Genomic DNA, 144,179 nt, shown 5'->3' with positions numbered 1-144,179 from the left:
TAATGCTCAAAAATATACAACTGTTAGAAAAACAACCAATTGTCGAGAGAACGAGAATAGTAAAGATCCAAACTAGGCTTTGAAAACAGCTGCGAGTTGGTGATGTTGCTGCAGCATTGCGGGATTGCTGTTGTGAATGTGGAACTACTGCTACAGGCTATAAAGGCAATACCTGTTCACCGTAATCTGCAGTAATAACAAGGTTTAGTAGTTCGCATAGGAAAAATCCTCGTGATCTTACTTCATCAATTAAATATTCCAAGAGACATTAGAAAGAAGGGTTACCTCATAGATTTATCACAATAAATGCATATCATTTGGTGCAAAAAGGATGAAAGGATAGGTGAAAATATAAGGAAAATATAGGCAGATTCTGTGCCCAACAACGACCCTATGGTGTACAGCTACGGATGTGTTGTAGTTGGTAGACAAAGACTCTTCACGACCTTTGTTGAAATGAGTTTCTTTTGGCTACCGATGTTGTCAATGAACTACGATGAGGAAGCCTTCACCCACATTTATGAGTGGAAGAGGCGTTCCCTCTCCTATGGATCTTCAAGCTCAATATTTTGCATCTTGGAGGTGGCCACAGTGGCACCGGGCTCCGTGTCAATGATTTTCTTCCCTTTTTCATTCCCCTTGTCGAGTTGTGACTCAGAGTGGGAACATGTGTCAGATTTGGAACCCTTCTCCTCAGCCACTAGTGACTACTTGGCCCTACACTCACTTGTGTTCTGAGTGGAGCTATTATGGAACTTACACTAGTTTCCCATGTCCTTGTTTGTATTCATGGTGTTGTTCTTTTCTTATGGCTTTGGAAGTTTATCCTGGGTCAGCTCACCTTATCTTTGTCCTTTGCTCTGGAATTTGGGGACACCTTTCCCTTTCTCCGGATTCGAAGATACAAAGTCTCATTTTTTTTTGTTTAAACTTTTTCTCAATCTTGACAGCGTATCAATACGTTGTGCTAAGAGAGGAGATGTCCGCGAAACCCATCTTGTCCTAGATTTACCTATGTAGGAAGTTGTGGTACTTGAGTACCAAATGTCCCTCACAATCCTTGATACCCAAGTTCATGAAAAGGGTATGAAAAACATTGGTAAACTCTGGCATGTCTTGGTCCCTTCCCTTCTACAGAATGGTCCACTTTATGCATTTATCGTCATAGCTCATGACAGGGTAGTACTATTACTTGATTGATTCTTGGAATGATTTCCAAGTGGGTGTGGCTGAAAATAGTGAGGGTGTACTTTCATCCTTCTTCTGACACTAGTTTTGCCACCAGTGCTTGACATGGGGGACTACTTTTAGAAGTGCAAAAGTAATCTTTTCCCGGTTGGAAAAATCACGAACATAAAAATATCCTTCTAGCTAATTTAACCATTTATCTACGACGTTCGCATCTATTTGACCCTCAAATATGGGGATGTCAAATTTAACTTGTACCTTAATGGGTGTGGCACTTACAGAGTAGCTACTGGAAGGATATGCATTGCTTGTGGGTAGCCACTAAAGAATCTTGGAAAAGTTTCCCATCATCGTGTTCCTCTGTCGCTTGAGGGCTTCTTCAAGCAAGATTTTGAAAGGATCTCCTACCCCCTCATCTTTCTTCTCTTCTTCCATGGGAGGCCATCAAGATTTGCGAGGTTGGTCTTGCAAAGGTTTGAATAGTTTGAGCCCTAACTACTTATATCCCGAGCTCGTTGGGGACATGCAAAGAAAAATAGAGAAAGAGAATACCTCTTTGATACCAATGATACAATATTAAACATGAATGCAACAAATTACAAATATATCCATAAGTACAAAGATTCAGTAGAATATCACTTCATTCATTAATATGAAATATTGAAATATGCTTACAAACAAAATGGAAATAAGACTAGCTCGGGCGATGGTAGCTTATCTATGAGAAGAGATATGGTGGATACATGCCTATGAAATATGTTACAATGAGGCTTGAAGGCCTATTTATTATTAAGAAACAATGGAAAACCCTAAACATCCAAAAGCCTAACCCTAGGAGATGAAGCGCCAAAACTATGGGTCTCGTTTGGGTAAACTGGTACATCAATTTCCTGGGGTCATAACTTTGGCATACAATATCCATTTGACATGCACAATACCTCTTTAGAAAGACCTATCTGAGGAATACAACTTTCGAGTGGCAAAAAATGGCTAAAAACATAAATTTACCCCAATTTTGCCAAGAAACATCGTTTAGGGTCTCAAAACATCTCTAGAAGTTCACGACTTGAAAAACGAAAAAAAATAGTAAACTATACTACAATTAAGGAAAATGAAAAAGTGAAAGGGATAGTGGTGGGGTTCCAAGTGGAATAGGTGGGTGGCCACCAACATCCACCTGGATCAGTCCTACCTCCTTAGGAATCAATGGTCCCCATTTCATTGAGTGCCTCCATGAGATGGGGAAACGTCTGCTAAACTTGTTCCCTGGTGAGCCACTTGACTTGGTGCAGGAGTTGGTCAGCTTTGACAACCAAATATAGTTGGATCTTCTAATGGTGAGAGTTCTTGACCAATATTTCCATAATCTAATCAATTGTGGCTTGTTCCATGTAGTATAGATTTACCTCTATTGGTGTGAGTTATTATGCAATCTCTGATGTGTCCAGTAATGGTGGGAAGTATGGTTGAAGGCGGTCCATATTGAACATTGGGGCATGACAAGGAAAGAGGGAATGATTAGCTCATGAACATTATCTCCCACAGCTTTGGTAATGGTGTAAGGACCGTATCGGAGTGGTTCGAGCTTTCAATGGGCTCTAGTAAGGTGTTCTTTCTGCAAATGCAACCAAAATTTGTCGCCCACCTAAAACTTGTGTGGCACCTGATGTAAATCATGTCGCTACTTGTACTTGGAATTTGACTTCACCAAGATTTCATGAACCTACTGGTAGATGTGTTGGATGCTTTTAATAAATTTGGTCAATTTATTAGCCTGAGAAAATACATGTGTGGATTTTGTCTATGTATTCGCACGAGAAACAAAAACATCAATCAGACACAATGGTTGAAGTCCTAGACCCACTTGAAAGGGACTACGACCAGTTGAGCTATGGAGGGATATGTTAACTATGTTGCACATAAGGAAGACTCTCATCCCAGGTTCCTGGATGCTTGGAGTTGTACATGTGGAGTGTGTGCACTATCATCCTATTGACGACCTCTGTCTGGCCATCACTTTGGGGATGGAAGGTTGTCGACTTGGTGAGATTGGTGTCCAATAGTTTCTAGAGGCTTGACTAGAATTTGCTCAGTAACATGCTATCCTGATCTGATATAATGGTCTTTGAGATCCAAAAATGTACCCACACTCGTTGAAAGAAGAGTTTGGTAGTGTCCTCTGCTGTGATACTCTTCTTGCAGGCTACCAATATATCCATCTTAGAAAATATGTTCATGACCACAAACACATATTCATTACCATGCTTGGTAGAAGGGAGGCCAAACATATAGTCCATGGACATGGATTCCCATGACTGGCTAGGAGTAGGAAGAGGAGTGTACAAGCCTTGCTTCTTGATGTTTGGCTTGGTTATGGTGCAAGAAGTGCACGATATGGTATATTTCCCATCATCTAGTCAGAGTTTTAGCCAATAAAAGTACTTTTGTAGTACAACCACAATTTTCTCCACACCAAAGTGTCATGTGACTCAATTTTAGTGCACTTCCAAAATCATCTTGGCATGCTCGCTTGAAGGAACAAAAATGTGCCCTAGGTAGCATAATGATGCATCCTGGATGTGGAAATTAGGAACTTTCTTGCCATCTACTAGCATCTGGTATGTGGAGGCGAATTCTGGATCATTTTTATATAGTTGTGGCCATCCAGAGGTCTTGTGGCCACAAGAGTTGAGAATAGTAGTCAATGTTGCAACTGAGGTCCAACTGAGGCAGTACCCACCATGATTGGTACTGCCCTTTTTGTATTTTATGTTCAAATGGAATTGTTGCAAATATGTATACCACTTCTGATGGCCATCATTTTTCAACTTCCCTGGTGTCTTATAAACTGAAGAGGTCAGTGATCGGTGTGGATGACCATCTCCTACCCCAGGATGTAATACTTCCATTTTCGGCAAGCCTACATGATGGAATACTTCTCTTTCGCATAGGTGGGGTACTTCCAAATTGTATCGGAAAATGTCTCATTATGATAGGCCACTGGATGCTGGTGCTGGGTGAGGATTGCACCAATAGAATAGTTAGACGCATCTGTCTCAATTTCAAATGGATGATGTAGGTCTGGCAATGTGAGTACCGGTGCAGAGAAGAGGCGGTGCTTCAACTCGATTAACACCTTCTAGTAGGACTCGGACTAGGAAAAAATTGATTTCACCCCGTCCTTAGTAATCTAGCTTAAGGGCTAAGTGATATGGGAGAATACCAACATGAACCTTCGATAAAAAATTGCAAGGCCAAAAAAGTTGCGAAGCTCTGTTAGAGTGGTTGGGGCTGTCCAATCCCAAATGACTTGTATCTTGGTCAGATCAACATGCACACTACGCTCATCTATAATGTAACCCATATATTGGACCTAGCTCATGCCAAAGGTTCATTTCTCGAAGTCGGCACATAGTTTGTGCTGTTGAAAGGTTTTAAGTACCTGTCGAATTTGTTGCAAGCTTTCGTCCCAACTCTTGCTAAAGACGAGGATGTCGTCTAGATAAAAAACCATGAATGAGTTGGTGAAGGGCCACAAGGTATCATCCATTAGCCTCATAAAAGTAGCAGGGGAATTTGTCAACTTGAAGGGCATAACCAACCATTCAAAAAGGACTTCCTTGGATTTTAAGGTGGTCTTCCATACATCTATGGGCTCTATTGGAGCTTGGTGATAGTCAGACTTCAGATCGATCTTTATGAATTACTTGGCCCCCTTGAGTTGGTCTAGAAGGTCATCAATCCATGGGATTGGATACCTGTTCCTGACAGTGATTTTGTTTAGTGCTCGATAATCAATGAAGAGACTCTGGGTCCCATCCTTCTTCTGTACATGTACATTCGAGCTCCCACAAGGGAAAGAACTTAGTCAGATTTACCCGTTTTGAAACAACTCCTAGGTTTTCCACCTGATATCTTCATTTTCCATAATGGAACAATGATATATCGACCCGTTAGGTAGAGGTGCTTCGGGAGTCAGATCATTCGAATGCTTGACCTGACAGTGCAAGGGTAACCCTCTGGATGAGGAGAAGATGTCCCTATATTATTCCACGACCGTATCCACCTGCTTCTGTTGTGTGGAGGAACCCTTCCCAAGGGCCATGGATGTGGCTACGATCTTCCCCTTACTTTGAGAGTGAATCAGAAAGAAAATAAATTTCCTAGTCTGGGAGATGATCTTACTGCATTACTTAGTAGAGATCAAAGAGATGGTAGTAGGTGAGGATACCTCCGGTATCCTGTATAATATATTACCCAAAGAAATAATAAAAGAGTGAGGTCTAGACTCATATACAACATATCACTTCCACAAGTATGATTGTCCTAATAATACATCACAAACATCAAGAGGAGAAACATCACACAGTACCTAATCCATGAAGGGATTGATGCTGTAGGGAAGGTGGAGCTGTTGGTTGATGCGAAGATCTCAACCTTGGTGAAGCCACCCAATGGTGTATGACTATGGATTTTTTGTAGTTAGTAGGGCCAAATGCTTCACGACCTCTATTGCAATGAGGTTTTTTGGCTCCAGCTGTCGACAATGAACTACAACGAAGAACCCTTCACCCACATCTATGAGTGGAAGAGGATTTCCCCCTCCTTTAGATCTTTAGGATCAATCTTTTGGATCTTGATGGTTGCCACAGGGGAATTGGGCTCTGCATCAATGATTTTAATTCCTTTTTCATTCCCCTTTTCAGATTTTGACTTAGAGTCAGAACATGTGTTTGATTCGAAAGCCTTTAGCTCAACCACCAGTGATTGCTTGGCCTGGCACTCACTTGTGTTGTGTGTGGATCTTTTATGGAACTCACACCACTTTCTTGTGTCCTTCTTTGTCTTCATGGTGTTGTTCTTTGCTTACGGCTTCAGTGGGTTATCTTGGGTTGCCTCATCTTGGATTTTTTGCTCTATAGTTTGCGGGTGGCTTTCTCTTTATTTAGATTGACAAATCCAAAGTCTCGTTTTTTCTATTTAAACTTCTGCTGAATCTTGACAGTGTATCGATACGTTGTGCTAAGTGAGTAGATGTCCAAGAACTCCATCTCATCCTAGATGTACCTGTGTAGGCACCCGTGGTACTTGAGTACGAAATGTCACTCAGAACCCTTGATACCCAACTTCGTACTAAGGGTATGAAAAAAATTAGTAAACTATCGCACATCTTGGTCCCTTCTTTGCTGCAACATCGTCCACTTTATATATGTATCCTCATATCTCCCTACAGGGTAGTACTGCTCCTTGATGGTATCCTAGAAAAAATTCAAATTGGGTGCGGATGAAAATAGTGAGGGTGTACTTTCATCCTTCTTCTCACAGTAGGTTTCCACTAGTCCTTGACATGGGGGGTGGATTTAAGAAGTGCAAAATTAATCTTTTCCCAGTTGGGAAAGTCATGAATAGAAAAATATCTTTCTAGGATATTTAACCATTTATCTACAACATCTACATCTATCTGACCTTCAAATATGGGGATGTCAAAGTTAACTTGTACCATAAAGGGTCTGATGCTTCCAAAGTAGCTACTGGAAGGAGATGCATCAGCCTTGGGTAGCCACTGAAGGATTTGGGCAAAGTTTTCCATCATCGCGTTCCTTTGTCGCTCGAGGGATTCTTCAAGAAATATTTCAAAAAGACCTCCTACCCCCTCGTCTTTCTTCTCTTCTGCCATGGGAGGCCATCGGTATTTTTGAGGCTAGTCTTGCAAAGGTTCAAACAGTTTGAGTTCTAAATCCTTATATCTCGACCTCGTTGGGGACATGCAAAGAAAAACAAAGAAAGAGAAGATCTCTCTGATACCACTGATCTGAACTTAAACATGAACATAAAAAATTACAAACATAACCATAAATACAGAGATACAGTAGAAATACAACTTCATTTCATTAATATCAAATACTAAAATATGCTTACAAATAGAATGGAAATAAGATTAGCTCGGGTAATGGTAGCTTATCTTTGAAAAGAGATGTGATAGATACGTGCCTCTGATTAGTGTTACAATTAGGCTTGAAGGCCTATTTATTATTAAGAACCAATGAAAGTCCATAAACATCTAAAAACCTAACCGTAAGACATGAAGCACCAAAACTATGGGCCCCGTTTGGGTAAATTGGTACGTCAACTTCCTGGGATCATAAATTTGGCATACGATATTTGTTTGACACACACAATACCTCATTAGAAGTATCTATCCTAGGAATACAACTTTCAAGTGGAAAACATCAAACACATTCACATGTTTTCCTCAATTGTCCCAAAAAATGTTGTCTAAGGCCTGAAAATGGCTCTCGATGTTCAGGACCCGAACGACTTCCAAAAATAGTAAATTGTGATATAATTAATGAAATTGAAAGACTAAAAGAGACAGTGGTGGGGGTCCAAGTGGAATAGGCTGGTGGCTACCAAGATCTACCTGGATCAGTCTTGCCCCCTTAGGAAGAAATGGTCCCCATTGCATTGAGTGCCTCTGTGATATGGGGAAATGTCTGCTGAACTTGGTCCCTAGTGAGCCACTTGCCTTGGTGGAGGAGTTGGGCCTCTTTGACAACCCGATATAGTTGGATCTTCTACTGGTGAGTCTTCTCGATTTCTGTGTCCATAATTCGATAAGTTGTGGCTTGTTACATGTAGTCTGGGTTTAACTTTGTTGGTGTGAGCTATTTCACAATGTATGATGTGTCCAGTAATGGTGGGAAGTATGGTCGAAGGCGATCCACATTGAAAATTGGGTGAATGCCAAGGAATGGAGGAATGCTGGGCTTAAAATAATTGTCTCACACAACCTTCGTAATGGTCTACGGACCATATCGGAGTGGTTTAAGCTTCCGATGGGATCCGGTAAGGTGCTTTTTCTACAAATGCAACCAAACTTTATCGCCCACCTGAAATTTGTGTGGCACCCAATGTTGATCATGTTGCTACTTTTACTTGGCATTTTACTTCTCCAAGATTTCATGAACCTGTCGGCAGATGTGTTGGATGTGTTTAATAAATCTGGTCGCTTTATTAGCCTCAAAAAATACATGTGTGGATTATGTCTGTGTAGTTGCATGAGGCATGGCAACATCAATCTGACATAATGGTTGAAATCCTAAACCCACTTGAAAGGGACTGCAACTAGTCGAGCTATGGAGATATCTTTTATAACTATTCTGCACATAGGGAAGACTCTCATCCTAGGTTCGTGGATTCTCGAAGTGGTACATGTATATTATGTGCACTGTAATCCTATTGACGACCTTCGTCTGGCCATCTGTCTGGGGATGGAAGGTAGTTGACTTGGTTAGCTTGGTGCCCAATAGTGTCTAGAGGCTTGACTATAATGTGCTTAGGAACATCCTATCCCGATCTGATATAATGGTCTACGGGATCAAAAAATGTACCCACACTCATTCAAAGAAGAGTTTGGTAGTGTCCTCGCCTCTAATACTCTTCTTGCAGGCCACCAATATAACCATCTTACAAAATGTGTCCACGACCACAAATATACAATCATTACCATGCTTGGTAGAAGGGAGGCTAGACATATAGTCCATGGAGATGGATTCCTATGGATGGATGGATGGAAGTAGGCAGAGGAATGTACATGCCTTACCTCTTGATGGTTGGCTTGGTGATGGCACACACAGTGTAGGATCTGATATATTTCCCAACATCTAGTCAAAGTTTTGGCTAATAAAAGAAATTTTGTAGTACATGCATGGTTTTCGCCTCACCAAAGTGTCCTATGATGCCACTATAGTGTGCTTCCCAAATCATCTTGGCATGATCGCTTGAAGGAACACAAATGTGGCCCAGGTAGCATAATAATGCATTTTGGAGGTGTAAATCAGGACCTTGATTGCCATATAGTAGCATCTGGTATGTCAAGGTGAAATTTGGATCATTTTTGTATAATGGAATCCATTGAGAGGTCTCGTGGCCACAAGAGTTGATAACAGTAGTCATTGTTGCAACTGGGGGTCGGCTAAGGCAGTCTCCAACATGATTGGTGCTTCCCTTTTTGTATTTAATGTTTAAGCGGAATTGTTTCAGATATGTAGAACACTTTTGATGGTGATCGTTCTGCAACTACCCTTGTGTCTGTATAAACTGAAGAGGTCGGTGATCAGTATGGATGATCGTTTCCTTCCCTAGAATGTAATGCTTCCATTTATGGAAAGCCTACATGTTGGAATAATGCTCTTTATCATAGGTGGGCTACTTCCGAATTGTATCAAAAAGTGTCTCACTATGATAGGTCGCAGGATGCATGTGTTGGGTGAGCTCTGTTCAAATATCATAGTCGGAGGTGTCTGTCTCAATTTCAAATAGCTGCTACAGGTATGTAAGTGTGAGTACTGGTGCAGAGAAAAGGCGGTGCTTCAACTCAATGAATGCCTTTTGTTGGGAATCGAACTAGGAAATATTTTCTTTTGCCCCACCCTTAGTATTCTAACTCAAGGGCCAAGTGATATGGGAGAATCCCAACACGAACCTTTGATAAAAATTTGTAAGGCCTAAAAAGCTGCGAAGATCTGTTAAAGTGATCGGAGTTGACCAATCCCGAATGACTTGGATATTGGTTGGATCCACATGCACACCATTCTTATCTACGATGAAACAATATTGGACCTGGCTCATGACAAAGGCGCATTTCTCCAAGTTGGCACATAATTTTTGTTGTTGAAGGGTTTGAAGGACTTGCTGAATGTGTTGCAAGTGTTCTTCCCAATTGTTGCTGAAGATAAGGATGTCATCTAGATAAATAAACAAGAATGAGTTGGTGAAGGGCCACAAGATGTCATCCATTAGCCTCATAAAAGTAGTAGGGGCATTTGTCAACCCGAAGGGAATAACCAACCATTCAAAAAGGCCTTCCTTGGATTTGAAGGCGGTATTCCATACATTTGTGGGCTCTATTGGAACATGGTGATAGCCAGACTTTAGATCGATCTTGTTGAAATAATTGGCCCCCCTTGAGTTGGTCCAGAAGGTCATCAATCCATGGGATTGGATACATGTTCCTAACGTTGATTTTGTTTAGTGCATGATAATCAATGTAGAGCTTCCAAGCCCCATCCTTCTTCTGTACAAGTACAACTGGGCTCCCAAAAGGTGAGGAACTTGGTCGACTGTGCCCTTTTTTGCAGCAACTCCTAGATATATCGTCCCGTTTGGTAGAGGTGCGTTGACAGTTAGATCGATCGAATGCTTGATCTGAAAGTGCAAGGTACCCCTGTGGGTGAGGAGAAGATAGCACTATATTATTCCATGACCATATCTTTTCTGGGGCCATGGATGTCACTACGATCTTCCCCTTACTTTGAGAGCAAATTCGATGGAAAATAAATTTTCCAGTTTGGGAGATGATCTTACTGCATTGCTTCGCAAAGATCAAAGAGATGGTAGTACGCGGGGCTACCTCCGATATCCTGTATAACTTATTACCCAAAGAAATAATAACAAAGCGAGGTCTAGACTCATATATAACATGCCACTTCCACAAGTATGGTTGTCCTAATAATACGTCACAAAATTCAAGAGGAGAAACATCACATAGTACCTCATCCATGAAGGGCTTGATGTTGTAGGGAAGGAGGCACTGTTGGCTGACGTGGAGATATTGTCCTTGGTGAAGCCACCCGATGGTGTATGGTTGTGGATGTGCTATAGTTGATAGGCCCATCCACTTCATGGCCTATGCTAAAATGAAGTTCTTTTGGCTCCCGCTATCGACAATGAACTACAACGAAGAACCCTTCAACCACATCTCTGAGTGGAAGAGGCTTTCCCCCTCCTCTGGATCTTTAGGATAAACCTTTTGGATATTGGTGGTGGCTAAAATAACACTGGGCTTTGCGTCAATGATTTTATTCTCTTTCTCATTCGCCTGGTCATGTTTTGACTTAGATTCGGAACATGCATCTGATTTAGAAGTCTTCAGCTCAAGCACCAGTCACTGCTTGGCTTGGCACTCACTTGTGTTGTGAGTGGAGCTCTTATGGAACTCACACCACTTTCCCATGTCCTTCTTTGTCTTCATGGTTTTTTTATTTTCTTGTGGCTTCAACGGGTTATCCCAGGTGGCCCTGCATTTGCTTTTTCCTTTTCTCAGCAGTTTGGGGGTGCCTTTCCCTTGATTCGGATTCGCAGATCCAAAGTCTCATTTTTTTTTAACTTCTGCTCAATCTTGATAGCGTATCAATACATCGTGCCAAGCAAGGAGATGTCCAGGAAATCCATCTCATCATGGATGTGCTTGTCTAGGTAGCTGTGGTACTTGAGCATCAAATGTCGCTCAAAATCCTTAATACCCAACTTCGTACAAAGGATGAAATACATTGGTAAACTATGGGATGTGTTGGTCCCTTCCCTGTTGTAGCGTGGTCCACTTTATGTATTTATCATCATAGCTCCCTACAGGGTAGTAGTGCTCCTTGATGGCAACCCAAAACGAATTCCAAATGGGTGTAGCTAAAAATAGTAAGGGTGTACTTTCTTCCTTCTTCTCATAGTAGGTTTCCCACTAGTGCTGGACATGGGCAGCAGCTTGGAGAAGTGCAAAAGTAATCTTTTTCTGGCTGGAAAAATCATGAACATAAAAATATTCTTCTAGCATATTTAACCATTTATCTACGATGTTTGCATCTATTTGATCCTCAAATATGGGGATGTCAAAGTTAACTTGTACCTTAAAGGGTGTGGCGCTTCTAGAGTAGCTACTAGAAGGGGATGCATCACCCTTGGGTAGCCGCTGAAAGATCTAAGCAAAGTTGTCCATAATCGCATTCCTTTGTCGCTCGAGGTATTTTTTGAGAAAGATTTTGAAAGGATATCATGCCCCTTCATATTTCTTCTCTTTCACCATAGGAGGCCATTGAGTTTTCTGAGGCTGGCCTTGCAAAGGTTCGTCTAGTTCGAGCCCTAACTTGTTATATCCTGACCTCATTGGGGACATGCAAAGAAAAGCAGAGAAAGAGAAGACTGCTCTGATACCACTGATCCAAACTTAAACAAGAATGTAGTAAATTACAAATATAACCATAAAAACAAAGATGAAGCAGAAATAACACTTCATTTCATTAATATCAAATACTTAAATATGCTTACAAACATAATGGAAATAAGACTAGCTCGAGTGATGGTAGCTTATCTCTGAAAAGAGATGTGGCGGCTACATGCCTTTGAGCTGTGTTACAATGAGACTCGAAGGACTATTTATTTTTTAGAAATAGTGGAAAACCCTAAGCATCTAAAGTCCTAACCCTAGGTGATGAAGTGCCAAAACTATGGGCCCCATTTGGCTAAATTGTTACATCAACTTCTGAGGGTCATAACTTTGGCATATGATCTCTGTTTCACGTGCACAATACCTCGTTAGAAATATCTATATGAGAAATACAAATTTCGAGTGGAAAACATCAATTGAAGACTCATTTTTGCCTTGATTTTCCCCAAAAACGTCTTTTATGGCCTAAAAATGACTTTGGAAGTTTAGGACCCAAAAAATGCCAAAAATAGTACACTGTGCTACAATTAAGAAAACTGAAAAACTGAAAGAGATAGTGGTGGGGGTCTAAGTGGAATAGGAGGGTGGCCACAAACATCCACGTGGATCATTTCATCTAGATTTCTATCTCAGCCCATGCTTGTTATGCACTATTCATCCATATTTTTATCTCAGCGCATGCTTGTTCTACATTGCTTGGTCCACACAACAATGTCTGTAGAACTTCTTCTATACATGCTATATGTGGAGTAAAGAAAGTAGCTATTTTAGTAAATGATATATGTATATGAAGTTACTGGTAATATTTTAATTGTAAATGATGATTATTTTCGTATTTTCAAAAATATTGAATATCTGCTTATTTAGTCTCTTGTGTGGAAGTGCTATTTGTGTGGATGTTCGCACTTTGCACTAACTGTTAATATTATTGCTCATTTTTTTTAAATAATGCATACTAGTAGGAGATTGAGTAAAAGTTTTGTGGAGTGTACATAAATTTGTGTACAAAATCACATTTCATTGAGAAAAATATTTGTTTATGGGGCATGTAGAAGTGTAGAGAATGTTCGTCGTGTGAAATAAGATTTCAAGTTTTTATTATGCAAATAATAACATTGTTTACGCACATATTATAGATAATTTTAATAGTAAATCATGTATGCTACTAGCTTTTAAGTAAATGACATCTCATTGCACATAAGCATTGTTTATGGGATGTGCAGAGGAAGCTTTCACGATTTCATTGTGTATATCTTTGCATTTGTCATTGAAGGCCTTTTTCTAATATTAGTATCAAAACATAATCCATATTTTCTATATTAATGATAATATTTTAGTAGTAAATAATGCATACTATTTCTATTTAACTGATTCATTGTATAAAAATCTTTGAAGCATTCATTGTGTGTATTTTCACTATTCGCATTGCAGAATTGTGCTTATATTATTGGTAATATTTTAATTGTAAATAATGCATGCATTTGTTTTTTCTTAATATGTTTCAAATTAGCATATGTGTGGAAGTGTGGAGAAATTCCATTCTGCGGAGGAATCTTTCAATGTGGGAATCACCGCATTTGGTACTAAAGGATTTTATTGCTAATATTTTAGTATTAAATAATGCATATTTAATGTTTGCAATAACACCGAAACAAGCGTTGGACTTATATGATTGTAATCAAGCGGGTTCTGCATTTCATCCACATTTTTGTCTCAACCCATACTTGCTCTGCACAATGAGGTCTACAGTGCTAGTAGCTATGATACATCCTATCCTTTTATTTGGATAATCTAAAATGTGACTGCTCTTACTGTAAGTATTGAGAATGTTTTACGGTGACCCTGATTATGGTTATAAATTCATTCGATCCATTACTTTCGTCAAATGCATAGTCTATTAATATTATAAGAAAATAATATAGTTAATGATTATAGTTAATATAGTTAATATGTATTAATGGTTAATGATTACAAACATAAGGACTGAACATCCATTTATGCTCTTCCTTGTAATTATATAATAGAGCAGAATGAGATATCTAGAACATTATAAAAATTGAATTATTGTCTAGAAGATTGATGTGCGTAGGTCAACACAATGAATTGTGCACAATGAACTTCCACACAATGGCAATACGAATGCTGATGATTATGTTCTATAAGGACCACAAATCAAAAGTGAGATTGATAATATTGAGTTGAAGTCAATGATATTGAATCATCCATATTTTCTATTCAAAGTATTTTAGTTATAAATTATGCAAATTTTTGTCTTTCCGAATATCACTACTCAATTGAACAAAAGTTGGATTATTATGGAATGCAAAAAACCTGTAACGACATGAATGATCAAAACATTAGGAAAAAACTTTATTTATGGTTATTTTTACGAAATTAAGCACATATGCAAAAGAAGTCCATTGCAATGAAGAATCTTTCAAGATTTCATTGTGCGGGTTTGTGTATCTCTACACCTCATATTGAAGCTTTTATTGCTAATATTTTAGTATTAAATAATCCATATTTTCTATTTGCAATAGCATCGAAGAAAGTGATAGACCGATACAATATTATTGCTAATATTTTAATTATAAATAATGCTTTTTGTTGCTAATATTTTAGTATTAAATATTCCATATTTTGTTTTGCAATATTTTAATTATAAATAATGCATATCTCCATATTATCAAATATCAATAGTAAATTGAGTAAATGTTGTTTGTAGTTCGAAGAAAATTGAACCATTGAACACAAGCTTTATTTATGGTTATGTTGCTAAAATGGAGGAGATGTGTGGAAGTACAAATGTAGTCTATTGTGCGGAGGAAGCTTTAAAGATTTTATTTTGCGAACCTCCACATTTTGCATTAAAGGTTTTTGTAGATTTTTTCTCAGAACTGATGTGTAAGTTCTAAGTTTGGCTGCGTTAAAGTTCAAAGCTAACGTGTAGTATCAATTTTCAATTATAAAATTTGATATCACATATTATAGTCATTATTTGTGTAGTATAACATTAGTGTTTATAACATATTTTATTACTTGATTAATATAGATTTTGTCTAGGTAGTTGTAAATGGTAGTGCGATATCAATGAGACACAATCATTTAAATCCCATGTCTAGCTACCTAAGTTCGTTTATATTTGCATTATGTGACAAAGGAAAAAAGGAATTCGAGTGGTGAATTGACATCTAGGTTCTGAAATTACTTTTACAAAGTAAAAGATGGACGATAACAAGGAAAGTCTACATAGTAAATTTGTTGGATACACATTAGTTCAGTGAATAATTATGGAAAATAATTTTATTTATTGGAAAAAGAGATTTAGTTAATGCTATTTATGATTTTAATGCAATTTACTATTTTAATAAAATAATATCTCAACACTGATTGTTGAAGTGTGTAGGGTGAATTATAAAATGAAACAGAATCATGTCAATTACACTATATCAAATTGGAATTTAAGTAAAATATACATGACTTAAAGTAATACATTTCACAATAGTATGTTCTAATTAACGATTAGGAAAATTAATACAATCCACATTGATAACAATTACTGGTTAGTGGATACCATTGAAATCGATAGTAGTTAAATGTCATTTCAGAACTTAAATGTCAATTCATGATTTAGATGACTTATTGCTTCTTATGAATTATGTATATGCCCATTACCTATAAAAGCAATTTTTCAATGTTCATTTATTTCTAGACTAGTTAGTACATTATAAGAAATTAACTTGCTTCGTTGTTCTGAAACCGTTGAGTGCTTTGAGGTATTTCTTTAAAATTTGTCTAGTGCTTTTTTCATTTTTTTACTAACAACGTATAAATGTATCAAATAAATAATGATAGGGGCATAGATGAATATTTACATGCAGGGAGAAAATATATTTTAATGCTCAACCAAGATATCTTAATGCTTAACAAAGGTATCTTAATGCTAATCTATAAAATATGAGAACTCCAACAAATGCTAAGGCATCTCAAAGATGAACTAGATAATGTAAGAATGTTGTCAAAAGAGTTGTTACAAATCATGAACAAATGGATCAATTCTCGATTCCAATAGCATAATCAGTACAAATGTTAATTAGTAGTGAAAGTGTTACCATTTTTTTCTTTCTATTTACTAAATATATTTTGAAATTAAATATATGCTAAAGGCTATGTATTGTAATATTCTTGACAGAGTTAACACGAAGAAACATTTTAGATTATTTTGGATTACAGATCTACGTATAAATGTAATATGTTTTATAAGTTATATTACTTTATAAACTCGTTTCAACTTTGTATGACAATTACTTATTTAAATAGTTGCCTAAATCTTGTATGGGATAGTTGTTTAAATAGAAAAAAATATTGAATTTGTAAAAAAAGAAAATTGTTATTGTAAAGTAATGTCACCGAAAATTGGAATGTAATGAACTTATATTCCATGAGTAGTTATAGAGCTTTCAAATTTGATAAATCAAGAAAACAATGTAAGAAAAGAAAATGAGAAAAGAAAACAAAAGGAGACATAACATAGTATAAAATGTAGAGCCAAAACAAAAAAATAGTTCATTGGATTACATTTATATACAATATCATAGTAGCATTTTCATTGGTAAAAAAAATTGTCGTATTGATCTAATGAGTATATAGCTAATCTTGTTTGCGTGAGTATAGTATATTGATTGATAATGTGAAATCAGATCGCAAATGTCCAGTAAAATGAAAGAGATATTAGCATGCCTAGCAATGCACTGAGCAAGTATTGTGTTGTTTTTTAATTGCTTAACAATGTAAACAAAGAAACATGTCATTGTATACGTAAAACTAAAGTTTGATGGTCTATCATAAATGTTCCATGTGTCTCATTGTTGCTTAAGATTTCAATAGCATCTATTTTGTCTTCATAGTATTGGTTGTAGGAAATTTGTTGTAGTGTGGGTCATAATCTTTCCAATTCGATGCCCTTCGGAATACACTATTTTCAGCCCTGTCAGTTGCATGTATGATGCAATTTAGCAATGAAAATAAATAAAGCGAGATTCTTGCTTGCAGGCACTGCAATAAAGCATAGTATTGTTCATAGTTCTAGTAGTTGTAATTGGAGCGATGCATCTTGCACAAAAAGTTTCGAATGGGTTCGTATATACGTTAACCGCTTTCAGATATGCTTGAAAATGTTGTTGAATTAATATAGAAAACAAATGTTCAGTAACACAAAATCAAATTTCTTTCTTATTTTTGTTCTTTATCCATGTCTATTTAAACAATATGATATAGCTTACCATGCATATTATACTTGGAGAGGAAAGCAGGTTTCTTAGACTATGAAATTTATTTCTTGTGTTTAGTGCACATATGAACATCGAATGAAAAGTACAAAAAACTCTTTCTTGTTTTTTAACTATATTTTTTAGTAAGGTCAATGACAATTTTTTTTGTTACAAATATATTTGAATTGAAACACATGCCAAAACAATCTTATCATGTGCTTGAACCTATTGCATATGAAACATTTGTAAAAAAATATATGAAAGCCTACAATAGATAATGAATAATGTTTTCCTCGAAAATTGGGATATACAAATGTACGTATACGTAAATTGTTTTTTATTTCAATGAAAATTGAGTTTTCTGGTGGGGGGAAACAAAATAGTAGATGGACAATAGATTCATAACAATAAAACTTTCAAATAAAACAAAGCTTACTGTAGCCCTATCCCGTTCTCCATTTCCATATTCGATTTCCAGGACATATTGCATTATTGTTTGCGTTACCGAAATTGTAATAGCTACGATTGTGCCTACTGGAAAAGCATTTTAATTTCATGATAGATTTGCAATTGTCATGTTTACAGAAAAATGTTACTTTACACAAATAGGACAAATCTTTTCTATGCCTCTAAAACTATTTAGACAAATAATTCTGTCAAAATCACCATTATCGTATTTATGCTTTGGAATAATTTTGAAATATTTAATAGAAACACTCGCATTTGCAATAAGCTTTGACTCATGCTATTCGATTAACGATGTTGGAAAAATAAATGTTATTGTAATGTCTGCTTTCTTATTTGTTAATTCTGCACATAATATTGCTTTTGATTTATTTGTATTGTCCAAAAATGTTTGATATGTGACCAAGACAATGCCATGAAAAGCCTTCCTAGTTATATTGTTATTCATATATTCGATCAACAATGGCATAGAATCAACCTTTTTTTTCTTATTCATGAGCATTGGATTGGAATAAAAAAAAATTTTAATAAAAAAGAGAGCATAGAATAGAAATATGAAGACGGGTAAAAAAAGGGAAAAAAGGAAAAATCTGATACAAAGTTAATTGAATGTGCACACAAGTACCTATTTGTGTTTGTTTCTTCACTAGTTTCTGTTGTTTTTTTTTGTCTATTGCAATATTTGTTTCTGTGATACTACTCATTGCTATCTCCACACAAGCGTCCATGTCTACTATGGCATCATTCGAATTCGATAACTTTTTCCTATTCACAAATATTACACTGAAATCACTGCTTAAAAGGACATTATAATTGAAGCTATGTAATACTTAGTTAATTAAAACACAATAAGATAAAGAAAACCCATTAGTAGTGTACACAAATTCTAGATAGATTTTAGTTTTAGCAAATACAAAAATTTTATAGGAATTTTCACAATACTTTTTTCCTTGTAGTTTTGATCATAAATCCAAATCTCTGAGTGTCATATGTTTCCTGGAAATTAAAAAAAAAAAAAATTAGTTATAGTACATTAAAAATATGGCCCAAAAGTAATGAGAGCAAAAAAAAAAACATTTGCGATGTGTAATGCAAATATAATCAACGTACAATAAATAAAGCAAAAGCGCACCTCTTACAAGAGTTATGATTGTCATTAATGTTATCTATTATGCTTGTATTCATTTGTGCGCTATGACCATATGAGTTAGACAAAATATATAGAAATAATAAAAATAAGAGTTCCTAATTCCATAGCACAGAAGTACTTAAAAAATAAGAACTATATGACAATAACATATTTTGTTCAAACATGTTTAGTATTATCAAATCATATAGTATTTTAACTTTGTACATCATTTCTAGAGCATTGTAGCATATATTTTATAAACGTTGTTAATAATTGCATATAGAACTAATAATGCAATGTTAACCTATCACTAATGCTACATGTTTTGCACTTTCGTTCTAAATGATAGTCCCTCACATTGTGCAACTATTAGAAAAATATCTTACAACCTAGATGAGGATTCTATTTGTAACCATCTCCTATGTAAACTACTTTTACATGTATTCGTTACGTGTAGGCTAAAAAGATTGCATGATGAACTCCTCACGAATGCTGCTATGGACAACACAACAAAAACTAGTAAGTAGTATTGTGACGTTAACATATAAATATTAAACATATGTGTTGAACACTTAACACAGTTCGATAGGTACATAATAGAAATTTTAATAATAATAATAATAATAATATGAAAATGTAATGTTGGACTAGGAATATTTAAGTTCAATGCCTTCCTTTTAAAAGTAAAGAAAAGAATCAACGCTTTGTGTCCCTATATGCTTAAATTTTTTACATGTTTTGAAATAAGTGATATCGAGGATATGTAGTAATTTACATAGTTGTTTTATTTTTTTGTCCCCCACATTAAGAAAGGATATCAATTTAAAATAACTTGTATAGCCCAATGCTTTTTCGAACTTTTGAACAATAGAACAAGAAATTTTGGCTTAATTTCGATTATAACACTTAATTTCCATGCATGACCTTTATTTGTATTGCTATATTTAATTCATTGACTATGCCCTATGTCAAAGTACAATGAAATGTTTAGCACAAACCCCATTAAGAGGAATAACACACTGTAAGAGAAGTTGTGAAACCACTTCTTCTACACATGACGCGTTTCACATAAAGCTATTTAATTGTTTCTTTTGCATAAATATTTTTGCAGAGTGATAGCTATCTTCATACATAATAACACCTTTGGGTTAGTCGTGTCATTGATTGATAAATACATTCATATTAAAGGCTTTTATTGCTAATATTTTAGTAAGCGATTGATGTATACGATATTATTGGTGATATTTTAAGTGTAAATAATACTTATTTTCGTACCCTTGAATACGTTTAAAATTAGGCACATGTGCAGAAGTGCGGAATAACTCTATTGTGCGAAGGAAGCTTTCAATGTGCGGATCGCTCTAGTTAGTGTACATGGATTTTATTGCTAATATTTTAATATTAAATAATGCATATTTGCTCAATCACATTTTTTATGCTTAGATTATTGATAATATTTTAACTGAAAATAATGCATACTATTTCTATTCAATTGATTATATATTTTAGTATTAAAAATGCAAACTTTATACTTATATTATTAACATTTTTTAATTGTAAATAATGTGTATTTTCATATTTCTGAATATTTTCAAATTAGGCATATATGTGGAACTGTGGAGGAAGCTTTCAATGTGCGGTTCATTGCACTTCCCACTAAAGAATTTTATTGCTGATATTTTAGTATTAAACAATGCATATTTGTTGTTTGCAATAACACCAACACAAGCATTGGACTTATATGATATTGTTGCTAATATTTTAGTGGGGTCCATATTTCGTCCACACTTTTTTCTCTTCCCATGTGTTAGCACTTGAAATTTCACCTCAGGCTGAGAAAGGTAAACCTCAAGGCAACATCAAACCACTTAGCCTCGTAGCTAGCCCTACGGGGCAAGAGAGGGCTCTCTCCTGTCTATCTCGAGAAAGATCTTCAATGGGTGAGATAACCAATAGGGTAACACTGATTTTAGGCTAGTAAACTGATCAAAAGGGTTGATTTGGGATTTTTAGGGTTTTTGGTGGAAAATTGGGGAAATGGCAATTTTAGGTGCGGGGATTGGACAAAGTTTTCGCAGGGGGTTCTTTGGGGCGAGGTAGGAAACAATATTGATGCCTTTAATAGAGATGGATGGATGAGAATGACTGGTGAGGAGTTAAAGAGAGCAAGAAATAACCTTGAATTCCCTTTAAACAGTCGAAAACATTGATATTAAGCAAACTTAAAAGCAGAGCATGACAGTCATGAGTTCTACTTTAACACTTCATTTGCCTAATGTGCAGAAGGAAAAGTAAGGAAATGATTTCACATAACACACTTACAAGTACAAAGAGAAACACACCATCAATACATGAGACCACAAGAATCCCAAAAAGGACTGCAAAACCCTGGTCTTCCTTTGCCAAAAATTGCAGAGATACAGTGAGTAATACAATAAGAGCTTCTCCCTCAAGAGTCTAACCATGAAAATGAGAAAGAGAGTACATAATATAGATCATATAACATCTTTCCCTGCCTCTAGGGGTCGAGCTCACTATCCTAGGAGCTGTTTCAACCAATTCTAAACTAAGCACTGAAAACTAGGCAGTCAAAACAACTTGCCTCTATAAACTAGGAAACCAATTCATTCATTTAATTTTCACCTATCTCATAAATGAATCTTCCAGAAGAGATACATAAGTGTAAAAGTGTCATAAATTACATTATTTACATCAAGGAGGATGACAATCCATTCCAAAAAGTCAAACACAGTCAAAACTGCGTTTTGCCGAGCTGTACAATGAAATTTTGAGAAATTTGCCTGATGGGTCGCGCACCATTTCCTGACGGGTCGCGCGCCTTTGAGGGCACTTTTGGGGCACTTCCAGGTGTCCAAATGGGGCAAGAGTAGGCTTGTTGGAAAGGTCTGGATGTCTACTTTCCAACCCAACTAGAATTTTTGAATTTGGTGGTCATTTTCCCCTCCAAAATTGCAATCTCCCAAGACGGCTTTCTGTGTGTCAAAAATGTGGCAGAAAGTCATTTTTTGCTTGTTTTTTTACTTTCTGGAGGCCCAAAACTTCATAAAATCTCTTGGAAATGGATGAGCATGTGTAACTTTTCATGCAAAATCTGGAAATGTTGAGTTTCCCCGGAAAAGAGTAGCCAAATGAAAGGGTTGCGCGGGGGGTGAGACCCGTTGAGAGGGAAAAACCTGTAAATTGCCTGAAAAAACCAAAATTGACCCAAAATGTTCAAAATTTCTTGGTATTTGTGCTGTGGCTGAGCTATTTAGTGCCTTGCTCCTTCAAGGAAGCCTCAGCCAAGATGTGGAGGGGATCGGGCCTTTTTCTCCGTTTTTGTGCTTTGACCAACCACCTTTGGAGCACCTTCATCTTTGCCTTGTACATGTGCATCCGTGCCCAATAATGATTCTTCATGTTTCTAAGAAATTCCTTATCTTGGTTGGCCTTGACCAACAGCCTCTCCAAATGAGCATTGATCTGGATAAGCATAGACTCTCCCTCAGCGGGAAATAGATCACCGGGTCTTCTTCGATTCAAGTTACGGTCACTACGAATCCTCCACAACTCATCAAGAGTTTGCTCATCCTCCAATTGCTTGTTGCGCTGTTCTAGATATGAGATTGTCCATTGTGCCCCTTCTAATCTCTTCTGCAATGCATCATTTTCAGCTCTAAGGTGCTGAATGATCTCCTTTGACTCTAGGCTAGGAGAACTGACATCAAGATCAACAAGATCTATATCCGGAACACCTGATGGCCCCTCATCAATCCTGGGTTGTTTGCCCCTCTCTGATACCTGTGCTACTGTCGGAGACGAGGCCCCTTCCACCTGGTGTGGAGATAACACTCGTGGTGTTGATGAAGAAGGCGAGACACCTTCCACCTGGTGTGGAGAAAATACTCGCCTAGCTGCTGCAAATAAGGCCCTGTGGCCTCTGTGATAAGTGACCAATGGAGAAGAGCTGACATGGCTAGTCCCGGGGATATCATGCTGCTGTGATGGTCCTCCCTCCTCATGAACAATCTCCGGATGTGGTGGTGGTGCTGTAAAGAACTCATGAGAGATGAACTCCTCCCATGTGATGCCCTGCTGAGCCAACTGATGTCTGACCACAAGCTGAATCAAACCGTAATGATAGAGGCTCCTATACTGCTGTGTTGGGCTCTTCCTCTGCATCAAGGGCACCATCCTCTCAATGTTCTGGCACATGAAAACAGGGATGTTCATCATCCGTACCCGTGTGAAATGCATCATCAGGCAAATATGGTACGAATATATCTATGAAAATATGCCCTCACAGGTGAAAAAGAGCATGATAAGCCTCATCATGGGAGCATACTCACTCCTCAAAAATCTGAAGGGAAATACACCCGTCAAATGTCTCATGAATGCAGGTCTAATGAAAGGCTCAAACTGAACACTGTCCAACACCTTGCACTTATTCCATACCTCTCCGACATTAGGTATCCCTGTGGCTTGTGCAATCACCTCGGGTGTCAATGTAAAATCCACCCCGGCAAGGTTGACATGTCCATCACGCAAATGTAAAACAAATAGGCGAGCCAACTCCCTGTGATGCTGAATCTGAGAGATCCTCTCGCAAAACTCATAGCAAGACATATAACGGAAACATGAGACTGCCATAGGACAAGCCTGTAAATCTACCAAAGAGGTGGGCTCCTCTCTTCTATGATGTCCACCCTTTCCACCCTTATGAGGCCTCTTCTGTACCTCAATCTCTGAAGCTGATGCCTGATCATCACTTTGCTCATAATTGGTTTCGGTTTCTGACATTGTTTTAAGAGCAAAGTGGCTGAAATATACTGCTATTTCTGCTTTGTAAAATGCTGATTAAAATGTTGTTTCAAGGGGACAAGGAGCACGAGGGGAATGTTAGGGGAGGGATACTTTAAAGGGAAAATGGGAATAATAATATATAAAACAGGGATTTTAGGGAAAAATCATAGCAAAATCATTGCATATGCATCATTATATAAATTTATTTACATGGATATTATGAGAGGTAGGGTTAGGGTTTGATTTTTATTTCTTAGGGAAGAGGGGTAGGGTTTAGGGCTTTTCACCAATTTTGCAAGGGAAATTTACATAGAAAGACAAGGAAAAAGAAATGGGAAATGGGGAAAAAATGATAACAAGGGGATACCTTAAAACAACATATAAACCCTAGCCATTTTTACAATTTTAAACCAAAGCAAAGTGGAGCTTTTCATTTGCAAATGGAGACCTTTGAAATGCACTCATGATTTCCTTTAACCATAACAAGCAACAAATTTTTGAGTTGGAGGGCCTACCTCACACAATTCGGCGATTTTGTGGCTCCTTGGTGAATTTACAGGTAGTTTTTACAATGAAGGCACTGACGGGTCGCGCGCCTCACCCAACGGGTCGCGCCCGTTACAATTTTGCACTGTTGGAGGGCGCTCAACGGGTCGCGCGCCTCTGCAACTCACAACTTCGGCTCGAACTCACTTGCAATCACTTGCTCAATGACTTGGATGCACAATGAGGCTCGATGGAGGGAGATTGGGGTTTTTATAACTTTATTTGAATTAATTTCATATCATAACCCACTTTATAATGTTTTTCTTTGACACTTTATAAACTTGACTTTTTGGTTTCCTTTTGTTCTGAAACTGATTGATTTGATGCTTTTCTTTGATAATTTTTGCAGGGATAGCATCTGAGGGATCTTGGCAAGGGAGCCAGGGTTACATGCTGTCCTTTGAAGCCTTGTGAATTTTTACCATTTTTTACAAAATTTTGAAAAATGACCTTGGCTTTAAAAACAGGGTTTTTAAATCCAAGGTGAAAATTAACTGTACAAGATAGAATTTTTCGAAGAAACACTTTGAAAATCATCCCTCTGGCTTGCTGGGCACTTATTGACCTTTAGAGACATAAGCTTGAAGACAAACTTGACCAAAAACCCTAGACCTAAAAATTTGATCTCAAGACAATAGACAAGTAACCTTGACAAAGTTTAATAACTGAAACAAGCTGATCCAGTAGTGCCAAGAGGGGGACAAAGACACCAGCTCCTCCATCAGGGTTATGGCATGCCTAATGGAATGCAAGACACTGATGAGACACCTACTTATGCAAATGCAAAGAGCTTTGATCGCTGATGGAGGGCTACTAGACCGACTCTAACATTGGCTCCAATGGGGATGGTAGCTCCTTGGAGGTACCAAGAACCTTAGACCTCTAGGAGAGCAGACCAGTGCTTTATCATCATTGGGCAATGGAGTCAATATTTACACATGTGACCCAAATTTGGACAACTTTATTGACTCTGAAAATTGACTGAAATTTGAACTAACTTTGACACAAATTGACTCACTTTATGCAGAAAAAAGACTGATTAAAACAACCTGAAAAACTCACACCAACTAATCACCATCTTCGGAAATATAGCCTTCACCGCGGGCCCTAGACTAAAAATGGAAGATCAGTTCACACTTGCTGCATAATGAAAGTAAAATGGTAATTACAATGAGAGTGATTAGAGCAGAAAATTGCTCAAGCATGATACCTTTTGAGCAGCCGGCCATTCACCGACCCACCGAGACAATCATCACCGTTCATTTCTTTGAGAAGAAAGGCATTTGGACCACGGTATGTTGCAATTTTTTAGGGACCTTTCCACAAGTTGTCGAATTTTCCATGTTTCCCTTTGTCTTCATTTCGGGCATCCCATCTCAAAACAACATCATCTATCTGAAAATCATCTGGTTTGGCTTTTTTGTCATAGATTTTCTTTATGCGCTCCTGCAACTTAAGGGAATTTTGAAGAACCTCCTCTCGTGTCTGCTGTAAATGAATCATTTGACTAATCCACTGTTGCATAGGATCCTCCTCGCCACCAGCTTCTTGAAGAAACTTTGCTACCGGAATACTAAGAGAAGTAGGAAACACTGCATCTGTCCCGTAAACCAGTTCAAAGGGTGACATACCAATAGACTTCTTTTGACTTACCCGATCAGCCCATAATGCATTTACTAACTTTTTGTGCCAGCTCTTCTTATTGATTTCCAGCAATTTCTTTATGATGTTCACTAGAGATTTGTTCGAAGATTCGGCCAACCCATTTCCTTGCGGATGGTAGGCGGTCGAATGCCGCAAGCTGATGTTATATTTGTAGCAAAAATCAACCATTTTCTTCGATTTAAAGGCTGGTGCGTTATCTGTAATCAACTTATGTGGACAGCCGAAACGTGACAATATGTTATTCTCAAGAAAAGAAATAATTACCGAGTCTGTGGCCTGCCGGGTGGGAATGGCTTCAATCCACTTCGTGAAGTAATTTGTGGCGGTCAAGATCCATCGATGCTGCCCGAAAGATGCTGGGTGGATTTCCCCAATAAAATCCAAGCCCCATTGCTGAAATGGTGCGCTGATTTCAATGGGCTTGAGAGGTAACGGCTGTAATTTCTGTTTTCCTTGAAAAATTTGACATTCATGACAACTCTTAACTGCTTTATATACATCAGAAAATAAAGAAGGCCAATAGAAACCAGCTCTTAAGATCTTATTGGCCATGGTCTTCCAAAACAAGTGACCCCCACAGTCACCTTTATGAAAATCCTCTACTGCTGTCTTAGCTTCTTCTTCGACTAAACAATTCAGCAATATGCCACCGGGGTCTTTCCAATAAAGTGCAAATTTGATGATACAAAATTTGGCAGCCTTTAACTTCAATGTTCTAGCTTTGTTTCTAGGCATCCCAGGGGGTGAAGACAAATTTTGAAGCACATATACAATATCAGCATACCAAGGAGAGGAAACAAAGATATCTGATACCTGTAGAGCTGAATTCTCTTCGTCTTCATCGGATAAGGCAGCAATCAAATTGATGTCTAAGACATGAAGATTTGTTTCAGCCATCAACTTAGCAAGGCCTTGACCCTTGATCAACTTGGTAGGCTTAATTTCCACATCATACTCTAATAGTGCAGCGATCCACTTACCCCTTCTTCCTTCTGGTTCTGCTTGTACCAAAACATCCTTTACAGCTACGTTGGGAACATATGCCAAAATATGAGAATTCAGTATGTATACCCGGAAATCTTTCAAAGCTTTTACTAGCGCCAATGCTTGCTTTTCGATGATATTATAATTCAGCGCTCCGTCCCTTATGATGCGGCTGAAAAAAGCTATGGGCGTCTCAACTCCATCTCTCTTTTGCATCAACACGGCTGCCAACGTATGCTCAGAAGCAAATGAAAATAAAATAAAATCTTGTGTATAATTCGGGCTGATCAAAGTTGGGGCTGAAGATAAAATTAACTTTACCAAGTTGAAAGACTTTACCGCCTCTTCGGTCCATTTGAGCTCGCTGTCCTTTTTGAGCATGTTGGTTATTTCTCTAAGATGTTCGGCAAGATTGGGAATAAAGCGACGCAGAAAATTCAATTTGCCATTGAAGGACTGAATCTCCTTCTTGCTTCGGGGCTGCTCTAATTGCTGAATTGCTTCCACCCATGCAGGATCTATACGAATGCCATCTTTAGAAATAATATGACCCAACAGCTTGCCTTCGCTCATAGCGAAAAGTCTCTTCTTCGAATTCAACGAGATACCATACTTTCTGCACTTTTGGAACACCTTAGTCAAATGAAACAAATGCTCTTCATCAGATTTAGAAAACACAGTCAAATCATCAAGATAAACGACCAAAAAGACATCTTTCTCATTAGCAAAGGCCATGTCCATTGCCTGCTGAAATGTGGCGCCTGCGTTCTTCAATCCAAACGGCATCTTGGCATAATGAAATGTCCCCCACGGAGTAGTGAATGCTGTCTTGTCTCGGTCATCTTCATGTACCAAAATCTGATTATACCCGGAATAACCATCAAGCAATGACATCCTTGATGCCCCAACTACCCACTGCAATATATGATCCATTTTGGGCAGTGAATAATTGTCCTTTAGTGACACCTTATTCAAATTTCTGAAGTCTATACACAAGCGAATCTCGCCGGTCTTCTTTCTCACGGGCACCAAGTTGGAAATCCAATCAGAAAATCGGATTGGCACTATGATTCCAGACTTATATAACCTGTTGACTTCCTTCTCGATCAATGGCAGCAACTTAGGATTAATTCTTCTCAACTTTTGTCGGAAGGGCTTTTGATTTGGCTTTATGGGAATGGTATGCTGAATGATACTTGTCTCATAAGTTTTCAAATCAGAATAGTCCCATGCAAAAACATTAGAAAACGAAGACAACAATCTGATATATTCTTTCTTTACCTTGGGCGACAATGCTTTCGAGAGCTTCACCATCTTTGGATTTTCGGCTGTCCCGAGATTCACATCTTCGACACCTTCTTCCGTTGGCCTCAAAGTTGGTTTGCGGGCCACATCATCTTGATCGAACAATTCTTCCAAAGGAATTAATCCTTTAGGAATGTAATTGTCCTTGAGCTGCAACACATCCATCTGATTTACTCCTTCAGCTTCCGTGTCTATGGAGATGTCTTTGAAATTACCCTCAATTTGCAGAAAATCTTTGATCTCTTCGTCATCTTGGAAAACTTGCCAACACCTTTGATTATCTGGAACTGTAGGACGATGCTTCACATATATCTCAAACTTATTGCTAGAATTCATGGGTATTTTCAGATTACTTGCTGCCTTAGCCAATGCATCCGCAACACCATTTTGAATCCGGGGCACACATGTCAAAGTATGTTCTGAAAAAAGTTTTAAGATATCTACGACAACATTCCGATATGCTCGCATACGAGGATGTTTGGCCTGAAATTCACCTTTCACTTGCTTTATAACCAACTCGGAGTCGCCATATACCGCTATCTTCTTTGCCTTCAACTTCCGAAGGATTTTCAGACCAGCAATAAGAGCCTCGTATTCCGCCTCATTATTTGAACAATCAAAAGCCAATTTATATGAACATGCCGTTACCTTACTTGGAACTTGGTTTTGGACTGAAAATGGGCTTCGAATCCACACACCTATACTAGCACCATCGCTACCCACCGCACCATCAAAATCCATGGTCCAAAGACCATCCTCATCGTCTTCTAAGTGCTGAAAATGTGATGTTGATGCATTCTCTGTTTGCTGCCCATTTATTTCAGCTGTTGGCTTTATGGCAGCAGACCTTTCTTCACTTTCCTTTCTCAAAACTTCTCTAAAATTCTCTGTAATATCTGGTATATCTTCTGCTTGAACTAACTGACTATCTATCTCATTGAAATTATCCGCAAACAAAACAAAAGATTCTAAATCTGTTTGTACATAATTTACAGGATGATTGATGGGCGTTTCCTTACTAGTGATCATGTATTTCATCTTTTGTTCCCGATACAACTTCCTCATCTGACCAAAAACGGGAATTGTAGCATAGCAAAAATTGAGCTGAAGTGTACCTTTGAGCTTGGCTCCCCATGACCTCGAAAGCAACATGCCAAATCGCGGAGGAATATCCGCCACCACCACGTCCATCAAAACATTCTTTGCTGGGATTTGATCTAGACTCACCACCAAGTCCTTGATCAAACCAATACATTTCACTCGGATGGAATCAAATGAATACAAATCATGATACTTCCTTGTGATGTCAAGTCCTAGCTTCTCCATAATCGCTTTGGGCATCAAATGATGTGAAGCTCCCGAATCAAACATGGCATTGTGTAGCACGTACTCATGTAATCGCAAATTGATATAAAACGGAGGGACATCACTCTCGGGAGACTCACCATTTAAAGCGGGCCCAAAAATCAGCTCAGGCTTATCATCTTCTACATTCACCGTGTCTAGCATTGGATCAAAATTCAACATCTTGGAGATTTGGCCTCGGTAAGTGCTGTTCTTCATGATTTCCGTCAAGGGAATAGACACCTTCAACTTTGCAATCTCATTCTCCAAACTGAAAGCTGAAATCTTCTCACCTTCTTTAGCCGGATTGTCTCTTTTTTCACCTCTATCTCTTGGTGCGTTTGATGGCTGGTCTATTTTGCTTGCTGATAATGATTGGCCTGCTGGAGGATCGCTTATTTCTTTCCCTTTCTTCTGCGGAATAACAGAACCATTCTTTGCCGAAGCCTTTGTTCTCTTTTGGATGGGATTTATGGGAACAACTCGGTTTCTCAATTGCCTTTGCTAACCTTGCTGAGATGATAAAGCATGCAAATACCCTCTTTGATACTCTTCGGATTCTTCTTGAAGTGCTGCATCGTTTGACAAAATATAATGGTCATCTTGGGGAATGATGGAATTACTCACCAACTCTTCCTCTTCTGTAATATAAGTGGGCAGATCATCAGGAGTGAAGAAGTGATTTTCTTCTCCAACATTATCACCTTCATCCTCTGATTCTTGGCTAACAAAATTCTGTTGAAAAGGAGGTTTCATTTGCTGCTGAACTGTTGCCTCTTGTGCCTTTGTTTCACGCTGCTTGATTCTATATTGTTTCTGCTGTGCACCTCAGAAATTAGGATTACGGATCTGCGGTTCCGGCTTGTCAAGACGAACATTTTCAAGTGCCCTCTTTATCTGTTCAACATCACAAAGAAGCTGATTTGAGGTGGATGCTTCCTCTTTGATTGTGACTCGCTTTTCGGCCTTCATTCTTGCCCTTTTATCATTTAAGTTTGCCTCAACACTGACAACAATTTTTTGCATATCCTCCAAGGTAGGAGGATCTCTGTCTCTCAATGAGAAGGCCATCTCCGGATCAAAGCCATCCGGGAACTTAAGAAGTGCTGATTTTCTAGATGGCCTCAAATCATCTGGAATAGCATTGTAAACTGTATTAAATATGATAATATAATCTTGGACCGACTCACCATGATTACGCTTGAGGTTGTTGTATTCGGCATTAATCTGAAGCGGATCCTTTCTGATTTCCCATCGATCTAAAAACTAGTTCTGAAGTGCTTCCAAGGTGGGAATGCTTCTAGCTGTCAACCCTCTGAACCACTTTCTAACTTCTCCTTCAAATGTTTGCACGAACAATCGCATGGTAACATCTTCTTCATCTATCTCATATAGATCAAAGAAAGTGGTCATTTTGTCAATATGTTGCTGAGCAGAAATACTTTGTGGAGTGCCATCAAACATAGGGATTTTAATTTGATAATCGGTTGGCATATCATGAAGATTTTGGGGAAGAGAAAGTGGGGCAAACCGGGCAGCCATTGCTTTAGGTATATTGGGTCTAGGAGTAGTGGGTGGGGTGAGTGTAGCTGTAGTATGAGGAGTATGAGGAGTATGAGGAGGAGAAGTGGTATGGGATGTAGAAGGCGAACCAACTGTAGATGGGGGATAAGTAATTATGGGAGAAACAGAAATAAAAGGAGGATTGGACTGCTCATGCATCGTGATAGTAGATCCAATATGACCAGATATAGTTTCAACGAACTCAGCAAGATTTGTAGCGTGAATATCTGACTGAAGAGATCTTAAGATCAAATTGTCAATCAATTTATTGTGTCTTTCAATGTCAAGAGCAGCTGCAAAATCAGGGTTAGGAACTAGAGAATCAAGTGCACTTTCAGATTTAGTTCTGAACAAAGACAACTCAAAACTCTCGTCAAAATCAAGGTCTTCAAGATACTCAAAAATAGCTGGACATGAATGAGATTTGAATAAACGACCAGAATTGGAAGCCAGTTTGGAAATCAAGGAACAAATAACTAATCAGCTTGTGAAAACTCTTAACTAATCATCCAAAAGTTTAGAGTTTACAAATATACTGGGGTAAAATGCAATTGAAGTGCTGTATTCACAAGCTCACGGAGATTGACTGAAGCAGCATTTATCTACTTCCGCTTATGCAAAGAAAAAGCGTTTCGAAGGCTACCTGGCGTAACTTCAGGCTCCGTCTAAGACTTATGAAGCAAACACATCAATCAAGAGACAAGTTGTTCTCCCCAGTATGGTCGCCAGTATGTTAGCGCTTGAAATTTCACCTCAGGCTGAGAAAGGTAAACCTCAAGGCAACATCAAACCACTTAGCCTCATAGCTAGCCCTGCGGGGCAGGAGAGGGCTCTCTCCGGTCTATCTCGAGAAAGATCTTCAATGGGTGAGATAACCAATAGGGTAACACTGATTTTAGGCTAGTAAACTGATCAAAAGGGTTGATTTGGGATTTTTAGGGTTTTTGGTGGAAAATTGGGGAAATGGCAATTTTAGGTGCGAGGATTGGACACAGTTTTCGCAGGGGGTTCTTTGGGGCGAGGTAGGAAACAGTATTGATGCCTTTAATAGAGATGGATGGATGAGAATGACTGGTGAGGAGTTAAAGAGAGCAAGCAATAACCTTGAATTCCCTTTAAACAATCGAAAACATTGATATTAAGCAAACTTAAAAGCAGAGCATGACAGTCATGAGTTCTACTTTAACACTTAATTTGCCTAATGTGCAGAAGGAAAAGTAAGGAAATGATTTCACATAACACACTTACAAGTACAAAGAGAAACACATCATCAATACATGTGACCACAAGAATCCCAAAAAAGACTGCAAAACCCTGGTCTTCCTTTGCCAAAAATTGCAAAGATACAGTGAGTAATACAATAAGAGCTCCTCCCTCAAGAGTCCAACCATGAAAATGAGAAAGAGAGTACATAATATAGATCATCTAACATCTTTCCCTGCCTCCAGGGGTCAAACTCACTATCCTAGGAGCTGTTTCAACCAATTCTAAACTAAGCACTGAAAACTAGGCAGTCAAAACAACTTGCCCCTATAAACTAGGAAACCAATTCATTCATTTAATTTTCACCTATCTCATGAATGAATCTTCCAGAAGAGATACATAAGTGTAGAAGTGTCATAAATTACATTATTTACATCAAGGAGGATGACAGTCCATTCCAAAAAGTCAAACACAGTCAAAACTGCGTTTTTCCGAGCTGTACACTGAAATTTTGAGAAATTTGCCTGATGGGTCGCGCGCCATTTCCTGACGGGTCGCGCGCCTTTGAGGGAACTTTTGGGGAACATCCAGGTTTCCAAATGGGGCAAGAGTAAGCTTGTTGGAAAGGTCTGGATGTCTACTTTCCAACCCAATTGGAATTTCTAAATTTGGTGGTCATTTGCCCCTCCAAAATTGCAATCTCCCAAGACTGCTTTCTGTGTGTCAAAAATGTGGCAGAAAGTCATTTTTTGCTTATTTTTTGACTTTCTGGAGGCCCAAAACTTCATAAAATCTCTTGGCAATGGATGATCATGTGTAAATTTTCATGAAAAATCTGGAAATGTTGAGTTTCCCCGGAAAAAAGTAGCCAAATGAAAGGGTCGCGCGGGGGGTGAGACCCGTTGAGAGGGCAAAACCTGTAAATTGCCTGAAAAAACCAAAATTGACCCAAAATGTTCAAAATTTCTTGGTATTTGTGTTGTGGCTGAGCTATGTAGTGCCTTGCTCCTTCAAGGAAGCCTCAGCCAAGATGTGGAGGGGATCGGGCCTTTTTCTCCATTTTTGTGCTTTGACCAACCGCCTTTGGAGCACCTTCATCTTTGCCTTGTACACGTGCATCCGTGCTCAATAATGATTCTTCATGTTTCTAAGCAATTCCTTATCTTGGTTGGCCTTGGCCAACAGTCTCTCCAAATGAGCATTGAGCTGGATAAGCATAGAATCTCACTCAGCGGGCAATAGATCACCGGGTCTTCTTCGATTCAAGTTGCGGTCACTACGAATCCTCCACAACTCATCAAGAGTTTGCTCATCCTCCAACTGCTTGTTGCGCTATTATAGATATGAGATTTTCCATTGTGCCTCTTCTAATCTCTTCTACAATGCATCATTTTTAGCTCTAAGGTGCTGAATGATCTCCTTTGACTCTAGGCTAGGAGAACTGACATCAAGATCAACAAGCTCTATATCCGGAACACCTGATGGCCCCTCATCAATCCTGGGCTGTTTTCCCCTCTCTGATACCTATGCTGCTGTCGGAGACGAGGCCCCTTCCACCTGGTGTGGAGATAACACTCGTGGTGCTAATGAAGAAGGCGAGACCCCTTCCACCTGGTGTGGAGAAAATACTCACCTAGCTGCTGCAAATAAGGCCCTGTCGCCTCTGTGATAAGTGACCAATGGAGAAGAGCTGACATGGCTAGTCCCGGGGATATTATGCTGCTGTGATGGTCCTCCCTCCTCATGAACAATCTCCGGATGTGGTGGTGGTGCTGTAAAGAACTCATGAGAGATGAACTCCTCCCATGTGATGCCCTGCTGAGCCAACTGATGTCTGACCACAAGCTGAATCAAACCGTAATGATAGAGGCTCCTATACTGCTGTGCTGGGATCTGCCTCTGCATCAAGGGCACCATCCTCTCAATGTTCTGCCACATGAAAACAGGGATGTTCATCATCTGTACCTGTGTGAAATGCATCATCAGGCGAATATGGTATGAATATATCTGTGAAAATCTGCCCTCACAGGTGAAAAAGGGCATGATAAGCCTCATCATGGGAGCATACTCACTCCTCAAAAATTTGAAGGGAAATACACCCGTCAAATGTCTCATGAATGCAGGTCTAATGAAAGGCTCAAATTGAACACTGTCCAACACCTTGCGCTTATTCCATACCTCTCCGACATTAGGTATCCCTGTGGCCTGTGCAATCACCTCGGGTGTCAATGTAAAATCCACCCCGGCAAGGTTGACATGTCCATCACGCAAATGTAAAACAAATAGGCGAGCCAACTCCCTGTGATGCTGAATCCGAGAGATCCTCTCGCAAAACTCATAGCAAGACATATAACGGAAACATGAGACTGCCATAGGACAAGCCTGTAAATCTGCCAAAGAAGTGGGCTCCTCTCTTCTATCATTTCCACCCTTTCCACCCTTATGAGGCCTCCTTTGTACCTCAATCTCTGAAGCTGATGCCTGGTCATCACTTTGCTCATAATTGGTTTCGGTTTCTGACATTGTTTTAAGAGCAAAGTGGCTAAAATATACTGTTGTTTCTGCTTTGTAAAATGCTAATTAAAATGTTGTTTCAAGGGGACAAGGAGCACGAGGGGAATGTTAGGGGAGGGATACTTTAAAGGGAAAATGGGAATAATAATATATAAAACAGGGATTTTAGGGAAAAATCATAGCAAAATCATTGCATATGCATCATTATATAAATTTATTTACATGGATATTATGAGAGGTAGGGTTAGGGTTTGATTTTTATTTCTTAGGGAAGAGGGGTAGGGTTTAGGGCTTTTCACCAATTTTGCAAGGGAAATTTACATAGAAAGACAAGGAAAAATAAATGGGAAATGGGGAACAAAAAATGATAACAAGGGGATACAAAAATGATAACAAGGGGATACCTTAAAACAACATATAAACCCTATCCATTTTTACAATTTTAAACCAAAGCAAAGTGGAGCTTTTCATTTGCAAATGGAGACCTTTGAAATGCACTCATGATTTCCTTTAACCATAACAAGCAACAAATTTTTGAGTTGGAGGGCCTACCTCACACAATTCGGCGATTTTGTGGCTCCTTGGTGAATTTACAGGCAGTTTTTACAATGAAGGCGCTGACGGGTCGCGCGCCTCACCCAACGAGTCGTGCGCCTGTGACGGGTCGCGCCCGTTACAATTTTGCACTGTCGGAGGGCGCTCAACGGGTCGCGCACCTCTGACGGGTCGCGCGCCTGGTCTGACGGGTCGCGCTCCTCTGCAACTCACAACTTCGGCTCGAACTCACTTGCAATCACTTGATCAATGACTTGGATGCACAATGAGGCTCGATGTAGGGAGTTTGGGGTTTTTATAACTTTATTTGAATTAATTTCATATCATAACCCACTTTATAATGTTTTTCTTTGACACTTTATAAACTTGACTTTTTGGTTTCCTTTTGTCCTGAAACTGATTGATTTGATGCTTTTCTTTGATAATTTTTGCAGGGATAGCATCTGAGGGATCTTGGCAAGGGAGCCAGGGTTACATACTGTCCTTTGAAGCCTTGTGAATTTTTACCATTTTTTACAAAATTTTGAAAAATGACCTTGGCTTTAAAAACAGGGTTTTTAAATCCAAGGTGAAAATTAACTGTACAAGATAGAATTTTTCGAAGAAACACTTTGAAAATCATCCCTCTGGCTTGCTGGGCACTTATTGACCTTTAGAGACATAAGCTTGAAGACAAACTTGACCAAAAACCCTAGACCTAAAAATTTGATCTCAAGACAATAGACAAGTAACCTTGACAAAGTTTAATAACTGAAACAAGCTGATCCAGCAGTGCCAAGAGGGGGACAAAGACACCAGCTCCTCCATCAGGGTTATGGCATGCCTAATGGAATGCAAGACACTGATGAGACACCTACTTATGCAAATGCAAAGAGCTTTGATCGCTGATGGAGGGCTACTAGACCGACTCTAACACCATGTTTATTCTACATTGCTTACTTCACACAATGACCTCTGCAAAACTTCTTCTGCACACACTATATTTGCACACGCTTACTCAACTTCTCTCTCACACATAGTTCATACTATGCACAGTAAAAGATCCACACAATGAAACATAATAATATTCTCCATTCTACTGCACATACCTCATTTTCCATAAATATTCATATGATATACGATATATGATCTAGAAATTTGCAAAAACATCTCTGTACAATGAAATATTGAGTGGATATTTGTTTGGGAAATTGAAAAACAAACCCCATCTTCTGCACAGTCAAATCTCCACACAATGAAACATAATAATAATACCATATTAACATTAATAGTTTAACATTAATTTCCATACACATCACCCATTCTTTCGAAAATACCCTATCCTAATCTCGTCCCTATCGAATAAATTTTCCAATATAAAAGCTCACCACAGTAAAAGCTCCACACAATGAAATATCCCACACATACTGCATCCTTCGAAAACATTTTTTTTAACACTAATTCTTAGAGTAATAACACATTGTCAGAGCACTAGAGAAACCCCCCAGTCCCCCGCTCATAACTCATTTTCCAGATTTTTTATTGTCTATAGAAAACACATATGCTTCCAATATAATACAAATGCATAAGTGTTGCATTTCACAACAAATCCATTGTGCACAAAACTATCATAGACTAACATCAATAGTTTAACAATACCTTAGGCACCACTCTACATAATGGAAATTAACAATCTTAATCATTATGTTCTCCTGCATATACTTAGTCTTCCACAAATATTCATAGATTTAAAATAATGAAACTCTAAGAAACTACTCTCTGACACATACTACATACTCCACATAGTAAAATCTCCACAGAATGAAAGATGACAACATTCCCCATTCTCTCGCACATAACCAGTTCTCTATAGACATTCATACAATATATGATATATGATTTGGAAATTTGTAAAAGTATCTCCGCATAACGACTTGTGTACCTCCCCCCCATGCATTCCTTCTTTGCATAGCTTGTGCACACAGACAACCACCTCTGCATAGTTACTTCCATACTCAATAATTCTCTTCGATCACTATTTGGCATTTGAAATTGTTTCTAATTAAATTAATATACCTGCCCTAACTACACACTTTATTTATTAATTGCTTAGTAGGTAGTTACATATTACTACATTTATACTTCTATACATCCATTTCTGTCACATGTTCCACACATTCTCTATTCATACAAGAAATGCTCTGTAAACTATTTTTTCATCTTGAGAAAACTTGATAATTAAAATAAAGGTATTTAACTTTTATTTTTTATTCTAAATTGAGAAATTACATTCACACTATTAACAAGGTTCATTGACAACCCAATTCCATATATATGAAAAAAATGGTTATCACTTCGCAATGTTATCTCACTTTGCATTATTTCTAAGCATCAAAATATTAAATATAAAACCATGATTTTCTAAGCATTGAAATATTAATATTAACATATATTCTCAAAATTAATATAAAATATAAATCTTTGAATATTTTGTTATGATTTTGAGATCATTAAAATATTAATATTAACATATAAGCTATTACTACTTGAGTTAATAGATATGATAGGAAAATCTATTCAAATTCAAAACCACAACATGTTTACTGTTCATTCTTATTAATAGTGTAATGCTCATATTTGTTTGGTAATAGTCTAATGTCAATACAATTATAGTGTGAATTTTCTTATCTTCGTATATGGATTTTATGTGAAGATGCACAGGCTTAAATTATGCAACATAACAGTCTCAAGCATAAGTACAAATGTCACTTAACAACTTTTGCAAAGTGACTATAGTTTCATAACTTTAGAAAAATCAATTTCTTTTGCACATAATAACTTTGATAATCAACTTATTAAAGGTTGTGCTCTTCACATAGTCAAAGCCTTGTCTATAGTTATCTTTGAGTAAATAGGCATATATGTAGAACTATGAATTAAATCCATTGTGTGGAGGAAGATTTGAAGCTTTCATCATCTGAATCTCTATACTCCACACAATGAAATCTTCCCATACAAGAAAAGTTGTTTGCAGAAATCTCTGTCCCTAATTAATTTGTTAAAGGTTACATAGTGCAACACAAGGACAATCGAAATCAGAAACACTTAAAATTGATAGATCACTTCGTTTCAAAATATAACAAAAAACTTATATTATATACAATAGATAGATACAGATAAAATGTAATAAAATCCCTTCTTAGAGTAACGTGTTCTCGACAAATTTAAAAATTTGATGACTGAACATTATTTATGCTTCATGAAAAAATGAACTATTCTCATGTTTTATGTAATTGGCATATATGTATCAATGGCATAATACAAATTCTTAAAGAATAAGTTTGTAATATTAAGCAATACAATCATACTAATAAGAACAATAATGAGTTTCAAAGTTCAATCATCATAGCTATGATTGAAATAAATAAACAATACAAATGCATAGAAAATTAGTTGTTAATCATTAAGAACTCAGATTCTTAGCGTGGATCACTTGTATCAGTAATGAAAATGCTCAATGGCTCAGTTCTGTAACAAACCCAGGTTAAAATTTCTTGTAATAAAGTTAATAAAGAAAAAAATTAGACCAAGGTCATGTGACACATATTCCAAACTAAATGTTGGGAAAAAAACATAGTGGGCATCAATTTTGGTTTCTCATGGCCAAAGAAAATTGGTAAAGGCTTTGGAAAGGTAAAAACATATTTATTTGAATTTATTTATGAAAATAAAGGAAAATAAGAGAAAAGGGATATGAAAGGTCATAGGTTTGCATGAGGAGAAATTGAAGGAAAAATAGACGAAAATGAAGAAATTAGAGGCCTCAGTGATAAAAAATCTTATGAGGATTAGTTCACAACCTTTTCTCAATTTAACTTTTGTCAGTTTAGTTTTGGGTCTCTCTTATATTATCTCACACTTAAAGCATTCTTGGAGCACTCTAACATTAGAGAAAGGAAGCCAAGGAAAGAAAATGAAAGCAAAGGAAAACAAAGTACAAGTAAGGAAGGTTGGATCAAGTAGCTTCATTAAGAGGATTTGCAGGTAGTAGGTTGCACGTGTGATTTCATAGGTGAGGTGTGAATGCATGGTGCATGCATTTTTGTATTTGATTCTTTTACTTTCATTGACATGGGTTTTTCTCTATGTGACAATGGTTTCAACCTTCCCTTGCCAATTCCAGATAGTCATGGTGTGATGGGGTTCTTTTATTGGTTGAGCTTTGGATTTCCGGATGGTTTTGGAACCGAGTGAGGTGGTCTCAAGAAAATTCCCAAAGGGTAGGGAGGGGAGGTGCTTTAATCTCTGGGAAGCCCTCAACAGGTAGGGGGATATAGGAAAATTTCTCAAGGTAATGGTGAAGAAATTTTAAAGCTTCCAAGCTTGTTTTGGGCCTAGTAATCCCTAGACCAGTTTTGTTGGGATTGTGGTAAAGGCTGAGGGTGGAGGTGGTTTAATCTACAAGAAGCCCTAGTTTTTTATGTGCTTGTTTTGGGCCTGGTGATCCCTTGACCGATTTTGGCGGGATTGCGGTAAAGCCTGAGAGTGGAGGTGATTTAATCTTTTGGAATCCCTGATTTTTTATGTCTTGAGATCCCACATTCATGCTTGGAATATGGCATGGGGGTGATTTCTCGAAATAAAGATTTGGTTCAGCCAATCTATGGTCGAGTGGTACATGCAAGTCCCTGACATGGTTGGATTTTGAATCAATTAATAAGAGCTATTTTTCTATGGTAATCCATGAGCACTGGTACATGTTATTGTGATCATTTGATGGTTTTTATGTCATGGTTAATATTATGGTTATTTCTTGGTTGTAAGCATGGATCTATTATGTGGTCTAGCTATGGCTTGTTCATGAATTGATATGTATTTGATTGGTTGATGAATGCATGGGATAACAAGTGTTATTGCAACTATTTTGAGAGAACATTAGACCTTTTTGGTGATTCTCAAAGAAGTTTCAGACTCCTATGTTTAGATATGCATTAATGACCTGTAGATTTCATGTTTTCCATATGTTTTACGGAATGTCTATAAAGGGTAGGCCTGGCTAGGTCATGTTTCTGTCTAATTTTTGTATGAGTAGCATTGTCTTGATGTCATGTATAATTCTGAGAAGTGATAGGAAGTTCTAGGTAGTAGTCTGGAGGACGGCCTAGAATTGTGGCTAAGATCTTGGGACCACACCCTTAAAACTAAGAATTTGGGCTTCAGTCACAGGGATGTAGTGTTATGGATGTGGTTGGAGGGATATATCCATATGGAGGCATTATCATGCATGCAGCTATGGGCCCAAGTCACTAAAAAGTCAATTTAGCTCAGGGTTTGGGTAATGGAAGTGGTTGTTTTTCCTTTTAGTTTCATGTGAATACCTATAGGATATTAGTTTATGGTTGTTAAGTTCCAGTTATCAGAACCACTTCCTTAATTGGATCTAGGAGGTTGGGTCATATCATAGTGGTGCTTTGCTTCACATTTACCTGGAGGGCTTGTAAAAGAAGGTAAATAAGGGGTGGTGGTGTTACATATTGGTATCAGAGCATGGTTCAAATACTTGGACTGGTTGGGCTAGATGCATGTAGCTATGCATGCATTGTTATGGTCATGGTTATCATGCATGAGGTCTTTGTATGTAGTATTGTTATCATTCATGATGCCAATATATTGATATGATTATGTATATACATGTATTGTGCTAATATGGATTGATTTTGTAGATGAGATAGCTTCCGCTGAACTTCACTGAGGTATGTTGATTATGTTTATATTTGGGTATATAACATGACATGTTTGTAAGAGGAAGAAGATCAAAGATGACTGGAGGAATGTTGGATTGGAGTTCATGAGACTCTCTTTATAGATCATATGATCAACCAAGACATGAGTACTCTCTTGACATAACAGATACCTTGAGAAGTCTAAAGGAAGAGATTAGAACTTGCAAGGTGGATAATGACAGGATCATTCATTCACAGGAAAGACTCACTAGGTCACAGGAAAAGAAAGAAGAGTTCAATGTAGTTATCCTTAAAAAAAAATCAGATTTACAGAGACAAGCACAACCACAAATCATTTATTAATAGGAGTAAATGACTAATGGGGGATATGGTAGCAGGTCTCATGGATGGAACATGTTTGACAAGGATGACACAGTTAGAGATGGTATGTTCTTGGATATGCCTAATAGGGGAGGTAGTGGTTACATGTTTTATTCTAGTTCTGGTTTAGATAGATATCATGGTCGTCACCGCTATCATCCTTACATAAGGAGTGAAAGGGGAAATTTTCCAGATGAGTTCAAGAAATCCAACCCACCTATATTTAATAGAGAGTTGAAGAAACTGGAAGATGTCAAGCCACCTATTTTTCTAATAGTTTGTTGATGCATTTCACTTATCCATCTGTCTACATATGATAGCTCTATAAGGACTTTGTATCAACAATTTTGAACAAATATGTCCAAAAATTCCTAGTGAACCTCAAATCCCTATCCGACACTTTACTTAATTAAATACCCTAATATTTCACTACATTCTTCTAAAACATATATGCCACCTCCTCTGCTTTGCAAGGAATCTTCATTGGTATGAATACTACATACATGGAAAATTATCAACCATGACCATGATCCTATTGTACCCATACACTACCAAAATTTCTGTGATGAATTGCATCAAGATGCTTGTTTGTGATCTCTAAAGAATCATTAAATACTACAATATACCTACCTATAATCTAGTGTGAGGATTGTATTGTTTACACACAATACAAGTATAGACATACTCCTCAACATCTCACCTCATATGTTCCCAAAAGTATCCTTTCTCCAACAACGACAATGTTCAACCCTATCTTGCGTGGTTAGCCTAAGGCTAGTCATAGAATTCCTTCAATATCTCCTTTGCTTTCCCATCATAAATCCAAAGCATCCTTTGTTTTCCTTCCTTCAAATGCCTCACAATTTTCTTTGCAGTTGGATCAACATGTAATCCTTCTTTAATCCTACTAATGAAACTAACTCTTCTCTAGTGTAGGTCTCTCATCCTCTTCAAGTAGAAAGTTAAGCCTACTTACTCAAGGTATAAAAAGAAACATTGAGTTAGCCTAGCCTATACATAGTAAACATGTCAAAATCTACCAAGAAGTCCCACCAACAAACCTTATTGGGGGAGAACTTACATTGCGTCACAAAATAGCTAGTCACAACGTTATTTGTCTTGAGCACAAATGGATGGCCTAATAAGTAATTACTCCATAACTATAGAAAATGCACTATTACTGTCATATACTTCTTATGAACTTGGAACCTCCTCTCTTTATCTTGTAACTATTTTCTCTAAAAAGCTATGGGTTACCCATCCTGTGTCAAAAATCATCCAATGGAAAATTTTTGATGCATCTATCTATAACCTGAAATGGATACTCAAAGTCTAGAAGCTTCAATATTGGGGAAAAATATCATGTTTAGGCCTCTCAAATGCAATTTTTCTCTTATTATTCCATCTCCACGAATTCTCCTTTTTCAGCAAGTCGTTGAATGGTGCAACAAGCTTGGAGTAGCCCTCCACAAATATCCTTGGTAGTTATCCAACCCTAGGAAAACCCTCACATAATGCACAATGTGTGGTTCCCACCAATCCTCAATCACCTTGACCTTCATGGCATCCATATGAATTCATCCCTATATAATATAATGGCCCATAAATGGTATCACAATCTTCCCAAAAACAAAATTGGGTTTCTTCAAGTACAACTGCTATTCCCTTTATGCCTCAAATATTGCTTAAAATGTTTCTTGTGCTCATTAATACTCTTTTTGTACACCATCATGTCATCCAAATACACCAAAATGAACTTGTGGTATATTTGGATAAGACCAAGGTGTTTTCGAAGTTAGATTTGAGACATGATATTATCCTGTGCAAACTATTGAGACATGATATTATGAGGTGCAACTTATAGAGGGAGATGAAGTGAATATGGGAATGTTGATGATGTATGGTAGCTTTAAATTCTTGGTGATTCCATTTAGCATATGTAATGCCTTGGCCACCTTTTACACATAAAAGAATGATGTTATCGATCCCTTCATGGAAATTTTCATTATAGTGAAGTTGGATAACATCATGTTGTACAATGAGAGTATGGAGGAGTATAATAAGCATTTGGAAATAGTATTTAAGGCACTGAAGAGAACATTAGTTGTTTTTGAATAACTCCAAATGAGTTTTTGGGAAAAATGATATAATAGTTCCAGGCCACTATATTTTATAGGGATAGATTGGCATCAACCCCATGCATGTCAAATTTATCAAGGACTAGAACAAACAACACAAAATGCATGATGTGAGGGTCTTCCTAGGGTTGGTAAACTACTAAATTAGATTTGTGGAGGACTTCTCCAATATTTCTACACCACTTTATGATTTGCCAAAAAGGAGTATTATGGAAATGGATTGATAGGAGGAAGTTCACATTTGAGGATATTAAATGCATGATTGTTTCTACCAGAATATTGAACCTGCTAGAATTTGACCATCAATTCAACTTTCAAGATATAGATAGATGCATCTGAATTTTCCATTGGGGATGTTTTGACATAGGATGGGAACACAATAGTTTTCAAGTGAAAGAATTTACATGATTGAAAGGGGGGTATCTGGTTTATGAGAAGGAGATGATTGCATTAATGCATTAGCTATTATCATGAGAAAATGGTACACTCATCTCTACATAGAAAAAGACACTCATATTTGGTGATCAACATATACAAAGGTTTCATTTTCATTTAGAAACATTATGAAAAAAAAAATCAAAAGCTTTCCTAAGGTTGACTTAAAATATCAACCCTCATAGGTGCTACATAGCCAAAAATTAACTAAGAATTTCCTTCAATAGCTATGAGGGTCACTAGAAGCCTAGTTATTACCTTGGTATGCGAACTTTCTTGAAAACACTTCATCTCTTGACATGATGGGCTAAAAATTTGAGCCTTGAGCCCCACGAATCCTTAATGGAAAGAGGATGGTAGCTCTCATCTCATTTATGAGGAAAAAAAACCTCATTAATGAGCCAAAAGGAGGGAGGCAGTGTTAAAAAATTCTATAAATACAAGTTCACAGAGAGCCAAAAACAAGAAGAAGTTGTTCATTTTTAAGATGCCAAAATTTCTCCAGAGAAATCTAACATACCATTGTGAGGATAATTGCACCATTGTAGAGAGATTTCTATGCTTTTTTGAGAGAGAAAGAACTTGAAAAAAATATTGAGAAGGGTAAATCCTTGTTGAGAGCTATTGAGCATCATTTCTCAAAAAACTCCCTTCTTGTGTCTTTGATACTTTATATGTAACTTTTCCACCACAAAAAAACAATAAAGAGGATAATTTTCCTACTCATTTGTTGATTTATTTTTCTTCACAAGTTTGTTCTATGGTACTTAGTTTAGTTTTAGTTTAGTGTTTTTCATGACTTGCTTCCATTAAATTCAATGCTTTTTTAGTCCATATCTTATCACTAACATCACTCATTTGTTTTAATTCTCCTTGTAGGAATAAACCACCTACAAGGAAGGTGTTTTTGGGACTCATAGACAACCAAACACACAATACAAAATGGCGACTCCACTGCCTTGCCTTTTTTGATCTAATTGGATGTTTTTTAGGCCTTTATTCTTTGTATTTTCACTGTTTTTCCATCACATCATTATTCTAAAACTATGTAGGTCTCCCTGTGACCTGTGCGTAGTTGAAAAGTATCCATTTTTAATTTTTTGATATGGCTTCACATGTTTCTGCAGAGACAGTCACATAGGTTTTGATTGTGTAGAACATAATGCATGAGACCCATAGAGAGTCAAAAATTTCATTCTAAGTGTGGTAGCATTTAGTAACCTTCCTGCACTCCTACATTTTTTCTAGTTTAGATAGGCTTCTAATTTTAGTTGCTAACCATTAAAAGTAGAGAAATTTCTTATTTTCTACTTTAGAATTTTGAATTCAAACATAGCTTAACTAGGAAGAAAGTAAGTGTCCCTAATACACATATATTTTTTACTTGCTTTTCTCATTCCAATCTCACACCACACTTATCTTAACTAGAAGTAAAGTAAGTGGCCTTAAATCCACAATTTTGTTTTACTTATTTTTCTAACCAAATCTTTTATTTCATTCATTTATTTTTTAGACCAGGACTTGGTGTGAGTAAAGAAAGAGAGTAGGCCTTTCCTCCTTGCATCCTTGTCGAAAAAAATGTGGTGTCATTTGAAATATGTTTCAAAGAACTAAGCTTCCATCTCCAGATATTCTCACATAGCATAATTATGAAAGAAGTGGCCCATAATCCACACATCGTTTCTTTTCTTGTAAGGAACAATCATAACATAGTGTAATTAGGGGAGTTGTAAAGGATCACCACATATTCACATCATTCCAAACTTTGTATGCTCACAATTTCACTTGCACACATTTTCCCTCCACACACTATCTAACTTCAAATTTGTATAAAGTGTATCCTCTTTGTGGAAACTTTGTACTTAGTTTATTTTAGCTTACATTTTCTTGCACACCCTAAGTGAAGGAAAGACTCCATATAAATAACCTTAAATTGAACACAATAAATTCCATATGAGGGCCAAAAGATAATTTATACTTTAGGTTAAGACCATGGGAGTAGGAAGCACATAAGCCATTGTGGTTTTTTTTCATCTTGAAACATAGAAGTTGTCTTCTAGGGAGTTTTAAATCTTGCACTATCCAATGAAAAATTTGGTAATGAGAAGAAATCGGTGAAGGGGGTAAGGCCTAGGTGGTGGATTATCATATACCTACTTATTCTCTCCTCACACTTGGTATGGGTATGGGGTCCAAAACTAATAACCAAAAGTTGAAATTCACTCATTCCCACTAGAGACGTGTAACTTAGTGGCCAAATCTTACGGAAAATTTCCCTATCAGTAGCGGGTGCATGAGCACTTCACTTGAGGCAATTTTGGTCTTGCTACCATAAATGTCATTAGTTATTTCGTGACATAGCATCGATACCCCCCACTATAACCCTCTCACACCTTGGTTGATTCTAGGTTGCAGGAAACATCACGAGTACTTTCGGGATGTGGCCCCAGTATCTTACTATAGAATATTCTAAGGGACCAGTTACTATTTGAGTGGAAGGAAATTTTAGGTCTTTATAGGATTTTTATCATACACAAAGAACCTCACAAAACCTTTTTTGTTGATTATTTCACATATTAGATAGATGAATGTAAAATTAACCATTTATTTTTTTCTTTGTTTTATGTATGTAATTCATTTGGTTTACTACAAAATCCTCCCTCACGATATAAGTAACACACACATACTAGAGAACCATAGGGTACCCAAGGGTTACTCATTGCTTTAGATGCCTTCAAAATCTCCACCCATTACTGGGAGGTGTGCTACGTCTCTTGCCATTTTGGCACAGGAGACATCATCCATCCACTTTGATCGGGTCAGGAATTCTTGGGGACACCTTGATTAGGACCACTAACACTCAAGATAATCCTTTTACCACCCCTTATGAGAGTCCACATACTACCCCCTAGGTAGTCCCACTCATACTCTCTCCAAAAGACTCCATTGAAAACTTCATTTCAAGGTCATTTTAAAATGGTGAATACCAACAAAATCCCATTTGTAGCTTCTTTAAATCTTCGAGATGTAACTAATATTACAAATGATCCCATTGCTCAAAATCAACAAAGCCCCCTATTCCAACTAAATTTCCTTTAGACATCCCTAAGTTTGAATATAAATAGGGGGAGGACCCCACTAACCACATTATGGCTTTTCTTTTATGGTGCTCATCCAATAACATCATAGAGGATTCAATTTGTCTGAGACTATTTCAATGCATCTTCACTGGCCCTATAGCGAAATGGTATGTAAACAAGGTATACTTTTCCCATGAAAATTTTGAATCCTTAGCTAGATCATTCCTCACTTTATTCCAGCTCCCAGTTCGTCATTACGTAGGGCTAGAATTTTGGAATCACTTCTGACAAACTACTTCTACCCACATCTCAGACCTTGTTCACAAATGAAAGAAAGTCATCGTTTATGTAAATTTGATGTCACAGAATCCCTTCATATTGATTTCTCTTTTTAAATATCTTTTGCTCACAATCACAAAAGACATAGCCACAACTATGCCGCAATTAGAGGAAAAGGCCACTAGTAAAGCTCAACAATTTGAAATTTTCTGCACACACTCGGGGTACCTTTACTCCATACTCATTGATGCTTCTCATTTACAGTATTTTGGATAGGATAAACCAAGAGCATCAAATGCTACAGACGGGTTGATCAGGAACATCACCCAAAATCAACCAGGAAGTACCTTCAAATATCCCAAAAATGTATATGATTTTCAACATCACTTCCAATCATTTGGTGGGCCACCCGCAACATCAACAACATACAACGTTGGTGGGTACTGTCTTAATCAACCTATAGCTCCTCATAACCCTCCCATGTAAGGTCATCAATATCTTTCACATTCTGCATAGATAATTTCAACCTCCCAATCCAGCTACACCAACACTTATCAAGGAAATCCTTACTATCATATCCCAACACCTCAACAAACTAACCCCCCATCTCAATCGAGTGCAGAGGTTATTTGTTACAACCTTCCTTCCCTTAAGCATTCCTTTGAACAACTCCATAGTACAAACCCTCCAAATGCTAACAAAAAGAATGGGGAAAATAAATAGAAAGGAGAAAAAGGACAAGCGGAAACCAACAATATTAGAGAAATTTTGAGGTCTAAAATGGGCCTCCTAAGGAATATTATAAAATAGTAATAAAATAATAAAATAATATTAGATTTTGAGGTCAAGTTTTGGAGGGAAACAATAAAAAACTACTTTTTCATCTCATATTTTCAACTTATCTCCCTACGATTTTACTCAGATTTCGAGTGGGAGCACTCATTGGATGCATAATTTAATTTTTCATCGAAGGAGTACATATATTTCACACTTTCTATGGACCCTACTACATGAAAAATGTGAAATACATGAAAAAACATGATTGCAATCATGTTTTTTCATGTATTTCACATTTTTCATGTAGTAGGGTCCATCGAAAGTATGCAACATGGGTACTCGGATGCAAAATTAAATGTTGCATCCAAAGATTGCTCGTTCTCAAAATTTGAGTAAAATTGTAGGGAGATAAGTTGAAAATATGAGTTGAAAAAGTAGTTTTTTTTTATTTTTTTTATCTTTTTACCTTTTTACTCCAAAAATGGTGAATCATCCCCCATGGTTGACATCATCATATTGAATCCTATTGGTTCTTATAAAGTTGATTTTTGTTGTACATTTTTTTAGGCCCATTTTTTACCTCAAAATTTCTCTAATGGAGTAACAACCACATGTGCTAATTGGGGGTAATCCCTCTAATCGAAACCCAAACTAGAATCAGGGTACAAATAATCCACAAAAGAAAAACAAAAATTCTAGTCTCAAGACTAACCATGCTTCTACCATTTGTGGAGAGTATGGGCACTACACCCATAATTTTTCTCAACTCACTGAGTTGAAGTGTATGAGAGAGGCCAGAGTGTGGGGTGACCGAACCAACAACCTGCACTAATGCAAAATCCTTTCCCCCATCAAGGAGCAGTAGTCACTCAATATGAGGCAACCCTTTCACAATACGAAAATCAAATTGGGATTAGTTCTAAGGACGCCGAAAGTTATGACATTTATTGGTAGGAATGTATGTTCTCTTACAAATGCAAAACCGTGACTATGGGACCCCCAAGAGCCAAATCCTTCTACATCAACCAACACTAAAGTTATGCCACCTTTGAATTTTCCATGGCTCTCGATTGAACTCATCCCAAATATTGTCAAAGGGCCATTATGTGATGATTATCATAATTTAGAGGAAACTTATAGCTATAGAATTCTCAATGACCTTGTGCAGTCCCCATCAACCATGTCAACATTGGAGGTCCTACAAACATGTCCAACTCAACGAAAATCCCTACTTTCCACATTAGTTGCAATTGAATCATCTGAATCATGATTGATAACCTTTGTTTTGGACAATTCAAAACCATAGCTACCATCCTTAGTCACCTTTCAAATTCTAATTATTATGTAGAATATTACCATACATCGATGCATTATTGATGAGGGGGAATCCACTTGAAACATGTCAAAGGACGTTTTGAAGAAATTAGGATCCATTGAACTTACTTCTTACCCTATTACATTGAGGACACATGATGGGCACCCCTCGACCCCTGTAGGTCTTTTCTAGAACATCTCGGTTGAACTTGGCAACAAAACAATTATCATAGATATTAAAGTCCTTAATGCCCAATTTGATTACAACATCTTGTTGGGACAAAATTATATTTATGCTATAAAAGTAATAGAATCATCATTATTTTTCATCAGGATGTCCCCGTACAATGCGAAGATCATCACCATAGACCACTTAAGACACTATGAGACACGAGTGTCTCCATTCCCTGATGGTGTGTTACCCTTCGTCGAGTCTAAGAAAAAATTGGTACCATCATTGGCTAAATTTGGTCTAGGGACGTGGAAAGCATCATCGCTCCTCGATACGTATATAGGATACCCACCAATAGTCACACTAGTTTTCATAGCTTTGGTAATCATTCTTAGCACATCAAATTCTAACCATTTCCAAAATGCTCAACCAACTCTGGAAACACCTAAGGCTGTGATTTTTCAACCTCCATTCTTACCTTACGTGATCACCCAAACACCTTTCTTATACCCACCACCCAATTTTGTTGTGCGTCAAGTCATAAAAACATTCATGTTTCCTAATATGGGTCTCACGATACCATTTTGGTAGTTGGCCCCACAGGCCATGTCTGTAAGATTAGGTATTACTTCAAATGGAGTGATTGCATTGAGAACACCTCAAGACACCATACCCCAAGGAAGCATACCTACATCGACACAAACAAGTGTACTAAAAAGGGATAAGTAGAAAGGTTAGAAGATTGATCTTCCAAAAAACTCTTATCCTAGGGTACCCCTCCCATGCCCATTGTGTAATGTATCAAGGCACCCTTCCAACCAATTCCCAACATTGGATTAATTGAAAGATGTCCTTCATGCCCCAAAGGCACTCGTGGCCCTACCTTCCCATTCGAGAGACAAGGCCACCCCATCATGTAGTAAGGGATAACATACTAACCACCTGTGTGGTATTTTCACATAGCATGGTCATTACACACACCATTGCCCCAATCTCCCTCGCACATTGGTTGACCTACATCACGCCAGTACTGTGACAAAACCATTTCCAACGAATCCAAATATAGATGAGATGTATCAAACCACTTGCTATGTCTTTGAGGAAGAAGCTCCATGTGTAGTTCACCCTTGTGCTCATTGTCATTCTATCACTCACCCTACGTCAATATTCACTAGAAAGGTGAAGCAATCAAAATCAAATCTAGCAAAACAAGCCCCTTCATGCACTTTATCCAATAGACTTGGACATTTAATAAACCATTATCCATATTTTAAGGATCTTAGAAGTTTCTATGTTTCTTAGATTCTATCCCCTCAACTTTCTCATAACAATAAGTCCAAGTGTAGTCATAATAATTGTCGCATTTGTTCACATGGACACCACACACGGAATTACCTACGTCTTCCTATATTACAGGAGGCATTGGATTCCTTACGACAAACTAATGTAGGGACCTTAGTCCTTCTTGAGACTATTGCTAAACCTACGATCGATATGTGATACATGCCCTCAACCAAATCCCCACCTAAGGACATTACTCCCCACTCATCATTGAGAATTATGAGAGATGCTACCACACAAACCATCTACTATGTAACTACAAGAATTTCATTAGATGTTGTTTATCCTTGTGATATTTGTACCAAAAATTATCACGCCTCATTCTCATGTCCTTTTGGATAACTTAGTATAGCATGACACCCCCTCCATACAATTATAGAAGAGCTTCCTCCCATAGAGGAAAAATCTTGGCTCCTAGGAGACTGGAACCCCCCTGAGGACCTTACCCCACTGACCATTACCAACCATTTAAGAGATACTCCCACCACCTGGTGCTAATGACACCCAACACCATATTAAATTCATTTATTCCTCTGTAGTAACCCTGATTCATGTCATTTATGCATCATTCCTTAGTGTCGAGATTGCTTCGCCCATCGCGAAGATTGCACCACCCATGACTACATAGACTCATACAGTTTATGCATTCTCAAAATTGTTGGGTTCTACAACATTAACAATAGAATCATTTCCATCTTTTTAATCCAACACTTCGAGATGCCAATCCCAGCCTCCTAACCTCTCACCACCTCCATCACCATTTGAAAACCTCTTTCATTTCGATGAGGATATTTTAGAGGCTATTATAGAACTAGAATGTCCTTGGGATGCCATGCATCACTACTCTTTGTTCCTACTAGAAAAAGTGTTTTTACTTACTGATGCACCTAGCCACACCATTTTCACAGTAGAGACCAAATATTTTCTACCAGCGAGACAAGTAGATTGGTTCAAAAACCCTATCCTAGCACCTATTTCATTTGAGGAAGGGAATATCTCCAATATCTAACCCACAGTCAAGGTAGAAATCTCCACCAAACCTGGTATAATGAAAGAAATCTCACTGGGGAAAACATGTTCTCCTCAATAAATTACTTCTTACAAGGCCTATTTTATGAGTATAGGGACATCTTCACATGGCCATATTTGAAAATGTCAGGTATCAGTCCTATAATTGTGGAGAATCACATTGACACATGGCCTGATTCCTATCCATTTAGGAAAAATTAGTGATAGATCTACCCTTCTAAAGAAAAGGTTATTAAATAGGAAATCGACAAGCTCCATAAATATGGTTTCATCTACCCTATCACCTACACATTGTGGGTTTTTAACCGTATATCCATCACGAAAAAACACAGAAATATATGCGTTTGTACTAAATTCAAGGATATGAGGAAGCACATCCTCAACAAAATCATGCTACACGCTTCATTGATCAAGTTATTAACATTTTCATAGGGCACATATATTTTTCCTTCATGGATGGCTTCTTAGGATATAACTAGATCCAAATCTGCCACAAGGATCCGTATAAAAATACTTTCACCAACACATGATGTGATTTCTCCTACCATGTTATTCCCTTTGACCTTAAAAATTTTGGAACCACATTCCAATGGGCCATGAATTATACCTTTCATGACCAGCCTCATCATATCGTCACCTATTTGGAAGACCTTACAATCCATTCCAAGATGTGCTCATACCATTTGGAGGATATTTTCCTAGTATTTCAAAGGATTCAACAATATAACATATGCTTCAACCCCCTGAAGTGTATCTTCTACATTAATGTTGGGAAAGTTATATGTGTTATAGTTTCCAACATTAAATTATCAATCCAGGGTCATAAGACATAGAGGCACAAGAGCGGGTAACGCAGGATCAAAGCATCTAACCTAGACTAGATCAAGTATTCGTAGTTTAAATTAGTATAAACTAATTTAAACGGTTCTACTAACCCTATATTAGATAATTATACTCTGCAAAGTACGGGCACGTAGCGCGAATTGTATAATCGAGTCATAGGGTTGTCCACCCTAAGAATTGTAATTTAATGTAAAGTAATGTCAGCCTACCCATGGTCTGCGGACCATGGGATTGTATAAATAGAGCGAGGCACTAAGTGTAAAGGTAGCTAAGCTTAGCGAGTAATAGATAGAAAAGAAAAGGCATGGTTAGAGCTTAGAGTAGAATTTGAAGTGTACTAGGTTGTAGTGGTAGGAAGAGGCTCTACAGCTAAGTGCGCAGAGGCCTAGTAGAGTCCACAACTGAGTGCGTGGACCCCTGCAGTTGAGTGTGCATGGTGGAGTTGGGTTTGTATTTGGGATTGAAAGATAATAAAGAGAAGTTTAGCCTGTGCATCTGTTTTGGAATCTTTATGTTGATGTTATACATTACTTTTACTCTGTTTATTTACTGTGTGCTCTTGATGAATACTCGTATGAATGCTTATATGTGAATTTAATCTAAGTAATCAACTAATGAAGGCTAATTAAGGAAGACTTGGGTAAATAACATGGGTCACGTTACGGCTAGGACTATGCGAAGATAGTATCACATGGCGTGGGGTACCTGCAGGTGTGCGTAGCGCAGTAAGTGCGAAGGTTGGACTGCATATCAATCACCTCAGTTTAGACATCCCTAGGATGCGGAAACCTGGTTCTAGCACCCTCCCATACTACTTCGAGTGAGACCTCAGTCCACGCTTCGCGGACTGTTGCTGAAAGGACTAGTAGTACCGGGATTTGCTTAGTTAAATCACTTTTGAACCTGGGTCAGGCCCCACTAAGTGTTTTAGTGGGGCTTGACCCAGGTTCAGAAGTGATTTAGCCAAGCAAATCCCGGTACTACTGGTCCTTTAGGCAACAGTCCACGGAGCACGGACTGAGGTCTCACCCGAAGTAGTATGGGAGGGTGCTAGAACCAGGTTTCTGCACCCTGGGGATGTCTAACCTAAGGTGATTGATACGCAATCCAACCTTCGCACTTACTGTGCTATGCGCACTTGCGGATACCCCACGCCCTGTGATACCGTCTTCACGCAGTCCTAGTTGCAGCGCGACCCGTGTTATTTACCCAAGTCTTCCTTAATTAGCCTCTATTAGTTGATTACTTAGATTAAATTCACATATATGCATTCATACGAGTATTCATCAAGAGCGCGCATTAAATAAATAGAGTAAAAGTAATGTATAACATCAACATAAAGATTCAAAAATAGATGCACATGCTAAACTTCTCTTTATTATCTTTCAATCCCAAGTACAAACCTAACTCCGCCCTGCGCACTCAGCTGCAGACTCTACTAGGCCTTTGTGCCCTCAACTGCAGAGCCTCTTCCTACCACTATGACCCAGTACACTTCATATTCTACTCTATGCTCTAACCATGCCTTTTGTTTTCTATCTATTACTCGCTAAGCTTAGCTTCCTTTACACTTAGAGCCTTGCTCTATTTATACAATCCCATGGTCCGCGGACCATGGGTAGGCCGACACTACTTTACATTAAATTACAATTCTTAGGGCGAACAACCCTATGACTCAATTATACAATTCGCACTCCACACCCATACTTCGTGGAGACTAGATCAAATTATGATCAAAGATAATTTGATTGCGAATAAAATGGGCTCGACTCTTTTATGAGGAATAGAGCATAGCTTTGTGTTGGAGGTTCATGCATGATTTATATGAAAATTGGCAATATGTATATTCAGAACTTTTGATCCTATTATTTATCAATGAATGCAATGTTGTAACAATTACAAACACTCCAAAATCAAATAGAATATCTCACGCATTAACTAGATGAAAGACGAATTTTATAGAGCTATCACACAATGATCTACTTAAGAACTAACAGTGAAGATTTCTCTCAGATGATGGCGGGCCCTGCCACACCTGGGCAAGCTTAAACGATTTGTAGTAAAAATGATTTAGAACATTCAAATGAAGAACTTACAACAAACCATGAGTTGGAACGATTTGGTTCAAACCATAGCCATGATATATTAACTGGAACAAATTCTTCACTTACAAATCGTAATGTCTGAACAACAACTTGACAACTTAATAATTAGCACCAATTAACTCCCCTAACTCCTTACAGCGCTGGCCTTTATAGGAAACAATTCATATACAAAATAGCAGTAAGTCCATACATGGAAAACTCAGCAAATTAATACTAATCCAGGCTTGCGATCTGATTGCTTAAACAACTTGCTCTCCTTGGCACAATGGTTTCCAACCAAATTCTAACATTAGCATGGTCCCAATCTCAGCATAAACAATGAAACCAACTCCTCGTTGAGCATAAGAGTTTTATCCAAACCGTAGTTGTGGCCAAAAATAGGCAAATTCGAATTTGACCCGATTTTGTACTTAAAACTGTGTTGGAATATTCCCATGACCATAGCTCCTCATGGTAATGAATTTTTCCAAACGGTTTCTGGGTTATATGAAAGAGAGTATTTTGAGTGCAAGGCAAGTCTTGGAATGTATATATTCTTCACCATTTGGTCACAAATGCCATATTTTCACCTACAATAATCTCATTCCGTTCTCAACTCTACAATAACTAGTTTAACTTCCTTGTGAAGAATTTCGGCGATGGAACTCTTCGGCAAATGAACTTAGCGAAACTGTCATTAGTAAATCCTAAAAAAATCATATGTAGTCATAGAAAATCTAAGAAAACTAATGATAACTAACCATAGACTGTAAAATATGCATTTGGTGGCAAGTTATGGAATTAGGGTATGGAACGAGTTAAAAACATAGGATTTTAGGGTATGAATGGTGATATTGAAAGATAAAAACATGGGCATATTTGAGGTCCAACAATTAACAAGGTAAGATTATTGGGATTCATAGTCTCCCAATAAGTCATCAAAGTAGACCCCTTGAAGTTGCAAGCTATTCGAGAGATCCCACCACTTAGGACTTTGAAGCAATTACAAAGCTTGCAAGGTAAGGCCAACTTCTTATGATTCTTTGTCCCTGATTCCAAAACATGTGCTTGTGGTTTCTTTCTACTTCTTTGACAGGATGTCCCATTCTAATGGGATGAGGAAGCTCAACAATTATTTGAGTCTTTAAAAGACATTATTGTCATAGACACCACTAATAAGCCCACTTGACCATACTAAGGACTCTACCCTCTACCTCTCATCATTAGACATAGTCATCGTAGGGGTATCAATCCAAGAAGGTAGAGGCAAGAGAGAGAATTCCATTTATTACATCAAAAGGAAGCTATATGGGCCTTCTTTGAAGTATAAGCCAACAGAAAAAACAACCTCATCCATCGTACACTTCATGCATATTTTGGCACTACATCATCTTGAGGACCATCCCTATCATTGCAAGTATTAACCCTATGCTATACTTTCTTACATGTTGTATGATGAACCATAAATACGGCTAGAGGGTCATCATTTTACAAGAATTTTATATACAACTTGCTTCTCCAGAAAACAAGAAGACTATTATTCTTCAAAGTTCATCATAGATCTCCCCTCAGAATCCCATGGTTCGCATATCAACAATTCTTTATCCAATGAACACTTTTTCTACATGTCCACAAACGAACCTTTGTATGGTGACATCCTCCTTTTCCTCCAAACACATAATTTTAATCCAAAACTCACCCATGATGACTAGAGGCACATACACCACCAAGCCCCTCACTACCTCCTCATAGTAGATGTCCTCTATCATCATGGTGTGGACAAAATCCTATATCGGTGCCTTGCATTCAGCGAAGGTAAAAAATCATAAATTAATGCCATAACAGAGCCTATGGTGGCCACCTCTTGGGGTTGGCCACTTCCAAAATGATCGTCCATGTAGGTTATTTTTGGCCAACTCTTTTGCAACTGCATTTCATCCATCAAATGATGTAAGCAATACCAGGGTTACGCCCTATTGATGGTGCTGGACAAGCCAAAATTCAGGGGATCACCTCAGTATGAAGTGCCAACTAGACCTCACACCATTTGGTGTGGGAGTCCCATCCGGTATGATGGTCAGGTTTCTATTGTCTTAAGAATTTGCCTCAACTCTTGCTTATCAGCATAGGAGAGTGGTCTAATTTGCCTTCAAGAAGTGAGGTTTGTGTGCCTGGTGAATGCTAGTGTACTTGTGTTAATCGTTCTTTCACTGTAAAGGGAGAGGGTGAGAGTGAGTCCCAAGTTGGTTGGGATGAAGTCCCAACTCGACTAGGAACACAACATAACAGGACGTGCATAGCTTCCGGACGAGCAGTCCACATGGATGCAGCAGTCACAACACACAAGATAAGATAACACGTACATTAATCAATGGATGAGTCCGAATGAGTGCAATGGTTGTTACAACAATCTTTATGTGAAAGGTCCATCAAATATCCAGGGAGATAGCCACCATGGGCGAGACATCATTAACATCATATACAATACATTTCCATTAATAGAGTATGTATTATAACAAGTGAAATAGTTCAAGTTTTCAACACAGGTTAAAGCAACATGCATTACAAGTGTTCAATATTAGTCTTACAACAGTTACAATAGATGTGTGAAAACATGTTGGCCTATTAGAAGGCTTCTAGATTAAGCGAAAGTTCTAAGACACATCGTTATACCATACATCACTAACCCCGTGAGTGGGGCATTCAAGCCACTACTTACTCCTCAAAGAAAAGATTACAGACTCTCTTGGCTATATGGGAGGAGCTGAGGTGAAAAGTCCTTTGGATGTACAAATGAGGGGGTATTTATAGCCAAGGGTGAAACTGACCCTTGTGGCTATTCGACTACCCTCATGATTGTTTGACTTCCATGACTTTTCGACTTTTACATGACTCTTAGTACAAAAAGTGGGTCTCTTGGACTTCCACATGACATTACATCGATTGACAACATAGCCCATAGTAGAGATGTGGGCGACATGACTCATGACATGAATCGACATGACAGTGTTGGTACATTCATGTTGCTTCTAGAGTTCATGTTGAGCTACAATGTTGCTAGGTGATGGATATATTCATGTTGTAGCAGAGCTTCACCTCCTCATGGCAAAGTGAGCAGATTCTTCGATGGTCTTTAGTTCACTTGATGATGCTTTGGCACATTGTTCCTTGCTTACATGTTGGAAGTCTTGACATTCTCATATGTTCACGAAAGGTGCATGTTCGTCTGTTCGTCCATCCATGAGCACATCTTGAATGTTTTCTCATCCTTTTGTCCATGAACACATATTTGCATAATTATCCGTTCATGAGCACATATCTTCAGATGCATCGTTCATTCGTCCGTTGGTGAACCTTTCCTTCTGCATGTGCTCCTTTCATTCATCCCTTGCATTGTCATGCCATGTTTGTTAGTGTACGTGCGCCTGGAGTCACTCATGACAAGACAACATCAAATCCAAAAACCTCCTAGTCTACCATTACACATGATCATTTCGGATGCAGGTGACCTGTAGAGGCAACAAGGCTGCGAAGCATGATGATGGCTCTGGGCACTGCTGATGAAAAGTGTGCAAGAGTCGTTGAGCGATGAATATGGTCAATCTAAGTTGACAGTCACTGTCCACGAGGTTCGTCTCGGATGGAAGCCAAAATTGCACAAATTTTGAGACGGACAGTCCAAGCTGCAGGGAGGCAAGGTAGGCAGAATCTGCGCAGTTTCTAGAACGAGCAGGCAATAGGGGCTTGAAGGAAAATTTTGGGCAATTTTCTGGAGGAACAAGCTAGGCTGCAAGGAGTATTAGCAGGAAAAAATTGTGCAGTTTTTGGGAGGAACTGGTTGGGAGCCTAGCAGTCAAAACTGCGCAATTCCAAGAGGGAACTGGCAGTTAGCTATTGGGTCACTGGCAACGGAAACTGCGCAATTCCTACAGCGAACTGAAAGTCAACTGTTGGGTGCTTGGCAGCAAAAACTACGCAATTATTGGAGGGAACTGGCAGTCTGCTGCTTGGAGTTGCTGGTGAGGAAAACTACAATGAGGCTGACAGGCTGGCCTATTGATCATCTCTGTGCAGTTTCTGAATTGAGCGGAATGCTATCTAGCAAAATGCTTGGTCATGAAAACCACACAGTTTCCTGGATGAGACGCTGGTCAGGTGAGGACTGACTAGGAAAACTATGCAATTTTTTGGGGAGACAGGGATGGGCACTTGGTGTCTGTTTAACCTATCTACACAATTTCCTCAGTCAACAGAGCGGGCAAGGTCAGTAGTCTCTGCAAATTTTTGTAGGGGAGTCAGTCCCGAGGTGGCTACTAGGTCTGATTGTCTAGGTGGTTAGCATGAAAGTTGATTGGATTGCTTGCGATCAGTGTAACTTGGAAAGACTTGCTTGATGCTTTTGCACTTTTCTCGGTGATAGTCGATGATAGGGTGATGGTCCGACTGTCAGAGGGGAGTCTAGTCATTGGAAATTTAGAAAAATGACTAAGTGTGTGAACGATCGAAAGATGCATACATGATCATGCAAACACACACTGATATGACTTGATGATGAAGTAACTCAAAACATCCAGACACACATGTTCAACATAACTGACCAACGGTGCAAGTGACAAGTGTGACACTTGTGACTAATGATTGATCGACCATGATGACTCTTGTGCGACAGTGAATGTGACTTCGTGTGTGAGTGCGACAGATGTTTTCGTAGTGAACACAACAAGTACACATGAAGCAAAGACATTGAGCATAACTAGAACATGGTCGCAAGCATGACTTAGACACCAACATGCATAAACTTGGGTGAAATGAACAAGCAAGGTGGATGCAAAGACTCCCAAGGGCTCACAGAGTGAACCTGAGGGTGTGCAGTCATTAAGATAAACTCCCAGGGGAGGCTCTGAAATTAGGTGTAGGACAAAAGTTTTGAGGGTGGTTGTAGCCGCTACAACACTTGGCGACACACTGTTAGAACTACAAATTCTCTATTTTGTTCATTTCTAGCACACGGCCTTGGTCTTTTGGGCAGTATTGAATTGTTGTGTGGGTTACTTGGGCTTCCCCACTTACCCCATGGACATAGATGGTTCATCCTTTGCCAACTCAGTCAAACACAATCAAAAGTTCAGCTTAGATCTTAGTGTTTCGAATCCAGGAGGGGTAGTTTAGCTCGAGAGTTGAATATTTCCAGAGTATAACTTTTCATATCTGGTGTTTTTCTGCTGCCAACAGGCTCGGAAAGTATCCCGATGGAGTCACGTAGGAACACACACATTACTCCACTACCAGCAAGCCTAGTTAGTACCCTGATGGAGTTGCATGCTTCACCTATCTGCATAGGAAGCCTTTCTCTTCTTTTTCCTTTGTATTTTTCAAGAGGACTGTGCATAGGCACTTATTTATTTTTGGGGCGGAAGAGGGATCCCGACTTATTGAGAGAAGAAGAGGTTGTTCCTTTAGAGAAGCATGTAAGACCTCTAACACAGGTTTACTCGTTTGGATTTTCCCCTTCTCCATTTCTACTAGTTGGATGAGCTTGAACCAATAGTGTAGAAGGCTGAGTACAGGCATGGGGCTTCCCAGTGTGGAAACAAGTTCATGGTTGGATGAAAAGTTCCCTTACAAACGGCTCATATTTTCCATCAATAATTCATCAATTGAAGGTTATAACCAAGCACAAAGAAGAAAGACACAAGACTGGCCAAGTGCTGCAATGTCACAAGTCTCTTCAAATTTCAACCACATACTCTATTCAAAAGCCAGAATGTAGTAGCTGGTAGCACTTATTTCCGGAAACAAAAATAGTAATATACCAAGAAAACAAAACAAACGTAAACAAAAAATAGTAATCAAAATCAAACAAAGTAAAAACAAAGATAATAAGCAAAGCAAACAAGATGAAAACAACAAGCAGCAAGCAGACTATGTACATGGAACGGGCGCGGCCAGGCTTACTGAAAGTAATGCTTGAGATCTTAGCCATTGACAGGAAGGTTGTCAATCCTACCATCAAGTGATTGCAAACGATACATGTGTGGGCTAAGCTTATCACGGACTATGTATGGACCAATCCATAGGGACTAGAACTTCGTATGTTTGCCTTTGTCATCATGGGACTTATCCCATTTCAAAACTAAGTCACCAACATTGAAGTTAGCTTTCCCTGTAGACTTCTTATTGAATCATATCTTGATACGGTTCTGGTGGAGTGTGAATTTTTCTTTTTATTTCATCCTTTCTTCCTAAAGCTTATGGAGGGCATCCATCCTACACTGAATTAGCTGGCAAGGCTTTCCTTGGGATTCATGAGAAAGATGAAGTGCAGGCAAGTAGGTATTTGGTGAAAGGATGGCTTCTTTACCATAAACCAGGAACTATGTGAGGTATTCAGAGAGGGCTTGGGTGTTACACTGTCAGCCCATAATGCATTCATTAGGGTGGTATGCCAGTTACGTTGCTCAGAGAAAACAATCTTCTTGATTATACAGATGAGATTTTTATTCGTGGATTCTACTAGACCATTTGCTTGGAGGTAATAGTTAGATGAATGCTTTAACACAATACCATTATGTAATGCAAAGTCATAGAGCTTCAAAGATGAAAAATAAGTTTCGCTATGAAAAACAAGTGATACCGAGATGCCGAAGCATGAGATGATGTTCTGCTGGAGGAAGCTGATGACCTCTTGGTCGTTCACTTGTTTGAGAAGAACTACTTTTGTCCACCGCATGAAGTAGTCTGTTGTTGTTAGGATGTAGCAGTTTTTCTTTGATGAATGATGTCCAGGCCCCACCGTTGGAATGGTTTGGTCACCGCAACAAGGTGTAGTGGGGCTGCTGATCTTCGTGTTCTGTCAGCGCATTGCTGATAGACCGGGCACTTGCAGGCATAAGCATGTGCATCCTTGAATAATGTGGGCCAGTAAAAACTGGCTCGCATAACTTTTTGCGCAATGGTTTTTCCCGCAAAGTGATCCCCGGTGGGTCCATCATGCAGATCTTGAAGTACCTTCTCTTATTCATGTGCCTCCAGGCACCTGAGCAAAACTCCATTACTGTTCTTTCTGTAAAGTACTCTATGCACCGATTGATATGATAAGGCTTTAAAGCACAATGCCCTCTTATTTTTGATGGAAAAGTGAGAAGGTAGGGTGTCGTGCTCAAGTTACTGGCACAAATCTGCATACCAAGAGGTTTCATCTTCAGTGGGTGTTGCTTGCCTTCTGTCATACATCTAAATTTCCTCCTCCCAATCAGCGAGCTCTTCTCCACTCTCCGGAGTGTTTACTGCTTCAGTTGCAAGTTTGCAGAGCCCATGTCCTTTGATCATGTGCACTGGCTTGATTTCAAGATCATACTCTCTCAAGCCTATCATCATGTTCGCATGTCGTTCACCCAGTTCTTTTTGTACAAGAAAGGTGCAGACTACTGGGTGGGGGATGAAGACTATGCAGTGGTTCTTTAGCAAGTAGGGCTTGAAGTGTTTCATCGACTTGTAAACTGCATAATATTGCTTGTCAATGGTGAGGTAGTTGAGCTCTAGTCCCTGCATGCTTGGACTCATGAAGGAGATGGGACATTCATCATTAGCTTTGTCCTTCTGAGTGAGTACTGTAGCCAGTGAATTATCAGAAGCGAAGGTGTATATAAAGAAATATTTCTTAAAATCTGGGCTATAGAGAAAAGGCACTCCTACCATGGTTTGCTTGATCTGGGTGAATTCATATTTTTCCTTCTTACCCCAGCTATAGACTCCATCTTTCTTGATCATGTCCTGCATGGGCTTAACTATCTACGCATAATCCGAGATGAACTTCTGGAGGACGTTTATCTTGCCCAAGAAGGATTTCATGGATTTCTTGTTGACTGGGTAAGGGATTTCTGTAATGGTTTGGACCCCGTTTGGATCCACCTTGATCCCACTTTTGGAAACAATGTGTCCGAGGAGGTTCCCCTCCCACACTGTGAATACGCTCTTTTTGGGATTCAAGGAAATCCCGTATCTCTGGCATTGTTCAAATATTTTCTTTAGATGGTGTATGTGGTATTCTCGTCTCCTTGAGAACACATTTAGGTCATCGGGGTATACCACCATGCTCCGTCTGATGAAACCGTGAAAGGCGATATCCATGGCGCGTTGAAATATTGCGCCTGTGTTTATAATCCCAAATGGCATTCGTCTATAAGAAAACATACCCCACTTGGTACGTTAAGTAGTTTTGAGTCTGTCAGGTTCTGATACCAGAACCTAATTGTATCATGAGAAACCCTTAAGAAGAGAAAACATATGTTCCCTAGATACTATTTGCAAAATATGGTCCATAGACAGCACAGGGTAGTTGTCTTTGTTTGAGGTGCGGTTTACATTCTGGAAATTGACACACAAGCAGATTTCCTTGGACTTATTACGTACAGGAACAAGGTTGGAGACCAATGTGGAAAGACAAACTTTGTATATGATCCATGCATCCAACAACTTTGTAAGCTCTTTCTGTATGAGGGGTTCAAGTGATGGATGTACTTTCCTCAACATCTATTGATATGGCTTGACTACTTCTTTGATTGGGATGATATCTTGGATAATCCGCATGTCATAAGTTTTCATATCATCATACATCCGCGTGAACACATCTTAGTATTGTTTGAACAAGCGGATAAAGACTTTCTGCTCTTGCTATGTACAACATGTACCAAGATTGACAAGCTTCAGATCCTGTTCTATTCCCAGGTTTATCAATTCATTCCTCATGGTGGAACTATGGGTCTTGCTATTCCTTGGACCCTAAAAGCGTTCTTGCAAGTTATAAATCCTTTCCAATGTTGCCACACCTTTTGTGATAAGGTGGCCTTTCCTGTTACTAGCTTCTTCTTGTAGAGAGTGCTCGTGCTCATCATAATCTATTGATGCATATTTGAAGACATCAGCGTTGGACACGAAATACAGTATCTGTTGGTCATCATTAAACAAACATAGGTTATTTTTTTTTTTGGGATAGATAGTTTGTACAAAATTTCAATAGTAATCCTATCCCTAATCGATGACATTCTCGAAGCTACATTTCCCAATGCATTAGCAGCTGCATTACGTGTACGTGGTACAAAAATAATATTAAAAACTTGGAAGTTTGAGATTAGACTCCATACCTCTTGTTGGAAACCTTTAAGATGTGGTGATAAATAATGAATGGTGTTACGTACCTACCACACCACTATCTCTGAATCACCTACCACTTTGAGCATGACCACATTGAGGCTAATGGATTTCTGTAAGCTCAACATGAGTGCTTCATGCTCTGGTACATTGTTCATGCACTCGAAATCCAAGGGACTTGAAACCAGATGCTTCCTGTTGTAAGGGTTAATCAGAACACACCTGGCTCCTAAGCCATCATGTGTATTTGATTCGTCAAAGTACATGGTCCACAACTCATTTGTACACAGACCGCTTGATGTGCTAGTACTAGTGCTACTACTGTTGCTTCTACTACTGCTACTATTGTTACAATGTGTTGTACAAATTTCATTACCATTAGTTGGGCAAGGAAGGAGTCCCAACTACACATCTAGTGGGGTTGGAGCTAGTCGTGTAGGATAACACCCCAATGTTGTCTCAAGGAGGCAGTTGCCAAACATGAGTTATGCGAAGGCCAATGGTTCATTCTCGCCATTGAGGGGAGTGACATTACGTTTCATGTACCTCTTGGATTCTACTTGGATTTGGTTGCACTTTCCCTTGTATGGAAGCCACATGTGAGACCAATCAGTAGCAAAATATCCATCTAGCTTGTTGGACCAGTCTCTACTGAGTAATAGACCATATGCTTCTAGTATGTCTACAACAACTATGTTGATGCATTGGTGGACTCGACTGTCACGGAATAGTTGGATAATCATGTCTCGCAGTTCACTAATGGTTTGTACCGATGTTCGATCAAGTTGGATGATTCACGCAAATGTCTCACTCCATTGTGCACTAATCTTCTTAGCAATGGAGAGTGGCATGACATTGGTTGCTGCGCCAGAATAAACCAAGCAGTTTTGAACATTGTAGTTAAAAACATCAAATGAAAGTAGGAATGGAGGGCAATCTAAGTTTTCTTCTTCCATTCAGAGTGAATTGAGCACAGCAGAAAGTGATCTGGGAGGTGTGCTTGCTCCCTTGCTGGTAGAGGATGAGTTTTATGTTGATGTCTGTCCCAATGCGTGTAGTAGGATATCTCGTTGACTCTGGATCTTAGCTAACTCGAACAAACTAATGTTCCCTCGAGTTTTCTTCATGTCTTCAACAATTTTTTAGTTCAGAGGTAGTAGACTTACTGAGGTTTCCATGGTGGAAAGGATGTTTGTGTTGTTCGGCGGAGTGTTTTGCAACTTGCTGCTCATGGATTAAATCTTATCCACCGCTGTCTTCCCCTACTTGCTTTGTGCTTTCTGCTTTGGGATGGTTGGTGGATCATCCTTCCTTATCAATAGTATGATCTTTTATTTTATCTCCCCAAGTATAGGGGGAGCCCCTTTACTCCTAATATTGTAATGGTCGGTTTGCTTTCGAGGCTGCTTCTCGGTGTTCATCTTTGACATCGTTTTTGAGCACTAATATGCGTTCACCACATGCCTAGAGCTTGATGGCTCATCAAGTGCAAATTCTTCGTGATTGTCAGCGTCTTCTGATTGCTCCTGCATATTGCTTCCTGCATCGAGTGTATGATTGTAGAAAGAACTTGTGACTCGCTTCCAGTCCAAACAAGAGTTCTTGGTTTGATGTTCTTCGTGGAAAGAACAGAACTTAGTGTTTTCACACTGTTCAAGCTGGAACACAGGCTTCTGCACAGTTTTTGAAGCAAACCAGTTGTTGCTTGATGAGCTACTTGCTTGTCTCTATCTCGGCGGATGATTGCTTTCAAATGTGTCAGTTTTACATTGTTTGAGTTCGGAAACTTCAATGGTCAAGCTCCTGACAAGATGAGTGAGGGTGTTAATATCAGTTGCTTCCTTGTCTCTACCCTTTCTTGCCACAGCTTCGGACTTCCTACTCATATCCTTGGAGTCCTTTGCTGATTCGTCATCCTTGATGACTCCAAATGCACGCAGGTCTTTCTCAACAGTGACAACCTCTTCACAGTTTTCCAGAAGTGTTGGTTTCATAGCTCGCTTGACGAACTGCGCAACATTGGTTAGCAGTGTGGACGTGTAGTAATCCATAGTGATGGAGTCATGAGGTTTACTGTCTTCTGCAAACTTGTTCAATATATGTGTAAACCTCTCATTTAAATCTTTCGCTTTCTCTTTTCCCTCCATCTTGAGGTTTCCCAACTCTCTGAGTAGCATGGCTGGGGTCTTGTCATTAATGAAATTCTCAAGGAACATGCATTTGAATGCACCCTAGTTCTATATAGAGTTTGGTGGATGGTTGTGATACCATGCAACTACGCGACCATCCAAGGTACATGGAAATAATCTACATGGTACATCTTCGTGTCATACCTCAAGGGTATGTAGCTATAGGTAAAAGTTGTGTAATTGGTCTTCTCCCTTCACCGTGTTGTCAGGGTCGAACTTGATGTTCATTATCTCCACTCGCTTTGACATCTTTTACAGAACAACTGGGAGAGCTAATGGTCCCTGATTCATCCACTCCAAGTTTGGGTCAGCCATCTCTTCTTCTTCCTCGTCCACTTCCTCTCTTTCAAAATTTGATGATTTCGACTCTGAGTCCGTTGGTTTGTCTCCACCTCCACCTCCTCCACTGCCTTCCCCTCTGCCTCTTATAACTGAGTTCAATCCCAAGGTCAAAAGAGTGTCTTGTTCGCCTTGCCAGAAGATTGGAGGTTCCTCTCCATCTTGAATAGGTTCTCCTAGACCTTCAAGTGTGGCAAGGAATGCTTCTTCCATCGATGAAATATCATGTTCCATCCTGGGTGGTGAGGAGTAACCAACTGCACATTCACGCATAGGTGAGAGGGAATGCGAGTTACTGACTTGACCATATGGTTGAAAAATGAGTGTGAGGGAATTTTTAGCCATATACAACTAGCTGGCCTCCTTCTAGCACCAGAAATGTTGACGGTGTTGGACCCACCTGTTAGGGTCCTTTAATAATAGGATTCATAATTTTGAATTGGCTATGGTTAGTCTTGTAATATTGTGCATACTTTTTCTTTCTGCCAAATGTATTCCTATATTAAAATTAAAAAATGTAAAGAGGGTATGTCCTAAAAGAATAATCAAAGGACAAAAGGAAAGAAAAATATCAAAAAAGTAAAAAATATGAACCCCAAAAAAGAGATAAAAATAGATCATGAAGGTGTGAAAATTCAAATGCACTACTTTTTACTTTACTTTGTAAAAATAAGATTGTGTGCAGCTTGTCAAAAATGCCATGATCCATGATGGTCAAATAGTTTAAATCTTGATTCATTCATGCTTTAAATTTCATGTTGATAGATAGAGAATGAAGTTCTGGCCAAACTGTTTAATCTTGGAAGATCAGTAGTTAGGTAGGGAATACAAATGAGCTCATCAGTTTAATCTGAGCCATTGGAAGTCATAAGGTTAGAATTAGATAGTTTTCTTATCAAAAGAAAAAGAAATAAAGGGTCAGTGAGCTCAAATGCACCCAATGAATGAAGGGAAATGCTAGGGTAAATCAAGGGTAGGTAGAAGAAGTTTTGCAAGTGCACAAGATTGCTAAGTCAAAAAGAACATTCATCATGCTTAATCCTATGTTTCATTTGCAGGAGGAATTGTGAAAGAGAAAGGATATTGACTAACGTTTATTTACTAATTTCCCCTCATTTCACTAGCCCCCACATACTTACTTTGCTAATTTCCCCTCATTATCCCTTCATTACTTGTAAAAAACCCTTTCCATTCATTTTGAACTTTTATCCCTTTGTTTCACACATTTCCCTAGTGTGAAACACATTCCAATAAAAAATAATAACTTTCCCCCTTATTAATTCCCTTTTCCCCTTAAAAACCCACAAAAACCCTTTATCCTAAGTTTTTTGCTAAAGTCCCACTTTATAAATCCCCCACGTTGTAATTTCCCGACACCCTTTTAAACCCATCAAGCCTTGGTGTATAGTTAAAAACTTTTCCACATAATCCATGATTCCCACATTTTATTAACCCATCGCTTATCAAAATCCCGTCATTATTCATTATTTAATTACAAATTCTTTGTAATTAAACCCTCAGGCCCCACCAACTACTTTCCAAGTCCACCCATGCAACTTCCCCATGCGATATCCCTCCAATATCCCACCTCAAAATCCAATGATGCACAACCATATCATGAGGATTCATCGTCCGATAGTTAACGGCCCGAGAGCACGCGAGATTCACGATTTTGGTTGGGCACTGTTTTGCTACGTGGTGGCACCAGGTTATATCGCGTGCTCCCGAAAAATACCTCCCTCCATCCAAAAGTGGTGTGATATGGCCTGGAATGACCTCCCCACCTAAACCAAAACTGCCCACTATTCATTCAATAAATCTCGCGCCAAAATCTAACTGTTATTGGTTAAAAGGCCGAAAAATCCCTCTTTTGCTCTTTTTGCTCATTTTCACTGCAAACCTCTGTTAGCCCAATCTAACACCCTCAACCTCTGTGTTACCAATTTAACCAACTTTTTCCACCTAAAGACACTGCAAACACCAAATTGAAGCAACTAATAGCTAGTTAAAGCCTCAGTAGCCTCTTCAATTACCACAAAACCACGTTTGCACACCAAACCGTCAAATTTCGAGCTATTCTTGATAGCACCAGAATGGCCCTGTAAATTTAAGTTATACACAGTAATTAAAAGGTTAATTAATTAAATTAATTAAGAAACCTTGTTAAAACTAAAGAAAAACCTACTGTGCACCCAAACCCCTTTTTACAGGCTGTTATTACCCTCCCCATTGTTCCAGAGCTTCTAAACCTTACTCCTGAAACCACAGAAAGAGTAATTCAGTTCAAATATACCAAATTATGGCTTCCCAAACCTCTCTGGATGTAATACCTCTGCAAACCCCTCACCTGGATATTGACCACCTTCCATTAGCTGACAGAGAATTTCAAATCAAGGATACTTCTTCCCCTACCCACCTACTGAAACTCCACTACTGGAGTAAAGACAAGTTTTTGAACTAGAATGATGACATTCACCTATGGGAGTCCAATTTTCCCAATTATGTGTTCCCATAGGTACACCAATTCCTAGAAATCATCCACTTCTGCAAAGCTTGTTATATCCCCAATGAAGGAGCCATAGTTACCCCTAACCAATAGGTTTTATTCACTATTACTGCAGAGTCCATAAATCAAATGCTGCAGATCCAAACAGGCCCAAATGAGACCCCACTTTCCATTGAAGGTCTACTTGAACTCTACACCAAGCTAGACCTTCCCAAGAAAGATCAGATCATTCAAGCTTTCATCATTAAAGGGTCCCACACTCCTATAGATAGTCCTCCATATGCTGCCACCATTTTCTCTGAGAGAGGTAGACAAATTATTACCATGCTCTCTTGCATTCTGGGGTACACCACAGATGAACATTTGGATGAGGTTGTCCTTACTTTCCTTTCTATCTTTTGCCTAGAAAAGCCTCCTCCTACAATTTACAACTTTGCTCAGTTCATAGCAGATAGGATCCATGAACAGTTCATCAGAATACCAAATGAGAGTCTTCAAATACTCTTCAGTTTTGTTTCACATGTTCCTATATCATCAGTGGGACAAATTTCCAGTCAACATCCAAAAGTTAGACACCAAAGGCAATCCAAGATCTGTCATCTATTGGACACCATTGATCCAAATATACTCCACTATTTTTTCCTATAAAGAGTTCATTGACTCATTTGTTCATCCAGTTATAAACATGCTAACCAGTAGCTATCAACCCAGGATTAGTTAGGAGATTAAAAGAGTTTTACAATTGGAAAAGAACAGTAGAGTGGGAGACTGGTATCTATACCAGGACCACACAGAAATCAGAATATATGGATGCCAACTTACTCCCTACAAATTGCACAAATACCTCCCCATGAGGATATTTGCATTAGAGTATTTCGGACAAATCATAAACTCTCATGATGTTAATTCCCCATTAGCTAGGAAGAAGACCCAGTTTAAAATGAAAAATCAATTTGGCCCCTTTATTTGTAATAATAGGGAAGCTGGACTAGAGGGAGATAAAATTTTACAACAAATGAATTTCAAGAGCAGTTTTATGTGGCAATATGACCCTCATGGAGTTATAAATAAACTAAGGCTCAAATTCAAATTGAGTCCTTTCATACATGATCCTAGGCCAGAAATTGAGAGATTTTCCAACGAGTCAGAATGGTTGGAGAACACTTCAATAGATGTTGAGAGTACATTAATTGATGTGGAAAAGCAGATTGATACTAGTTCCTTTCTGCAGGTTCCAGCCCTACAAGAATAGAAGAATATTACTCCTATTTTACAGACTCCAACCAATGAAGACATAAATGTGAAGAGAACCCGGGAAGAAGGTTCTAGCTCAGTAATGGACACTACAGATGAAAGGTTTGAGATCAGTTACAGGAAGAGGCCCAAGCTTAATCCTCTAACCGAGCAAGAAGACAACATTGGGACAGTGGAAATCACTGACACTGACACAATGGTTGGAAGGAGTAAAGGCCCAGTAGTTTTAGAGGAAACTCACCAACCTTCTACTTCAAACACTCAACTTATTGAGAAACAACTCAGCATTGAAGTCTCTTCATCCAACAAGACTGTGGACAAAGAGAAAGATAATAAAGAGAGGTACAAGGAAAATAAGTTGAGGAATGAGGCATTGAAGGCTGAAACTTATGCCCAGTACTTCAAACAAACACCTCCAAATCAAAATAGATTAATGTCATCCTTTGAAATTAAGATTGGTAAGATGCAAATGACATTCATGCAGCCTACAGTCCAATAGCCCAAATCATCAGCAAACTACAAGAAGATTGAATTTGAAGTTTTGGCTAGGGATGTTCACCCTATTGACCAAATTGAGTTCCATAAGCAGGCAGGTGAGATGATTTATTCCACCATGACAAATAAAGCAATGACTGTGCAAAAACTCCAAAGCTCATTGGATAATATCACAACATGGTACAAGCTGGAAAAGGCGTCCTCATAGGCCAAGGATAACAAAGTCAAGTCACTGGAAGACTGGGTGATTGAGCTTGGGTATAATCCCAGTGATGTCAAAACTGCAGAGAAACTGATAAAGAAGAAGAACGAGGATATTGCTGCTTTGAATAAGAAACTAAAGCTACCTCATTCAGAGCATCCATAGACCAAGGAGGTCCTTGAGAGCCAAACCTAGCAAGAGAAGATGATGGACCTCATTCTTCAATTAAATGATCAATTGAAAGAAATGGAGAAGGAGTTGGACAGCTTAATACAGCTGAAACAGGCCAGCCTTGAGACAGCCACTGCCACTGCAATTCCCACAGTGACTACAACAGTTCCATCAACCTTGGCAGCTTCATTGGCCGGCACAGCTACACTGGCTAAAACACTTCCAGCTGCAATAACATCTACATCAGCAACAGGTTCAACAACAGCAACAGCTCAACCAAGTAATGAGGTAAGCAAACTGGTCAAAGCAATGGAGGACATGTCCATTCAGACCTCTGAGATAAATAGACTCAAAGAACAGATAAGGAGTCTAGAGGATGAGAAGAAATTGGCTTAGATTATGCACAAAGATGAAATTCAGAAGTCAACCAGGATGAATGAGAGGATAAAGAAATTAGAGAAAGAGTTAACATTGAAAGAGCCACTTGCCGAAGCTAAAGAACAACTGTGGGCCAATATCATTGACTCTGTCAATGATATTTGGCCATATATACAAGTCATCTTTGAACAAAATGATTTAGTCAAAGTGGCTACTGAAGCAATTCAGAGAGTTGAGGCCGAGCTTGGAGACATGCCAGAAGAAGCTACCAGAATAATCCAATTCCTTAGCTCTAAAAATAAATATGAATTGTAGGAGTTGGACATAGCTAACAAGAATGGCACCATACTAGAGGTGAATAAAGTGCTCACCAAGAGAAACTTAATGATGAAACTTGAGGAAAAATGCCAAACCATGTAGCTGGCTATAAGTAGGTTCATGGTTAAGTTTGATATTTTGAGGGAGAAAGGTCTGCCAAATCCCTTGGTGATAAATGATAAATTAATGCCACAAGAAGACTACAACAGGAAAATTAGAGAAGTGGAAAGAGATCAAGAAAATAATTCATATATGAAAGGGATGCTTATGGGAAAGGCTTTGTACCAGACATTTGAGAACCTATTTTACCTCCAGCATGAGGTAAAACACCTTTTTGTTAACAAGCCCACCTTTGCAAGGTATACAGAAGCAGATGAAATCTACAAAAAAATGGTAAATATCAAATTACCAGATGTAGAGACTTGGGAGAAATTAAATGACTTACTGTAGAAATGCAAGGTAAAAGTTAAAACATCGCAGTAAAAGAAAAGCAACATGTCAGCCAAATGAAAGAGTATCAGGTGAAAGAGTATTAGTTAAAAGGCCAAGTAAAAAGACAACCAGCATGGAAAACCAACAACAAAAGAGAATAAACAGCAAAAGATCAAAGCATAAGATAACAGAGCCTAATAAACAGGGACATATTGCAGCAGTTGAATATTTGTCTCTATCTTCTTGCATAGAGATATTCATTTTTCCTAAATTAATTCCCAAGACAGTTTGGGGTATTTTGTAAACTATTTTTGTATAAATACTTCATAATTCGAAGTATAGAATGTGGATTTCTAGTAATTTCTATAGTTGTATTGATCTGAAACCCGAGGGTTATTTGTACCATTTTTTCAAGTCGGCAGAGTGGATTGAGTAATAAAGAGATTGCTTTATAGGATTCATGTGTTGGGCCACTTCAGTGAAGTATTTTATTTTGTCAAATTGTTATTTTTCTTAAGTGTTTCACAAACTTTCATGTTATCTAAATTGAATGATTTAACTGGAATTATATTATAGAAATTGTTTAAGTACACTTTGTCTTGAACAATTAATCATTTTAATGTTTTCTTCTGATATCAAGATTAGGGAATCCTTCATTTCTCCCTATTTTTTATTGACCCCTACCATTTCCTTAATTATTGGTTTGAGGAACCCTTAATTGCTTCTTGACCCCGATCGAAAACCACTTCACCATCCAACCCTAAAGATCTGAATTCACTCGGCTACCTTGCCTTGTAAATACTACCTTTAGAACTTGATCCGGTCCTGTTTTCTTGACACTTGAACCCATAGCCCAATGGTAAAAGACAACCCTCTATCCTTCTAAGTCAGTGATTCCACTACCAACTCAAAATCAAAACCCAACCAAAGCTTAAATAGCTAGCCTAAAATCAATTAACTAAACAAAGTTAAATCATAAAGAGAGAGCCCTCTCTGAGCATTAAGAAGGTTAGATCCTAATCTCCAAAGTAGGTTTGTGGTTACCTCTATAATTTCTTTCCTAACAACTCTAGAGAAAATTTGGAGTGATAACACTGCCAACAGTTAGGGGATCACCCCGGTATGAAGTCCCAACTATACCTCACACCGTTTGGTGTGGGAGTCCCATCTAGTATTATGGCTCGGTTTCCATTGTCTTAAGAATTTATCTCAACTCTTGCTTGTCAGCACAGGAGAGTGGTCTTCTTTTCCTTCGAGAAGTGAGGTTCGCGTGCCTGGTGAATGTTAGTGTGCTTGTGTCAATGGTTCTTTCACTATAAATGGAGAAGGTGAGAGCAAGTCCCAAGTTGGTTGGGATGATATCCCAACTTGACTCGGAACACACAACACAACAGGACATGCACAACTTCCAGAGGAGCAGTCCACACGGATGCGGCAGTCACAACACACAAGGTAAGATAACACATACAACACTCAATGAATGAGTCCAAATGAGTGCAACGGTTGTTACAACAAGATTTATGTGAAAGGTGTGTCTGATGTCTGAGGAGATAACCACCACGGGCGAGACAGCGTTAACAAAATATACAACACATTTCCATTAACATATTATGTATTACAACAAGTGAAATAGTTCAAGTGTTCAACACATGTTAAAGAAACATGCATTACAAGTGTTCAATGTTAGTCTTACAATAGTTACAATACATGTGCAAAAATGTGTGGTCTGTTAGTAGGCTTCTGAATTAAGCGAAAGTTCCAAGACGCATCATTACACCATACATCAGTAACCTCGTGAGTAGGGCATTGGAGCCACTACTTACTCCTCAAAGAAAATATTACAGACTCTCTTGGCTATGTGGGAGGAGCTGAGGTGAAAATTCCTTTGCATGTACAAATGAGGGGGTATTTATAGCCAAGGGTGAAACTAACCCTTGTGGTTGTTTGACTACCCTCATGACTATTTGACTTTCATGACTTTTTGACTTTTACATGACTCTTAGTACAAGAAGTGGGTCTCTTGGACTTCCACGTTACATTACATCGATTGAAAACATAGCCCAGAGTATAGATGTGTGTGATATGACTCATCACTTGACTTGACATGAGAGTGCTGGTACATTCATACTGCTGCTGGAGTGCATGTCGAGCTACAGTGTTTCTAGGTGATGGATATCTTCATGGTGTAGCATAGCTTCACTTTCGCATGGAAAAGTGCACAAAGTCTTCGATGGTCTTTGGTTTGCTTGATGATGCATTGGCACCTTGTTTGTTGCTTGCATGTTGGAAGGCTTGACAGTATCATCTATTCCTGAAAGGTGCATGTTCGTCCATTCGTTCGTCCGTGAGCACATCTTGCATGTTTGCTCGTCCATCCATCCGCTAACACATATTTTCATAATTATCTGTTTGCGAGCACATCTCTTTGCATGCATCATTCATTCATCTGTTGGTGAACCTGTCCTTCTACATGTGCTCCTTTCATTCATCCCTTTAATTGTCATGCCATGTTTGTTAGTGTACATGTGCCTGCAATCACTCATGACGAGACGACATAAAATCCAAAAACCTCCTAGTCTACCATGACACATGATCATTTTAGATGTAGGTGACTTGGAGAGGAAGCAAGGTTGCAAAGTGGGATGATGGCTCTGGGCATTGCTGATGAAAAACTGTGCAAGAGTGGCTAAGTGATGAAGATGGTCAATCCAAGTCGACAGTGACTATCCATGAGGTTCGGCTTGGCTGGAAGGAAAAATTGCGCAAATTTTGAAAGGGACAGTTTAGGCTGCAGGAAGACATGGTAGGCAGAATCTGCGCATTTTTCGGAACGAGTGGACAATAGGGGCTAGAAGGAAAAAATTTCGCAATTTTCTGGAGGAGCAAGCCGGGTTGCAAGGAGGATCAATAGGCAGAAATTGCAGAGTTTTTGGGAGGAACTAGCCAGGAGCCTGGCAGTAATAAATGCGCAATTCCTAGAGGGAATTGGTAGTTTTCTATTGGGTCATTGGCACCAGAAACTGCGCAATTCCCGAGGGGAATCGACAGTCAACTACTGGGTGCTTGGCAGCAGAAACTATGCAATTCCTAGAGGGAACTGGCAGTCTGCTGCTTGGAGTTGCTGGTGAGGAAAAATGCACTAGGGCTGACAAGCTGGCCTACTGATCATCTTTGCGCAGTTTTTGAGCTGAGTGGACTGTTGTCTGGCAGAAGGCCTTGTCATGAAAACTGTGCAGTTTCCTGGATGAGCAGTCAGTTAGTTGTCTGGAGGACTAACTGGGAAAATTGCGCAATTTTTTGGGGAGACAGGGATAGGCACTTGGTGTCTGTCCGGCCTGTCTACGCAATTTCCTTAGTCAGCACAACGGGAAATTCAGTAGCCTCTGCACAATATTTTAGGGGAGTCAGTCCTGGGGTAGCTGTTGGGTCTGACTGTTTGGGTGGTCAGCGTGAAATTTGATTGGATTGCTTGTGATCAACGTAACTTGGAAAGACTTGCTTGATGCTTCTGCGCTGTTCTCGGTGACACTCGATCAAGTCAATGATGGGGTGATGGTCTGGCTATCAAAGGGGAGTCCGGTCGTCGAAAATTCAACAAAATGACTAAGTGTGTGAACAATCGAGAGATGCATAGGTGATCATCCAAACACACTCATATGACTCGATGATGAAATGAATCAAAACATCCAGACACACATGTTCAACATGACTAACCGATGGTGCAAGCGACAAGTGCAACACTCGGGAGTGATCATTGATCGACCATGACAACGCTTGTGTGACAGTGAATGTGACTCCATGTGTGAGTGCAACAAATGCTTTCATAGCGAAGACAACAAGTACACATGAAGCGAAGACTTTGAGCATAACTAGAACACAGTCGCAAGCATGACTTAGACACCAACATGCAGAAGCTTGGGTGAAATGAACAAGCAAGGTAGATGTGAAGACTCCCAAGGGCTCACGAAGTGAACCTGAGGGTGTGCAGTCATCAAGTGAAACTCCCAAGGGAGGCTCTGAAATTGGGTGCAGGCCAAAATTTTGGAGGGTGGTTGTAGCCACCACAACATGCCCATAAAACTAGAGTTCCACTAGCTCCTTTACATCCAGTAATTGTCGCAGGAATGTTATGCAAGTGGGGCATTGAATTCATGAGTTGCAACCAACCCCATAAAAACCATAAATATATAGTAGTCATTTTTGACTACTTTATAAAGTTGGAAAAATCCATACCCACATTTAATAATATTGTTGATCCATCGCTCAATTCTTCTTTAACAATGTCATCACACGGTTTGGAATTCCCAAGGAGCTAGTCTAAGACCATGGTAAACACTTTGAGAATGCAATTTTCAAAGAATTATCTCAACTCCTTGGCTTTTCCCATGAATTTCCTTCTACATAATACCACTAGTCCAATGAATAGGTAGAAGTTGTTAAAAAAGTTCTTAAAACAATGTTACAACATATGGTGAGCAAGCACAAAACCCACTGGCATCAAATGTTACTCTCAGCCCTGTGGGCGTACCATACCTCAGTCCAAACATCCCAATGCTTCACTCTTTTTCACATGGTATACAAGATCGAAGAAATACTCCCCATTGAGTGCGAGATACCTACCCTATGCATGATTTTTGAGCTTCTCCCAGGCCAATCAACATTCAAGAAAATTATATTCCATTTGGAATATGTTAACAAAAGTTAATGAGAATCCCTCACGTTATCACCCAAAAATCGATCATCTAGCCTAATTTACTATATGGATCGAAGTACACCATGTAAAGCCAATTTTACGATAGTAAAATTGCTTTCACTATGAGAAATTACTTAATAAACCACCTTTGTTAAGTAATTTATAGTTAAACCCTTGAAGAATAATTAAATAAATGATTATTTATTTGATTTTCTTATAGGAATAATTAATTAAACCATTGTTCAATTATTATTCTTTGTCATATTTGACCCAATCATGAAAAATAAACAGATAAATCATTAATTATCTTATTTTTCTCTAAGAATAATTAATTAATTATTGTTCTTTGTTAAATTTGACTAAATCCCTTAGCAATAATTAAATAAATCCTTATTTATTTATTATTCCCTAACTAATTCCTTGAGATGATAAATAAATCATTTATTTACTTATTATTTCTAAATAAAATTTTAAATACTTTTTCCCTCCTAAACAAATATAATAAAATATTCCAGGTGGTTATTCCAAGAATCAGATCAATAATACTTTATTATTTCTCATTATTCAAGGATAACTAAATATTTTATTATAAATAGAAGGGTTTTCCATTCATTATTCACTTTTGATTATTTTCATTGTTGTAACTTTGATTACTTTCATTGTCACGCACCATATTTTTGTTGGGTTTACACATTATAGAGGAGAGAGACTCTACACAAGCTAAAGATGTTTGAGGATAGCCAAGAACCCATCCCATAGAGGGGGGCTGGTAATATTTATTTGTTCCCTTCACAGGTGTTATAATAAAACTATTCTTTCTATATTTGGTTTCCATTGGATGATTAGAGTTATTACTCTTTCTTTTTTTCGTTTAACTATGATTGTGGCATAGATCCTGACTTTGGCAGGTTTTGTTTATATCAGTTGTTGTAGATCTACAATGTTTAACAGCCATTTATATTGTTGAGATTGTTTGTCATCGACAATCGTAAGTGGGTTCTTTTCGTACATCTTTGAGAAGAAAACACTACAACAAAATTGGCGACTCCATTGGGGATTTTCTAATTGTTGCCAATCACAAAATTGACGAGTCAACTGGGTTTATGCTTCAGATCTAGAAACCTGGGTGACCTTCAGTTTTCAGCTTAGGGTTTCTTCTTTCTTCAATTCTCTTAACGTTTCCTTTTTTTAACCCTAGATCTGTTAATTTTTTTACTTTCGCAAGCTTTCTAGTCATTTCCGCAGGTCACAAGAACTAGCTGCGACCAAGGCGGTAATTTTTTCCAAGATTTGTCGATCAGTATCCATGGAGCAGAAATCACACTTTTTGGCCCAAAAAGTGCAATTTGGAGGCCAGAGCACACTTATTAGCCCAAAAAGTGCGATCCCAACTGGAAAACAGGTCAATACCTATGATTTCTAGGTTTTAGGGTTTTTCTCAGAGATATTTATGGGTTTTGCACAGAGCTATCTGATGGGTTGTCTAACCTATGTCTCATCCCACTTAGGCCTTGATATACTCTAATTTACTCATCGAAGTTGAATTTAGCCCCCCCTAGGGCTTCTAGTACGCTTCCACCTTTATAGGAGGAGTTTAGATGAGTCAGTAGTGTCAGTTTCTGCAGCACTTTCAGCCACATTTTCTAGATCTGTATCCTTCTGTTTCAGATATATAAAGATAGGTTGTCACCATCCATAGTTTTATATTACAACTTGTTTGGTCATTGGCCTTAGGGTCCCATCAGTTTCCCTAGGTGTTTCACCCATCTCCCTATATTTTTGCAGCGATCTTCCTCTCTGGTTTTTTTTTGTTGCTGCACCACTTTCCAGCAACTTAGAGTCACTTGATCCCAGTCACACAGACATTTAGATCTCTTGACCATTTTAGTGTATTTTCCATCGATTTAGCCACCAACCAGCACATTGTTTGCAAACCAAGTTTGGGTGGGATTTGGTTAATTGTTTTTCTGTTAATTTTCTGTTATTAATTTCAGTTTATTTTCAGCAAGCTTTTTTCTTTTTTACAAACATGATCTAGGCTTAATCAATAAATACACTTGCACACACAAGAACACCTTAAGTGAAGGGCGCTTGGTTTACACCACCAAGCCAAGACTTAACATAATAAATTTATCTCCCCTCATCGAGACAAAGGCATATTGTTGATCTCCCTTCACCATTTCCATGTCACGTGTGTCTTACCACCATTGTGCCACCAAGGCATTTATCATGGAAACTATTAGGCCTTCACCTCCAGTTTCTGCTTGGGCATATTACTCCTCCTTGTCGGATCCGAGTTCATAGCCCTCCGAGTCCCCACACCGACTGTTCTACTGGTTCACCTGATTCCTCATATAAGTCTGAGCCTCCTTCACCGCATATCGTCACCATGTCTGGACCCAGAGCTAGTGCAGGAACCAAACCTGGTGTTGGCTCTGGTTCTATCCTAGTGGTCACATCAAGCAGAAAAGTCTCAGGAACCGTTCCGATAGCCCCCATGCTCCCCTTTATGGCTGGGTTAAGTCTACTGGATTTTAACCAGTTGATAAATGACCCCATACACCATGATGTTGGTTGGCCTTCTATGCCAACTAAGCTTCCCTGCGACATCCCAAAGTTTTTGGGTAATGCTGGAGAGGATCCTACAAACCATGTCCGATCCTTCCACATGTGGTGTTCGTCCAACTCCATAACCAATGACTCCATTCGTCTTCGGCTATTCCAATGCACGCTCACTAGAGAAGCTGAAAAATGGTCTGTAGACAAGCCCTCTGCATCTAATTCTTTTTTCGCGACACTTGCTAAAGCGTTACTTTCATATTTCTAGGTACCTCTCCAGTACGGTATGACACTGGTACAGAGCTATTGACCTCATTCCTTCAGTCCTCTGTCTCTCGCATTTCTGACCATGTTCAAGAGTGGCGTCGAAGGAGGAGCACATGTCATGCCTCTCCTTTCGAACACCATGTCTATCTAGATTGGTTTCTTTGGAGCCTTTTATCTCCCATTGGAAAAGATGTCACATCCCATTTTCCTTAGACCAAGGAAGAAGCTCTCCAAACCACTCCGAGATATGACCTAATTTATGAGCAATTTGTTTATGTCTATACCTTCATTCCAGACCTTCCTCATCCTAGAGGTGCCTGTGATGCAAGAAAGTGTTCCCTCTGCGGACAGAGGTAACCCCTCTAGCCCTAGAGTGGGTCTAGTCACAAACAAGGACAAATCAACAATAATTTTCCTTAAATAGTTCAAGTTGAAGGCCTACCTCAACCGGTGGTCGATGGATTTCCGTTGCGCTGCTCCAGCTTCCGCTTCCTTCTCCTAATGAGTAATCAACCTGAAACAAAGCAAAGGAAATACAACAAAGCACGTAACCGAAACAACAATGACCTATTTACCCACAAAGTCAAGAAGTCATGAGCTATCTAGTACATTACATACAAGACATAGGAAAACATCATTGATTACATTAAATATGAAATAAGAGTAAGCTTACAACCGAAGTCTTGACGTAGCAAGCCTTCTCAGGAGGGTCCAGCCAGCATGTTCCTCAAGAATTCACTCTTGAAATTGGATCTCCCAATACACAAGTCTCTCTCACTCACAAGTTTTACACAAGATCAAAAGCACTTCACAACCTTCCTCAAGCTCTCAACAAATCCACACTTGTCACACTCACACCAGCTATCTAGCAAACTCACAATACTATCAGCAACACTCCAAAGACTAAGGATTCCAAACTAGCAGCCCATAGCAATGGTGAGAGTTTAAATAGGAGAAGGAGTCTCCATGAATGGTGGGAGGATGAGCTTATCTCCAAGCAAGGTAGCACAAATGACGGAATAGCCATGCCAGAGAAAGGAGGGTGACATAAACAAGGCCAAAAACTAGGTCTGGAGTCATCTGGAAGGCCGACTGTTGGAACAAACTCGCCCAAACTGGATCATCGTGGGAACACAACTGGTCTACCACGCTGACATCGCTACTGAATAATGTAGCTAGTCATGTCATCGTAGGAAACTACAAGCAACAGTTGCGCTGTCACATGAAATTCGACCATCGCGAGAATCACGTGTACTTACGCAATGGCAGCGCTTTTGGACTATTTTAGAGCGCTCATCAGCACATTTATTTGGAAAATAGACGTGATGATGCAGAAACCTTTGGAAAAGTGGGTCATTTGGCAACATCAGAGAGAATTTGCCTAACTTGAGCATGTATGACTTGGACACATGACACGGTAGGAATACTGGAGTGAAGATAGTGACAAATTACTGTGTAACAGATGCCCCCTAAAGTATGAAGCCCGAGAGAGAGTGAGGAGTGAAATGCTTTACGAACTGACTGGACTGGAACATCATCTGGAAGAACCTACACGCAAGTACAACTGATATCTCTGATAATGAATTACATGTAGTCTAGGCATGGCCACGACCATCCAAAAGGCATACAAAATAGGTCTATGGTATGGACGCAGCCATACAGCTAATGAGACCATGATGATGATAAAGGTATGGTCGCAGCCATCCATCAACGAGTCATGTAATCATAAACCAATCCACGCAGCTCGAACATGTGTAATCTGAGTTCGGGGTCTTGAACCCATCCGATCGTAGTACATATCCTAACATGCGAATAGATGCGCTGAGGTCGAGCATGATAGAACATCGCTTGATTACCGGTCAATGAGGAAAACCATTAACAAGCACGAGAGAAACCACCAATAATGCCAATGGCTCTCAAGGTACTGTCCAGCACAATCCAAGAAGTGTGAAAAAGGAGCTGAAGTCGGACACTCGTGGAATCACCCAATCGACGACCAATGATGAAAGTTGACCGTCAGGTGCGAAGAACTTGCCATTGAGGCATGCAAGCTCTAAGGTACCGAAGGGGATCTCTAGCTCAATCTCCTAGATAATGAGCTGATGTCGACAGGAGACGACCCATCACAGGAGGGCCATAATGTTTCCCCCATCAACGACACGAGATAAGGAACAAGTGGTAGATGGCGAAACAAATAATCAGAGGAGAAGGCGAGGGTGTAAACTGTAGAAGGGTTATACTCTTGAACACGTCAGCGACACGACTCTGGAGGGTAGTGGCATCATTCAGGCACCAAGGGATCAAAATTTCAAAGGAGACGGCGTGAATCGAATGGAATGAGGCTAGAATGATAACCCAAACCACGAAAGGCCAAATAACGATGTATGGATGTCCTAACCTGACAAGAAGCAAAAGTGTCGGTGTTCAAGAGTGACTAGCTGCCATAGACAATCAATGATAAACCTGTTGTTGAGTCCAACCTAGTAATATTTTAATGAGCCTTAGGAAGGAGAAGCTCGAGCCTCGTCATGGTGATGAGTCTAATGTCGTCAGGGTTTAACGAGTCTGACATAGGCAAAACTCGGAGTCTTTTTCATGTTTAGAGAGTTTGAAAAAGACACAGAAAAGAAAACTCCAGGGGGGTCCTTTTTCGTAGAGTTGTGTCTCTCGAGCCTGAAAAAGTATAAAATGATACTTGAAAGACCGCTCGACCATTACGATCGAGGAGTACGTTTTATGGGTAGTGACTTCGACCCGAAAAATTAGAAAAGTGGTCGGAAGCACGTCGTTTCGCAACCAATAACAAGCCTGAAATGACAAAAGCCCGTTGATAGTTTTTGTGTTTAAACGGTCAAAAAAAGAGCTTAAAGGCAACCACCTCTCGTTTCTTTTAACGAGTCAAGAGGAAAACTCGGCCATCTTTTCATTCTTTAAGTCGGAAAAGAGCTTAAAGACGACTTTCCGAGATCAAGTGTATATTAAACTATCATAATTCCACCACCTAAAGCTCTGCACAAAAACATGTCACATGTAAACCCGCTCGAGATAAAATGAACAATATTCATAAAAACATAGTTAAAAAAATTATTTTGACTTTCCATATGGTAAAATTATGAGAAAAAACCCACATTTATAAAATGTAACTTTTAAATTTTCAAAAATCACTATAAAAAGGAATTAACCCATTCATTTTTACCATAGCACTGTTCAATTCACCGTGGAGCAACTTGGAGCACTGAAGTTGGCGAGCGAAATTCAGCCCTGTCCGTGCATCATTCGTCCCGAAACTCATTCCAGGTAGACACACGTTGCCCTGCGCTTCAATTTGATGCTTTTTCATGCTTTTTGAACGTTCCAAGTGTTAGTTTAGGCGGATTTTTAAACCGAGTTCCGCTGCTCGGTCATCGCGGGTTTACCCTATCGGGCCCGCGATGGCGGATATTTTTTTACACTAGGCGCGTTCTGATCATCACGGAAAAGTGATGTACTTTAGCGATGACCGTGGAAAAAATGAACTATATACACTTCGCGTCATCGCGTCTGTTTTTAAAACAGACGCGATGACAACGCAAACTCATGTTTTTTGCAAATTACGCGTTAAAATTTTCAAACGAAGTACTAATTCAATTTTCCTCATCCTGTAGGCTATAATGGCATTCATCTAGCAAGAACGCATGCATGATAACAATGATATAGAAGCTTTTGCTGATGCGGGGTTCCGAAACACATTACGGGCATGCGGATTGCTCAAATTATTCCTAACTCCACTCTTGCGGTCACAACCTGACTTCCTAGAGCTATTGATCAGGGCCTGGAATCCCACAGATGGGAAATTTATCATCCGAGGCCGGGATATCGAGTTTGATTCTACAGACATCTATTTTTTGACCGGGCTGTCTCATCGAGGTGAGAGGCCCATTCTAGAGGGGCAGCGACCCAGGGGTGATTCCCTAGATATGCTGATGGCTCAAGTGTGCCCAGGGGCACGCAAGACAAGGAGTGGGAAGGTGGCAATCCCAACAGTGAACGATGTAGTCCTTCGTGCTATGCTTTTCATGGTGACACAGGTAGTGGGCTCCTTAGCCCAACATGAGGCTTCGAAGACTTAGCTCCGGCTGGCTCTCGAGTGTCTTAATCCCACCATGTTTAACTGGGCAGAGACGGTGACGGCAAACATAAAGAGGCAACTCACCCACTGCTGTCGAGGAGAGATGAAGTAGTTTGGTTACGGATCCATCTTAGTCTTGCTCATGCTGGAGAGGGTGCCAGCACTGTAGTTGCAAGACATGGATTTGGACTTACCCAGGCCACGTGAGACAAGGGCCACGCAATGGGCTCACGTCATGCCACGAGGAGGTGGCGGACGACCAGTGGCGTGGGGGACGTTTTTCCGAGAGTGGTTGGAGCGACAGACGATCTTCATGGAGGATTGGCCATATTTCGACATGGACTTCCGCGAAGATCCTGACATGCAGCTGCCCGCTCGAGCGCAGTTTGATGACGGTGGTAAGACACTTGATCAAATATTTTTATTTTTATTTTTATGATGTTTTTTTATTTTTTCATGTACATGTCCTAATGACAAACGCTATGGTATGCAGATGTAGGACCAGTCAGACCCCTTGGACTGGCTCCAGAGGCGCGGAGGGATGCGCAAGGCATTGCAGCACTAGCCCTGGCTCCTCCGAAAGAGGATACAATGGAGACAGTGATCGAGAACCTTGAGGGCCTACTAGCAAGGATTCCAGATTACATGGGAATCGAAGAGGTCCCCAGAGCATCCTAGATCCACATAGTAGGAGTGGAACCCAGGATGCACCGCCTGCTGATGCGGGTGGCACGAGCGGCGATGTACTATAGGGAGCACAACCCACCGCAGTAGACACCTAGGTTTTTATTTCCTGCTAGTGATTTTTGAGAGACATGTGTCTCAGATGTACGGAGAACATAAACTCTATTTGAACATGTACACTTATTTTTGAGTGCCTCGGTGCGCCACACGATATATATGTATATATACATATTCCTATGGTCTATTATTGTGCTTTATATGCTTTCTTGTATGATGTTTTGATTATATGTTACGCAAATGTCTGTCTAATACATGATTAGCCAATGCATCAGTTAATGTGTTTAATCGTCGTGGAATATGCTGATATGTAATGAAATCAAAATTCCTCTCTAATAATTTAACACGTAAATACAACCTTAAAATGCGATGGTCTCTGATGGAATATCGCCCATTGAGCTGGTGGACGACAAGTTGATAGTCCAGGTTCACAACTAATGCACAAATACCGAGATCAATCACCTCGGCCAGTAACTCAATCGCAGCACTATATTCAGCGACATTATTTGTGGTACAACCTAAACACACACCTTGAAGATCTATCAACTCACCATGAGGATTGTAGATCACCCACGCCACAAAGGACAAATTGCGGGTACTGCGGCAGGCACCATCAGTGAAACCAATGTAAGGTGCACCAGACATCTGCACAAGAAGCAAAAGACACAATAAGCGGCAATCGCGCCTTCACACCAAGCCAAAAAACATGAAAACACACACACAACACACCTGCTAAGAACACACGTATGTACAAACCAAAGTGCATGGAATTCACGCATAGTACTTTTTCAAGTACAGCCCATTTCGGGGCTTATCGAGAGGATTCCCTTCGTAATAAATTAGCTCGTAGGCCCCTTTCTACCAAACTCTCTTTACAATATAAGGCCCAAGCCACATGGGCTCGAGTTTTCCTGTCCCCAGCTTATCATTGACTTGATCGTAAAGCAGGACTAAATCTCCCTCAACAAAAGAATGAGGATGGACAGTATGATTGAAGTGAGTTTTCACTCTCTTCTTCTGTGCTTAGATAGCTAGAGAGGCTAGCTGACGGGTCTCGTCTAGCCGTTCTAGGTAAAGAAGGCGTTCTTCTACCGGAGTAGTGTTGGTAAGTAATTAGATGGCTAACTTCAACGAAGGGATCTCGCACTCGATTGGAAGGGTAGCCTCCAGTCCATAAACTAATTGAAATGGAGTGATACCGGTGGCATCCTTCACAGAGGTTCGGTAGGCCCACAAGGCGGAGAACAACATCAAGTGCCAATTAGACTTATGCATGCCAATGGTACGTTGAAGCATCGTAACTAGAACCTTGTTGATGGCTTCGACTTGGCCATTGGCCTAAGGATAGTATGGAGTCGAACTATCATGCCGTAAGCCTAGCTAGGTTGTTAGCTCGGTCATCATGTGATTACGGAAATGCTTCCCGTGATCAATGACGATGACCTGAGGGACTCCGAACCGTGAAATAACATGGTTAAACAAAAATTGTGCTGCTGTGTGACCATCTTCAGTTAATGTGGGCATCGCCTCAGCCCATTTGTGAAGTAATCGACAGCAACGATAATATACTCATGCCCCCCGGCCAATCGACGGTTACAGGTCGTATAATCAATGCCCCATTTTGCAAAATGGCTAACGGTAACAACAGGGTGCAATGGAGCAGGAGGCGCACGCATCTTCTGCTGGTATATCTGGCACTCGTGACAGGAGCAGATGGCAAGAATGCAATCCTTAAAAATGGAGAGCCAGAAATAACCAGTGCGGAGGATCTTTTGAGCAGTAGCATATCCGAACATGTGACCACCACAGGCGCCATAATGGCAGTCATTCAAAACTCGCTAAGCTTCCTCGAAAGTTAGGCATCGGTGGAGAACAGAGTCGGCGCCGAGACGGTACAGGGTGTCCCCAATGATACGAGAGGGCTGAGACTGATGACGAATCCATCGTCGAGCATCCTTAGACACATCGGGATGGAAAGAGGACGTCTGTAGATATACAATGATATCCCCATACCAAGGATCGAAGGTGCTAATTAGGAACAGAGTTTCGTCTGGGGTATGGTCCTCTGACCGAGAGGGTGTGGTAGGAGATGGAAAAGAGAAAAGTAACTCAGCAAAGACAAGGGATTTCTTAGACTTGGCGGTGGTGAATTCCAAGTCGAACTCTTGGAGGATGATGATACACTTCGAGTACTTGCCCCCCAGCAACTAACGTGATAGGATGTACGTCATCGGGTTGCAATTAGAAACCACGGTGTAGTACGCAACAAGATATAATGGCAGAAACGTTGGACGGCACAAACGACAGCCAATGCCAACTTCTCGACGTAAGCGTATCGAGTTTCCATATCTAAAATATTGCGGCTGAGATAATATATAACCTGCTCAGTGTCATCATCGTCATCTTGAACGAGAACCATGCCAATAGTGGTATTGGCAGCGGCCAAATACAGAGTATAGTCGCGATGATAATTCAGAGGACGCAACAATGGAGCAGAAACAAGGAGACCCTTGAGACGCTCGAAGGACTCTTGAGCGACGGCATCCCAATGAAATGGGGTATCTCACTTCAGTAACCGCGTGAAACCTTTAGCCACTTCGGCATAGTTCGGAATGAATCGTCTTAAAAAAATCGCTTTTCCCTGCAAGCTCTACAATTGCTGCATAGAAGCAGGGGGAGGAAGATTCAGAATAGCCTCGACTTTAAGGGGATCCAAACGGATGCCCTCTCGGGAGATGATAAACCCAAGCAGTCTTCCTGACTCAATGCAGAAGACACACTTATGAGGATTAAGCCTGATGCAGTAGTGTCGATAGCGGAGAAAGATTTCGCGAAGATGAGCAGGATGGTCCTTACATTTTTTTGAATGAGCTGGTAGATCATCCAGGTATGGTTGTACAATGTGACGAATGTCATGGAATGCATAATACATTGCACGTTGGAAGGTAGCACTGGCGTTCTTCAAATCGAAAGGGAGCTTTTTGTAGGTGAAAGTACCCCACAGATAGATAAAGGCAGTCTTGTGCTGATCTACGGGTGCAATATTGATCTGGTTATACCCAGAAATGAATACATTTCCCTCCCAGCACACTCATCAATGAGCTGATCAATGAAGGGTGTGGGGAAGTTATCTTTGGGACAGGCCCGGTTAATATCACGGTAATCAACACAGACTCGAATGGTACCCTGGCTTTTATTCACAGGGACGATATTGGAGACCTAATCTGTGAGTGGGATGGGGTAAATAAAACCAGCCTTAAGAAGCTTTTCAACTTCCGCTTTAATGGCCACAGCCTTTCGGGGATGCACAGGGCATAGATGTTGGCGAATAGGCTTAGCACCCGGATATGTAGGTATCTCATGCACCACTATGCTAGGATCAATGCCGGGCATTTCTTCATAGGACCAAGCAAGGACATCACGAAATTCGTGAAAAATATCAGTATAAAGCTGAATTTCCTCCGGAGTGCAAGTGACTCCAACATGAATATGCTCGACAATCCCTAGTTTCACAGAGATGTCGATGGGTTGGGTCTGCGTGATGTTTCCCATATTCCCTTCAAAAGACACTTGATAAACTTGAATGGGTGTCTGAAGGGGTGGGATGGGAGACAAGGAGCAAACCGCTCGAGACAGGTAAGCATTTCTTGGTGGGCCGGGAGAAACGAGGAACGATGGTGATGATCAGACCAAGGAGGTTCCTCGAGAGACATGGTCTCAATAATGGCTTCATCAGAAGGAAATATTTCCTTTAAAGGATCCGAAGAAGCGTCATCTCCAAGCCAAGGGGAATGAGCGTATGAGTCGGGATCCCTACTCGAAAGAGCAGGTTCAGAAGGGGCAGCCGATGCAGAAACAATTTTGACGTAGTTGAGCTTGGCAGAACTCAACAACATCTCATCACTCCAAGATTCTACCTGATCAGCGGGGGGAAGAACCCACGGATCAGAGCGAACGGAAATTATATTGATAGGAGCAACGTTAGGAGGTGGGAGTGAAAAAACACCCATCATAGTAGGATCTTTAAAAAGTCTAGCTCCCACACTCTCATATGGTTTGGAGGTATGCTCCACAAAAGGCACGTTGCCTTCGGAAGAGGAGGCGAAGAAGGACAGCTGGTCTACGGTGACAATCTTCCCTTGATGAGGGAAACGAATGACACGAAATAGAGATGAAGCCACGGCTCGCATGGCGTATGTCCAGCTATGTCCCAGAAGGAGGTTGTAGGTAAGATTAGCATCAACAACTTCAACTTCCACTTTGACCGTCTTCCCTTCCAAAGTAATGGGAAAACATTGGAGTATACCATAAGGGCGAGACTCTATCCCATCAAAGGCTTCCAAGGTTGTAGGAGACTGGCTCAAAGTCGGAGAACCAATAGCCTTCCAAAAGGCAACAGACATGATGCAAGTTGAAGTGCCTTCATCAATGACTGTATGATGAATCGTTTTAGAATTGATAATGACCTATATAAGTAAGGAAATTTGGTGAGGCAGTCTCAGTATATGGCTTTCCAGGTCAAAAGTAATCAGATCCGAGTCAGCTGGGTCTATGCCATCGATGGCTAATAGCAAGGACCTCCTTTGAGAGGGGCAGCTCTGGAGTACTTCTAAGGTGGACATAGCTGATGGAGCTTTGGCTAAGTCCTCAATGATGTTGTAGTGCTGGGCAGCACGAGCATTAGGGTTGTAAGAAGATTTCCGGAGTACACATTTCGGAGGGGGTCAGACGGGCGTCTTAGTGCTAGGTCTCTCGATGTGGAGCGAGCCAGAACTGGATGGAGGAGCACTAGAGGGGAACTCAGGCTCTTTCCCAGCAGACAACGGATATTCTTTTGCCCGAGTACTGATGTGGACGGGAATCGTCCGAGCCATGAATACTTGAGAACCAAATGAAGAAGAGGGTTGAGATGGATCAGCCACCATTTGCGTTTGTTGTGAGGGAAAAGGTTCTTTGAGCACAACAGGAGTCCCGGGAGCACCTTTCAACAAACGACTAACTTCAGACTGCCTTGGGTAGTCTTTGGTATAATTATCCTCATCACAAATAAGACCTCTAAATGTGTGCGTTATGTTCCAATGCATTGTTAGATTTATTCAGTTCATTTTAAAGTTGATCTTGGATTATGTTTCAGTTTTCAAGCCTTACCGTATGTATATAACAAAACCTAGGATGCAGCTAGAATGAATGAAATATCCTTTTTCTTCGATGGACACCTACCTATGGGAGGGTAGAGAGATCATTCCCAAACCAAGAAAACCAAGGCAATAAACAGTCACTCAATGCAAGCAGACATCAATTCTTAAAGTGCACGGATACTACTAATGAGAGATCTAACCATTCGCTTTTCAATATGCAACATGAAATGCAAATTTACTTTCACTTTCGCATGCCAAATGAAATTCAATATTGTTGATTTGATGCCTTTAATCTAAAGAAACCAATAAGCAACAAACAAATGTGGAAAAACGGTTGATCCAAACAATTGTAATCTATGTCCGGGTAGTGAAGAGAAATCGAAACAATGCCAAGATTGGTCCAATAACAATCACTAAACAATCAACCAAAAGTAAGCAAAGGGGAAGGCTCAATCAAACCAATAGCAAGCAGCAAACGAATCTTTGCAAACAAGCAACTAAGCGAAACTGATCCAAAGGACTTGAAACAATAAAACTAGGTCACAAAGCAAAAAAACAAGATTTGCTCAACAAAGCTCACAAGAGAGTGCTTCAACCTTTAAACAGTGAAAAAAAAGTCATCAAACAAGTGAGAACAGCAAGGGACTAGCAAGAATGATGGATTCAGGAGGCAGAATTGAAAAAATTCAATTCTACAGCAATCAGCGCGGGTAATACACTGGAAATAAAGCGCTGATAAAGAACAATATGCAGCAACAAAGCGACGTTAGTGCGGAAGTACATGCATTTTCCACGATGGTCCGATTTTTAGAACCGTCGCGACTGTTAGGTGTAATAACGCAATGGACAGGATATTACAAAAAGGGTGACGCGATGACAGCGTGACTGTTAAATTAAAAAATGCGATGATGTTCAAAATAGCAACAGTCAAGCCGAAAACTCCCAAATCATCTTTAAGCAAAAAAGGACATTTCCCAGATTAGGCCAGGAAACTCAGAAAACACATAACTATTTCCCAAACTCCAAAAGAGAGTAAAACAAAAAGCAAGGCAAGAGTAAACAAGAAAAGAACAAAGGCCAGCTCCCCAACAGAGTCGCCAATTTGTGATGCAGGAAAGTGTTCCCTCTGCGAACAGAGGCAACCCCTCTAGCCCTAGAGTGGGTCTAGTCACAAACAAGGACAAATCAACAACAATTTTCCTTAAATAGTTCAAGTTGGAGGCCTACCTCAACCGGTGGTCGATGGAGTTTCGTTGCATTGCTCCAGCTTCCACTTCCTTCTCCTAATGAGTAATCAACCTGAAACAAAGTAAAGGAAATACAACAAAGCACGTAACCGGAACAACAATGATCTATTTACCCACAAAGTCAAGAAGTCATGAGCTATCTAGTACATTACATACAAGACATAGGCAAACATCATTGATTACATTAAATATGAAATACGAGTAAGCTTACAACCGAAGTCTTGACGTCGCAAGCCTTCTCAGGAGAGTCCAGCCAACATGTTCCTCAAGCATTCACTCTTGAAATTGGATCTCCCAATACACAAGTCTCTCTCACTCACAAGTTTTACAGAAGATCAAAAGCACTTCACAACCTTCCTCAAGCTCTCAACAAACCCACACTTGTCACACTCACACCAGCTATCTAGCAAACTCACAATACTATCAGCAACACTCCAAAGACTAAGGATTCCAAACTAGCAGCGCATAACAATGGTGAGAGTTTAAATAGGAGAAGGAGTCTCCATGAATGGTGGGAGGATGAGCTTATCTCCAAGGAAGGTAGCACAAATGACGGAATAGCCATGCCAGAGAAAGGACGGCGACATAAACAAGGCCAAAAACCAGGTCTGGAGTCATCTGGAAGGCCGACTGTTGGAACAAACTTGCCCAAACTGGATCATCGCATGAACACAACTGGTCTACCGCGCTGACATCGCTACTGAATAATGTAGCTAGTCATGTCATCACGGGAAATTACAAGCAACAGTTGCGCTGTCACATGAAATTCGACCATCGCGGGAATCACGTGTACTTCTGCTATGGCAATGCTTTTGGACTTTTTTGGAGCACTCATCAGCGCGTTTATTTGGAAAACAGACGCGATGATGCAGAAACCTTTGGAAAAGTGGGTCATTTGGCAACATCAGAGATAATTTGCCTAACTTGAGCATGTATGACTTGGACACATGACACAATAGGAAGGCTGGAGCGAACACAGTGACAAATTACTGTGTAACATGCCAATGCACTGGGGGCATATCACGTTGCTGACGGTATCACTGTAACCATTTAACACCCTTCACCATATACTTAGCAAAGTTATGGCTATCCCCAGGGGGGCACCATTTCCTCCAACACTTATGCCCCTCCTGGTAGCAACATGTTTTCAGGACCCCAACCTATCTACCAAACCATTGCTCCTCCTTATGCATAGTCAAGCACTCTAGCCCCTCAAGCATTAGTGTTGCAACCTCCCATGCATCCTCAGCACCAAAATCCACTGCCCCCTCAGGGTCAAGTGTTTACGTAGCAGAGTGTGGCCAATACCCAAAATTCAAAGAAAAATAATAACGGGGAGGGTAACAACGGTAACTAGGGTAATCAAGGTAATTAACCTAATGAACCCTAAGGGAACCAGCCTAACACAAACAACGAGCAACAAGGAAGCCATCCCAAGAAGAACAAGGCTATTGATACGAATAAATCTTGTTCATGTTTTGGTGTACATGGCCATTATACACATGAGTTCCGTCTCTTAACCCAGATGAGGCAAATGTGGGAAGCTCAAGCAGCTTCTAGAGGTCAACAATCACCTCAGAATCTTATGCCATCTCAACCAACAATTCTCACAAATACTTTCCTTCAGCAAGGATTTGTTGTTTCCCAACCTTAGCCAGGTCAAGCAGCCCATCCCCCTCAACCTTCTGGACCTCATGACTACCAGATCCTTATGATGAACTCTGAGGAGGTTAACCCCTCCTATATCAACCTGCAAACTCGGTCACACCAATATGACAAGCCATCAACTTTGTCTGCCATTGAGTCCAAATCCAAAGCATCTGTTGAGCCTCTTACGACACCAAATGGTCTGTTACAGATCTCTCAACCTAATGTTGAGGCCATTCCTAAGATCCCAAAGGGACCTTTATGTCATAATGCAACTTCTAACCAAGTTTCCCATACATATAATATAGTAGACGACTTGGCGCAATCACCTGTTGCCATGTCAGCGTTGGAATTCCTCTAGTAATGCCCATCTCAAAATAAATCTCTACGAACTACCTTGGGTGTAGTAGATCCTTCTAATGATTGTTTGATTGTATTTCTTGTTCATACAACAGAACATCCCCCATTGCCTTTGTCTGTTGTTGTCTAGATACCAGTTAGAGTTCGTAATTCCATCATCTCCCGATGCATTATTGATGAAGGTGCATCCACCTATGTGATGTCCCCTGCTATTTGGAAACAACTTAAATCACCTGAGTTGTCACCCTCCACCATCACTTTGCATGCTTGGGATGAACACTCCTCCCAGCCTCTTGACATGTACCACAACTGTCCAGTGACCGTTGCATGCAAGACTATCCATGTCGAAATTGAAGTCATTGATGCCCCTTTGGATTATAACATTCTTTTAGGTTGTAGTTACACATATTCCATGCCAGCTATCACATCTGCGGTGTTCCGCAAGATGTACTTCCCCCATGAATGGAATATCATTACAATTGATCAATTGACTTACTACGAGCCGACATCTAGGACCTCCCCTAAGTCCATTATCTCGTCAATGTCAGATAATAATTCTTCACCTCCCCTCACCAGTGTTTCACCCGGAGTCTATAAATATTCCTCATTGTTAGGTGCTTTGCATGTTCCTCCGCCTCCTATTTCAAAGCCTAACACTATGAGTGCTTGCATGTTATAAGTCTCACGGGCTGCTCTTAAGCAGTCTAGTATATCTGATCAATAGCCAGCTCATGAACAACCTATTATTTCCATTTCAGATGAGCCCTCTGGATCCACCCCCCAAGGCCTCCATTTGTGGGTTCCTCTCCTATGTTTCCACCAGGAACTGTTCCTCCATGTCTCAACCATCTAGGAGTTATTCCATCAGGACATTACCCTACAAGCCAGATACCTTTCTTATCCCCCTCTGGGAGTATTTTTTGTCCTTGTCATGGCTTCGCTGGTCCTTCCTAAATACCATTGCAAATAACATCCTACATTGGCATTTATCACATGTATACCAGAGAATACAACCATAAACAAAACACATGGCGAACCATCATTGTCGTATTAAATGCATAATCAGATTATGTATCATATAAGCTTTTGGAGTCCACCACTCTAAATACATCTGGTACGCCCATAACATACTGGGGGGACACATAGGCCCCTACATATCCTTAGCATCCTTTAGATGATCTCGTTCCAAGTTGGGTCGAGATGCATGAATCCCTTTTTCGAGCACTTAGAACACAATCGCTATCCACAAACGCCTCCTGCAAGGGGACATCATTCCCACCTTTGCATACCAGATCCGTCCCCTCCATCACATATGTTTGCAGGCAGTATCCCATGCTTTGGGCCATGATGTTTTTCCCCTGGCCATCTTCTCAATTGATTAACATAAGTCTCGGCCTAGATCCCACTGGATCTAGGTATGGTCAATTATCCTCCCATTCCTTGGATAGTTTGTCCTACTGGCTTCTTAGGCAAGCCATATGCACATCACATATCGTAGGCATTTGATACCATATCTTCAAATATTCTACTTTATTTCCACATAGTCCCCCATGTTTGACTTCATCGGTGAGGATGATTCTAGACCTCTTCCACTAGTTCATTCTCGTTTTCCTCTTCCCTTAATTTTTCACTAGGAACCATCATTCCAAGAAGCATTAAGGCCATCTTTAGAAAAGTAAGACCACTTGTTTGAAATTCGTAGAACCCAATTGCAATGGTTGGCTTCTCTGCTATGATCTCCACACAATTCAAGCCTTCTCCTCCTCTCAAATTGGTGGGAAAACACCCTTTTATAGAAAAACGCACAATTTTTCTGTCGCTCATTGTGACCAAACCATAGCTCATTTTGATGAACCATCATCACCATTGGAAGGATCTCATCGAGATCTATAATGGGTCTTCCTCAGTTTTTGATGATTTGACACTTCACAAGGAAGTAATTTTTCCAAGAAAGGTCACTTTGTTGCTTCTCAAAATCGAATTTCATCATAAAGCGACACTTATAATTTGAGGTCCACCTCCTCTTAATACTTGTCGTACCATATGTCGACTTTTTTCATGAGTAACGGTCATTTGCTCATGTTTTGATGGTCCCCACCGGGCTTAGTCTGTGTGGCAGCATCATCGAGTCACCCTTATTATGAGCATCCACGATGAGTCAACCTTGCATCCATGGAGTCTGTTTCATGTCCCATTATATCATTTCACAGTATTCCATCCATATTTTTATACCATTCATCCTGTGTTTCCCATTTAGGCCTCCAGTCATGCTGTCCCCATCCCCTCCAGAGTTGAGTCAGTCACTACCAAGTCAACCATGCGCTTTATGCTCTAACAAGGGATGTCGTTTGTTTGTCCCTCAATACTACTTTCCCCATTATCCCTAGTGTGAGTTCATCAGTCACATTACTATTTTCCCTCGTGCCTTAGTTGAGGATCCTCATTGCCTCATCTAGCATGGGTCCTATTCTATCAGCATCATCTAATTTATTCTAGAAGAATGACCTAGAGGGAAGTGTAGCTTGGTTCCAACTTCCATTCTTGTTTGGCACCTCAAATTGATTAAAGGGACTCATTATTTCCCTTTTACTTGGTCATTTCATGTTCGTAATTCATACACTTGATGGTCCAGTGATGCAGCAGATTGTATCAGTGATTCCCAGGTGTGTGTGAGATGTTTCAGACCTCATGAGGGCTGTCCCTTCAGGTAGACCCCCACATGACCGAATGCATTCCTACTATGCTATAGCCTCAGATGCAGTTCCGCAGACTTGATGGGTTCGGTTCCTACCAATCATAGCATTCAAAGCATGCTGGTCTCCTTTAGATGATCTATTCAGTTTGCAGATCCCTTCCCGGTTCAGCAGGGATTCTTTGGTTGTTTTACCCTCCCTCCCACCCATTTCTTGAGGGAAGGGACTTTGTATCTCATGTACTCAGATATTATTGTTTTCAGTCCTGGCTCATATTTTTCCAAGTGCATTATGTATATGGGACACATTGTATTATTTTCTGGCTCTGTTATGCCAACATGTCATGTACCATTCATTATGTACTTCATTGCTCGGTTTTATATTTCTGGGTAAACTATTATTTTTGTACTAAGTTATCTCGGCAGTTATGGGTATGCCTCCCTCACCTCATTGAGGTCCATTACCACAACATAAAAGGATACTTGAACTAGTCTCGCCCCCTCTGTCCCTATCCTCTTTCAATTCATCTTTATTGGTCTCTGTCTCTCTCTCTCTCTCTCTGACTCCCCTGTGTTGTCTAGTGATTGTGTCTTTACAACGTACTTCGGTCATATGTTTTGCTCCTAACATTCATACGTTGGGGGGCAATTTGTTATCACCAAAAAATTGATCATCTAGCCTAATTTACTATATGGATCGAAGTACACCATGTAAAGCCAATTTTACCATAGTAAAATTGCTTTCACTGTGAGAAATTGCTTAATAAATCACCTTTGTTAAGTAATTTATAGTTAAACCCTTGAAGAATAATTAAATAAATAAATGATTATTTATTTGATTTTCTTCTAGGAATAATTAATTAAACCATTGTTCAATTATTATTCCTTGTCATATTTGACCCAATCATGAAAAATAAACAGATAAATCATTAATTATCTTATTTTTCTTTAAGAATAATTAATTAATCACTAGTTAATTATTATTCTTTGTTAAATTTGGCTAAATCCCTTAGGAATAATTAAATAAATCCTTATTTATTTATTATTCCTTAACTAATTCCTTGAGATGATAAATAAATCAGTTATTTATTTATTATTTCTAAATAAAAGTTTAAATACTTTTTCCCTCCTAAACAAATATAATAAAATATTCCAGGTGGTTATTCTAAGAATGGGATCAATAATATTTTATTATTGCTCATTATTCGAGGATAACTCAATATTTTGTAATAAATAGAAGGGTTTTCCATTCGTTATTCAATTTTGATTATTTTGATTGTTGCACTCATTATTGTAACTCTGATTATTTCCATTGTCGCACACCATATTTTTGCTGGGTTTACACATTATAGAGGAGAGAGACTCTACATAAGCTAAAGATGTTTGAGGATAGCCAAGAACCCATCCCATAGAGGGGGAATGGTAACATTTATTTGTTCCCTTCATAGGTGTTATAATAAAACTATTTTTTGTATATCTGGTTTCCATTGGATTATTGAAGTTATTATTCTTTCTTTTTGTTGTTTAACTATGATTGTGGCATAGGTTCAGACTTTGGCAGGTTTTGTTTCTATCAGTTGTTGCAGATATACAATGTTTAGTAGCCATTTATATTATTGATATTGTTTGTCATCCACAATCTTAAGTGCGTTCTTTTCATACATCTTTGAGAAGAAATCACTACAACACCTCCAACATAATGAATCCCATAAAAATAGGATGAAAGTCTGCTTTGGCTACAATGTCACCCCCCAGTCATTTACCAAGGGGGATCTAGTCCTCCTCTATGGTGTTGCTAAGGAGGCAATAGGACCTAGTAAGTTCAAACCTCTATGGAAATGCCCCTACATTATTAAACATTGCCTTTTAAAAGCACCTACAAGTTAGTAGAGCGTGATGGGACTTGTCTCAAAGACCTAGTCAAAGAGCTCTACCTCAAAACATTTCATCCATAACACTAAATTTGGATTTATGATGTAAGCTATGTACCATGATTTATTTTTATGATCACCTCATCATCGATGTACTCTAAACTATACTATCACCTTGTGTCACAAATGGATCATCCAACAACTTCCCACCATGGGTTCACTAACGGTGCTTCTTGATGGTTGTAAATATGGTGGTGATAGCTTGGGCCATATACTCTCCTAATCAAATAATTCTCCATCATAATGGAATCTATATTGGGTCAACCACTAAAAATAAAGTAGAATACAATGCCATCATTAGCCTTTTGGGTGATGACTCTCACTTAGGTATCTGTCACCTGCATGTGTTCCTTAATTCCCAACTTGTCATATCATAGTTGAATAGAACCTTCAACATTTGTGACCCTTGCTTATTCTAGAAATTCCTACATGCACACCAGTTAACATGTGGTTTTGACCATATCACATTTTCACATATACCAAGAAGTCAAAATCATGTTGTTGACTGCATCACTAATCAAATATTGGGCTAGAAAACATTACATAAAATTCATCATCGAGACATATAAAACATAAAAATAATCTATCACATCAATAAAATGCATGTACATCACATGTATATAATAATTTCACATAAAAGACACATCATGATAGATGAAAAAAGATCTATCATATATATCATCAAAAGATAGGGTTTTTTGTACATTGGATGGCCATTACCAGAAAAATGAATCATCTAACATAAAGAGGGGAGAATCCTCATAATGGGTGCTTCCCCTAGTACATTAGTAGAGTATATAAGTTCATGGCTCATTTCCACTTGCACAACTTACTGGAGGCCCTCCTACTTCCCCCTACCCTGGCCCCAAAATGGGTCATGCCATGGTTGTGACAACTACTAACCACATGAAAATTGGGTGCCACTACCTATTAGGTGTCTTCATCCTCTTGATGACATCAATAAGTTCATCAACCATTAGCGCAAATTTAACTCCCTCTTCTCAATGGCCTCAGCACGGGATAGCAACTTTTAGTTCTCTGACCAAACGTCTACCACATCTCCTCTATCTTGAGGAGAACCTATATCCAACCATGCCCTATGTGTTTGTAACTCCTCTGCACCACCCTCTCACCATCGATGCTACCTAGTTGTATCACTACCCTCATCACCCTACCAAAAATCTCCATCTTCTCCCACCAGTTTGCTCTGGGGGCACCCACGAGGACCGATATTTATAAAGAAACATATGCAAAATTAGTGGAAGTTACATCATAAGTATCACATAATTGATAACATATAAAATAAAATAAATTCATATGCATATGTACCTGCGGGTCCCCAAGCATCGCCTCGGGGCAACCCCATCTTAGGGTCACCCCTTAAGTTCATTCCCATAATTAGAACTCTAGTATCAGTTGTGGGTTGGACATAAACCAACCCTCAATAGTGTTGTTTGAGTACCAACGCACCTCACCTCCTCCACCACGGGGAACTAAGGGAGCTCATATCTGAATCCTTGGATCCTTCGGAAAATCAAGGTCCATGCATGTAACCAGATGTAGCATCACCACCCACTCATAAAGGATGCTACATAGAATTATCCCAAAGTGAAAGTTATGTACCTCATGTTGCACCACCTCTGACAGCTATATTTTCATCCTCCAATGTAGGAAACCCATCGAGTCAAATAAGTTACCTGTTCATACCCTCTCCAACGCCACCAATTGTACCCCTATAAACAAATGTGGGGCCACCATCCCACAAAGGAAGAGAATAATAGGTTTCATTACTCTCAGAATAATTATAATATTGATGTCCCCTGCATTAAAAGCATAAGTGCCACAATACTGATTAGCCCACATAGACAACCTAGGCCCTCCATGAGGAAAAGCAGTGGTAAGTACCTCCCCCAAAGGCACCATTCCTGTCACCAAGTATACATCCACCTCAGTGGTGATTTCCAAAACCATCCCTTGAATATAGAAACATGCCTCGCAGGCTTCCATAAGATAATAACAAAGCGCAAAAAGTCCTCCTATGATCTCAGGGGGGGTTTTACAAGAAATTTTGCAACCCCCACATAATCAATTAAGCCTCTTCCTAGGAATTTGTAGCCACTTCAACTTGGAGATAGGTCTAGTCCCTCTCTTGCCATAGTTTCATCCTATAGGTGAGGTCTCCATGTGGCCAGTCAAAGAAAACAAAATTATAAAGTCTAGCAAAATTACCAAAGCTTTCAACTTTGCAAACTTACATGATTGTCCCTCAAAGATCTATGTGGGCCTCACTTCTATTCCATTAATAGGCATGAGGATGTGATCAGGTGCTCAAAATTATGCTCAAAAATCAAAGTGTCATAATTTTATTGAACTTAGCTTCAAATCGAAGAGCTCTTCATTCTGATTCCAATGGTGCGAACGGTACTCAAATCCAAGGTCATATGCATAATTTAGAGCAAGTTAAAGTCTAGGTTTGACTTGGACATCTGGCAGGCCCTTCAACGAATGGGGAAGCGCCAAGTGGCAGGTTTCCATTGGGTCCCGCATATCGCATATCGGGGAAAAAACTGTGGTCGTGGCTTAAGAATCGGAGCCCATCAGTGTCGATTTATGATTTGCAATATCACAATCGTGCATCATAGAATGTTAAGGACATCAACTCCCAGAGAAGTCAGGGTTTCGATACGATATATCACAATCGCAGAGTCAGGTTATGATTTTTGATAATTACAATCACATATCACACCAGTATCCCACTGATATATATGTTACCGAGGGACTCCGTCGATGCGATTTGCAGACGCGATATCATTTCAGAGTTGTAGTTTATAACTCGCCAGGTCCATTGGATCGCTAGATCGCATAGTGCAATGTGTTAAGTCTCGAATATAAGAATCACCCCCAACAAAGTCGATTGCAATTTGTGATAGAGTTGTGGAACCATCGCCTTTTCTGCTAGATTGACCACTTTTCATGTGACCACTCGGATTTAACCACGAGATAGGCGGGGAATACGGCAGGACTATCAATTTTGGCGGAACTACCAGAACTAGCTCGAGATAATGAATTTAACTAGCACTTAGCCAGATTTTGAGGAGAAAATTGTGGGATAGGTCATAAATTATCAAGCTCTAATCCAAATTAGGTGTAAAAAGAGTTAATTCTAGTAGTTTTGGCTATTATGAACTCATTGAGATAGGTTTTAGAGGCACTTGAGCATTGTAAACACACTTTTGTTGTAATTTTGATCATAATAGAGAGGCCTAAGCATTTGAAGATGGACCAAGGAGACGTAGCCCAGGAGGGGTGAACTCCTCATCAAATCTCTATGTTGTGTGTTGTATTTTGATGTTCTTTGGTATTATTTTGTTGTTGTTCAGCATATGTTTTTTGTTAAATTGTTTATAACATTTAAATAAGAAAATCTCATGAGAATAAGTTAATTAAGAAAAAATGGTGAATTCTTAAGCACTTCATAAGCAAATGATATGCATCTTGGGTTTTATTCTGAATGGAGAACTAGCACAACATTACTAATCTGCTCCATTTCAGATCAAGTTGGTATCAAAGCACTGATTTTTTCTTACTATATTTACTTTGTGAAAGGAGGACTTTATTATTTACTAGTTTTATGTCATGCTAACAAGGTTAAAACTCACAATATGTGAAGGAAAGTTGGTTGGAAGCCCTGAGCTTGGGTCAAGGGGAAGAAGAGCAAGGTTTCCATGATCTACATCATTGGTTCAGCCTCAAGTTGCACTTGAGACTCCAGAGAACATGTATCATGACGGAGAACCTACAAACATGACAGGAGATGAGAAGACCTTCAAAAAGGCTTTCTTTGATATGACAGAGATGGTGAAGGTCCTGTATGAAGAGAGGACTAGCAGGTTGCAAGGAGAAAGTTCCAAACCTCCCAAAGAAGAAGGCTCTTTAGGAGGAGGTAATGGAAAAGGAGGTAATGGGAATAGAGACAAACCTCCACCCTCTCCACCATCTTCTTCATCTTCTTCTTCACAAGCATCTTCACACTCTTCCACTAATACAACCCTTACTCATACTCATCATCATTCTTCAAAAGGAGCTAGAAAATCACCTCTACTTAAACTAGATCTTAAATTTGAGTTGCCCACATATAATGATGAAGTGAATGCATAGAATATTCATAATTGGATTCATTAGTTGGAGGTGTATTGTAAAATTTAGAACCTTCAAGAGGATGATATCAAAATTCAGTTGGCTTCATTGAGAATGGAGGGTGAAACACTCATTTGGTGGGAAGTAAGGACTCAAGACGAGATCAAAAAACATGGTAAGATCTCTATTACTTGGTCTGATTTCATTGTTGCTATAAAAAGACAATTCTATCCTTTAGGTCATATGCAAAAAGCTATCATGAAAGCAAAATTTCAAACATTTAAAAGGTCAAAATGTGCAAGAGTATACTTAGGAGTTTAGGAGAAGAGCTCTTATGCTAGGAGTAGACTTGCAGTCACAAGATACTTTCTGAAATACATATGAGGTTTGTCAAACTATCTTCGAGAGGTTTTCATATCTATCTTTGACATACCATTCTTATGTTTAATCCCATGAATCTTGATGAGGTATGTGTTCAAGCTACATAACTCAAAGCAAGAGGGAAAAATGTACAAGATAAGAAGAAGCCATTCCAGAGTGGTGAAAAGGGAAAGAAATCTAAAGGAAAGTAGAAGAAAAATGCTTTTGTTAAGAAAGAAAGGGAGAAACCTGTGTGCAAGAATTGTTCCAAAGAGGGCCATGATGAAGCTCATTATTGGAAGCTTCATCCTGAATTAAGACTGGAGAAATTTAACAATAAAGGGGAACAAAAAAAAAGTTGTTGTACAACAAGACTTGGGTTCTGACTCAAGTGATAAAAGAAAGATTGTAGCCACAGTCACTAAAGGAAAAGATGTGGCAAAAATAAGCAAAGAGGAAGCTATGGCAAGCACCACCACAACAAATAAATCCAAGAACGTGTTGTCCTTTGAGATAACCTAAGGTCAATTGGCTATGCCAAAACATCTAAAATGTTTTGTTGATTTTAATTGTTGGATGACCAATGAACTGTTTAAAAGCAGGTGTTTTAAACATAGAAATATCCTTAATAAAACTGAAGGATGTTATTTAAATACATATGGTTATTTTGGTTTAAGTGGGATGGATAAGTATAATATAGAGAAGTATAAGTGATTTAATATTCAGAATGAATATTTAACCATTTGTAAGCAAAAATCAAGAAAACAGTGTTTCCTAGATCAACAGAATATAATAAAACTATTACAAAAATATAGTGCAATTTAAGTTCAAAGAGGAATTTATAATAAAAGATAGTCTTGTAAATTAATCTCTTATTTAAATGAAACTTCACAGTGGATTCAAAATGAAACTGAGATTCAATTAAATTTTCAATCGGATGATTGTAAAAGAATTGAATTATATGAAGAATACATAATGAAAAACATGATGAAAACAACTCACTGTGAGACAAGCCATATGAAGTAAATCTAGAATCTTTTATTATATCAAAAATGCTCCAGCCTAGTACAATCTGTGTGATAACTGGTTCAAGGGTGCAACCCTCAATACTTTGACAAGCTGAGGTATTTAAACAAAATTACAAAATATTAGAATAAATTCCTGAGTGACACGAAATTATATTATTACTTAAAACTAACAGAAACAGAAGTAATTTGATCAAAAAGAATGAATCTAAACATCTGGCCTTGTTTTGAAGGAAACTTTTTGCTGAGTGGCCACTATTCGGGTGTTGCACTGGTGAAGCCGATTTGTCCTCTAATCTTGAAATTCACACAGCTTTTCCCACCGTTCTTCATCTGGGATTGCTATCTTGGTTACCTTACGGTAGATTTCATCTACCTCGGTATACTAGGCAAAGGTGGGTTTTACAGTGAAAATATGTTTTATCTCATGTTGAATGAAACATATGTTTTTGATGGCTTTGTGAAATTCCCTTCCTGTCATTGAACCTTTGATGTTGGAGGACTTGGCTGTATCCCTGGCAATATCCTGAAGCTTCTTCATGCAGTCTTCCTTGGTCATTAATTTATCATTGATTACAAATAGTGAAGGCGGACCCTTCTTGTTCAATGCATCAATCCATGTGAAAAATCTGTTGACTGCCACTTCAAGAGTGTGACACTTCTCTATCAATTGTACAACTAAGTTCTTCTTGGTTAGAACTTTCTTGACCTCCAGGATGGTTTCAGTCCTATCATCCACTCCTATATCATCCACTTCATACCTATTCTTGGAGTTGAGGAACTTTATAATGATGTTGGTTGTAGCAGGCATATCTCCTAGTTGAGCATTTATATTCGCAATGGTCTGCTTTTTATTTTCCATCAATTCCTTATGCTAAAAAATAATCTGGATACATGGCCAAATTTCATCTATCTCATCAATAATGTTGTTCCATATGATTTCCTTGACATTACCCAGAGTGTGGCCAATAGAAGGCTCATATGCCGACTTCTTCCATACTTCTATCTGATTTTCAGCTCTTTGAAGCTCTACTACATGAAAAATCTCATATTTTTGGCGATGATCCTCTAGAAGTTTCACTTAATCATGCAACTTCTTGATTTCCTCAGTCTGAAGAGACATATTTTGGACTGTGTTGGCCAAATGCTTTGGAGCATCTCCTATACTTGTTGTAGCTGGTATAGTTATATTAATGACTATGATAGGGAGTTCTTCCAAGGGGGCAGTCTTTTTAGTAGCTTTTTCATTTCCCTTAATTAGCTTCTCCATATTTGTCTCCATTTGCTTGAGTTGTGCAGTCTGCTCCATGATGAGATTCATCATATCTGCGTTTTCAGTCTTTGTCTCTATAATATCCTTAGCCAGAGGATCTTCAGTAGCTGGAAATTTTAACTACTTCCTCAACGCTGCTATATCCAAATTCTTCTTCTTGACAAGTTCCTCTGCAGCATTGATGTTTGCAGGATCATAACCTAGTTTGATTACCAAATCCTCCAGGGTTTTAATCCTGTTGTCTTTGGCAAGTGCAGATACCTTCTCCATCTTTATTGTGATTGGACATTTTCTAATGTAAGCTGTAATTTGGACAAAGTCATGGCAGTGTTAGTGATAGTAGAGAAAATCATTTCCCCAGTCTGCTTATGCATCTCGATTTGGTTAATGGGATGTATATCCTTTACATCAAACTCAAAAGTTCTATTTTTGTAGTTTGATGCTCCCTTGGGTTGGGGAACTTGTGCTTAGAGGAATTCCATTTGAATTTTCCCATTTTCTGAGTCAAAGGCTGACAACAACCTTCTTTGGGCACCAGAAGTCTGTTTCCAGAACTAGTTCTAAGTGTTAATCTTCAAGGCTTCATTTCTTACTTTTATCTCCTTGAATATGTCCATTATTATTTTCACTGACACACCTGAAGTAGATGTACCTTTCTGCATTATTTTCTTCTACTCTTGTGAAGTTGTGGAGGTGGTAGGAGACTGTGTGGACTGATCACCCATTAATGAGGAAACAAGTGGCTCATTAGTGGTGATAATGGTTTGCTGCTCTGAATCTTTGCTAAGGCTCAGTCTGGAACTAAGCTTGGCCTTCTTTCTATACATTATTTTAAACCCTTCACTAAAGATGTCAGTCCCTAAAGGGGAATCTTCCTCTCTTCTCCTTTTGGCTGTCTTCTCCTGCATGGTGGGAGTTTGCACTATAGATGATGATACCTACTGTTATTCTGCCTCCTATAAGGTATTCTCAACCCACTCTAACTTATTCTTGTACTTTTATATTTCTGGCCTCGATGTGTGAAAGTAAGGAGTAGACTTGGTTTCTACCCTTATTCTAGAAATTATCCCTAATGGATCATAGGACTAGGTAAAACTGATGCTGAACTGAATTTCCCTTAAGAGCTTATCTGCCTCTTCCCCTGCTGCCCTGTTGTTGCAAGTGAAAGGGCCAACTTGTGTTTTTATTTTAAACTGGGATTTCTTCTTGGTAGAAAAAAAGTGGATTTCATCCATGTTGATCATCTGCCTTATGTACTCCAAGGCAAAAATCCTCATTGGGAGGAATTTTGGCAGCTTATAAGGTGAGATCTCACATCCAAATATTCTTATTTCTGTATAATTTTCATAAAGGTACCAGTCCCCTATCTGAACGTGATCTGACATCTACAACACCCTTTTGATTTCTTCACTAATCCTCAATTCTATTCTGATGTTCATGAGACCTATTGTTGGGTGAACAAACATCTCTGTAAACTTTTTATAAGTGTACCCTTTCTGCTCTTTCATGACCAGAGTAGTCCAAAATATGACTGGCTGTTGGTTTCCTTTCTCATCCAAATTTTTCAAAGATAGGTTAATGTTTTCCCCATAAAAGTATAGGAACATGTAAACTAACATAGAGGCATCTTTGAATATCTCCTCAGTTGGAAATTTAACAAGTTGTTGATGAATGGACTGTGCAAGAAAATGGCTGAAATTAAACACAATTGAGGGCTTAGAATCAGCAAAGAAGATGGAAAAAAAATCCTATAATGGACTCATCTACTGATTGATCATAGTAGTAGCCTAGGAGGTAGGAAACAACAATGTTAATCTACTTGGCTCTCTCAGGGAATATGGAGGAGGGATAAGGAGTATTTTTCTTTGGTAATGAAGAATATTGTGTAAAAAACAACTCGAGAGTTTGGGCTCTCTGGGAAAAGTCTAGTTTTTGGTATAGTAGAATCAATGCTTCATAGGAAAATGGGGTAGAATTCTCTACTGATGGGGCTTGCATTATTTGATCAATGGCCTGAGGGGTTATGGTAAACATAATTTCTCTAGTGGGAGTGACTATGGCACTTTGGCTTAGAAAATGGGATACATGACATTTTCTAATAAAATTTGGGGTGTTGTGGGTACGAGGAAATATGTATTGAGGTAAATTTGATTCCCACAGTTGGATATCATCTGATTTATCTATATACTTTTCTTCATGCCAACAATACATCTCGAAGAGGTCGAGTTCACAGAGTGTCTCATGAATTTTGTAATATCGGTCAACCATAGGAATGTGATGAAGGTCTATAGGAGGATTGATCAGAGGATCAACAATTTCCTCTAGCCCTTTGTCCTTTGGAGGCATTTTGGCTATGGCTAAGAGTAGGAGTAAAAAATGGATTTGGAGGAGACAATTCACAAATAAAAGTCAGACTTTGGAGACAGGAACAGAAGGAATAATCTTGAAATGATCAGAACAAGAGTGTTGCTGGCGAGCTGACAATGTCTGTATTTGGCGAGAAACCTGTAATCAAATTAGTTAATAGTAATAAAACAAAAGTTCAGTAACCTGTTCACAAATGGGAAGGAGGTTTATAGCGCAATTTTGGTTTTCCGTTGGTGGCGCGGGTCCATTGAATTAATGGCTAAGCCAATTGAATGCTTAACGGGCTAATTCTGGAGGGAATGAATGTGATTTGATGGAGTTTAATGGACGGATGAGGTGGCAGAGAGTGACAGGCAGGAGTGTAAGAGTTAGGAAGGAGGTCTCGAGATGGATGGAATCAATTTTTCGGAGGGGGGGAAAGTGGTTAGTGGTTTCACTCGAAGGGGGTCCAAAATTCTGAGGAGCTGACACATAAGGGTGGGTATGGTTTGGTATACCACCCATTTCGGACCCCCCCCCCTCCCCCGCCGCCCAGTAGTAAAGCTTAGATGGTGAGGGGGGGCCGAAATCGCATTCAGGCCATCGAATGTAGGAAGATGGGGCAAAGATGAAGTGTAACATGGCGGGGAATTAATCATGATGTGACGAGACTGTTCGGTGGGGTCGGGAAGATTAATAATCACATAATATGGATTATTTATAATGTATGAGGGGGTGTAATGACTTAGGGATATGAAAGTGAAGGAAAAATGAGCGAAGGGGTAATATGAGATTTAAAACTTAGGATATGGGATTTTAAACTTAGGGATAATATTAATACCCAGAATTAATATATAAACCTTAGAGTAAACCTTTACTCTTCTGTCTTTTTCTTTTGCACATGAAAATATCATTTGATAATTGACTTGTGGCACATTTAGACTTAGCAGCCTGTGCATTTATGAAAGCATAAAATGAAGGTTTTATTTTATTTTTTGCTTCCCTAGCATTTTCTTTTCCTTTTCCTTCTTTATTTAAGGTAGCTACCACCTAGCATTTTATTGATATGGATTCCTATAAAACATCAAATGTTGCCTAACATTTTAACTTTTCTCTCTTTTTTGCATCCATATCCTAACTTAACATATTAAAATTATTTTGACTATTATACTAACTTATCAAAAATAAATAATGTTACAACATCGGCTCCAGTTGGAGATTGCTTCCCCCTGTGGGCTACAGAGAACAAGAAGATCCAAGTGCCTTCTCCTCAGGCTATGGATTCCTTGTTGAAACAGATACTCACTTGCAATTTTCAAAAATAAAGTAAACTCTCTAAATATTTATAAATGATGGATGAATGAAAAATCAATACTGAATGTAATGTTTTAAGTATATCCCATCGACTGGCAATGAGGAATACTCTCCTTCCAAATTCTATATGATGAATGTATTGTTCCCTTTGACTTATGCAATGCTAAATGGACCAAACCAGATGTTTTCAAACTTTGCATGCTTGCCTTTATCTTCTCTCCTTTTATCCCATCTAAGCACCATATTACCCTTCTTGAAATTTCTTTCTCTAGCCTTTCTGTCAAACAATTCTTTCATCTTATTTTGGTATTTCCTTGGTTTGTACTGCATTTCATCCCTGTCTTCATTCAACTCAATAATTTGATTAATCCTTCTTGAGAAATCATCTTTTTCATCATAGGATTCATGGAGGAATCTCATAATAGGTAAAGCCAAATGAGTAGGAAAAACTTCTTCCTTGCCATAAACCAATTGGAAAGGAGACTTGCCTATTGATCTCTTAGGAGAAACTCTATTTTCCCTGATAGCATGAATAAGATGGCTATCCTAAGTATTTTTATGGTGTTCAAGAGTCTTCTTAATGACCTTAGCTAAGCTCTTGTTGGAAGACTCTGCTAGTCCATTACCCTGTGGATAATATGGTGTAGAATGGTGTAAAAGGATTGAATACTTTTGACAGAATTCAATCATTTTAACACTGCTGAAAGTTGTTACATTATCTGTAACAATCTGTTGAGGACATCAAAATCTTGACAAGATGTTTTCTTCAATAAATTTTATCACAACAGTATGAGTTTCATTTTTAACTGGTATGGCTTCTACCCACTTGTTGAAATAGTTTGTAGCAGTTATAATCCATCTGTGTTGATTACTGGAATGTGGATGAATTTACCTTATAAAGTCCAACCCCCATTGTAGAACAGGAGCATGGCCAGATACTGGAACCAAAAGAAGTGCTGATAGTTTCTATTTTCTTGCAAATAATTGGCATGGTTTGCAACTTCTTACTCTTGCTCCATCTTCTTTAAAAAGTGTGGGCCAATAGAAACCTGCTTTTAAAATTGTGTAGGTTTTTGCTCTCCATTCATAGTGTCCACCACAAAACCTTACATGAAACTGATCTATAATTCCCTCTGTCTCATTTTCAATTAAGCACAGAAGAAGGATATTAAGAGGGTCTTTCCAGTATAGATTAACATTGATAATGTAGTATTTCACTGCTTTAAGCTTTATATCTTTTCACTATTTCAAATTAAGATCAGTTGGACATTAAAAATCTCTAAGAAACTGCACAATATCAGAATACAATCAGAAAGTAGATATTTCTGATCTATTTGAACAAGAATGGCTTGATCTGAAGAAAGAGGTTCTTGTGGATTCTCCCCTTTTCTAAGAGGAGGAGGTTCTTGTGGATTCTCCTCTAATATCAAGGAAGGTTCTTATGGATTATCTCCTGATATTAAGGAAGGTTCTTGTAGATTCTCTCATGATGAAATTTCATAAACCGGATTAATTCCCAATACTTTGCAGTTAGATTCAACTAACAATTTGGCCAAGCCTTGGCCTTTTACTAGCTTTGTGGTTTTAATTTCAAGGTCAAATTCAAGGATTTTAGCAATCCATCTCCCTCCTCTTCCATCAGTATCAGGTTGAGTCAAAACAGTTTTGACAGCATGATTAGGCACATAAGTTGTAATGTGTGAATGCAGGATATAGGTTCTAAAGGCTTTGAGGGCTTGAATTAAGGCATAAGCTTGTTTTTCAATAATATCATACCTAAGTTCAAAATCCCTCATAACTTTGGAAAACAAGGATATAGGTTGGTTATCATCGTTTGTATTTTTCTATAAAATTACATCAGCTAAGGTTGTCTCAGATGCAAAAGAAAATATACTAAAACGTGAAGAATATTTAGGGCTAGCTAATTTAGGGGCCTCAGATATGGATTTTTTGATTTGATCAAAAGCATATCTAGGAGGGACTGTACATTTCACTTCATTATTTTTTTTAAGCATATATGTTATATCTTTAACTATATCAGCATAATTTTGGATGAACCTTCTGAGAAAATTGACCTTTCATAGGAAGGTTTGTATCTCTTTCTTATTCCTTGGTAGAGACAGTGTATGAATAGATTAAACTCTCTTTGGGTCAATTATAACACCCTCATTGGAGATTATATGCCCTAGTAATTTCCCTTCCTTCACAGCAAACAAATATTTCTTCGGATTGATGGATATGCCAAATTTCCTGCCTGTCAAAAACAATTAAATCAACGGAATCAGAGAAAAAAATTAAATCATCTAAATAAATTACAGTAAATTCAGATGTTTTACCTACAAATGTGAGGTCCATGGCTCTCTGGAAAGTGGCAACAAAATTCGTTAACCCGAATGGCATTCTGGCATACATGAATGTACCCCAGGGAGTGGTGAAGGCAATTTTCTCTTGGTCATCTTCACTTACCATGATCTGGTTATAACTAGAAAATCCATCTAGCATAGAAATCATATTAGCCCTTAAAACTTTCTGAAGTAGATGGTCCATTTTAGGCAATGGATAGTTATCTTTTAAAGATAATTTGTTCAAATTTCGGAAATCTACACATAACCTAATCTCACCATTTTTCTTTTTGACGGGAACTAGGTTGGCTACCCAATTAGAATACCTTAAGGGCACAATGGTATGAGCATCAAGCAAAATTTTAAGTTCTTTCTCAATGGTTGGCAGTAGTATGGGATTAATTCTTTTTAGCTTTTGATGAAAGGGTTTTGCTTCTGGTTTCAAAGGAATCTTATGCTCAATCAAATATGTGTCAGAAGTTTTTAACTCATTATAAGACTAGGCAAAAACGTCTTTGTATTTTTTAAGAAGATTCAAGTATTTGGTTTTCTCATCCAAAGTCAAGGTTGATGACAATTTGATATTTCTCACATCATCCATAGTCCCAATATTGCATTCTTTGATTTCTTCTTCAGGTGAGTGAAACAAGGGATTTTTAGAGCCATCATTATTATCAAATAATTTTTCCAATCGGACTAATAAAATTATTAGATAATTGGATAATATCATGATCAAGAATTTTAGGACTAAATGAAGTTTTTGGATTTTTTTTTATTTAAGTCTAGAATATCATTTTGATCTCCTTCAATTTGCATATTTAAGAATTCATCAATAACTTGAAGGAAAGATTTCAACTGTTCATCATCTTCAAAAATCTTCTAGTATTTAAGGTTATCGGGAATTGATGGACGATACTTGACTTGGATTTGGTATTCTAATGATACTGGCTCAGGGATCTTGAAAGAGCTTGCTAAGACAGCTAGTGAATCAACATTCATATTTTCATCTCTGGGAATAGAAGTTATGTTAAAACCTTGGAAGAAATTTTCAATTGTGTCCCAAGCTTCATTTATGTATGACCTAAGCCTTGGGTGTTTAGTCTGACACACATTTCTAACCTGGTTCACTATAAGCTTAGAATCATAAAATACACTCAAGTTTTGAACCTTTAAACTTCTAGCTAACTCAAGACCAAGAAGAAAATCCTCATACTTAGCCACGTTATTGGTAACTTCAAATTCAAGTTTACATGACTGAGTAATGTTTTCCTGATTTGGTGATATAAGAACAATTCCTAATCCTACTCCTTCTTTTCAGCAAGAGCCATCAAAATAAAGTTTCCAGATATCTGAGTCTACAACTTTAGGCTGGGAAACAATATTTTCAATGGAAAGTTGAGTGTTTGATGAATTTTGTGAAGACAAGTGAAACCAACCAAAATCCTGATCTACTGCATAGATAGGGTAGTTTTTTGCTTGATCAGACCTACAAACAGTATGAAGGAATTTGACTTCCCTATATAACATTAAATGCTCACCTCCATAGACCGGGATAGTAGCAAAAGACATGTCCATCTGAAGTGATCCTCCAAGTTTATCACAACATGATCTAGATAAAAGCATGCCAAACTTGGCAGGCATATCAGTGACAACTATGTCTAAAACTATACTTTTGATAGGTATTTAAGCTAAGGTCACAATTAGGTCATTGATCAATCCTAGGCATGGTACTTTCTTTGAGTCAAATGTGTAAAGGTCATGATAGGAATGGGTGACTTGTAACTGAAGCTCATCCATAATTACCTTTGGCGTGAGGTTATGAGAGGCTCCAAAATCCAGCATGCAGTTGTACAAAAGAAAATTGTGAGATTTTAATGTTACATAAAATGGTGGAACAATTTCATCGATCATATCAGAACTAGGGCCAAATACAACCGAGGGTTTTTCATCCTGCAGACTAATAACATCTCCCTCAACATCTACACTAGAATAATGTATCCATTTAGACACTTGATTTTTGTAACCAGGATTTTTGGAAAGTTCAGCTAAAGGTATAGGAATCTTAACCCTTTCCAATTCCTTTTAAATATTAAAAGTGGTCAAAACAGTCTTTTCATATGAAATGGTTTCAATGGATGACTCTGTAGTCTGAGGTGTTGGAGTTTGTGTTTGAATGGTTTTCATTGCAGGTTCGATTATGGTGGTGGATTGTGGAGGTCTTCTAGGCCCTAATCTAGACCTTAGATCATATCTTTTATTAAATTCTACAATTAAAAATTCATAGAATGCTAAGTATTTTGAAAGTTGAGAATCTCCTGGTTCTTGTTCAAAAGACTGAGGTGAGGATGAAGGAACTATGGCCATTTGTACTGTTGATGAATCAATAATATTGATATCTTCAGTGATTAAACGGCTTGTATCCTGTGGCTATTGATCATCAATCATCAAAGGTGGTTGAATGTTTTGGTCAGAAGCTAGTCTCTGAAGAATTTTCATTTGAGGAGTTCTTCTTAATTGAGTTTGAGCTTGAGTCCTGACAGTAGTTTTTTGAACAGTTCTAGGCTATGTTTCAATTTTGGAAATCTTGTTAGAAAGGTTCCTAAGAAAAGATGTAATTTCATCAATTTTCTGATCTTCAAGTTTAGATTTGGAGGAAGATGAATCATCAATCTTAGCTTTTAGTTTTCTTTCTTCTTTTTTTGCTTTAGCTTTGAGTTTTCCAGAAGCTGGCCTATTGGCTTCTACCTCTATAGCATTTGTCTACATGTCCTCTAATGTATTAGAAACTCTTTCCCTTAGCATGACTACAAAATCATCATCAAATTCTTTGGAGAATCTGACCTTTGCAGCTGCTACTGGTGGTTTACAATCAGTAAGCATTTTATGATAGAGTTTGTTAAATCTTTTGATGAATTCACCAACTGGTTGACCAAGGTTTCTCTTTAATTATTCAAATTCAGTAAGGAAGTAAACAGGATATTTCTTTACCCCCCCATTGATTTTTTAGGATTGTTATGAGATCATTCCAAGTTCTGAAAGAGTCAACCCTGAGCTGCCTAAACTAGATCCTAACATTTCCTTCTAAATATTGTACAAATAATCTCATATAAACATTTTCCTCTTCTATGTTCATATTTTCAACAAAATATAGGAAGGCTGATACATGATCCTCTGTTGAGGGACATGTTTCTCCATTGAATCTTGGAAGATGTTTTAGATAACCATCAAGAAAATTTCCCAATTTTGCAGGGAGAACTAGAGAAGCATACATAGCTTGCACAATGGGTTGAAAAGCCATAACAGTAGGAGGAGTATGGGGTGTCTGTGTGGATGTTGATGAGGAAGAGGAAGATGATGAAGATCAAGATGAAGGAGATGAAGATGAGTGAGTAGGTGTATTAATATGTGGAGGAGAGGGAGGATAACTCTTTAAGGAATTGAAATGGGTTTTGATAACCAATTTATGAACTCCTAGTGGGATGTCTTCCTTATTTTCAAACAAGGGATTTGAATAGATAGAAAATGTCTTTTCAAGATTACTTGAGGATGATGGAATAGAATAAGGAGTTGGAAAAATGAAATCTTGAGGTTTGAATTCAGGTAAATTCAAACCCAATTCTTCCTCAGATAAAGGTGATTTAATAGGAATGGATGGAACTGAATATGATTCAAGTGATTGGATTAAAAAGGCTGATGGAAAGTATACTCCTCTGGAAATAAGATTAGAAACCCTAGGAGGTAGTTCAGTCCAATCAGGATGGGTTGGTATAAATGAAAAGGGATCTATAGATGGAATGTCTTTAGGGTGTAAAGCTGAAGAAGAAGAAGGTATTATACATCTTCTCCTTGAAGAGGCTCCCCTGATGATTCTTTCTGGGTCTGGTAGAGGGTTAGCAATCTCAGAATCAGAATGTGATCTAGTATGCTTATAAGGAGCTAGCTTTGACTAGTGCAATCGGCAGGTGAAATATTTTTACCTATAACCTTATCCTTTATTCACCTTAAAGGAAAGGGAAAATCGTTGCCCCAGGGAAAATTTAACTTTCAGTTCTTCACTCCCTGGAAACAACGCTAGTCTGACGTTTTCCTTTGAGATAACCTAAGGTCAATTGGCTATGCCAAAGCCTCTAAAATGTTTTTTTGATTTTCATGGTTGGATGACTAGTGAACTATTTAAAAACAGGTGCTTTAAACTTTGAAAGATCCTTAATAAAACAAAAGGTTGTTCTTTAAATAAATATGGTTATTTTTATTTAAGTGGGATGGATAAGTAGAATATAGAGAAGTATAAGTGATTTAATATTCAGACTGAATATTTAACCATTTTTAAGAAGAAATCAAGAAAATAATGTTTCCTAGATCAATAGAATATAACAAAACTATTACAGAAATGTAGTGCAATTTAAGTTCAAAGAGGAATTCAAAATAACAGATAGTCTTGTAAATTAATCTCTTATTTAAATGCAACTTCACAACAGAATCAAAATGAAACTGAGATTCAATTAAATTTTCAATCGGATGACTGTAAAAGAATTGAATTATATGAAGAATACATAATGAAAAACATGATGAAAACAACTCACAGAGAGACAAGCCATATGAAGTAAATCCAGAATATTTTATTATATAAAAAATGCTCCATCCTAGTATAAATCTGTGTGATAACTGGTTCAAGGGTGCAACCCTCAATACTTCAACAGGCTGAAGTATTTAAACAAAGTTAAAAAATATTACAATAAATTCTTGAGTGACACGACATTCCATTATTATTTAAAACTAACAGAAACATAAGTAATTTGATAAAAAGGAATGAATGTAAACATCTGGCCCTATTTTTAAGGAAAGTTGTTGGTGAGTGGCCACTATTCGGGTGTTCCGCTGGTGAAGCTGATCAATCCTCTAATCCTAAAATTCACACAGCTTTTCCCACTGTTATTCATCTAGGATTTCTATCTTGGTTACCTTACGATATATTTCATCTACCTCAGTATACCGGGAAAAAGTGGGTTTTGTGGCGAAAATATGTTTTATCTCATGTTGAATAAAACATATGTTGTTGATGGCTTCATAAGACGCCCTGCTTGTCATGGAACCTTTGATGTTGGAGGACTTGGTTGTATCCCTGGCAATATCCTAAAGCTTCTTCATGTAGTCTTCCATGGTCATTAATTTATCATTGATTACAAAAAGTGAAGGAAAACCCTTCTTGTTCAATGCATCAATCCTTGTGAAAAATCTGTTGACTACCACTTCAAGAGTGTGACACTTCTCTATCAACTGTACAACTAAGTTCTTCTTGGTCAGAACTTTCTTCACCTCTAGGATGGTTTCAATCCTATCATCCACTCCTAGATCATCCAGTTCATACCTGTTATTGGAGTTGAGGAACTTTATAATGATGTTGGTTGTAGCCGACATCTCTCCCAGTTGAGCATTTATATTGGCAATGGTCTGCTTTGCCTTCTCCATAAACTCCTTCTGCTAAAAAATAATCTAGATACATGGCCAGATTTCATCTATCTCCTCAATAATGTTGTTCCATATTATTTCCTTGACATTACCTAGAGTGTGGACAATAGAAGACTCAGCTGCTGACTTCTTCCATACTTCTATCTAATTTTGAGCTCTCTGAAGCTCTACTGCATGAAAAATCTGAGATTTTTGGAGATGATCCTCTACAATTTTCACTTGATCGTGCAACTTATTGATTTCCTTAGTCTGAAGAGATATATTTTGGATTGAATTGGCCAAATGGTTTGAATCATCTCCTGTACTTGTTCTAGTTGGTATAGCGATAGGAATGACTGTGATAGGGAGTGCTTCCAAGGGGGCAGTATTTTTAGCAGGTTTTTCCTTTTCCTTAATTAGCTTCTCCATATCTGTCTCCATTTTCTTGAGTTGTGCAGTTTGCTCCATGATGAGCTTCATCATATCTTCTTTTTGAGTCTCTATCTCTGTAATATCCTTAGCCAGAGGATCTTCAGTAGCTGGCAGTTTTAACTACTTCCTCAACGTTGCTATATCCAAATTCTTCTTCTTGACAAGTTCCTCTGCAACATTGATGTTTGCAGGATGATAACCTAATTTGATTACCCAATCCTCCACGGTTTTAATCCTGGTGTATTTAGCAAGTGCAAATTCTCCATCTTTAGCTGTGACTAGACATTTGCTAATGTAACCTGTAATTTGGATAAAGTCATAGCAGTTTTATTGACAGTAGAAAAAATCATTTCCCCAGTCTCCTTATGCATCTCCATTTGGTCAATGGGATGTATATCCTTTACATAAAACTCAAAAGTTTTTGTAGTCTGGTGCTCCCTTGGGTTGGGGAACTTGTGCTGGAGGAATGCCATTTTAATTTTCCCCTTTTCTAAGTCAAAGGTTGATAGCAGCCTACTTTGGACACCAGAAGTCTGTTTCCAGAACTAGTTGTAAGTGTTAATATTCAAGGCTTCATTTCTGACTTTTATCTCCTTGAAGATGTCCATTATGCTTTTCACTCACTCGCCTGAATTACATGTATCTATTTGCATTGTTTTCTTTTGCTCTTGTGAAGTTGTGGAGGTGATAGGAGACTGTGTGGACTAATCACCCGCTAATGAGGAAACAAGTGGTGCATTAGTGGTGATAATGGTCTGCTGCCCTGAATCTTTGCTAAGGCTCAGTCTGGAACTAAGCTTGGCCTTCTTTCTATACATTATTTTAAACCCTTCACTGAAGATGTCAATCCCTAAAGGGGACTCTTCATCTCTGATCCTTTTGGCTCTCTTCTCATGCATGGTGGGAGTTTGCACTGTAGATGATGATACATGTTGTTATTTTTCTTACTGTAAGGTGTTCTCAACCCACTCTAACTGATTCTTGTACTTTTCTATTTTTGGCCTAACTGTGTGAAAGTAAGGAGTAGAACTGGTTTCTACCCTTAATCTAGAAATGATCCCTAATGGATCATAGGACCAGGTAAAACTAAGGATGAACTGCATTTCCCCCAAGACCTTATCTGCCTCTTCCCCTGCTACCCTACTATTGCAAATGAAAGGGCCAACCTGTGTTTTTATTTTAAACTGGGATTTCTGCTTGGTAGCAACAAAGTGGATTTCATCCATGTTGATCATCTGCCTTATGTACTCAAAGGCAAAAATCCTCATTGGGAGGAATTTTGGCAGCTTATAAGGTGGTAGCTCACATCCAAATATTCTTATTTCTGTATAATTTTCATAAAGGTACCAGTCCCTTGTCTGAACTTGATCTGGCAACTGCAACACCCTTTTGATTTCTTCACTAATCCTCAATTCTATTAGTATGTTTATGAGACCTATTGATGGGTGAACAAACATCTCTAGAAATTGTTTATAAGTGTACTCTTTCTGCTCTTTCATGACCATAGTAGTCCAAAATATGGCTGACTGCTAGTTTCCCTTCTCATCTAGCTTTTGCAATGATAGGTTAATGTTGTCCCCCTGAAAGTATAGGAGCATGTAAAATAACACAAAGGCATATTTGAATACCTCCTCAGTTGGAAATTTAACAAGTTGCTGATGAATGGACGGTGCAAGAAAATGGCTGACATTAAACACAATTGAGGGCTTAGAATCAGCAGAGAAGATGGACAAAAATCCTATAATGGCCTCATCTACTCATTGATCGGAGCAGTAGCCAAGGAGGTAGGAAAAAATAGTGATAATCTACTTGGCTCTCTCAGGGAATATGGAAGAGGGATAAGGAGGATTTTTCTTTGGTAATGAATCATCTTGTGTTAAAAACAACTCAAGATTTTGGGCTCTCTTGGAAAAGTCTAGTTTCTAGTATAGTTCAATTAGTGCTTCATAGTAAAATGGGGTAGCACTCTCTACTGGTGAGGCTTGCATCATCTGATCAATGGCCTGAGGGGTTATTGTAAACATAATTTCTCCAATAGGAGTGACTATGGCTCTTTGGCTTGGCAAACATGATGCATGACATTTTCTAATAAAATCTAGGGTGTTGTGGGTATGAGGAAATATGTACTAAGGTAAATTTTATTCCCACAACTACATATCATCTGATTTATCTATATACTTGTCTTCGAGCCAACAATACATCTCGAAGAGGTCGAGTTCACAGAGTGTCTCATGAATATTGTAATCTTGGTCAGCCATAGGACTGTGATGAAGGTCTATAGGAGGATGGATTAGAGGATTGACAATTTCCTTTGGCCCTTTGTCCTTTGGAGGAATTTTGGCTATGGCTAAGAGTAGGAGTGAAAAATGGTCTGAGAGGAGACAATTCACAGACAGAAGTTAGACTTTGGAGATAGGAAAAGAAGGAATAATCTAGAAATGATTGGACAGAGAGAGTTTCTAGCGAGTTGATAATGTCGGGATTTGGCGAGCAACCTGTAATCAAATCAGTTAATTGTAATAAAAAAAAAGTTTAGTAACTTTTTCACAAATGGGAAGGAGGTTTATATAGCAAATTTGGTTTTCCGTTGGTGGCGCAGGTCCATCGAATTAATGGCTAAGCCAATTGAATGATTAACGGGCTAATTCTAGAGGGAATGAATGTGATTTTATGGAGTTTAATGGACGAATGAGGTGGTAGAGAGTGAATGGCGGGAGTGTAACGGGTAGGAAGCCGGTATCAGGATGGATGGAATCAGCTTTTCGAAGGGGGGGAGAGTGGATAGTGGTTTCACTCAAGGGGGCTCTGAATCGTTGAGGAGATGACATGTAGGGGTAGGCGTGGTTTGGTATACCACCCATTTCGGACCCCCCCCCCCCCCCCCGAGTGGTAAAGCTCGAATTGTGAGGGGGGCCCGAAATCGCATGCGAGCCATCGGAAGTAGAAAGATGGGGAAAAGATGAAGTGTAACATGGCGGGGAATTAATCATTATGTGACGGGATTGTTCGGTGGGGCCGGGAAGATTAATAACCGCATAATATGGATTATTTATAATGTATGAGGGGGTGTAATGACTTAGGGATATGAAAGTGAAGGGAAGAATGAGTGGAGGGGTAATATGGGATTTAAAAATTAGGATATGGGATTTAAAACTTAGGGATAGTATTAATACCCAAAATTAATATGTAAACCTTAGAGTAAACCTTTACTCTTCTGCCTTTTTCTTCTACACATGAAAATATCATTTGATAATTGACTTGTGGTGCATTTAGACTAGGAGCCGATGCATTTATGAAAGCATAAAATAAAGCTTTTCTTTTCTTTTTTGCTTCCCTAGAATTTTATTTTCCTTTGCCTTCTTTATTTAGGGCACCACCTAACATGTTATTGATATGGATGCCTATAAAACATCAAATTTTGCCTAACATTTTAATCTTTTCTTTCTTTTTTGCATCCATATCCTAACTTAAAATTTTAAAATTATTTTGAATTATGTACTTACTTATAAAAAATAAATAATGTTACAACACAACAGTTCAAATGAAGAATATGGAATTGAGTTGTTCCATCTCAGAGTTATTTCTAGACACACGAAGATTGATACGTTGTTTGACAGTGGATCCCAAGAGAATTCAATTTCTATAGACTTGGTCAAGAAGTTGAATCTGGAAAATGTGCCTCATCATAAACCGTATCTGTTGGGTTGGATAACCAAGGATGCAAATCATCAAGTCCTAAGGAAATGTGTTTTCAAGTTTTCTATTAATGCCAATTTCATTGATGAAGTCGAATTAGATGTACTACCACTGGATATTTGTGGAATTATGTTCGGAAGCCTGTATCTGTATTATCGGAAAGCCGTTTTCCATAGATTTGAGAACTAATATCATTTTTCAAAGATGGAGTGGAGTATATTGTGAGACCCCATCATAGAAAGCTTAATATGTCTTTAGTATGTGCAAGTCAAATGAAGTGACTGGTCAATTCCAGCAAGAATCTCGTGCTCCTTATGATCAAGCAGAATAATGACACAGAGCGTGAATCCTTTGCAAGCTGTGACGTCAAGCTGAAAACTGAATTGGCTGATGTGGTCAATCAATATGGAGATATGTTTCAAGAACTAAAGGGATTTCCACCAAAAAGGGGAATTCAACATGAAATTCAACTATAGCAAGACTGTCCACTCCCAAATATCGGTATGTATCTAATGTCAATTCTGGAAAGTTTAGAAATGAAGCAATAAGTCCAGGAATTGTTAGATAGAGGTGTAATTCTTCCCTCTACTTTTCCATGTGGTTCACCAATTGTTTTGGTACCCAAGAAATATGGAACATGGTGCATGTGTGTAGATTATCGAGCTTTGAATAAAATTACCATAAAGAATCGATACTCACTGCCTAGAATAGATGATTTGCTAGATTAGTTGAAGAATGAAAAATATTTCACTAAATTAGACTTGAGAAGTGGATATCATCAAGTTAGAATAGTTAAGGAGGATATTTGGAAGACTACTTTTAAAACCAAACAGGGATTGTTTGAGTGGTTGGTTATGCCTTTCGGTCTTTGCAACACTCTAGCTAGATTCATGAGAGTTGTGAATGATGTTTTAAGATCCTTTCTTGATGAGTTTGTAATTGTCTATTTAGATGATATTTTGATATTCAACAAATCACGAGAAGAGCATGTCAAGCATGTGAGGAAAGTGTTGGATGTATTGAAAAAAGAACAATTATTTCTCAAGATGTCAAAATGTGAATTCAGGAAAAATTCCTTAGTGTATTTGGACCACATAGTTGGAGGAGGTGAGTTGAAGATTGACCCCTCTAAAGTTTCGTTAATTGTGAATTGGCTAATACCCAAATCAATCATAGAAGTAAAAAGTTTTCTGGGAGAAGCACAGTACTGGAGGAAGTTCATTGCCAATTTCTCTTCCATAGCAGCTCCACTACATGCTTTGACCAAGGTGAAGGTGGTTTTCCAGTGGGTAGGAAAACAACAAAAGGCATTCGATGCTTTAAAACAAAAGATCATTTCAACCCTAGTTTTAGCATTACTGGATTTGAAATAGCCATTTGAAACACAAGCAGATGCAAGTGACTACGCCATGGGTGCAGTTCTATTATAGCATGGTAAGCCCATTTCATTTCATTCTAATATTTTTAATGGTGTTGTTATTATCTATCCTACATATGATAAAGAGCTTATGCATTGGTGCAAAGTGTAAATGAATGGAAGCATTACTTAATGGGAAAAGAAACCATTCTTCACATCGATCATAAAACTTTGCAATAGTTGCAATCTCAAAAATTTTTGCAGAAATCAAGGCACTTTCGTTGGATGGGATTTTTACAGCAATTCCACTTGGTAATCAGCTACAAGAAATGTATTTATAATAGATTTGCTAACACGCTTTCTAGACTGGTTTTTAATGTAGGCATTTTACTCAAGAATCATTATGTTTTTCCTAAAAGTTATGTTGGACAACACGTACATGATGTTGACTTTCAAGAGGTATATTCAAAACTTGAGTCAAGGCCACCAAGTTGAGGAATTATACTACCATGTACATGATAATCTGTTGCATCATTTGGGAAAAATTTGTGTTCCACAGGGAGAGAGAGTAAACGTCACAGGGAAGGACACACTTCTCTTATTCTTGGCCATTTCGGTGTAAGTAAAATAGTGGAAAATCTTCAGAGGTATTTTTACTGGCCTCGTATGCTTGAACGTGTGTCACATTTTATCAAACGTTGTTCATCGTGTGTAGTCAATAAGCCTAGTAATAGGAAACTAGGATTGTACACACCACTTCCAGTGCGTTCACGTCCATGGGAGAGTGTTTCTATGGATTTTGTAGGAGGTCTTCCTTTATCAAGAAAAGATCATGATTATTTGTACGTAGTTATGGATAGGTTCAGCAAGATGTGCATATTAATGCCTTGTAAAAAACAAATTACAAATGAACAAAAAAATCAACTTTTCTTTCAAAATGTATGGGTTCATTTTGGATTACCTACTTCTATTGTAAGTGATTGTGATTCCCGATTTGTTGGGAAATTTTGGTCAAATTTATGGAACTTGATGGACACCAAGTTGAAGAAAACTACAACCTTCCATCCACAAACATATGGTCCAATGAAGTGGTTAACAGGACAGTTTTTCATTTGCTAAGAGGATATTGCAGCAAACATCCTAAGTTGTGGGATGAATAGTTGCATTATATTCAACATGCTTACATCTGAGGAAATTACTCTTCTACTCTAACTTCGCCTTTTGAGGCATGTCGTGGTTATTTTCCTAAATCGCCTTTGGATTTAATCTTTAAGAAATATCTAGTTGTAGATGGAAATAGTGACATATACAGAGAAAATAAATTAATTGAGAAAATTGAGTTGATTCACCAAACAATTCAACAACAACTAGAAAATATTCGATTAAAGTATAAGGCAAGGCATGATAAGCATCGTGTGGATCATGAGTTTCAAGTAGGTGATAAAGTTTGGCTTTACATTAGCAAGGGGAGGCTTCAACGTGAAGGTAAAAATATGAAACCAATCTGTTATAGTCCATTTAAAATTCTGGAAAAGATTGGTAATAATTCTTTCAAGCTTGATTTTCCTTCATATATGCAAATTTATTTCATTGTTAATGTTGAAACTTTGAGATTGTATGAGCCTCCTTTGATTGAAGGTCAAGGAGAAAGTGTACAGATTCCATCAATTGAAGATGTTTCTCTAGAATTTCTTGATGAGCTTCAGCAAGACACCATACTTGATAGAAGAATGAGGTCATCAAAGAGGGGAAATGTTGATTATCTTTGAGTGGGTATCAAAGGTACAAATCCATCAAAGGCAAAATGGATTGAAGAGGGGTGTTGAGTAGTAAAAAGGGTCTTTTTAATCTCTATTTACCCTACATTAATTATCAATCCAGGTACAATTTTTTATCTCAAGAGTGTACTGAGTCTGAGGCGGTCACTTGTTCAAGAGTAATGCTAGTAGTATAGTGATTTACAACAGTAAATAACTGCTGGAAACAAACTCTAAATGTAATGGAAAGAAACTTAAATTCTTTGTAACTAAATCATTCACTTAAGAAACTATAGCAATCATCAGTCAAGGATGCAGTAATGATAACTCTTGCCCCTGTAAACTGATGTAAATGAAAATCAATCAAAGGCAAGATCTCCAATCTGGGAACTAGACAGCAGTAGTCAATGTTCACTACAATTGTAGATCTTTCTATTCACACCAAAGAAAATACTTGAAATGGAAATTCAATTAACAGAAAAGGAACAACAATTAATCTATTGAAAAGATCGAACATCAAAACTTAATCTACAGGAATGAATTAAGCAACAATCTTAACTAAAAGGAATTGAACAACAATCTTTGACTAATAAAGGGATTGAACAACTATCTAAGGAAGGAACATCAAACCCGAGTAAGTCTACGAAATATTGAACAAAAAACTTAATCAAATGTAAACACACAGTGATTATGGAATCAGAAATATTATTCTAATCATAATGAGTATTAACAACAGTTATAAAGGAACGACAATTGCAGTTGTAATGGAACAATAATCGAATGAACAACAATCATAGTTGTAGGTAAACCGTAGCTAAATGAACAACAATATCAATATGTAAATGAATAGCAATGTCAATCTGTAAATGAACAACAATATCAATATATAAATGAACAACAATGTCAATCTGTAAATGAACAGCAATATCCGAATTAGACAATGCGATATTATTTCAGAATAAACAACATAACATTTTCAGTTGCAAATAATAATCTTACTATTCAATTACGAATTCAATATAACAGAGCAAGTCAATGAAATGTTAGGGAACAAAAGATCACTGAATAAAGCAAGTAAAGGAAATCAAACCACACACGACTGTAATCGGAAAATAATGATACAAAAAGCAAGTGATCCACTAGGATCGAGCCCTTAGCCACCAGGGACGCACTGCTGCAGTTACTCCAGGATCAAATAACGGAACAGAAACAAAGTTTATGTATTAATCATAAAAACAGAGTCACAGCTATCGCTCTTTAAAGAGAGTCGATGATCAAAGTTTAGATTGCAACAACAAATTCTATAAATCAACAATAATCTGTCCCTTGGGCTAGCAACTCTGTCCCTTTTTATAATGGCCAGGCGGAAATACCAAAAATACAGATAGCCTTGAGCTAGCGATCCCTCAGGATCAAAGGATCCTGAGGGATTTGCCATATCTTTCACCTTTGCTTATCGTTTCGTCCTCTTGCGCTGATACCGCATTTCTTCTTCCTTTTCCTGGTCCATGTGCTCCGATCTTGATTTCCTTGTCTGGATGTGGTTTCTTATCAAAGGGACAGCAGCTGGTTTTTCCTTGTCTTTTCCTCCAGAATGGCGATTTTCCACTTTCTTCACTTTCTGCATAGAAAAAGACAATAATTAGTCATTTTACATCAATCACAAATCTCCTTAATTCTATCATAATCCTTTAACATATGACCATCTTAGAATGTAAAGAAGTTATAATTTAAAGGAAAAGATAGAGAAATAAGTGGTAATTACATACCTTTTCCAATGCTCAACACACCCCCCCACTTACCCTTTTTCATGCGACATGCAAGGAAGTTAGGGAATAGGCTGGAGAAGGATTTTCAATCAGTGGTCTAAAACCATGATTTCTAGCTAAGACTTCAAAAATATGCCTTGTCTAACCTTCGTTCAATTCATATAGGGCTCTATATCCTGGTGCAGGATACCAGATGATTGGACTTCGAAACCTACAGCCTAACCAAGATGGGCCTTCTCTCAAGATGAGGTCACCATAGGTAACCAAGCGATCAGCATCTAGCTTAAAATTTTCGTAATTGAACAGCTCCCTATTTTGGATATTCTGATTGGAAGTCTAGTATTGGAATTTGGCTGCTGCTATGGCAAGGTCTTTGATGGCTAGAAACTATTCTACCCCTTGCTAGACGATTGTTGTGTGAATAGGTCCCAATGTCTGGATCACACCCTTCATTCTCATTAAGCTCCTATGTTTATTCCATAGTTGCAATGGGTTTCTAGGTTCACCCCTTACCCATAGATCTAACCCATTCTCCCGTCTTTGGAAGGCATTGTAGGCTTTAAGCCACTTTATCTGGTTAACAACAAAAGAGATAAATGCCTGAAGCTGGATATCACCCAAAAAAGGGCTAGGGTTCTTTTCCATTTCACCGTCCAACACAAGATTATGCAAATAAAACTCACATAACAATCGTTGGACTTTCACCCCATAATGGTTACAACAGTTTATGAAGTCATCAATAATTTTTATCTCTATAGGCACCCATGCCTTGATGGCCTTAATTTTCAGTTGTAAATATCTTTCCATCAGAAACAAAGCATAGTTTTTGGCAGGTGCCCTACATGCTAGAACATTGGTATACATAGAGCATAAGGTATCCATTTGATTCATAACTGTGTCTAGTCTATTGGTTACCTTTTTAATTTTTTCCTCTGTCCTTCCCCATCTATCGAGGGCCTCACTCTCTAATGCATTGATGTTTTGTACTTGCTATTGTAACTTCTGATATTTCTCCTTAGGAACAGTTTCCTCTGTGAGCTTTTCTATTGTTTGTTGGGCTTGTGCCAGATCTTTGTGAAAGTTTCACTATCCTTGCGTCATTATCCATTATGACATTTTTGGGCTGGAGATCTACATGGATCTCCTTATTACGACATCTAGTTTTAATAGTCTGTGTTTCCTTCTCACGAATAGTCCAGTTGGGCGTGATGCTAGAGGACAATGCCTCTATTTGGACTTCCTTATCACAGACTATTGTGTTTTCTGTTTGTGCTTCTTCATTCGTAACAGCCACATGCTGTTCCTTGCGGTCCTGAATAATAATGGGTTTGACTTGAGTCCTTTTGATCTTCTTTTTATAGGATTTTTCCTTGGTGGCTGCATCCTTTGCTCCAGGGGTTCTTTTTGAGTTTCTCCCCATTTTTAGGACCCTTATTTGTTGTCGAAGTTGTTTAATTACATTAAGCAGTCTCTGCTGTTCTTTTCGAAACTTTTTGATTTCATTTGTTTTCTTAGAAGGAACAACTGTTTATTTTCTTGGGCCTGGGATTTGTTCTTCAGGGATTGTACCCCCGCCTTTGCCAATTTCCATGTTTCCTGCTTGGAACACTTCTTCAATGTTCTCATCCTACTGACTAGGTTTTTTAGGGGTGAAAACCCTAGATTGATATTGTTTCCTGGGCAGCTTCTTCTTCTACTTCTTCTTCATCATGCATTTCTTCAGGTGTACTCTGACTATGAGTAGAGGGTTCCTGAGATTGTCCTTCTTCTTCCTCCTCATCACCCATCTCTCTAGATGCACTCTTATCATGAGCAGAGTGTTCCTGGGATCCTTCTTCTTCTTCCTCATCGCACATCTCCTCAGATGCACTCTTATCATGAGTAGAGTGTTCTTGTGGCCCTTCTTCGATATTGGGGTTGAGTGGGCTGTGGGGTTGGACATACTCACCCATATTGGCCAAAATTTGGGCCAATTTATCTTCTTGTAGAGGGTTTTGCAATGGGCTTTCGCTGGGTTGCTCTGCTTCCTCCCCTTCTTCCTGACCGGATTGATCAATTTCCTCTTGCGGTTCCTCTTCTTCATTTTCTTCTCCTTCTTCGTCATTTCCCCTCCTTCAAGTTGTGGGGGTTGTTCGTCCTCTGAATCATTTATTTCTATAGGTTGGCTACTATTTCCTTGGGAATTTCCCAGCATTCCTCTGCTTCTTCCAAATCTGACTGATTGTCTTCATTTCTGTGGTTTAATTGATGTGCTAGCAATGCTTTTTCATTTTGGGGCTGGCAAGGCTAGTCCCCCATCTATTGAGAAAATCAATTCTTCCCAACTACTCTGTTGTTGGGTGAGACTCTAACTGACTATACTTCAGGGAACATCATGTAATAAAAAATTTAAGTAAGTGGGCAAATTCACAACACATTTTTGTTTTAATACAGCTAATAGTTTGAGATGGCATGGTCTTACCACATCTTTTCTGCCATCGCAAGTGATGTAGCTTTCGACAATTCTGGCCAATCCTGCCCAAGGCTCTCGTAGGTTTGCTGGCAGGACTCCTTTTCCCTTGACAGTAAGGTTCTTTCCTTTGTCCCAGAAGTTGGTTATAGCGTCTTGCAGTCTCAACTTTTTCAGGGTCCATACTGGTCCAACGGTTGGCAGTCCCGAAACTTCAACAATTATCTCATCTATTACTGCTATTTGTCTCCCCCTCACCATGGAATGATTTTCCTGCAGATTCTGCAGAAATTCAATGGCCACCATCTCGTTAGACTGTTGTATATGGTTAAGGTAGGCAATCCATCCTGCCCTTACTAAGATTTCGTGTGCAGCGTCAGAGACCATTAACACCTGCGGTTCGCTGCGAATTGATTTGCCTCCCATTTTGTTCAAACTTGGCACACTTTAAAAAACACAAAGATGATTATGGAACAACAAGCTATTCAAACTTTAGCTCACTGTTAAAAACACAAAGGTGATGATGGAACAACAAGCTGTTCAAACTTTAGCTCACTGTTAATTTTTATAGAACCAAAACACAGAAATGACATTAGAACAACAACCCGTGCATATTGGGAAATACAATACTGTTAGACTTGCTATTCCTGAGTTTTGATGGAGTCATAATACCTCCAAATGATGAGTTGACACGTATGCCAGTGAATTAAGGAGATCACCTACGCCCGCCTGAAATTTGATAGACCGTCCTTGGCCATCAAATAAAGGAGCAGCATGTTGAACTGTAGTCGTACAGGAAAATAAAGGAATGGCGTATAAATCCATGACATGTTTACAAAAATGAGCGGATTATTGAAATCGAGGCTTATGATGGAAATCGCTAATAAATATGGAAATGCCGTGATATGATTCGAAAAATAGAGGATAGGAGAGCTGACATAAGTAAAAGCTCTTATGCGGTCATTATCCACTTTAACCATTATGATTGATTTATAAATGATTTTCATGTATCAAAGGTTCGAAAGGGTTATATAACATAATCTCATTTGAAATCAATATAAAGATATAAGAAGGAGGGTTTATAATGACTATTGGTGTATGAAAAATATGATTTCAATACCATCAGCAGAGCTCTGTTGCCCACAGGTGTCCATAACCTTGACAGAGTTGCTTATTTCACCCTTGGAACCATAATCCTTTGTGTATGCCTATGAAAGTGCTGTGTGATGTCAGAATGGAGGCCATTATGCTGGCTTGGTAACTAGATGAATCACAATGCCATTCACCAGGAAGGAGTGAAAGGTGGGCATGTCGGCTCGTGATGAGACCTCCTGTTCCAAGGACTTTTTCTATTTTTCTGATGTGTCTCTTGGATCATATCCCTGATGTGGTAACCATAGTGGGAATGCCACTTCACTTTATTCCTTATGATCATGGTAGGCTGGCTCTTGATGAGACCTCATATCCTTCATCTGAAAAATCATGTTAGTAATCATATAGACATGTATCTTTTCTTTTTTCTTCTTTTCTTTTATATAGTGGTTTCCTATTTATATACAGAGGGTGGCTCAACACTCCTTAAGAGTAGGGATGGTGGAAGAAGTCTGAACATCTCAATAGAGGAAAATATGCCCTTATTCTTATTCAATAATAATGATCAAAGAGAATTATGAGGATTTAGAAAGAACCAACATGATAAAAATAATCAATCAAATTGGTGTTAGTGAAAATAAAGACAGCAAAGTGATATAAATAGTTGTGTCCTTTCCTTTTTTCTCTTATCAATTCAAAGAAATTTCTCTAAAGATAACAATTTTTCTTTGGTTTACTGATTTCAGTATCCTCTAGTTTTTGTATTCTTGCATAAATGTATAGTTGTTCCTTAAATGACCATCATTCACAAAAATCCTCTAAATGATGAAACACACACACACACAAAAATAAAAAAGTGCACTAAAAAAGTGTTGTTCTCTAGATGGAACAACTGTTGTTTCATTAGAGGGACAGTAAAACAATATCTGCACGCAAAAACTATAGTTCCTTTAAGAGGAATAGCAAGAAAAAGAAAAAAACATAATCGAAACTGTTGTTCCTTAAGAGGAACAACAGTTTTTCCTTAATTAGAATAGCAAATAAAGCAAGCGTGAAATATAATACCGCTCTTTTAGCAGAACAACCTAAGATCATCCGAAATTGAAACTGTTGTTCCTTCGGAAGGAACGGAAGAAAGGAAAAAATGCAAAGGAGGGTTGTTCGTTTAAAAGGAACGACAAAACAATCTGGCGGAAGTGTTGTTCCTTCGGAAAGGAACAACAAAAATGTGGAAATGTTGTTCATTCGGAAAGGAACGACAAAATGCAAAAGTGTTGTTCCTTCGGAAAGGAACAACAAAAATGCAGAGATGTTGTTCCTTTTCGAAGGAACAACAAAAAATGAAAGTGTTGTTCCTTCAGAAAGGGACAACAAAAAAATGAAATTATTGTTCCTTTGGAAAGGAACAGTAGAAAACAAAAGTGTTATTCCTTCAGAAAGGAATAGCGAAAACGTAGAGACGCTGTTCCTTCGGAAAGGAACAGCAAAAACGAAATTTTTTGTTCCTTCGGAAAGGAACAGAAAAAATGCGGAAGTGTTGTTCCTTCGAAAAGGAGCAGCAAAATGTGAAAGTGTGGTTCCTTCATAAAGTAATAGCAAAAAGGTGGAAACGATGTTCCTTTGGAAAGGAACAGCGAAATGCAAAAGTGTTGTTCCTTTAGAAAGGAACAGCAAAACGGCGGAAATGTTGTTCCTTAGGAAAGGAATAATGAAATGCAAAAGTGTTGTTCCTTCGGAAAGGAACAGAAAACATCGAAAATGTTGTTTCTTTCGAAAGGAACAACAAAATGAAAAAGTGTTGTTCCTTCGGAAAGGAACAACAAAACGACGAAAATGTTGTTCCTTCGGAAAGGAATAGCAAAATGCAAAAGTGTTGTTCCTTCGAAAAGGAACAGCAAAGTGGCGAAAGTGTTGTTCCTTTGGAAGGGAACAACGAATGCAAAGTGTTGTTCCTTCGAAAAGGAACAACAAAAAGGTGGAAATGTTGTTCCTTTGGAAAGGAACAACAAAATGTAAAAAAATGCAGAAATGCAAAAATCTGTACAAAAAGAAATTTATACAAGAAGAAAAGAAAAGTTATGTACAAAGTTTAGGAACAATAAAATTGCTTAGTGAACCAATGCCGAGGAAGAATTATTTTCCTCAGCAAGAATCTACATATCAAAATCTTCCCGGAACTGCTGGTAGAAGGATTCCCGAGTAAGCGGTTTATGGTACAGTCGCACTCGGTGGCCATTTGTTTTAAAGGTATGTCCAGATCCATCAATAGTAGTCAAAGTAATGGTTCCATTTTCGTGAACTTTCTAGATTTCATACAGTCCAAGCCATCGAGTCTGAAGTTTTCCTAGAAAATCCTGAAACCTGGAACCGTATAGGAGTACCCAATCTCCTAAATGGAAGATTTTCTTTTTGATCAGGGTGTCGTGCCTTTTTCTCTCTGTTGTTGGATTAATGTAGTGTGTTGAAGAGCCAAGAGCCTAATCTCATCTAGCTTGTTAATTTTTTGTAATATGTTCGTTTGGGCCTCATTTAAATTCAGACTGACCTCCTGTGCTGTTCTTAATGTTTGTATTTCAAACTCTATTGGAAAGATGGGTTCCTTTCCAAATACTAGCTTATATGCTGAATAACCGGTGGTGTTTCTCCACGTTGTTCGGTATGCCCACAAGGCTTCCGACAATATTGAAGCCCAATCACAACTGTGTGACGTAATGGTTTTTGTTAATATTGCCTCTATCACTTTATTCGTGCTCTCTACTTGGTCACTTGCCTGTGGGTGATACAAAGTGGTAATTTTGTGCTGAATGTGATAATTTTTTAATGTTACAGCGATTTTATTAACTGCAAACTGTGGTCCTCCGTCCATGATTATGTCTCTTGGGAGGGCATATCGCACAAATATTTGGAACAGGAAATGAATCACAGAGTCCTCTGTAGCTCTTAGAAGTGCCTCAACTTCAACCCATTTGGTCACATACTCTGTTGCCACCAGAATATATGTTTTCTGATTTAATGATGGGTTGATCGGACCAACAAAATTGAGCGCCCAATGCTCAAATGGTTCGATTACTAATTGTGGGTTTAAAGGCATTTCATCAGACTATCCAGGGCGTCCTACTCTTTGGCAACTGTCACAGGCTTGAACAAATTTCTTCTCGTCTTTAAATATTGTGGACCAGTAATATCTTTTTTGCAAAACCTTGTGACCATTCCTTCGATCTGCGAAATGTCCGCCACACGGTCTTTCATGACAAGCTTTCAGAATGTCAAATATTTCGTCTTCACAGACGCATCTTCTAATGTGTATATCTACCCTTGTATGAAATAGGTAGCCCCCAATCCAAGAAAATTGGGTACTACGTTGCACAATCTGTTTTTATTCATTAGGGGTTAGATGCTTTGGTAATTTACCTACTGCTAAATAATTTGCAACATCAGCATACCAAGGTTTTTTGACAGTAACAACAAATAAATGTTCATCTGGGAATTGATCTTCGACTGCTACTGCGTCCACTGGCTTCGACATTCATGAGAGAAAATCAGCTACAGGATTCTCTTTCCTAGGTCGATTTTTTATTATGATGTCAAATTCCTGCAATAAAATCAACCATCCTGTTACTCTACCATTTGTAATAGGTTTGTTTTCTAAATATTTTATGGCAGAGTGATCTGTATATAAAATAATAGGATATCCAGTGATATAATGCCTAAATTTATTTACAGCATGTATTACAGCTAAAAATTATTTTTCAGTAATATTATATATTAGCTAAGCAGGAGACAAATTCTTGCTAATATAATAGATTGCATATGGTTTTTTGTCTTCTTCCTGCCCAAGGACTGCTCTAATAGCTGTGTTTGAAGCATCTGATGAAATTTGAAATGGCAGGTCCCAATTTGGGCCTCTGAGCACTGGGGATGTTGACACAAGCTTTTTTAGATCCTCAAAAGCACGGTCGCATTTATCTATACAAACAAAATCAACATTCCCTGTCAGTGCGTATAGAGGTGCAGCTATTTGAGAAAAATGTTCTATGAATCTCCTATAATAACCAGAAAATTCAAGAAAACTGCGTACCTCTGTCTGTGTGGTAGGAGTAGGTATTAACAAAATTATTTGAATTTTGGCTGGGTCTACCTGTATTCCAGCTGCTGAGATATAATGACTGAGGATGAGCCCTTCAGTCATCATCATATATCACTTTTCATGGCTCAAGTAGAGCCTGGTGGCGATACATCGTTGCAGCACCTTTTCCAATGTGTCTAGTGCTGACTCAAAATCATCTTCGTATGGTGTGAAATCATCCATATATACTTCGAGCCATTTATTTATTAAATCTAAAAAGACACTGAGGATGGCCCTTTGAAGTGTGGTAGGGGCATTGCATAGGCCAAATGGTAGGACTCTGTAGGCAAATGTTCCCCAAGGATAGGTAAAAGTAGTTTGTCTTGGTCTTTAGGGGCAATCTGAATCTGATTGTATCCACTGAAGCCATCCAAGAAAGAAAAGAATTTCTTTCCTACTAATGTGTCTAATACCTGATCAATGAATGGAAGGGGAAAGTGGTCTTTCTGGGTTGCTTTGTTTAATTCTCTATAATCTACACAAATCCTCCACTTTCCATTCTTCTTTGGCACCACTACTAGTGGAGAGACCCACTTGCTATCGGAGATCGGATAAATAAAGTTTACATCCAAAAGTTTTTGTAATTCAGCTTTCACAATATCTTTCAGGTGAGGATTGAGTCTCCGTTGGGGTTGATGAATGGGTCTCACATCTTTTTCAGTATAAATGTGGTGTGTACACAGCTCGGGATCAATTCGCTTCATGTCTGGATAATCCCATGCAAAAGCATCCTTATATTTTCCCAGTAGCTGGACCAGCTTTTCTTCTTGTTCAGGAGTCAGGTTATTGTTGATGTTCAAGGTTTTTCCTGGCTCAATCTCTATAGTTTTGTTGTTTGAAACAGAGGTAGTGGGTATTTTTTGATCATGAGTGTCTTTGAGAGGATATTCTTCTAGTTCATTGTCAAATGCTGCCTCTATCATGTGACATTGTACATGGGATCTCGATTCAGATTAGTTAATGAAGTTGTTAATAACATCATCGTTTGTTTGATTTTTAAAATCGAGGGCATCTTCTATGGTTAATGGGGATCTAATGTTTTTTGTGAGGTATGATACAGGATGTTTGTTAGTTTTTATTATTGTTTCACTTGGCTGGGCTAGAGGGTATAGAGCTAGATTCTTGATGTTACTCCCTCTAGTTATGGTCATACTGCCTTGTCGGCAGCCAATGTAAGCATCAATAGTCGCAAGCCAAGGTCTGCCTAAAATTAACAGGTGTCCATCGAGTCAGTTTTTGGGATTTGTTATTAGAAAGTTGGTAGGCTATTCCCAGGAATCAACGAATACCATGATATCATGTAGTGTACTTTATGGCCTGACTACTGATCGGTCAACCAGTTCTAATAAGGTGGAGGTTGGTTCTACTGATGTGATGCCCAGTTTTTGACAAGTGGTGGTTGTTAAAATATTAATTGCAGCCCCTAAATCAACTAGGGCATTTGAAAAGGTTTGTCCATTGATTTGCACTGTCACTATTGGATTTCCTGGGTCTTCATATTTGACAGGTGCTTCTCTTCCTGATAATAGATCAGATAGGGTGCCAACTACTTGGACTATTGGATTATTTGTTATTCTCCTCCTTGGTTTTTTTATACATAGCTCTTTGATGGTTTTTGCATATATTGGGATATCTTGGATTGCTTGGAGGAGTGGGATTTTTATATACAAACTTTTTAGTTCTCCCAGAATATCAAAGTCAGGATGTTCTATGGGGCACGGTATGATTAATCGTTCTAGGAATGGGGGAGAAGATGTGGTTTCTTGGTCATGAGTTTGTTGTCTAACCATATCTTCTTCTTGTAATGGTTGTTCTGCGGGTAACTGATTTTCAACTTGAAAATTTTTATCTCCCTCGGTTTCTATAATGTGCCCAGACCTTAATTGAAGGTCGTTGCACTCCCTTAGATCGGTTTCTAGTTTTGGTGTTTCAATTATTTGAACAGATTGAACCAATCTGTTATTTGGGTTCCGGTTGGATTGGGCTGGGAGTTGTGGTCTTAAGTTGGACTGTGGATTTTGTTGTAGTGCATATGGCGCTGGCAGTGTAGGTTGAGGGAGTGGAATGGTTCCTACTGGCTGATTCATCGGTATTTGCTAGTTTGTCTGCCAGGCTTGACTCTGCAAAGTGGGAGGGGACCATTGTGTTGGATATGCATTGTTTTGCCAATATGGTGGAGCGTAGGGAAAATTTGGCCAATTAGATTGGCTTGCTTGATTCGGCCATGGTGATGATGAAGGAAATGGTTGTTGTGACCAGTTTGAAAAGGGAGGTTGATTTTGCCACATTGTATTATATTGTTGAGCATGATATTGTAGAGGCTGGAAAGAAGAAGATGGATCGGAGGACATACCTAATTTTCATGGCTACCATTGATGGTGTTGATTAAGTAGGTACACCAGTTCTGATTCTTCTTCCGCTTCTTTGTATACTGCTTTCAAACCAGGAAGTGAGGGGCAGTTCTCTGTAGAGTGGTCTTTTGTACAAATAGCGCAGACTTGAACTGCATCTAGTGGGCACTCTTTGTGGCTGTGTTTCTTTCTGCATCTGGGGCAAAATATTGCCAGATTTTTCTCTACTTCTGCTTGTTTTTGTTTTTCTTGCATAATATCGAGCTGCATTGTCAGAGTCCCCAATATATCAGTTTTGAAATTCTTAAGTAAATTTCCGATTTCTACACGAGTTACTCCTTCTCCAGAGATCTTGTTGTCCCTTGTGAACCTGTCATGTTCTGCTGGTTTTAGCCTTCTGCTGCCTTGTGAACTCCTGATACATAAATCAATAATGTCAACAAAATTTTCTTGATAAATGTCTCCTTTTCCCATAATATTTAGTGTTTCAACCCATTGTTCCTTCATGCCTTTAAATAATGTTTTTTTTAATAGATTGTCAGGTAAGGGTAATGATGCATAAGGAGATCTTGGAAGATTATACTGAAAACGTTCAACATATTCTTCTAGTGTTTCATTAGGTCTAGCTACCATCTAAAATATTTCATCTTTTAACTCTCTAGACATACAATAATCCTGATATTTTTTCAGGAAAGAAACTTTCATCTAATCCCAGTCATTTATAACACCTCCACCTAACCCCATAAACCATCGTAAAGCAGCCCCTTTTAATGTAGAGGGAAATAATTTCAGCTTTTGGGGATCGGTGGTATAGTCATACCCTCTACACAGCACATCGAATTCAAACAAAAATGCATCTAGATCTTCCGATGTTAGGCCATGGAATGTAGGGATATGCTGGAGAGGAATGGCCTTCATAGGTGCATTAACTACAGTATCTACAATGGGATATTGCAGTGTGGAGGTTTGGGGGGTTTGCTAGTTCTGGGCCATTTGGTCAAATATGTGCCAATAATCTTCTGGGATTTCTAGGAGGGTATTCCTAGGCTAGCTAGAAGGAGCAGGAATGGCCTTAACAAGAATGGCCTTAGCAACACTTCCTTTGTCTGGGATGATGAGAATTCCTTGCTGAATTAATTTCTAGGGGGATTTTAGCTCTTCAGGTTCCTCAGCTTCATTCTGGGTGATTTTTATAGCACTTCCCTTATCTAGGCTGCTTAATGGCTGAACTATTCCAAGAGGAGATCTTGGTTCTTCAGTTTCCTCTATTTCTCCTCTTCCTTCGCAGAGATTACTAAGATTCCCTTCTTGTAATGATTTTGGGCTAGAATTCTCAATTTCTTGAAAATCTTGCTCATCTGTTTGGCTGTGCACCTCAGCAAAGGCTACAGACGGTGATTCTGTGGCCTGAAGGGAACTAGTAGGTTGTCTAGAAGTAGGTTTTCTAGGTCCTACTAAAGGCTGAGATTCTACTTTTTTAAGGATTTCGTCTATAAAGGTCGATCGACCAAGGGTCACCGGCCGATTAGCTTTATCAGGCTTGGGTAGTGGTTTAAGATTCTTTTCAGTATTTTTCTGCTTAGTCATGCACACAAATCAAATACTTATTTCTACCCAAAATAACAACAAATCCGCAGAAAAGCGGGCAGGGGAGCAGGGTTGTTACATGCTCTGTACGCAGGTTCTTACCTTCCATTTTTAAAACCAAACCCTCTCCTAGAAATTACTTACACTACTCTCCTCTTCAAAAGAAACAAATGGCTACACTCTCCCCGGCAACGACGCCAAAAGGTTGAGCAGTAAAAAGGGTCTTTTTAACCCCTATTTACCCTACATTAATTATCAATCTAGGTACGATTTCTTATCTCAAGAGTGTATTCAGTATGAGGTGGTCACTTGTTCAAGAGTAATGCTAGCAGTATAGTGATTTACAAAAGTAAATAAATTTTGGAAACAAACTCTAAATGTAAGGGTAAGAAACTTAAATGCTTTGTAACTAAATCATTCACTTAAGTAACTACAACAATCATCAGTCAAGGATGCAGTAATGATAACTCTTTCCCCTTTAAACTTATGTAAATGAAAATCAGTCAAAGGCAAGATCTCCAATCTAGGAACTAGACAGCAGTAGTCAATGTTCGCTACAGTTGTAGATCTTCCTATTCACACCAAAGCAAATACTTGAAATGGCAATTCAATTAACAGAAAAGGAACAACAATTAATCTATTGAAAAGATCGAACATCAAAACTTAATCTACATGAATGAATTAAGCAGCAATCTTAACTGAAAGGAATTGAACAACAATCTTTGACTAATAAAGGGATTGAATAACTATCTAAGGAAGGAACAACAAACCCAAGTAAGTCTACGAAATATTGAACAACAAACTCAATTAAATGTAAACACACAACGATTATGGAATTAGTAATCTTATTCTATTCATAATGAGTATTAACCACAGTTATAAAGGAACGTAAATTGCAGCTGTAATGGAACAGTAATCAAATGAACAACAATCATAGTTGTAGGTAAACTGTAGCTAAATGAACAGCAATATCAATCTGTAAATGAACAGAAATTTCATTCTATAAATGAACAACAATATCAATCTGTAAATGAACAACAATGTCAATTTGTAAATGAACAACAATATCTAAATTAGACAATGAGATATTATTTCAGAATGAAAAACATAACATTTTCAGTTGCAAATAATAATCTTACTATTCAATTACGAATTCAATATAACAGAGCAAGTCAATGAAATGTTAAGGAACAGAAGATCACTTAATAAAGAAAGTAAAGGAAATCAAACCACACACGACTGTAATCGGAAAATAATGATACAGAAAGCAAGTGATCCACTAGGGTCGGGCCCTTAGCCACCAGGGACGCACTACTGCGGTTACTCCAGGATCAGATAATGGAACAACAACGAAGTTTATGTATTAATCATAAAAATAGAGTTACAGCTATCGCTCTTTAAAGAGAGTCAATGATCAAAGTTCAGATTGCAATAACAAATTCTATAGATCAACAATAATCTGCCCCTTGGGCTAGCAACGCTGTCCCTTTTTATAATGGCCAAGAAAAAATACCAAAAATACAGATAGCCTTGAGGTAGTGATCCCTCAGGATCAAAGGATCATGAGGGATTCGCCATATCTTTCATCTTTGGTTATCGTTTCGTCCTCTTGCACTGATACCGCATTTCTTCTTCCTTTTCCTAGTCCATGCGCTCCGATTTTGATTTCCTCATCTAGATGCAGTTTGCTATCAAAGGGACAATAGTTGGTTTTGCCTTGTCTTTTCCTCCAGAATGGCAATTTTCCACTTTCTTCACTTTCTGCATAGAAAAAGACAATAATTAGTCATTTTACATCAATCACAAATCTCCTTAATTCTATCATAATCCTTTAACATATGACCATCTTAGAATGTAAATAAGTTATGATCTAAAGGAAAAGATAGAGAAATAAGTGGTAATTACATACCTTTTCCAATTCTCAACAAGGGGAAGGTGAGGGAATGGTACCCTCATCTGTTCAATAACTGAATATAATATTTTGGGGTCCAAAAGCTTCCAATGAGGAGCGATCATGTTGGACACCTAATCCTCAATGGGTTAATGTGGAAGCCGAATAGACAAAAGGAGTCTAAGAGACCTTGGGATGTGGAACCCAATGGTCAAACCATGTACTATAAATGTATACCACTTGTTAATAAAAATGTATTCTCATGTTTTATCTTTCAGTTTATGTTTCTGCCATGTGTGTTTAACATGGTATCAGAGCAAGCATATTCCTACCCTGCATAATTACTTTGAGCCATTTGTTTTATGGTCTTTATGTGCAGGTCATTTCTGCCATCACTTATGAATATTTTCTCAACTAAATTCTAGCTACCACCTTTGTCATTTCTCCAACGCCATTTTTCGCTTCCCTCTGCTTTGTAACTCCATATTCTAGCTATTTTCTACCTTGCATACAGAGCGCTACCCCGAGTCTGCTCTTCTCTAACCGGTTTTTTATAGTTACCTGCATATAACGCTGCGCTGCCCTGACATATAATCCTGATGCATATATAATGCGTTTCCCTGACATGATATAATCTGCAGTTTCATATTATGCACTGCATATAATGCGCTGCCCTAAAATCCGCTATTTGTATTCTGAAATCTCCTTAATTTAACGTTTTTGTGTCCACCAACACTGCGGATTCTCTAGGTTAAACGGTCTCCTCAATTTTGTCGATTTATGATTGTGAGATGGTGCCTTCACGCAGGAACGAACTACACTACATCGTTGGATGATGGCTTCGTCGAATGGGCGTGAGGAGAAGAGAATGATGAAGGCAGGCATGGCGTGGATGTGCTTCAGAGATTCAACTATCACGTAGGAGGCTATTCGAACTGATAGCGTTGCGGCCATTATCGACACACCAAACCCTTACAAACTTTTCCCAACCAAAGTGGGAATGAGATTTCTATGCTTTACCATTTAGGGAGAGAAATCCTGCTTGCCTGGGTTCAAAACCTCTAAGCGTTGCTTCAGTTGAACTCCCGCTAGTCCGAGTAACCAAGCTGACCCCAATCCTTACAACGGGTTTTCATCGCTCTCCTGGTAGCCTGCTCACCACTTTGTGATGAAAATCTCCATCTGACATGAAGATATAATACATTGGAGGATAGCTCATAGCTTTCTCTAAAGATTTGTTCATCACCATGAAGTATTTGAGAGCATTGAGCCCAGGCTTCAATCTTTTCTCTGTGTTATAAGTCAAAACTGCCGGGATGTTCATAATAGCATTGCGAGGCAGCTTCCATTCCTCATCGAAAAACTTGAGATTCTGCCGCAGTTTATCCTTGGAAATCCCCAGAAGCTGAGGGTACCTCTTAATGAGAACCCTTAACCAGAGATTGATTTATACTTGTTGTTGGATCAGTTACCCCATGAGGAGGTGAGCCGATAATGTGCAGTAAGGTCATTGGGGAAGCCAGATTGGAAGCTTGTGCCATTGATGAATTAGAAATAGACATGACTGTGCATTAGCGATTTTTGAGGACCGCGGATGCATATATATAATCATTGAGGTTTGATCCACTATAGTCTACCAGTCTTCGTCTGAGGGAGGATTCAACCTTGATGGAGAAGCCGAGACTGTAATATAATTTCTGAATGTCGTTCAAAGCAGCTGCGATTTGAGTGTTGGCTTTGTGCGTTGAATAATTTTGAATGCCATATGCTGGCACGCATTGAAGTCCGTGTGCTATGGATGTGTTCAAATGTTTTTGGCTTTCTGGAAGACCATCATTTTGAATGAGTTTCTATACACCAGTGGCACAATTTTTACCCTCTTAGTGAGCTGAGTTATTTCAATTTTATTATTGGGCAGCGGACATAGCAAGCAAGAGTTTTCTGAAGAGAAAAGCGCTGAAGGGAATTTGAAGGGCTATATTTGGTATTTTTATTTTGAAGACCAAGTATCATATGATGCATGAATTAACTACTGGGCATATGCGTGTGTCTGAATAGTTCTGGAAGAACTGTATCTGCTGGAAAAGTTGAGATTGGTATCTTTCATTGATCTGCTATTTTTCCATCGCATCAGTCTCTTGTTCTACTTCTGCTATTCGGGGAATTTTCTGAGTATTATACCTCTTTTTGCCATAGCAAGTGTCCTGCTCACCATTCCTTCTCAGTAAAGGGCTTGTGGGTGTGGCCTATATATACATATTCCTGATTTCATATCGTGTATGCGTTCGTTGTTTTGTATTGTAATTCTAAAACTTATAATTTGTTTTGGGTTTTACACTTCAGTCTATGTTGGGTTCTTTCATTTCCGCGGCATAGGAAGAGGATCCCATCAATATCTGATCAATTATGGAGGCTGTACAAATCCCTATGGAAGCTAATATGTCACTTTGCTGGGCGGTGGTAAAATACCATTAGCCAGGCAGCATCTGATATTTCTGGTCGGTTCATCTCTATGTGTTCATACATGCATGAACATGCGGAATAATCCTTTCATTGGCACGTAGCTCCTACAAGTGGGTCACTATTGTGTTCATCATTCTTATTGGAATACTGGATGTATCGTTGACTCTTTATATATTGCATTTTGGCATATGCATTGTTAGCTCTCCATAAATTTTGTGTGATGTATGAGGACAGATTGTTTTCTTTGAAGAAGTGGAAAGATCAGAGAATATTTGTTCATACCCTAGTCAAAGCATTTATGAGAATTCAAGTCCTGTCCATGACATGGTGCTATAGCTATTGAAGTTTTGATAGCCATCATTTCTGCTTTGAATGTGAAGGAGTATTTGAAGGATCCAAGCAAGTTTGCAGTTGTTTCTGCCCCAGTTTGGCATTGTATTTAAAACTCATTATAGTGCATTGATTCCTTGATTTGACTGCTGCATAAAGAGTTTGGTGGGCTGTATAAAGGCAATGATTGTTTTGACAAATAAAAGTAATCTTTTGCGGAGAAAAGTTTAGTCAGTTGTATTGTCAGAACATAGTGCTGGTCATGAGTAAACTATTATTTTTATGTAATGGATTGTAATTGGTGCTTGCTGGTTGTACACTGATCATCTGTTGCACATTTATAAAGGATATTACTAGTGGGTATTACTTTTTTGCATTGAGTAGTAGTTATGATCAGTTTTTAAGGTGTAATTCTGACATTGAAAAAAAATAAAATAAAATGGCCAGAATCAATGAAGTATTAGAGTTCCTCAAAACTCTGATATTTTCTACTACTCATGATACATTAAAAATCAGCAAAGTTTCTCTCACAGACATTTAGGTCTGTCTACAAAATGCACAAGAGAAAATTGATTTTTTGCAGCTCGAATCTCAGCTACAACAAGAAGAATTAAAACAGAGGAGTCATTCTGAACCTGTTTCTGTTCAGAAGATTGAAATAGACTCCCATAAAGCAGCAAGGTTACATGCAGATGCAGAAGTTCAGTTTGCACTTCCCAAGCCCATCATCAGACCTTGGGAAGAGCTTGTCCATAACAAGCATAGAACTAGTCTTGGATATGACAAGGACTTGTCCTTTCATATTCCAGACTACTCCAAACCAATCCAATTTCAAAGTGTTGGATTCATTCATGACAGTTCACCTGCTCCTCATGACAGTTCACCTCCAGTTGTTCGAGATTTTTCCCCTCTTCCACAGCAATGCCAACACTGTGATCGAGTTGGCCATTTGAAAGATCATTGTTTTGATCTTCATCCATGTAAGAACTGTCATAAAACCACCAATTCTTCAAACAGATTCTTCAAAAACAAACGTCCTGCAAGAACAAAGATTCATCTTGGATGGATCGCTTCTTGGCAATGGGCATCAACAACCAAGAAGATATTCCAATCACATTTCAAAACTTGTTCCAGAGTATTGAACAGTCTTGCAGTTGAGTTTTCTCCATCATCTCACCTTGTATCTGACAGGGGGGAAAATGATGGTCATATACAAGCTTCAAAGCCACATCAAGCGAGCCTGAGCCACAACCTACCACACTAGTTTCAGAGTTGTATCCAGAGACAAAGATGCCCCTGAACATGCCTTCAGTTGGTAATCTAGGACACTTCCTCTAGCAGAAGACTTCAACTTCTTGCCAGTTTCAGAAGAATTCCAGGAATAGAATTGCGACACTTCTTCTAGCAGAAGACTTCAGCTTCTTGCCAGTTTTGGAAGAGTTCAAGGAATTGCATTAAGCATTCCAGAGTTTTTGGTAATCCTTAAACCATCACAGGTTGAGACTTCCCTTTTCAGGTTGAAGTTCTCCCTTTTATGCAGGGTGAGACTTCCCTTTCATGGTTGAAGGTTTCCCTCTTCAAAACAATAGGAGCACTTCCTCTAGCAGAAGACTTCAGCTTCTTGCCAGTTTTGGAAGAGTTCCGGGAGCTGCACTAAGCGTTCCAGTGTTGGTGGTCATCCTTAAACCACCACCCTTTATACCAACATTTCAGAGAGCACATTCAGCCTAGTGTTGCCATGCATTTTTGCACATTTTTTATTACATCTCTCTTCTTGGACTCATACATAACCCTTCGTATTAAGGGGGGGAATGTTGGACACCTAATCCTCAATGGGTTAGTGTGGAAGCCGAATAGACAAAATGAGTCAAAGAGACCTTGGGATGTGGAACCCAACGGTCAAACCATGTACTATAAATGTATACCACTTGTTAATAAAAATGTATTCTCATGTTTTATCTTTCAAATTATGTTGTTGCCATGTGTGTTTAACAGATCAAGTGCTCAAAATTATGCTAAAAAATAAAACTGTCAAAATTTTGTTGAAATTATCTTGAGATCAAAGAGCTCGTCATTCTGATTCCAACGGTGTGAACGACACTCAGATCCAAGCTCGTATTCAGAAGTTAGAGAAATTCAAAGTTCAGGTTTGACTTGGACACGTGGTAGGATTGGATGTGTCATGCGAAAAGAGTCGATTTTGCGGACAAAACCAACCTCCCTAGAAGCTAAGGCTTTCTAGTGACAAACAAGACAAATAAACACTATCTTTCTCTAAACATGCATTTAGAATACAAGTAATCAGGTGATTATAACATACCTTTAGTCCAACACTTTGTAGTAGTCCAGCCTCCCTGATCCGAATGAGCTCCTCCTTCTCTTCGAAACCTGCATTCACTAACAAGCCAAAATATTAAATAGCACCTGATAAACTTATAAAATAACACATATCCATCATACAGACCAAGGAGTATATGAAACAAATCATGAATAACAATCTGTTGAGAAAAATGAGTTCATTTGTATTAAGTAGAAACAAAAGAAACCATTACAACCTGAGCCTTGGTGTTGTGTAGGTCCCTCCTAGGGTCCAGCAAGAGTTTTCCTTTACTTTGATCAGCTCACCCACTTCCAAATAAGGCTAGGAAAGGATGGGAATCTCTCCTCTCAAGCTCTATAAGGGAGTCCTAATTCCAGCAGCATCTACCC

The sequence above is a fragment of the Pinus tabuliformis genome, chromosome 1_2, assembly GCF_031772625.1.
Source record: "Pinus tabuliformis cultivar Carrire ecotype Pingquan chromosome 1_2, CPIR1, whole genome shotgun sequence".
Taxonomy (NCBI): Eukaryota; Viridiplantae; Streptophyta; class Pinopsida; order Pinales; family Pinaceae; genus Pinus; species Pinus tabuliformis.
The sequence above is the reverse complement of the archived record's forward strand: the minus strand, read 5'-3'. Positions refer to the sequence as shown.